Consider the following 144179-nt stretch of genomic DNA (forward strand, 5'->3'; position numbering starts at 1 on the left):
GAGCATCTTCGCATTTTCAATGATGTCTTCAACCTTTTCAAGCTTCATGAGGTTGCCGATACTTCGATTAAGACGAGGCTTTTTCCCTGGACTCTTAAGGGAGAAGCCAAGAGATGGTTAGATAAGCAACTGGAGGGGGCGATTACCTCTTGGGATACGTTGGTAGATAAGTTCTTATCAAAGTTTTTCCCTACGTCTCGAGCTGCTAGACTTCAAGCAGATATTTCTCAATTCAGACAAAAGATCAGTGAGACACTTTTTGATGCTTGGGACCGTTATTCTAATTTGTTACGCTCGTGTCCGAATCACGGGTTGAATGATTTACAGAAGGTCCAGATTTTCTATAAGGGGTGTGACATTCCAACTCGTCAGAGTATTGATCAAGCAGTAGGTGGGACTTTAATGGATAAAACCGAAGAAGAGGCACTAGCGATTATTGAAAAGCAAGCTGCTTACACTCACGAATGGCATCAAGATCATGAGTCAACTCGTTCAGCTTCAGTTAAGAGAACCGAAACCACTGGTGCATATGATGATTTTGGGTCTATTAGTGCTAAGTTGGATTCATTTGGTAGGAATTTGGAGAAGATAAATAAGGATATTCATGGTATGAAGGTTGGTTGTGAGTATTGTGGGGGATTACATCTGGCAAAAGATTGTGATGCGGGGCTAACAATAGGGCAAAAGGAAGAGATCGCTTATATTAGTCAGCAGAACAACAATCAGTTTCAGGGACGTGCGCAGTTTAATAGGAATTTAAACAATTCCTATAATCCTCAAGGTAATCAAGGTTCGAGGTTCCAGCCAGGTTCTAGTGGAGGATGTCAACAGCAAGCTCCCGGGTATTTTCATAAACCCCGAGCCGAAGAGAAAAAGTCCAACCTTGAAGCTATGATCGAGAAGCTTGTGATTTCTCAAACTCAGCTTGTTACTACTGTTGCTCAGAACAATGAGAAGAATGATCAAATGTTTCGAAATCAACAAGCGGCTATTCAGAATCTGGAGAAACAAATTGGTCAACTTGCTAGTCAGAATAATGAGAGGAAACCGGGGGAGTTACTGAGTAAGATAGATAATAACCCGAAGAATGGGCACGTAAATGCTATCACTACACGTAGTGGTTTAGCATATGATTCACCGAGGAAGCCCGATGAGTATGATTTGCGAGTGCCGTTGGTTAAGGATAGTGAGCCGGTTGTTGTTAGTGAACCGGAGGGGGATAAGGAGCCGGAACAGGTGATTAAGAAAGTTGTGAGGGTACCGGAAACTGTTGCTGCTAAACCGGTAGTTAAAGAGTATCAACCACCGCTCCCATTCTCGAGGAAGCAGAGATTGAAAAAGCTGGAGGCATAAAAGTCTAAGTTCATGGACTTGATTAAAAAAGTTAACATTAATTTGCCTTTTATTGATGTGATTGTAGGTATGCCCAAGTATGCAAGGTTTCTTAAGGACTTGCTAACTAACAGGAAGAAGCTGGAGAACGTGTCTTCAGTCAGGTTGAATGCCGCATGCTCAGCGATAGTAGCAAACAAGCTTCCCAAGAAGCTTGAGGATCCTGAGAGTTTTACCATTCCTTGTTTACTGGGTAATTTAGATTGTATGAGGGCGTTGGCAGATTTGGGGGCTAGCATAAATTTAATGCCCTATTCTATTTACTTGAAGCTAGACCCCTGGGAGTTGAAACCCATGCGTATGGCTATTCAGCTAGCAGACCGCTCTATTAAATTCCCTCGTGGAATTATCGAGAATATGCTAGTTAAGACCGGGTCGTTGGTTTTCCCGGCCGATTTCGTGGTGTTAGATATGGAAGTGGATGAGAGGATTTCACTTATTTTGGGTCGGCCATTTTTAAATACTGCTAGGTGTATCATTGATGTCTATGGCCAACAGTTGACCCTTAGGATAGACGATTTGCATGCAACTTTCTCAATTGACCATGCTTTAAAATACTCTGCCTACACTGATGATACATGTTATTTTTTTAACACTGTGAATGTCCAGTCTGAGTTGTTGCAGGAATTCCCAGAGTTACAGGGTTCAGGAGAATGTTCATTGGTTGAAATTGATGAAGAGTTGCAGGTTGAGGAGGTGGATATTTTGACCACCTTGATGGAAAACGGCTATGAGCCGACTGAGGAGGAGTTCAAGGAACTCGAACGTGATGTGGATTACCGGAGCAAGTCTTCAATTGAAGAACCTCCCGAGTTAGAATTGAAGCCACTTCCTGATCATTTGGAATACGCTTATTTGCCGGAGGAATCTAAGCTCCCGGTAATTATTTCTTCTTCTCTTACTACAGGTCAGAAAACTGAGCTTGTAACCATGCTGCAGGCCCATAAACCGGCCATTGCGTGGAAAATTCACGACATTAACGGTATTAGTCCCTCCTATTGCACCCACAAAATCCTAATGGAGGATCACTCCAAACCTGTGGTGCAACGACAAAGGAGGTTGAACCCGCACATGCAAGATGTCGTGAAGAAAGAGATCATTAAGCTCCTCGATGCAGGTCTGATTTACCTGATCTCTGACAGTCCTTGGATTAGCTCGGTACACTGTGTACCTAAGAAAGGTGGTATGACTGTTACCATCAACGATAAAAATGAGTCAATTTCCACTAGGACTGTCACGGGGTGGAGTGTTTGTATTGACTATCGAAAGTTGAACGACGCCACACGTAAAGACCACTTCCCGTTACCTTTCATGGATCAAATGCTAGAGAGGTTAGCGAGAAACAGCTTTTATTGTTTTCTTGATGGTTTTTCGGGCTATTTCCAAATTCCTATCTCGCCCGAGGACCAGGAAAAAACTACTTTCACGTGCCCGTATAGCACATTTTCATACCGACGCATGCCCTTTGGCCTTTGCAATGCTCCGGCCACTTTTCAAAGGTGCATGATGGCCATATTCCATGATATGATTGAGGATTGCATGGAGGTGTTCATGGATGACTTTTCAGTCTTCGGTGACACTTTCAATTCATGCCTTCTTAATTTAGAACGGATGTTGGAAAGGTGTGAAAAGTCTAATCTTGTGCTCAATTGGGAAAAGTGCCATTTTATGGTTCAAGGGGGCATAGTTCTCGGGCATAAGATTTCTAAGGACGGTATTGAGGTGGATCCTGTGAAGGTAACGGCTATTAAGAACCTTCCACCTCCCACCGATGTTAAGGGTGTTCGGAGTTTTCTCGGGCACGCCGGTTTTTACCGGGGTTTATTAAGGATTTTTCTAAAATTGCTAACCCGATGAACAAACTCCTCGAAAAGGACACGCCATGGAATTTCTCCGAAGAGTGCCTAAAGGCATTCAATCTTCTTAAGGAGAAATTGATCAATGCGCCAATCATAATTGCTCCGAATTGGTCCCTTCCATTCGAGCTTATGTGCGATGCTTCTGATTTTGCTGTTGGCTCTGTTTTGGGTCAAAGGGTCGAGAAACACTTCCGACCCATTTACTATGCAAGCAAGACCTTGCAGGGAGCACAATTGAATTATACTACCACTGAAAAGGAGCTCCTTGCGGTGGTCTTTTCGTTTGATAAGTTTCGGTCCTACTTAGTCTTGTCTAAGACTATAGTTTTTACGGACCATTCTGCTCTGAAGTACCTATTTTCGAAACCGGATGCAAAACCTCGACTGCTTAGATGGATCTTGCTTTTGCAAGAATTCAACATCGAGATCCGGGATAAGAAGGGTGCTGAAAATCTAGCGGCTGACCACTTGTCTAGACTCGAGAATCTAAATCTCGAAGTCCTTCACGAATCGAGTATCCATGATGATTTTCCCGATGAATATCTCATGGCGATGGACAAGCTAGACGAGCCGTGGTACGTGGACATTGCTAATTATCTCGTTGGGGGATTCTTGGAAAAAGGGTGGTCACATCAAAAGAGGAAAAAATTCTTCAGTGACCTTAAGTACTATTTCTGGGAGGCTCCCTATCTTTTTTGTTGTTGTCCCGATGGGGTTATCCACCGGTGTGTTTCCGGTGAGGAGTGTATGCGTATTTTGACCGAGTGCCATAGTAGGCCTACCGGTGGGCATTTTGGACCCCAAATCACGGGGCGTAAAGTCTATGATGCCGGCTTCTTTTGGCCGACAATTTTCAAGGATGCCCACTGGATTTGCAAATCGTGCGATTCTTGTCAAAGGGCCAGTAAAGTCACAAAACGGGATGAGATGCCTCAACAAAGCATCCAAGTTTGTGAAGTATTTGATGTTTGGGGAATTGACTTTATGGGGCCATTTTCGAAATCTCAGAATTATAGTTACATACTCGTTGCCATTGATTACGTGTCTAAATGGGCCGAAGCGCAAGCTTTGGCTACAAACGATGCATGAGTTGTGATTTCATTCCTTCAGCGTTTATTCTCTCGATTTAGAACTCCTAAAGCTTTAATTAGCGATAGGGGTACTCATTTTTGTAACGCCCAAATGGAGAAGGTATTGAAGTGATATGGAGTTCTCCATAAAGTTTCTACTTCATACCATCCCCAAACGAGCGGACAAGTTGAGAACACCAATCGAGCACTTAAAGGGATTCTTGAGAAGACTGTGGGGTCAAATCCGAAGGAGTGGGCGAATAAGCTCGATGAAGCTTTGTGGGCATTTTGAACTGCCTACAAAACGCCAATTGGTACCGCTCCTTATCGGTTGGTTTATGGGAAAGCGTGCCATCTCCCGTTCAAGATTGAGCATAAAGCGATGTGGGCACTTCAAAAGTGCAATTTGGATTTGAAGGAAGCCGAACGCCTAAGGGCGGGGCAATTGAATGAGCTTGGTGAATTACGCCTTGATGCGTATGAGAATTCATTAATTTATAAAGAGAAAACTAAGCTATGGCATGATAGAAGGTTAAAGGGTCCGAAAGAGTTTAATGAGGGTGATCGAGTGCTCTTGTTTAACTCTAGATTGAAGCTTTTACCGGAAAAACTTAAGTCCCGGTGGACGGAGCCATTTGAGGTTGTTAGGGTGTACCCATACGGTGCGATTGAGTTGAAAAATGCAAGTGGTACTACCTTTAAGGTTAACGGACATTGAGTGAAGAAATATTTCGATGGTCCATTGGAGATTGATGACGTGGTTCGCGTTGAACCCAATCCCAATGCCACTTGAAGTTGGGGACGAGTTGTATGGATGACTCGTTAAATATGGTTCACATTGTTGTATAGTTTGTATTAATAGGTGTGATCATGGGTTGCTGCTTCTTACTTGCTAAATGATTTATTTCTTGTGAATTTTGTTGGTTGTTTTGGTTTTTAAAGTGATTTTAGGTGGCTGGATCATTCTTTCGTCGAGGTATCAGGTCATGTTCATGGCCGCGGCGCGACACCAATGGTCGCGGCGCGACTTTTCAGACTTTTCAAAGTCAGAAAGCCAGTTAGAAAGGGCCATAACCACGTTCATTGCCGCGGTGCGACACATATGGCCGCAACGTGAGAATTCAAGGTTTTCAAAGTCAGGAAGCCATTTAGATTTGGTCAAAATTACGTTAATTTCCGCGTCGCGACAATTGAGGTCGCGGCGCGAGGTTTCATAGGATTTCGGGGATTGTAAATAACGAGGAAATAGAATCAAGTATAGCACATCGCCGCGGCGCGACCACTAATGTCGCGGCGCGACATTCCTGCTGCACAGATTCTGACCCGACGGTAAAAGTTTTAAATCGAATGGCTCAACCCGACCCAAAATTAAACCCGACGGGAATTCACCCTTTTTAGGGGTTTTGGATCTGTTTTTCACCCATCACTCTTAAACTCATCTCTCTAACACACTTGGAGCTTTCAAACCCCTAAAAAGGTCCTAATTCTTGCCTAATTTCTTCAATTTCTTGTTCAATCATGCCGGTTAAGGTCCGATTTTGCTATTCTCTTGCTTTTTCTCTCATGTTTCTTGATTAATTTTATTAATTCTAGGGTTCATGCTTGAAAGTTTGTGGGGTTTGTTTAATTGAGACTTTAATGCCTTATTATGTGATGAATTGTTGATGAATATAATATTATTGTGTTTTCTTCATGAATTCTTGTGTAGTTGATGCATAATATTGATTCTTGAGATTAGGGTAGCGATAAATCCGAATTTGATGTTGAATGTTTGGGGATTTTGTTTGTGAGAGAGATGTTTGCTACTAGATACATGTTTAACGATAGTGTGGGGTGATTTGGGCGGGTAATATGTGATTTTGGTAATTAGTTTAGCATGATGAATTTTGTGATTTGTGAGATGTTTATTTGGTTGTTGGAATTGTTTAATCTTCTTGCAAATTAGAAGTTAACTTGTGATTATAGGAATGATTTATTGTTGGTTGGTGAATTATGTAGACGAGTTGTGAACTTGGGTTAAGTGAGGATTGTTTAATGGGGCACTTTCATGATATAGTGTTTTGAGAATTAGTTTGATATTGGTGCCATAGAACAAAACACATGTTTTAGATACTTGATTTTGTTTAAATGCTTAATTGAAATTGAAACGAGAATTAATGATAGTTGATGCAAGTATGTGGAACATGTTGGTTTGATTATTATAATTGTCCTAACGCTAATTTTCAAGGTTTTGTGTTTGGTTTGGTTCTTATTTCATGTGTGCAGAGAAGCAGAGTAGATGTCCCTTCATCTTCAACATCTCAATCACGAAGGGATGAAGAGAGAAGAACGAATCCAGAGATTTGGTTGCAAAGAGTTGCAGAAAACTACTCACAATACTTTGAGTTTATTTCGGTTCGACCTATCCAAGCGACTTGGTATTTCAGTTGGGATGAGTTGAATAGAGCTACTAGTGAGATCAGGGATGAAATCACTGATTTGTTAGCAATGTCGAGAAACAGAGTTTATTTGGGCACTTGGGAACGTGCTATGGCTTTGAGAGATGATCTTTATCGAGAGTTGGTGGTTGAGTTTTTCTCCTCTTTAAGTGTGCGTTCAAGAAGGGATCCTACGGATCAGGGGTTTATAACTTTTCAACTAGGTGGAGAGAATCGAGCCATGAGTAGAATGGATTTGTCTCGAGCACTAAATTTGTATGAGGAATTGGATGAGAAGTCGTTAACACGGTACTTGAAAAAACAAACTGAGTTTATAGGGCACCCGGAGGATTATAACGAGCGGGACTTTTGGTATGAAATTTCAGGTTTGACTCCTTTTGTTTCCAATGAGTCGAAGGGTTCCGATATTTGGAGCAGACAGCTACGGTTACTTCATAAACTCCTTTCGTGTACTTTTTGTGGTCGAAGAAATGGGAACGATAAAGTCAATTAGACCGAGTTGTGGATTATGCATCGGGTTCGGGCCGATGCGCATGTTGATTTGTGTATGTTAATTGCTACTTATTTATCTCATCATGCGAGGGAAACAAGGGAATCAAGGCCACTTCTTGGTGGTCATTTTGTGACAAAAATTGCGAGGTTTTTCAATATTGATTTCAGCAGGTGTACGAAATTGACCGATCCATTACAGGTTATGAAACCTTTTAATGTAAGGTTTTATATTAGTGCAAATTTTGTAATGTGGGATGCAAATCGAGTTGGTTTAGTGGCCTATGTTCGGCAACAAGCGCAAGAGGGTGGTGATCATGATCAAGGAGGTGATGCAGCGGAGGCGGGTGCCCAGAATGTTCCTGCAGGGGGTCAGCCTTGGGGTATTTCCCAAGAAATTTAGGATAACTTAGTCTCGCGGGTGGATAATGTGCAAATCGATGTGTCAGACAGCTTTAATGAGTTTCGGGGAGAACAACGGTCGCATAATGACCGTATGTGGGAAAGTCAGCAGAGGGTTGATGAGAGGTCGGCTGAGTCTTTACATGACCATCAATGGATGGCATATGGGGACGATTGGCAAAGGCACAATGCTCGTCTTTTATACTACAACCCGGATCATTATTATGGTACTACTGCTCAGCCACCCGTGTATTATCGTAGTCCAGTTCGGCCACGAGTGCAGGCCCCGATTTACAGTGAGCAGGAAAGGTTGGAGGATGCGCATCAGAGGTTTCAGCAGCAGTATCCGTACGTCAATTGGCCGTATGATGGTTTTCAGTGAGGAGGGCCTGCGAGCCCGATGATCATGTTGTATTTTGTTTGCAAACAATTTTATTTGGTTCTGTACTTGGATAATTATTTACTTTAATTATGTACTGTGGATTTATTCGGGGACAAGACGTTTCGGTACCGGGTGGTACCACCTTGTTCCGTTTTATGTAGTTTTTTTTCTGTTTGTTAGGTTTGTGGGTGAAATGATTTTTCAAGTATGGCATTAAGTTCAGCAAAACTGCATGATTGATGATATTGGTGTGATGATCGGGAATGGACGATGTTCTTATGCTGGCAGTCAGTTCAGCGCCATCTGTCACTGGCATTCCGCGATCAGTGGTTAACTCGATAAGTTTTTATATTTTCTTTCTCACATAACCCTTTCGATTTTTATCTATTTTTGATCTCAAGTGATGGGGACATTACTTGATCTCAAGTGTGAGGTGGGGATGTAAAATCTCTCGGGTTGGTTGTTAATGGAATCATCATCATCATCATATTTGTTTTGATTTAAAAAGACTTGACGTTTCACGGGTTTTGGTCGTAAAAACAAATTGAAAAATTAGGGGTAAAATAAAAAAAAACAGAAAGTTAGTTCAAAAAAAAAAAATAGAAAAAAACAATTGAAAATTCGGCCAAAACCTTTATTATGAAAATTGGCTTGGTATTTTATGGTATAATTCGTGTTTTCAAAGAAGCCAAAATTGTCCCACATGTTCATTATTTTGGACATGAAATCCTACTAGTTCGGGGAACTCAATAGTAGGTCACCTGTACCAAAACGGGTGTAAACCGTGAGAGAGCGGTGATTGCATAGCGTGACTGTGACCGAATCACGTGCCTGATCACAAACTTTTGGTTACTTGGTATAGCAGACTTCCGAAACTATATCATTTTATTATTACATCATCTAATGGTGTGATAATGTAGGAAGAGGAGCCTAGAGCTTCACCAGTGTTATCCTTTTTAGGAACAATAGCTACGTGCTTGTGTTTACTCAGACAACACAACCCATAGCCAAAAGCTATGGCACCCAAAGGTTTTTGAGATTTAAATCGAGTGTCAATTGAAATAGATTGGCATTCCCGAGTGACTCAGATCCACTCATTAAGGAAGTAAAGTCTTCCGACCGTTTCACTTGGTACGTATACCTCTTAAGCGTGCCATTTCATTACCCATCATTTCACGATGAGGTACTGTTAGAGGAGAAAGTCTTGAACTTTCAAAACATGTTCATTATTTTGAATGTGAAATCCTACATGAACATAAAAATTCATACGTAGGTCATCTGCACCAAGGCGGGTGTCAACCGTATGAACGGTGATAGTGGCGTGTGGTCGAAACTGGACCATGCGCTAGATCGAAAACTTAAACAGGGCGATCCTCATTGTTTCTCCTAACAAGGACAATGTTGCACCCGTCCACTTTATTAAACCACACAGGATGTATCTATTCCATCCTTAAGGGAGTCAAGTCTCCCGAACGACACACTTGCTGATTTGTTTCAGAAGATGTAGTCCAGACCAGTTTTAGGGTGAAGAAAAATCTTGAAAAGTCATTGCTAAAATCGACTGGAAATCTACCATGCCTCAACGTCAAACAGGGAAACTGGTAGTCAAAGCTTATCTCAATGAGGGAGATTTGCTAGCCAAATGGGAAGCGCACCATGATACACAAAATGTCAGTGATTGATCAGATTCCCAGTGGATAACCTCCGGAAAGGTAAGATATCAGCTTTTAAGCGTGATGAACCTCAATCTTTATGGTTGATTAAACGGATTAGATAATCACCTCATGATTATCGATGATATCTGGACGTAATGTGTATCCTCCTAAGCACGTTATTTTCTTACCGACATCTCGCGATGTTAGGTACTGTGGGAGGCATTGGCTTGACCAATTGCTGGGTAGCCATGCGTTCTTTTTGGCACACATGTTCGATAGCTATATTTTTGGTGTTCGGTTCCCACTTGATTCCCGGTTCCTTTGAAGACTTACATTATGATTCGAGACTCTCAGCTTCATTTAATTGGGTACGCTATTCGAGATTATATTTAGCTACTTTGTTCATATTATTTGCTTGAGGTTTGGGAAGTTATTTCGGGGGAATGCAAGTGGGAACCATGGTTGTTATTTACTCCAAATCGTGCCCACGCGAGATTATTTATTTGGTTTCTTGTTCGTTTGGTTCTACATACATGTTGAAGAAGTTATTATATGGTAGAAGATTATTTTCGAGTTCTATTGCTTGAGGACAAGCAAAACTCTAGTGTGGGGTGGTTTGATATCGCATATTTTATACACGTTTTCCTTAGCGATATCGATCACATTTTAGTCCGTTCGGATACGATTTAGCGGTTATATTGAAGATATTAAGAACATCCGAGTTTGAAAAGTTTATTGTTGAAGAGTGGCGTTTTATGTAGTCTTTGAGGCATTTGTTAATTGATTATAATTATTGGTACTCCGGGGTTGGAAACGTTAAGTTTATATCGGGTATTTTGGTTCTAAGTTATTATTAAGTGTTATAGAAGTGCTAGGGAAGGTTGGAATCAGCACACGTTGAAGGCCGCGGCGTGGAGATCTTGGCCGCGGCGCGGTAATCCAAATAGTTCGATATCAAAAAGGGGTTTGAAGAAAGGTCCAAAATCAGTTATAGACCGCGGCGCGACAAATGGGTCCGCGGCGCGACATCGGCCAAATTTCAATTTCAGGAGGGGATTTCAAGATGTTTCAGCTCATGTTAATTGTCGCGGCGCGACAAATATGGTCGCGGCGCGGAGGTCTGTCGGTCCAGATATATTTGGCAGCTATTTAAGGCCCAAAAAATACCCTAATTAATAACTTTCACATCCAGACGATTTCCAGCAGCTTTTTGACGAACCAAGGTGATTTTTGGGGTTTCTCAAGGTCATTCTAACACATCAATCATTCCGGAAACAAGTCTCGATCCGTTCATCAATCAAGAACACAATTTTCATTAGGTTTAATTCTTATCATCATTATGAATACTCTTAATTGTTTATTTGTGATTTTTGTTCTAGCCATGATTGGCTAAACTTATAATGTTTGTCTAGATTGAATATTCTGATGTGTTTGGATGATACTTTAACGTTTTATTGATTAATGCATGATAATTATGAGTTTTGATTAAGAACCATTCTTGTGGGTATTGATTATTGTTACTAGGTTGATTAGTGATCTTGTTTGAACAAAGGGAACCTTATTTCAATTTAGTACACTAGTTTTCAATTGATTTGTCTTAACCAATTGGGTGCTTACTGGACCAAGGGGGTAAACCGGGTAACAAAGATTAAAAAAAATAGGAGTGAATTGTGTGGAGCGAACGCGTAACCAATTGAATCTTAATCTTGTAGTTAGTTAATTACTAAGTCACAAATGAAAGAGGTCTTTGGTGAAAGGGAACCATAAGCCAATAAATCCAAGTTTGACGTGTTTGCTAAAAGAGAACTCTGGGTAAACCGACTTTGTAGTTGCATGTATTGATAAATTGAACTGGTTCTTAATAACAAATCATCTGACACTACGAATAGGAGATCTAGGCGAACATTCTTTTATCCATTGAATTCAAATATCTTTACTTTTCGTTGAGGCAGCATTTATTTTTATAAACTTAAAAACACAAAAATATCGTCTTTTACTTTTAATCAATCTTTGATTTGGCTAATCGTTAAATAGCCACAAAACAAACTATTTCGTACTTTCGATTTTTATAGATTAACTTAGTTTATTTAATTAGTTACAATCTTAATTCTCACGTTTAAACTGTCCTTGGAACGATTTTGAAATTACCAATTTTATACTATTACACGATCAGGTACACTGCCCATTAGTGTGTAGTAATCTTTTAACCGGCATTTTCCATTATAAATTATAGACACGATTTTACACATCAGTACTCTTCACAAAATCGAATTGTTTTATCTATATTACTCAATGATGATAAAACTCTAATTTTCAACTCGTATGAGTAATGAAAACATACTTATTGTCATCCATGACCATCCCAACCAAATTTCGGGACGAAATTTCTTTAACGGGTAGGTACTGTGACAACCCGGAAATTTTTGACCAAATTTAAACTTTATCTTTAAATAATTTAATGTTTTCGACACGATAAGCAAAGTCTGTAAAACTGAATCTCCAAAACTTTTGAACTATTCAATTACCCTTCGTTTATTCACGATGATGCACGAACAATTATACGTAAATAGATACATAAACTATAACTTGAAAACGTAACAAAGTGTTGAGTATATGATACTGTGCATTAAACTTATTAGTTTGATTATCTGATTGATATATTTAGCTACAGAGTTAAAAGATTATGCCAAACGATTGAATTAAAAGATATTTATTGAGTCCCTTAAGGATTATGATATTATTACGGGTCTCTGTTGTGAGGTCTACGTTGATTTGGGAAATCATTCATTTTTAACAGTATTCGGAATAAATGGTAAAGTGTTTGTTTAAATAACGTAATTTGGACACATAAAATAATAAGGAATATTAACCGTTGGAATTAGATATATGAATAATTTGCGATTTATATTTTAAAATGTGTTTATTAATATTGAAAATATATATTTATCAATACGATAAAATATAATATTAACTTGGTTATAAAATGATTTGTTATTATATATATATTAACAAATAACGAGAAGATGATTTATATAAGTAAATGACCAAAACACTCAAATGTATAAGTTATATTACGAGTGGTATAGTTTATGGATAATTTAAGTCTATAATTTGACAAAGGTACGAGTCACGAAATGTAAAGAGCGAGTTTTCTCAGTGTACGAAGGGACATTCGAAAAACCGGAACCGGGACATAAGTCGAGTGACGACGTACGACTTATCGGAACAAAAATTACAAGTCACCTATACACGAGAATATAATATAATATATAATTAATTAATTTAAATTATATATATTATATATTAATAAATAAATATGTTGACGCGGAAGAGTTAAAAACATGTGTGAGCTGGAAATGGGAGCCATGCGATCGCATGGCATCCCCTCACATTAACCATGCGATCGCATGGTGGTGTTTGGTGGCCAACATCTATAAATTGAACGTTTTTCTGATTTCTGATTCATTCTTTATTCCTTCATTCCTCCGTATTATTATTTATTATATTTATATTATTATTATTATTATTATTATTATTATTATTATTATTATTATTATTATTATTATTATTATTATTATTATTATTATTATTATTATTATTAATCCTAATATTATTATTAGTAGTATATATACATAAAATACTACGACGATGTCATGAGCGTATCACTTTTAAAACGAGTTTTCGAGCGAGATAGAGCTAAGGAAACTATGGGTTATAGTTATGGAGGTTATGGGTATTGCTTGGGGGTTATGACTATGAGTCAAATGTCAAACCTAGTGTTTATCATCTCTGTTGCGTCTACGTACTTTCCTGCAATATTGAATCACAATATTGATACGTGAGCATTCATATCTTGTCTTTTATATATTAATTGTGTATCCATGTCTAGTGCTCGAGTATATATATTTATGCATGCTTGTATGCTAAATTTCGTCATTAAACAGTTTATGATGAATCACGAATTAAATACATATATTACTGATAAAAGGTATATGATATGCATGTTTTTGGAAAGCTGACGAAAAATCAATAACTTTTCATTTAGAAATCGCGTAATTTCGAGGAACGAATTAAAAGATATGGTCAACTGAATTATGATTGACGTTAATTGGAATTGCTTTTGAATCTACAATTAATATTTAAACAACTTGTTTGTAAGATTAATAAATTGGATTTTTGAATATTACCAGCCGAGTAAATGAATCCTTATATAAGTCACATCTCATTTTGTTGAACTATTTTCAAAATTGACTTTTTGAAACGACTTTGGATAACTTTTGTATGTCGATCTCGAGCATTAGGATTGTGATACACTATGTCCAGACCTAGCTTGTTAAACATTTATTGACCAACATATGTTCTCTAGGTTGAGATCTACAGTTATTTGGGTATTCCGAGTTTCGGTCACATTTCGGTGAACAACTTTATGTGCTCCTAAGGTGAGTTTATAGATCCCCTTTTAATTGCTTTTGAAATCTATATTTTTGGGCTGAGAATACATGCACTTTATTTTAAACACAATGGATACAAGTACATACTAAATTCTACACTGAGTTTAAACCGAAAATCCCTTAGCTTTGGTAACTAGTAACTGCCAGTTATAAGAAATGGTGGGTGCGAGTAGTTGTATATGGATCCATAGGGCTTGACATCCCCATCTGTTCCATGTTTAGAAACCCTAGCCTGAACTATAAAACAGACGTATGCTATTTGAGTTTAGTACACGTTGGATTGCGTGTATTGTACATGTTGGTTGCATGTATGTTAAAACAGGGGTACTTATTATAACGTTAAAGTTTAGTTACCAGGGTGCTCAATTTTGTAGAATATTTTGATAAACGTTTCTGGATGAAACAACTGAAATCTTGTGATCCACCTTTATATACAGATTATGCGCAACATTAAAACTATGAACTCACCAACCTTTGTGTTGACACTTGTTAGCATGTTTATTCTCAGGTTCCCTAGAAGTCTTTCGCTGTTTGCTTATATGTTATACAAGATATGTGCATGGAGTCATACATGCTTTATTCGAGAAAACGTTGCATTTACAAATCCTCACCATCTATCTTATTTTGACTGCATTGTCAACATAAGTACTATTGTAAACTATTATTTATGGTGATTGTCTATATGTAGAAATCATCAGATGTCGAAAACCTTTGATTTAAATATTCATTTATGGTGTGCCTTTTCAAAAGAATGCAATGTTTACAAAACGTATCATATAGAGGTCAAATACCTCGCAATGAAATCGATGAATGACGTGTTCGTCCATATGGATTTGGAGCGATCGTCACATTTTTTAAAAGACAAACTTTCATTACATCGAAAGTTGACGGCATGCATACCATTTAATAATATATCCAACTATAATTGACTTAATAATAATCTTGATGAACTCAACGAATCGAATGCAACATCTTTTGAAATATGTCATGAATGACTCCAAGTAATATCTTTAAAATGAGCAAATGCACAGCAGAAGATTTCTTTCATACCTGAGAATAAACATGCTTTAAAGTGTCAACCAAAAGGTTGGTGAGTTCATTAGTTTATCATAATAATCATTTCCATAATTTTAATAGACCACAAGATTTCAATTTCAATATACATCCCATACATAGAGATATAAATCATTCATATGGTGAACACCTGGTAACCGACATTAACAAGATGCATATAGAATATCTCCATCATTCCTGGACACCCATCGGACATGATAATTTTGAAGTACTAAAGCATTCCAAATTCCAGAATGGGGCTTGTTGGGCCCGATAGATCTATCTTTAGGATTCACGTCAATTTGGGGGTCTGTTCCCAAATTCTTAGGCTACCAAGCTAAAAAGGGGCATATTCGGCTTCGATCATTCACCCATATAATGTAGTTTCAATTACTTGTGTCTATTTCGTAAAACATTTATAAAAATTTCGCATGTATTCTCAGCCCAAAAATATAAAGGGTAAAAAGGCAAATGAAACTCACGATACTGTATTTTGTAGTAAAAATACATATGACGACATTGAACAATGCAGGGTTGGCCTCGGATTCATGAATCTATATCATTTGTATATCTATTAATATACATAATCGTAATCGATCAAATTTATATATATATATATATATATATATATATATATATATATATATATATATATATATATATATATAACTTTATTAGTTATATTATTTTTATGTTGAATATATATATATGTTTCATTTATTCATTTTGTATATAAAAATATTAATTTTTGTTATGTTATAAGTATTAAATATATCAATTATATATATATTAAAACATATACTCGTAATCGAATAAATCTGTTTATTATTAGAAATGTATTTGTTACATCTATAATTTATAAATTTTTATTATTTATTTATATATTTTCATTTTGTACATAATAACATTAATATAGCTAAGTTATGTAATATATTATTGTATGTATAACCTTTATTTATATACTTATAATCTTAACAACGTCATTAAAACTTTAATAATAATGATATAGATAATACTGATAATAATAATAATGTTTAAAATAATAGAAATGATAGTTTTTATAGAATCTTAATACTTATATGATAATACTAATATTTAATATCAAATATTCATTCTAATACTAACAATAATGATACTTAATAATGTTAATAATAATAATGATAACAATAATTATAATACTGGTGATAATTAATATACTTAGTAGTAATAACAATAATTAATAATCAATCATAATAATAACAACATTAATAATAATAATAATAATAATAATAATAATAATAATAATAATAATAATAATAATAATAATAATAATAATAATAATAATAATAATAATAATAATAATAATAATAATAAAAGAAATAAATAAGTATACCCTTAGAAGTCTCTTCTAAAGAAAAAGAATCGCCCATGACGAGGCTCGAACCCGGGACCTCTCGCATACCCGCTAACACCTCAGACCATACCTCTGTTTCTGCTTTTCTGATATAAATCAGAGACCAATTTTATTTAACCAATGTATTCTGTTTCTTATTTCTCCCCCTTTCTCGGAAATTAAATTGACCGGAGTAAAACGATTGTTTCAACAAAATATTGAATTGGTTTTAGGACTTTCAAATGAAACATAAATGATTAGTTATGATTCTTTAAATTAACAGAAAAGAAACTAAAAAAAATTAAGCAGTAACAGATGTATAACGCGAAGAACAACACAGACTTTGATTTTGAAAATTAGATCATTTGAGATAATGATTACAAGATGAAATATGTTGCAAATAACTCATAAAATCTTTATGGATCATCAATTGAACTTGAACTATAACAGGAAAACCGAATTGAATCGATGAACCATCGTTTGACTTTTTAAAATTGATCCTTTGACCTCAAAATTAGACTTCGATATTAGAATTTGGGATATAAAACTTTGCAGATAGTTGAAATAAAGGATTCCTAACAATAATACAATTTTAGATTTTTAAAATAGTTTCATATTCAAGCTTTTAAAAAAAAGACAAGAACAGGGCATACGCCAGGTGTTCTTAAAAAAAAAATTAATTACCCACATAACAGAATTTCGTTAATTGATAATTGATAAAGAAAATTATGAATTGAATGCTTTGTTAACGTTTGAGCTAGTCACTTAAATGGAACGATATGAGTGTCGATTTCTCTTTAAATCAGACAGCAGGTACAGAAAAGAAAATAAAAAAAATAAAATCGAATACGATTGATAACAGATTTGTACTATCAATAGTGATATGAAATAATTTGAAGGTGAGAAAAAAAATCAGATATAGTTGATCGTGATGTTAAACAGCAATTGACTCTGTAACAGTTTTATATAAATATCGGATTAATATCAATATTTATTAAATATATAAATATATTACAAATAATAATACTTTTAATATTAATAATACTAATAACAATAATATTAACATTAAGCATAATAATAATATTGCTGATAGTAATGAAAAGTTGTTTTACAATAACAGTAAAATTTTTATAATTTTAATAATAATGATATTACTAATATTATTAATAATAATATTAGTAAATAACAATAATATTAATATTAATAAAGATAATGCCAATAATATTGGTATAACAATTTATGCTTATCAAATCTCATATTTTATATATTATATATTGAATTAATAATACTAATATTACTGATATCAATATTAATATTTATTTTTGATGAAAGTAATAATAACATTATTAATATAATATTTATGTTTTAACTTGTAGTTACATTTAATATTACAAGTTATTAGTTATGTAATGTTTAATAGTTATATCTATAATAACATAATTTAGTATTTTATATTTATACATTATAATATATATACAATAATAATAACAATCTATTTAATAATATTATTGATAATGTTACTTAATAATAATACGAATAATGATAATAGTATTAATTTAATAATTATATTCAACTTGTAATTAAGTTTAATATATTACCATTTATTATAATATCTATCAATTATATAATTTTATTGGATCCTTAATATTTATTAATTATATATATATATATATATATATACATTTATTACAATATTACATAGGTATAGATTTCATATATATATATATATATATATATATATATATATATATATATATATATATATATATATATATATATATATACATATTTATTTATACATCGATGTTCGTGAATCGTCGGGATTAGTCAAAGGTCAAATGTATACATGAACACAATTCAAAGTTTTTGAGACTTCAACATTACAGACTTTGCTTATCGTGTCGAACTTATATAAAGATTAAGTTTAAATTTGGTCAGAAATTTCTGAGTTGTCACACATTGCTGAGCTGTTACATCTTTTGAACATACCTCATTCTAATATTGTGAACATGCGTTCTGAAAATAGCAGTTGGAAGTGCTTTGGTTAAAAGATCGGCAGAGTTTTTGCTGGATTGAACATATCTCATTTCAATCTGGTTGTCCTTGATGAGATCTTGAGTATATGAGAAGAATCTGAGGTTTTCATCTGAAACTATATCATCTAAATCTTTTGTGTACAAGTTTAGCCCCTGTGATTTTTCTACAGTCTCTTTCATGATTTGCTCAAACCGTTGTTTCAATTCCTATTCCCTTTCAGTCTTTTTCTGAGCCTTACCAACATACCATTCTTTTCCATCAAACTTATGACCGTTTAGACCGTCTATGGCTTTGGCGCCTCGTCATCATTTATATTTTGTTCTGTTACTTTTGATACTCTTCTTTCATTTGTATTATGGAAGCTGCATTATCTTCATATATAGTTGTTGGTGAAGATAGTTGTTGGTCTTTTATAGCGTTCTCCATTTAGGAATACATATCGAGTTTGAGATTTATCTTTATGAGGATTTGATGAATGACCTGCATATACATAATCAACCAAATCTTGTTTTGAAGCGTTAGAATAAAATAATTTTAAATCAGCAGTTCCTCAAGGGTATCAAAATATCTGCTTTATCCATTTCAATGTATTTTTGTAGGGGTTGAGCTGAACCTTGTCAATAAATTAACTGCAAAAGAAATGTCAGGTCTTGTACAATTTGTAAAATACATAATAACCCCAATTGTACTAAGATATGGTACTTCTGGTCCTAGGATATCTTCATGATCTTCACGGGGATGAAATGGATCAGTGTCAACATTAAGTGATCTAACAACCATAGGAGTACTTAATAGTTTTGCCTTGTCCATATTGAAACGTTTTATAATCTTTTCTGTATAATTTGTTTGATGTACAAGTAAACCATTAGGCATATGCCCAATCTGCAAATCAAGGCAATACTTGGTTTTTCCGAGACCTTACATTTCAAATTCTTTTTTTAGAAGTTGAATGGCTTCATGGATCTCTTTATTTGTACATATGATGTTAAGATCATCGACATAAACGACTTACAATCACATATCCGGATATTGTTTTCTTAATAAGAATACATGTTCAAATAAGATTATTTGTATACCCTTTTTCTTATCAACTAATCACTTAATCAGTTATACTATTGTATCAACCCATATAAAAATCTTTGTGATTCAATGGAATACATTTCTTTGAGTTTTGCATTAGATGTTTCTGATACCTTAAACCCTTCATGGATATTCATGTATATATCACTATCAAGTGATTCATTTAAATAAGTAGTAATAACATCTATGAGATGCATTTCTCAATTTTTTAGAAACTGTTAGGCTGATTAAGTATCTAAAAGTAATTGCATCCATAACAGGAGAATAAGTTTTCCTCATAATCCATTCATGGTCTTTGAGAGAAATCTTGAGTTACAAGTCTAGCTTTATCTTGTAACTTCATTTTTTCTCATTTCTTTTTTGGATAAAAATTCATTTTTTTTATCTCATACGTTTCACATCTTTAAAAGTGATAACGATTGATCCGAAAGCTTTTATTTTATTGAGCGATTCTAATTCAGCTCGTATTGCTCCTATCCATTGAGTCCAATCATGTCTATTTTGACATGCAATGACAGATTTTGGTTCTGAATCATCATCATCATTCATGATGTCATATGCAACATTATATGAAAATATCTCATCAAGATTTTTCATATCATTTCGATTTCATAATATTTTTTGAATGTGCATAATTGATTGCAATTTCCATATTGACATCATCAATCTTCTCTACAGAAGGAGTATTGATTTGTGGTTCTTCTTGAATACTTTCTTTTACCTCATTATCAGCTGATTTTCTTTTTCGAGGATTTTTATCTTTGAAACCAATTGGTCTCCCACGTTTCTGGCGTGGCAAAGACTCATGAGTGACATTATTGCCAGCTTTTAGAATTTCAATTCTAGCTGAAGCATTTACTGCTAGTATATATGATTTAGTCACATTTTTGCATCTGTAAATGCATCGGGTAATTTATTCGCAAGTTCTTGCATATGCATTATTTTTTGAATTTTTGTTCCGCATTCTTTTGTGCGAGTATCAAGATACCTTTATTGATATTCACATCATGAAACATCATTTTATTTATTTTTTCATTTCTCCCCCTAATCTAGGGAACAATTTTTCATTAAAATGACAATCAGCAAAAACGTGCTGTAAAAACATCACCCGTCATGGATTCAATATATCTTATGATTGAAGATATTTCATATCCAACATATATTTCAATCCTTCTTTGAGGAACCATTTGTTGTGGTGGTGCAATTAAAAATACACTGTACAACCAAATGTTCTAAGATGGAAAATATTTGGCTCTCGACCAAAATTAAGTTGGTAATGGAGAATATTTATGACTTGCGCTTGGTTTAATGCGAATTAATGTCGCATCATGTAAATTTACATGTCCCCATATAAATATTGAGAGTTTTGTACTCATTACCAATTGTCTAGTTATTAGCTGCAAGCGTTTATCTATTGATTCAGCTCAACCAATTTTGTGTATGCACATGAGTAACTGGATGTTCAACAACAATCCCTGTAGACATATAATAAACATTAAATGCTTGAGATGTTAACTCACCAACATTATCAAGTCTCATCCTTTTAATGGTGTAATCAGAAAAATGTGTTCTCAATTTAATAATATGTGCAAGAAACTTTGCAAATGCCATATTACGGCTTGATAACACACAAACATGAGACCATCCTCTAGATGCGTCTATTAGAACCATGAAATATCAAAATGGTCCACATGATGGATGAATTGGTCCATATATATAACCTTGAATTCTTTCAAGAAACATTGGTGATTCTTTCTCAATATTCTTTTTCATTAATCACCATATGTGCTTTTCATTAATCACCATATGTGTTTTTCATTTATCACCATATGTGCTTTTTCATTAATCACCATATGCGCTTTTCATCATATATCCTTTTCACCATATGCGCTGCGCTTTTCATCATATGCGCTTTTCATCATATGCGTTTTTCATCATATGCGCTGCTCTTTTCATCATATGCGCTTTTCATCATATGCGCTTTTAATCATATGCGCTGTACTTTTCATCATATGCGCTTTTAATCATATGCGCTGCGCTTTTCATCATATGCGCTGCGCTTTTCATCATATGCGCTGCGCTTTTCATCATATGCGCTTTTTATCATATGCGCTTTTCATCATATGCACTGCGCTTTTCATCATATGCGCTTTTTATCATATGCGCTGCGCTTTTCATCATATGTGCTTTTAGGTGCTACATAGGTATTTCTCATTTCCAGTTATCATCGACTGATAATCATATCCATTATAATATATATCAGAGAAACTTAACAAATTTCTTTTTGATTTGAGAGAAAACAAGACTTTATTTATCAGAAAATTCGTACTATTTGGTAACATGAATTTTTGCCTTTTCTGTTCCTTATATCAAGTTTGCAAGACCAGATATAGTATTTATAATTCCTTCATTTGATTTAAATCAATGAAATATTTCTTAAATTTGATCATAGTGTGTATGTTATCACTATCTGCAATACATAGGTCTTTACCATTTAATTGATGTTGTATTTCAGCAGGATTCATACTAAAACTTCAAATAAGATAAGCAAATAATGAGTTATATTTCAGCAAGATAATCAGATTATATTACCTGCAAACAAGTTACAATCTGAAGTACATAAAAGATAACACTTAATAAACATATGCGTTATGGTCTAAAACCATTTATTTATGAGTGATACATAACAAGCTAGGCATCTTAGAAAATTCAAACCATTCAAGTCTCAAGGTAGCTCAAGGTTTATTTAATCAAGATTTTTCAACAGATTCACTATCGTTTTCTTTTCTTTTGGGACTTATTTGTAGAGCTAAACAAGATGTTCATGTATTCAAGAAATACTAGACTGATGATTCACGTTACCAGACCATTAATAAGAATCTCTGGGATTCTTATAAGAGCGTCTACTAACATCTTCAATTTTATTCTTTCATGGATCACCATTATTTCTTGATAATTAATATCGTATCTATCTTTGAGTATTTTCCATAATACACTTGGATCTTCGATCATATAATATGTAGATTCTAAGGACTCGTCAATATGTTTGCTAAGAGAAATACTTGCTATTGTTTTCTCTTGTTCGGAACAATTGTTATTTTCATTCAGGTTTTCTAAAATACCGATTGATTTGAGATGTTTTTCAACATTCATAACCCATGTTAAGTAGTTGTTCCCACTTGATTCTAAAGGAGCAAATTTAAGCCCTTTCAAATTCGACATTTTCTATTATCAAAAGATGAATAACATAAATCATAACCATAATCAACTTCTATTCATAGAAAAATAATAAAATAAAATTAGAATCATTTTAAATTCATAAGTAGCGAACAACAGAATAATGGCATGATTACAAATGATAAAACCACAAGAGCAGGATAGAATATAGGTTCACCCGGTGGCATATTAGCAACAATGATGATAGTTAGTATGACCAATACAATAGGAAAAATCATCCTTGTGTTAATCATCTTTACAAAAAACCTTTTGAGAGTGGTAATTGTTAGTGTATCTAAGATTGTTATTAGACATTTGTCTTACCCTTTAAGTATTCTTATCCATTAAGGATACTTAACCATTAAGTATTCTTATCCATTAAGAATTCTTATCCATTAAGGATACTTAGCCATTAAGTATTCTTATCCATTAAGGATTCTTATCCATTAAGTATTCTTATCCATTAAGGATACATAGATATTTTAGTATCCTTAGTTGTTAAGTAATTATCGATATTCGTGATACTTACCTCTTAAGTTTTCTTAGAGGTTAAGAAAGTTAGTTTTTTGTAGCCTATAAATAGAAGTTGTAATCAAGAGTTGTATAAGATAACAAATCTTCAAATAATACAACCAACCTTCAAATTATATCTATTCTACATTTTCATTATTTATTCTAATCTACTTAGCAACAAAGTCTTGCTATTTTAATCTTTAGCAACAAAGTCTTGCTACCTTAATCTTTCAAGTGTAGAATTCTATTCTATTCTTGAACATTTACATTGGTATAAGAGCTCTCTTCTTAAGGGGCTGTTTTATTCATGCTAAAGAAATTTTAGACTAGACATGGCATTTAGTTCAACTGCTCCAGCAATTCCAATATTTAATGGGTTGCACTATCATATTTGGACAGTAAAGATGAAGACATATTTGAAGTCTCAAGGTTTATGGAAGGTTGTAGAGACTAATGAAGATCCTCCAGCACTTAGAGCAAACCCAACTGTTGCTCAATTAAGAAATTATGAAGAAGAGTTGCTGAAGAAAGACAAAGCACTTACCTGTTTACATTCAGGACTTGCTGATCAAATTTTCACCTCAATAATGGATTTGGAGACACCAAAAGCTGTGTGGGATAAAATCCAAGATACCTATGAAGGTTCTGATAGAGTAAAAGCTGTCAGATTATTGACTCTCAGACGAGAGTTTGAATTATTGAAAATGAACGATGATGAACTCGTGAAAGATTATTCATCGCGAATAATGGATGTTGTTAATCAGATTAGACTTCATGGTGATAAGATTTCAGACCAGAAAGTGGTGGAGAAAATAATGATAAGTGTTCCTCAAAAGTTTGAAGCCAAAATTTCTGCAATAGAAGAATCTTGTGATGTTAGTATGCTTACAGTTCCTGAACTAACCAGTAAGCTTCAAGCACAAGAACAGAGGGTCTCTATGAGATCTGAAGAAAAGGTTGAAGGTGCTTTTCAAGCATCTTAAAAAAAACAAGGCTGAGAATTCAAGACAAAACACGTACAAGAAAGGAAATTACAAAGGTACTTTCCCTCCATGTAAAATTTGTCAAAATACAAATCATGAAGAAGTTGATTGTTGGTTCAAAGATAAAGCAAACTTTAAGTGCAATTTTTGCAAAAGGTTTGGACATATTGAGAAATATTGTAGAGCAAAGAAAAATCACGGCCAAACAAAGGAACTTCAGTTGGCCAATGTCTCTGAGGAAAATCAGAAAGCTGATGAACACTTGTTCATGGCGTCACATGTCTCTGAGAAAAATCAGAAAGCAAATGAAGCTTCCATTTCAAGTTTCAAAAATGAATCTCATTTTCATTCCGATGATCCAAAATTTGATGTCGAAGACACAACTGACACCGAAGTTTTAAGAACTAAAAAAATTATTGATGTTTACGGGTCTTGTAATTACGTTGTTATGGAGCCAGAAAGCTATATTGAAACTTCCAAACATGATGAATGGAATGAAGCCATGAAAGTAGAACTTGAAATGATAAAAAAAAAATGACACATGGAGGCTTGTTGATCTGCCAAAGGGTGTGGACTTTGGAGAAACTTTTGCTCCAGTTGCTCGTCATGATGTGATCAAGTTATTGTTAGCTGTAGCTGCTCAACGCAATTTGAAAATTCATCATCTTGATGTGAAATCTGCATTTTTGAATGCTGAACTTGAGGAGGAGATTTATGTAAAGCAACCTCAAGGCTTTGAAGTAGCCGGTCAAGAAGATAAAGCATACAGACTATATAAGGCGCTTTATGGTCTAAAGCAAGCACCAAGGGCGTGGTATTCTAAGATCGATGCTCATTTTATGAATCATAATTTCAGGAGGAGTTCAAGTGCATTTTGCTGGAACTCAAAGAAGCAAAGAATTGTCGCACAATCTACTGCAGAGGCAAAATATATAGCAATCGCATATGCTCTTAATCATGTTGTTTGGATGAGAAATGTGCTGTCCGACTTGGATCTAACTCAAGAATGTCCAACAGTAATCTATTGTGATAACAAGTCTGCTATTGCTATAGCAGAGAATCCGGTGCAACATGGAAGAATGAAACACATCAATGTCAAATATCATCCTGTTCGAGAAGCCGAGAAGAATGGAGAAGTCAAGCTGAAATATTACACCTCTGATGATCAATTGGCAGATATACTTACATAGTCTCTTACGGGAATGAAGCTAGATCAATTAAAGACTCGACTTATGATGTCCAACAAAAATCTTAAGGAGGAGTGTTAGTGTATCTAAGATTATTATTAGACATTTGTCTTACCCTTTAAGTATTCTTATCCATTAAGGATACTTAACCATTAAGTATTCTTATCCATTAAGTATTCTTATCCATTAAGGATACTTAGCCATTAAGTATTCCTATCCATTAAGGATTCTTATCCATTAAGTATTCTTATCCATTAAGAATACATAGATATTTTAGTATCCTTAGTTGTTAAGTAATTATCGATATTCGTGATACTTACCTCTTAAGTTTTCTTAGAGGTTAAGAAAGTTAGTTTTTTGTAGCCTATAAATAGAAGTTGTAATCAAGAGTTGTATAAGATAACAAATCTTCAAATAATACAACCAACCTTCAAATTATATCTATTCTATATTTCCATTATTTATTCTAATCTACTTAGCAACAAAGTCTTGCTATTTTAATCTTTAGCAACAAAGTCTTGCTACCTTAATCTTTCAAGTGTAGAATTCTATTCTATTCTTGAACATTTACAGTAATATGAGAAAATGAAGATTGATTTGTGAAAATGTGAAAACGGATATGTTTATTTTATATTCGAAAAATATAGTCGTTATAACGTCGTCAGTTGACGTTAACAACTGTTATGTATATATGACCGTTGTAACGTCGTTAGTTGACGTTAACGACTGTTATGTACTCGTTTATTAATAATAATTTTAATAAAAGAATTTTATTAGTACAAATACGATTACTATAAATACATTTAGTATAAATACGTTTAGCATAAATACAAAAATTAAGAAAATAAACATATTATGCATAAATAATAAATTTTAAGAATAAACATTAGTATGCATGAAATAAATAAAAATTAATTGCATAAGTAATCATAAATGTTAGATAACATAAATATAGATGTTAGTGAAGCTAATAAGAGTTAGATTACAGAAATATAATTCAGGCAGTATAACCGACCATATATAACTTAATTAACATAAATATAAATGTTAGTGAAGCTAATAAGAGTTAGATTACAAAAGTATAATTTTACTTATGATAATAATAATATTTACCTTAATAATAAATAATAGAAGATATCGTTAAAGAATTTCTTACCTTGATTAGTGACTTGTACTTGCTTAGATAAACCTTGATTATACGGAGCACTTCGTGCTGATAACGTGTTATAATTTAGTAGTTTATAACTACCTTTAGTGGTTTATTTCAATTATAATCTACTACGGAGTAATAATAGAGAAGAAAGAAGGAAGTATGAAATATTATTGAATGATTGTGTACTCAATATCCTTACAACTGATTGATATTTATAATACTAAAATTTTACTATACATCCGTGTCTTCAATGATATATGTTAGGTGAAATAGTAATGAAATTTGAATTCATGTGAAAATTGGCATCCACCTTCTTTGACTTTAGTATCATAACACTTTCAAAACTTCTCTTCATATCGATATTCATTTTTCTGCGCCATATTATGATCTCCTTTTTCTTCAATCCAAACTTTCCAACAAATCATTGACTCCTCGAATACAATGGAATTTCACATTTGACGAATCTTTCGCGCTATCTCCTCTTATTAAAACAATAGAATGTTCGTGTGAATTACGACCCTCAGCTTGGAATGTGTGCAAGTATTTCATGATGAGCAATGAAATAAATAAATATATAAAATAATAATTATAACTAAATATATAAAATATACAATAATAATGATAACTATAATTATAATTATAATTATATAATTATAAATATGATATGATGATAATAACTCTCCAACATTTCTTCCTGAAAATATTATAACTTGGCCCTCAAGTACTTAACATGAGTAATAAATATTGTGCCTGTCGAAATCGAATACCATAAATAAAACAAACCCATCTTCAAAACAAAACCTTCATCCGACTACACGAGAAGAAAACCCAAATCGAAACCGATTATCGGCGTATACGGAATAACTAAAATACAATTAGGAGAAATTGTTGTGTACAATCCAAACAGCGAAGATGAGGATTATGATAAAGGGCGGTGTTTGGAAAAACACCGAAGACGAAATCCTAAAAGGCGCTGTTATGAAATACGGGAAGCATCAATGGGCTCGTATATCATCGCTACTTGTTCGTAAATCGGCTAAACAATGTAAAGCTCGGTGGTATGAGTGGCTGGATCCCTCAATCAAAAAAGTACGTACGTTTTTTTATCATATAATAATCTTATTGTGCATATGTATTTTAAATAATTGTTTATATTTGATTCGATGGTGTTGCTAGGTATTAGAGTATTGTTTAATTGTTAAGTTGCTATTTGAAATTAGGTTACGTAACATGATACTTTATTACTGTATAAATTCAATAGTAATGCGAACTTTGTGGTCCTTATGGAACCATCTAGAATTTATTTGGTGTCACATTGGTATGTTTATGCATCTAAAAAAACTTTATATCAATAAAAATTGATTTCAGATTAATTTGACTTGCTGGTTGCTGAACTATTTAGGTTATTGCTATAGCCAACTAAGTCATATGTTTTTTTAGATGGTGACAATAATGGAATATGTATGAAATACAATTAACCATTACTGCCTTTTAGGTCATTTATTCGTTTGTTATTATTGTTTTTGTTAATTTGTTATTTGTTAATTGTTAATATTGTTATTGTTAGTGTATATGGCTTTCACCAATTTTGAAGCTCTTTAAGTGGTCAATTCTAATCATTTGTAAACCGGTACAGATTGATTGGACCAGAGAAGAAGATGAAAAGCTGCTTCATTCGGCTAAGTTTACGCCCACCCAATGGAGAACAATTGCTCCAATTGTAGGTCGCACACCATCCCAATGTCTCGAGCGATATGAAAAACTGCTTGATGCAGCTTGTGCCAAGGATGAAAGTTATGAACCTGGGGATGATCCCAGAAGATTGCGTCTTGGGGAGATCGATCCAAACCCGGAATGTAAGCCTGCACGGCCAGACCCGGTTGATATGGACGAGGATGAAAAACAAATGCTTTCAGAAGCACGGGCACGGTTAGCTAATACCAAGGGCAAAAAGGTCAAAAGAAAAGCTCGGGAGAAGCAACTTGAAGAGGCTAGAAGGCTTGCTTCTTTGCAGAAGATAAGAGAACTTAAGGCAGCTGGAATTGATAATAGAGATAGGAAGACAAAGCGAAAGGGGATTGATTACAACGTTGAGATCCCGTTCGAGAAAAGGCCGCCTCCTGGTTTTTATGACGTGGCTGATGAAAATTCGATAGTTGAACAACCTATTTTTCCGACGACTATTGAGGATATGGAAGGTGAAAGACGGGCTGATAAGGAGGCCCGTTTGAGAAAACAGGATATCGCGAGGAACAAGATTGCAGAGAGACAGGATGCCACATTGGCTATATTACATGCAAACAAGATGAATGATTTAGAAACTGTCAGAAAAAGACCGAAGATGAACCTCCCGATACCACAAATTTCCGATTATGAATTGGAACGTATTGCAAAATTCAGTCTTCCTGCTTTAGTGAGGAACTCTTAGAGGGTGTTTTAGATCTAAAATAATAGTACACAAATTTAGAAAGAAAAAAAAAAAGAAAAAAAAGGGCAACTAGAACGGAGCTAAGTATCAAAAGATATGAACTTTCAAGCTTTATAGATTGCAATCTGAAATTTGGGTCATTCACAAACAATTGTTGTTGCGAGAGCATTTTTGCAACTTTTTTGTTGGGCAAAATGTAATAGTCGGTTGGAAAAAATAGCATTTTGGTTACTATCTCTTATTTTATGTGAAATATATATGCTACTTTTTTTTATTAAATTTGTGCAGTTTTACAAGTTTAAACATTATCAACACTGCGCAAATTGCATAATTGCTTAAATGAGGTGTCATTGATGTGGCTTTTATGAAAGTATCAATCAATATTAGATTTTGGTTCGAGAAAGTGAAAATGTGAAAAAGATGTGAATTATTTGTAATTCGAAAGTACATTATTAGCCTTTTGTCGTTTTAAGAAAATGAGAAAGTGAATATCAAGTTATTTAATCTTTATACCTTCACTTTATTCACATGGAATAACAATCACTTTCATATGCCCCAACAAAGTTTCTAACGCAAAAGATACTACCTTATCCATCCATTAGAGTTATACTCGTTTGAAATTTGTATCACATAATTATATACAAGTGATTTGCATATTAAAAACTAGGATTTGCTAATGACGACCCTCGTTGTTAACACGCTTAAAATAATAATCAACTAATAAAATACAAGTGTTTTAAGCGTATAGGATTTATATTATTTCTTGAACAAGTAAACGAATAAAAATATAAGGTTTTTGTGTTTGGACTTTATTTTCACTCTAGGCGCCTAACAGGATTATCCGACTTCCTAGTTATCTCAAAATATATTGGTAATCTATCGATTTAGAAACTGTAGACGTTGTTTCTAAGGATCTTAGGACGCTTGTAATCCGATCTAGTGGCGAAAATCACTAGAACGAAGGTAAATCGAATATTGGGTCGTAACTGGGTCGAATTAGTCGAACCTAGGGTTTAATCTAGATTAGGACGACTCATAAACGATACGATGCTATTCGGTGGTATTCGGTATTGGGATCGACTGGGACCCAAAGTAGACGAATTAGGGTAAAGGGAATGAGTAACCTCTCAAAGGAGGTCAAGTCCCGTATATATACTGCATATCAAACACAGTCGGTCGACTGTGTTAGACAGTCGGTCGACTATGTGACACAGTCGGTCGAGTGTGTCAACACACTCGGTCGACTGTGTATGCATTGTAACTATTGATATAAAATATTAAAGCGCGCACACACACATAGCAAATCAATAGTCACAAATTAAATGTTATTACATGACTAAATGTATTAAAACCATAAAAGACTACGAACTAGGGATTACATACACCAACAGAAACATCGTTTAAAGTTGACCCATTTTTAAATATATAATGACTAATTTGATACCAAAACTCACACGCTAACTTGGTATACGTTTCTTGATGTGTCACAAGGTTGGGACCTGGTAAGTTCGTTCAAGTAAACTGATATGCATTATGCAACCGATATATCTTGGATTCTTGTCAAATCAGATTTAAGTTCAATATTGTTGACCTGTAAACCCAAATTGACCCACCCGAATTGTCAATATTGGAATAATAAATTGGAAATAGAAACACTATCTTTTTGGCGCAAGGATGAGAGATGATTCAATATTTTCATCTGTATTATAAATAAAATAAATAAATTTTTATCTAAAATAAAAATAACGTGACAAAAGAAACGTGTCCCACTTTACATATAAATATCTATAAGTTTTTATGTAGAAAAAAATGAAAAACAAAACGTGACAAAAGAAATCAACGGAGACATGTATGGCTAGAAAGTAGAAACGTAACAGGAGCACATTACTTCTTCAATCGTACATGCGTTCAAGTTTCATTTTTCTTCCCCACATTTTTTTAATTTTTATTATACAAAAAAAAAAAAAAAAAAAAAAAAAATACCCGTATGAATTACTACATACAGACGGCCATTGCTCAACTGAGTATCATCAAAATATAACCGTTCATCGATTCAACTTCAATTACTGTATCTAACGGTCTGCAATAAGGTACGTTGTGGTGCTTTATTATATTTTCATGATTATTTATTTATTGAATTGAATGTTTTTAAAACCCAACTCATAAATGCTGTTTGTTAGTTTGTTTAAATTGGGTTTATGATGATCTATAGAAAAAAAGAAGTTAAATTTAATTGTATAATGTGTGTTTTATTCTCACTAAAGAGATTGATTCTGTTTATTTAAGTACATGGATCATGTGATAAATTAGGGTTTAATCATTCTTATATATAAATATGTTTCATTTGTTTTACTTTATCTGTTGATGATCATTATAAAGTATTGGTTTTGTTATGGACTGCTTTAACATGCACTGCTGAAACAATCAATCAACTTTATGTTGGTAATATTGGATTTTGACTATTTTTGGTCAAACTTGGCTATTTTTGGAGCATACATATATATATCTGTGTTTGTTTACTTTATATGTGAAAACTGAGGTTTATCATGTAGCCACCTTCATAGTACTACATTTATGGTTTAAAGTTTGAAAACTGTAATATAATTTGAAGTTAATCTTGAATTTGAAAATTGCATTATTTTATTCAAAAACAACTTAATATTAAAGTTTGTAACTTTATTATATATTGATTGATATAAGCAGAAGAGGAGGACCAGAGTGATTGAATTCAATACTGTAGTTTGGATTTCGCTACAAAAATAGAGATTTTATATAATAATTGTTACTATGGGTTCATCTGAAGTAATGCTACAAGTGTTATGTGGGGCAACACCTTTTATTAAGTCCGACGCAAAATACTCTCGTGAATCTTTTATAAAATGCAAAAAGAGAAACGACTCAGTAGCAATTCGGGTTTTCAAGCGTTCAAGCATCTTCACAAGTGAAAAATTCAAAAACCGACAGTTCGGGAATTCGAGATGTAAATGTCAGAATGCTGAAAGTGTTAGTGAATCTACTACTGATAATGAAAATGGAAGTTTATTTGTGGGTAATTCAAAACAGTTTAATGGATTTCAAGATACAGTTCATACACCAAATCTCGTGGATTCAAAGGAAGTTTTTAAGATTAAGAAGGAAACGGAGATTAGTGTTGATAAGATTGAGGATGAAGCGTGGGACCTACTGCGTGACTCCATAGTGAATTATTGTGGTAGTCCTATTGGAACGATAGCTGCAAATGACCCCACGAGCTCCAGTGTTCTTAACTATGATCAAGTTTTCATTCGTGACTTCATACCTTCGGGTATAGCTTTCTTATTAAAAGGGGAGTATGAAATCGTCCGCAATTTCATTCTTCACACACTTCAATTGCAGGTAGGCTACAGTTTTATAGTTTAAAGTCTTATTGGAACAATGTATCTTAATCTGTTACTTAGTTAGCTAATGATAAAGGTCACAACTTTTGAAATAATTTGTAGCTCACAAATGTGTTCTTGATAAATGAGTTGCGATAAAGCGAAAAATGTTGACTTTTGTTTGACTTTATTGTTTTTTAGAGCTGGGAGAAAACAATGGATTGTCATAGTCCTGGTCAAGGGTTGATGCCGGCCAGTTTCAAGGTTCGTACAATACCCCTCGAGGGTGATGAAAGTGCAACAGAAGAAGTATTAGATCCCGACTTTGGAGAGGCTGCAATCGGCCGTGTTGCCCCTGTAGATTCTGGTAAATCGACCCGTTTGGGATAAAAACACCACCCAAATTGACCCGTTCATTAAACAAAAACTAACACAATCACGGAAACCTCTAGTCCATATGCTTGTTTTTTTACCCTTGTTTAATTTTTTTTTTTTTATCAGGCTTATGGTGGATTATATTGTTGCGTGCGTATGGAAAGAGTTCAGGAGATATGTCATTGCAGGAGAGAATCGATGTTCAAACTGGAATCAAGATGATTTTAAAATTATGTCTTGCTGATGGTTTCGATATGTTTCCTACGTTACTGGTAGCAGATGGTCCTTGCATGATCGACCGACGTATGGGCATTCATGGCCACCCTCTCGAAATCCAGGTAATCTTGTTGACCGAAGTAAACATTTTCTTAACCAGTTATCAGGCAATTAAATAGTTTAATGATTTCAGGCACTATTTTATTCAGCATTAATGTGTGCGCGTGAGATGCTTGCACCAGAAGACGGATCAGCAGACCTTGTAAGAGCCTTAAACAACCGTCTAATTGCATTATCGTTCCACATCAGAGAGTATTACTGGATAGATTTAAAGAAATTAAATGAAATTTATCGTTACAAGACAGAAGAGTATTCTTATGATGCTGTAAACAAATTCAATATTTACCCTGATCAAATATGTCCATGGTTAGTTGAATGGATGCCGAATAGAGGAGGTTACCTAATCGGGAACCTGCAACCTGCCCATATGGACTTTCGGTTTTTCTCTTTAGGGAACTTTTGGTCAGTAGTGAGCAGTTTAGTTACGACCGAACAGTCACACGCGATTTTGGATCTCGTTGAAGCTAAATGGACAGATTTAGTTGCTGACATGCCTTTCAAGATTTGTTATCCTGCTCTTGAAGGTCAAGAGTGGCAAATTATAACCGGAAGTGATCCTAAGAACACGTAATATTTCTATCCTATTTTATGTTTTCTTGACAAAATTACGCGGTTGGTCCCTAAACTTTGTTCTAAATTGCTAGGGACTAAAGTCTATTTTTGACTTGGATGACCATGATGTTTGCACATGTTACGCGTTTGGTCCCCAACGTTGACGGACGTTGGTCAAATTTCGTTAAGTGCCCACATGTGCACCTCACATGAGGGTATTTTTCCGTCTTAAGTTCCCTTCTTTTTATCAATTCAAACTCTTTTTTAATTAATCTATCTTTATCTTTAAATACCCTCACGGCCTCGCATGCAATGCACATGTGAGCACTTAACAGAAGTTGAATAACTGTCGTTAGTGCTAGGGGTTAGTGCTAGGTACCAACTGCGTAACATGCGCAAACGCCACGGTCATCCAAGTCAAACTAGACTTTAGTCCCTAACGTGCAATTTGGGACAAAGTTAAGGGACCAACCGCGTAATTTCGTATCTTTACTTACGTTACCATGGAATTCTTCGTAATATATTGTGGGTTTTTGCAGGCCTTGGTCATACCACAATGGAGGTTCATGGCCAACATTGCTTTGGCAGGTACATAGATGTTCATGAAATTGTATCGTGGTTTAGGTTCTCGTTGACTTTAATTGGAAGTATTTTGATTAGGAATGTAGTTGGTTTGACTAAAAAGTCAAAACATACCTCCAAGAATGGATGAACTTATTATAAAAAAGTTTTATTTATTTATAGCTTACAGTGGCATGCATCAAGATGGGCAGACCAGAAATTGCAGAAAGAGCGGTGAAGATAGCAGAGGGACGATTAGCTCAAGACAAGTGGCCTGAATACTACGACACCAAAAGAGGACGGTTCATTGGGAAGCAATCTCGTCTATTTCAAACATGGACTATCGCAGGTTATCTTGTGTCGAAACTACTCCTTGCGGACCCTACCAAGGCCAAGATTCTGATGACGGATGAGGATTCTGAGCTTCTCAATGCATTTTCTTCAATGATCACGTCTAGCCCACGTAAGAAACGCGGCCCTAAGGGTTCTCAGAAGACTTACATTGTTTGAGCTTCTTTTTTGATCAAGCTCAATTGTGTTTCATGTATAGATAGATTATATAAAAAGGGGCGAACCGTTGAGCCACTTGTGGTTTTTATTCATTTACGAAGCAGAACGAAAGGACATGTAAATATGTGATTTGTTCTTGTATTTCTTGATAGTAATAAAATCACCCCATTCTTAGACAGTTTATGGTCTAACAGATCTTTAAAACACAATTATTCATGAGCATATACCAAATGTTACAGCCACATTGACAGTTTTAGATTTACAGCATAACACCCAAAAAAAACAAATTTAAAGATCATAATATTAAGTTCAAAGAACCATTAGTACACAGTGATTAAGCAGTAGCTGATGCTCCTTCTGCAGGCCAGAACTCGGTTTTCTTCCCGGTTTTGGAAACGGTCTGGAGAACAGCATCCGGCTGCACATTACCCTTCACCGTCACTTTTTGTTGTTCCAGATCAATGTCAAAAGTTTCCACCCCTGAACAATTTATTCAACACAATTACTAAGAGTGTGACTAAATATGAAAGATGAAAGAGACAAGCTCCCATGGGGAACATAGTTTATGAAAAGGCATACACTTTTACATATTTATAAAAAAGGTATAAATGGGTAAAAAAAACTCGTATATTAGATTATATTGGGTTAACACCAACATTAAAGCCCAATAAAATAATGAATGATTCATAAAAACCATCCACGCCGAATTCATAAATCTCAAGAATTCCCAAAACCCCGTCATAAACCCTAACAATCCTAAAAAGCGGCAACTTCATTATTATATCTATCTATCTATCTATCTATCTATCTATCTATCTATCTATCTATCTATCTATGTAATTATTATATTTATATATTTATCTTCTAAACCGGCTATTCCACATTCCGCCTTTTGTAGTCTTGTAATCAAACTCAATTATTTTTTATTTTTATTTTTTTCAATTCTAATGGATGATGTGGTTGAGGATATACTTGTAAGATTGGATGCGGAAGATGTTGTTTGATGCAAGAGTGTTTGTAAGTCATGGTATAATTTAATATCATCTACTTATTTTGTTGACGCTCATCTTAAACGTAGCTACATTAACAATCGTGAACATGGATATTTAAGAATTGATGTACGCTATGAACATGATATGGTTGGTTCCTGTGATGGGCTTGTTTGTGTATGTTCCTATGAAGGTGAGTTTTTAGTAACTAATCCTTCCACTCGAGAGGTTAGAAAACTGCCAATGCCACCTCTTTACAAGGACATGGAAGAAGAAGTACCTTGGGGTTTTGGTTATGATTCTTCTACCCATGATTACAAGGTTGTTGTTGGCTTTAATGAATCAGAGCATCATACGCGCTTTCAAGTGTTATCTTTAAAATCAAATGAATGGAGATTCATTGGAGATGGCCATTATTCTTCTACCCGTTATAATACCGATTATTCTAATGTTGGTTTTTTATATGATGGGACACTGCATTGGTTTGTGGATGATACGAAGAATAAGATGACAATTATTCTATCGTTTGATCTATCTCTAGAGAAATTCACAGAAACTCCCTAACCTAGTGAGGTGGAATATGTATTTGATGATGAAGACAAACTAGAGATGTTTGAAGAACGTCTATGCATATTTCATTTGTGTGATGTTTATGATAGTTATTTACAAAAAGTATGGTTGATGAAAAACTATAATTGTTGGCAACTGCTCCCACATGAATACTATGGTGCTGACGCTACTGCATGCATACTCGATCGCTTTCCAGACAACACCTGGCGTATATGTGATGATGGTAAAGGAAATGTATATCTATTGGAGAGATGGTATCATATTGCAAATCCTACATTTGTCAAGTCACTTGTATCTCCAAATCCTACATTTGTCAAGTCACTTGTATCTCCAAATAACAATACGAGTCGTCTAAAAATGGATTCTAGCTCTCATGAACGGTAAGGCAGACTCTTATTATTTATTGCTTGTTTATATTGCTTATAAATTGGATTCTAAATAGACGTGTTTTATATATATTTTTGGGTGCCAATATTATACTAGTTGGTAGAAACAGAGGATTTTATATAATTTACCGGGTGAATATCCTTTACCCAAAAAAAAAAATATATATATATTGTTAACAGCAGTACAGCACACATGTTGATACTCTCTTTTAATATTGATGGGGTTCAGTTAACTAAGGGACATCGTCCAGCTAGCTCTGGTGGAAAGGCCTACTTTTGATGGTGTTCAAGTATTCAAATGAGGCAACATTCATGTGGACCATGTACCTAATAGATTTCAATAACTTGCGTGTGATGATTTTATAAGTTTCTCTATCTACTGTTTTTATAAATCACATCATGTTAATAATGCTTTATATATGGTCTATTGAAACGAACCTCGGCTCAATTTCAAAAACGACAACCTTTTTTTTTTTTCTTTTCATCTTGACACATTCCAAAACTAACACAAAAATTACCCGAACCCGTTCATATCAACCTAAATCCGTTTAAGCTTCAACATACAACAAAATCATACAACGAAATGCTTGACCAAGTTTAATCATTTATCGGGTGACCCACGATCCGTTACATAACACAAAAGTGTAATTTTTACCCAAATTACCTTACGAATGGTTTAAGACTCAACAACCCAAACCAATACCAGGAGCATGATCACGGGGACTATCTATCCCCAACCCAAGTCCAATAAGTCACGAGCCATCCCGTCATGAGCTCAAACAACGTCTAAATATCTAGTCTAGCAACTAGATAGCTCCAAGTCAACCGTACCTATAAGAAAAGTAAACAACGCGAGGGGTAAGCATAAAGCTTAGTGAATGCAATAATTATACATATACATATATAATTCACTTACTTGCACCCACTTACACACACAACGCATAATAACGCATACACCAAGCTAGCATCACTGTTAGCATATAATCAACCAGTAACATGCTATAACACAAACACACACACATATACAAGAAATATGGATCCATATTCACACAACCCGGGAATGGTACTCGCATTTCCTACCGGTACTCGCATTTCCCGATAACGTTATACCGCGCAAATACAACGTTACTCCCAAGGTGAAGTTAGTGGACCGAGTCAACGGCCACAACCCACCCATCACACATGTCATGACGAAGTAGTAAAACTACCAACACCATGACACACATGTGGCCCCCATCGTACAAAGGGTAGTGAAATCCTCACGCACGGATAACACTATAGTGCAACCTCACGCACGGATACACTAACCACACCCCACACACAAGCAAATAAATTATATACACATACATATAATTATTCCACTTACCTCGGAATCTCTAGCAACACAATATCCGAATTCCACGAGTCGCTAATGTAATCCACCTATTACATTATATCACAAATAATAAGCTAAATATTTTTATTTAGCTAATTATCACACACATAACCAAAAAACCCGCCCATAAAGCCACTAGACACCATAGGTGACGACTAGCTTAATTTCGACCCACTTAAGATTTCGACCAATTTGACTCAAGAAAGACTCGACCCATTACCACTATGAATGGCAATTCAGGCCCAAACAACAACCTAACAATATAGACACTAATACCAAGCCCAAAATCCCAAACCATAACACTTTGTACAAATTTTACCCATTTTAACCACTTTGGACAGCCCCCTTTTACAGCAGATTCTGACCCTGTTAAACATCTTTATGGTCAACAAAAGCTTATTCATTGGATAGGATATTCAAAGCCCTTTCCGAAAAGTGCTCACACGCCCCAAACGGAGCTACGGTTGATGAGATACGACCTTTACAAAATCATGTTTTTGTGCAGTTTATCTTAGCTACGGGTTCAACATCATTTACCCAATTTTCAACTCATAACCCTACCCAAAACACCAATTCACTAAGCATTGATTGACCACACTAACAAGGGTTGATTTTTACCATAAATCATCATCACCATCTTCATTTACAAACACTAAAATCATAAATTTTGATTACAATTACCCAAACCCTAATTCATCCATGATGTTTGTGCATCATACATGAACTAATCACAACACCCACTAACATAGATTAACATAATTCATAAGAAAACTCAACAAATAAGTTAGGGTTCTTACCTACTAATGAGGGTGATGAAGAGAAGGTGATTTCTTCACAAGTCTCTACACTCTTAGACTTAACCAACCTCTAATTGCACAAAATCACCAACTCCTAGCTCCGATTTGAAGAAAATTAAAAACTCACTTTCTCCTCTCTCTTTTTTTTTCCTTTGCTCGTCACCTGCTATCTCTATCTTTTTCTCTCTTTTAATTTCTTTTTATCTAAGAATGAGAAGTTAATCTAGCTTCCAGAATTTGTATTTTGGTTTTATGAGTTTCTCACTTTAGTCCCAAAATTCCAATGACCTTACACCTAGGACCCTCATAATATCAGGGATGTTACAACTCTCCCACACTTATATTGGATCACGTCCCCGTGATCCGTGCCACTACCATAAAGTAGGTATTGAGGCGCTAATTTTACAGCTAGAACACTAACTTGACACCCCTTATAGTATTTACTCTTAACAAACAAGTTCTTAAACCACACCTCGAATAATCCACTTGAGTATACTTATCATTTAACAACATACGCATTTACTCATTCGGAAGACACTTACTATATGGGAACTTAAGAGGTATTATGGATCCCCGCAAGTTCCTGGTCTACTTTACCTGATACACAACTCTGACAACTCTGATCAGAGTTGAATGGTCCCCTAAACCGTGAACCAAACTTTCCCGCCACCAGAATCGGATTACTCCATGGATGAAACCTTAAACATCACCATTTCTTCTCTCTTAGAACATTAACGATCCCTTCAACCTATTCGCATACACTTTCGCCATTATAATTTATTTTAATACAACGTACTTCTTTTCACCAATCACTTTCCCATTACACCGGGGTGAAAGCTACTAGCTTGAAAGCTATTATTGCACCAGAATTTTACCAATCACGAATATTCATCTTATCTACTTCTGAATTTTTATCGTATGACTTACAATATGCCCACCAACACCGGATGGGCCTATAGCCTTGACCATCCATTAGGGATGATATCGACACTCTATCACTATCAAATTCACATAACCCCCAAAGTATCTACTCCAAAATCAAGTAGTTAACCGAGTGCCTCTATTTGAGACAACCAGAACTGGAATTTCTCGCCTAACACTCGACCTCACAGTGGAATAATCCACTAATGATTCCAACAAACACGATTCCCAAACAAGAAAAAGATGTAAGTTCCTCGACACCCAACTTATAATCATCTAATTATCACCATAAAGGATTCACGACATCCCAAATCCCAATACGAAAGCATTCTTAGTGACACAGTCACATCTCCATTACAGAATTTCCAAGTGGTCACAATATCATGTATAACCTCCTCCCACATAATGGTGATATTCGATCACCGAACTTACGAGGACTTGCACTTTAAATAAACCCACTACAACTGACTCCACACATAATACTCCCTAAATCGTATCCCGGCGATCGAAACACCCGACCTCAAGTTCAATATCACTAGTCCTTCACCCTACCTCATTAAAATTGAGGGTCCTTACTCAGGTCTGGAACGCATTAAAATTGAGGGTCCTTACTCAGGTCTGGAACGGTATACTCTGACATTCCTTCGGGTATAACATCACTAAAACTTCTTCAGGAGGCACTAAAAACTCGCCCACTTAGGATTCAACTCCACATTTACATCACTAAAATGATAACATCCCGAAAATTTATAGTCTTTCGACTGATTTCACTATTCTCCTTATTAGTCCTGTAAACCAAATTTCTAAGAATTCACTTCGGATTCTAAAAACCGACATACTCAATGACCCTAAATGTCATACTAACTATGACATTACATCTTCCTAACACGAATCACAACTGCTACCTCACCATCTTCCACAAGGTAGACTCTCCCAAATTTCCACATACACCTCTTAAACTTGGGGATATGTCACCTCGCCTCATCAGTCATACACGTTAGCCGAGCCTACTTGACCTACTACTCACTTACCTAATCAATAACTAATCAACATTTGATCACTTCTCAAGGAGAGGGTGACTAATCCAACATAGTGAATACGTTGCCAGCAATATCAACCCCTTATTATAACACTCAACCTAACCTGCCGTTAAGCCTGTTACCACCTTACCAACCAACCTCACCCTCCGAGTACGTTAGAGCAACAAGATTTTCTCGCCTCATAAGCTCTTTGTACCCATTTCAACTCTCATTGCTCAGCGGTTGTTCAAGGCAACGACCCGTAGAGTTAATTTTTTTCTTCCTCCATTCCACGTAAGGAATGTATCATAATGCTTACTAACTTGACCATCACGACAGTTAATTCATTAACATCGGTCATTCTACACTGTCATTCACCACCACACCCAAGGGTTTCTCACAGTTATAAACCTAAACATAGCGATGACTAAGTCATCATCATAGTCTGAAAATACACGAGCAGTCACAAAAGACACCTGTCCTAACGTTATGTGGACTTCCCACCATCTACCGAGGTTTAGGAGCTCGGTCTTTGGGTTCTATATTACCCAATGTCACCTATTACGCCACTTAACATGGTGGTACCCATATTGCAGCACATACCATTATTCTACTTCCTTTCAGAATATCCTTGTCGAGTTTCTTACAGAACTGAAACTCAACACAAGCACACCCTTATGGATTTAATAGCGTCCGTGAAGATCACTTCACCGAAATCATCCGTAAAACCTAACACTCAATCAATTCTTCTACCATGAAGATCACCATCTCACAGCAATTTCTGGGAAGACTCCCAAGAATGCCTTTGGCTACTCTATCACGCGCGTCATCGCGGACACCTACACTACTTACATCCACTTAATCATACTTGGTGTATACAAACACCACTCTCAACTACATAGCTCACTTAAGCGAATAACTATTCTACTTTCACAACTCACCACTTAATGACTTATAGTCATATCCACCTGATAAACATTACGGTTTACTAGCTTAACAGTCTTTCTAGCGAACGCACATTCGTCACAAGTTCACTGTCAAAACTATCAACACAAGGGAATTCCTTAAGGAACATTACCTTATATATCTCACTAACACATTGGCGTTCTACCACAATTTCCTCATGATACGGGTCTCACTCTCACGGGTTAGTGACCCGATAACTTTCTGTTACACAATCTCTCAGGTCTCACGATTGGAATCACTACATGATTCTTTAATCACACTTGATCAGGTCATAACGGTTATTACTATTACGAGACTTGTTACATCCCAGTATGGGATCCGAAGTCTCTGCCACACACGATCATCCTGGTTACAGTAGAAGACCACAACCATACGATCTCAATCACGCACTGGTATTTAGGGTGACTACAAACACACCATCCTCGCGAGTCCACATACATGCCTAAAATGTTTATATTCACCGTAACTCTCCTCGACTCATTATGCACCTAAGGTGACAACAACACATCTTAGACCAACGCAATCTAGGGACCATTACATGACTCCCTAATTACTTCAAACATTCCCTAACCATGTCGCGTTCTTCCGTTCGGTACTCAACATGTCATGCTTGGTGCTAAGATACACGATTGTAATAATGGTGATCAAGCACTAATACAATTGCGTACCTTGCCATTTTCACATGTCCATATAAAGTACTTTACCCGGACTAGTGCGACATTCACATAAAAAAAAACACGCGACAACTCCTAGTACACCCGAATGATCCAAATCCTTATGGTGAACTTGATCATTCAAAATCGCAAATAACCGAATCTCTCCAATAGATTCATCCCTAGGACACCGCACCAAAAGATATATGTATATGTATATATACAATATAATAATAAATGCACATATATCACAACCGTATGTCATTCTACTACTTAAGGATTTATCATCAAAAGCAACCTCTTAGTCAACCTACTACTTTAGGCGACTATCTATCTAAGACACAAGCGCAAACACCAATTAAGGCCCCACAAGTCCTAGTTAGTGTACCTACACTAAGGCACTAACCATTCTCAATACGAACCGTATTTCTGCAAGTCCGCATTCAATTCTACACAATCAAGTCTAAGTCTAGGCACCTATCGCAAAGTTACCTAGATCCCTTAGACCATGCTCTGATACCACTTGAAAAGAAACTCGGCTCAATTTCAAAAACGACAACCTTTTTTTTTCATCTTGACACATTCCAAAACTAACACAAAAATTACCCGAACCCATTCATATCAACCTAAATCCGTTTAAGCTTCAACATACGACAAAATCATACAACGAAATGCTTGACCAAGTTTAATCATTTATCGGGTGACCCATGATCCGTTACATAACACAAAAGTGTAATTTTTACCCAAATTACCTTACGAATGGTTTAAGACTCAACAACCCAAACCAATACCAGGAGCATGATCACGGGGACTATCTATCCCCAATCCAAGTCCAATAAGTCACGAGCCATCCCGTCATGAGCTCAAACAACGTCTAAATATCTAGTCTAGCAACTAGATAGCTCCAAGTCAACCGTACCTATAAGAAAAGTAAACAACGCGAGGGGTAAGCATAAAGCTTAGTGAATGCAATAATTATATATATACATATATAATTCACTTACTTGCACCCACTTACACATACAACGCATAATAACGCATACACCAAGCTAGCATCACTGTTGGCATATAATCAACCAGTAACATGCTATAACACAAACACACACACATATACAAGAAATATGGATCCATATTCACACAACCCGGGAATGGTACTCGCATTTCCGGGTAACGTCATACCGCGCAAATACAACGTTACTCCCAAGGTGAAGTTAGTGGACCGAGTCAACAGCCACAACCCACCCATCACACATGTCATGACGAAGTAGTAAAACTACCAACACCATGACACACATGTGGCCCCCATCGTACAAAGGGTAGTGAAATCCTCACGCACGGATAACACTATAGTGCAACCTCACCCACGGATACACTAACCACACCCCACACACAAGCAAATAAATTATATACACATACATATAATTATTCCACTCACCTCGGAATCGTTAGCAACACAATATCCCAATTCCACGAGTCGCTAATGTAATCCACCTATTACATTATAACACAAATAATAAGCTAAATATTTTTATTTAGCTAATTATCACACACATAACCACAAAACCCGCCCATAAAGCCACTAGACACCATAGGTGACGACTAGCTTAATTTCGACCCACTTAAGATTTCGACCAATTTGACTCAAGAAAGACTCGACCCATTACCACTATGAATGGCAATTCAGGCCCAAACAACAACCTAACAATATAGACACTAATACCAAGCCCAAAATCCCAAACCATAACACTTTGTACAAATTTTACCCATTTTAACCACTTTGGACAGCCCCCTTTTACAGCAGATTCTGACCCTGTTAAGCATCTTTATGGTCAACAAAAGCTTATTCATTGGATAGGATATTCAAAGCCCTTTCCGAAAAGTGCTCACACGCCCCAAACGGAGCTACGGTTGATGAGATACGACCTTTACAAAATCATGTTTTTGTGCAGTTTATCTTAGCTACGGGTTCAACATCATTTACCCAATTTTCAACTCATAACCCTACCCAAAACACCAATTCACTAAGCATTGATTGACCACACTATGAAGGATTGATTTTTACCATAAATCATCATCACCATCTTCATTTACAAACACTAAAATCATAAACTTTGATTACAATTACCCAAACCCTAATTCATCCATGATGTTTGTGCATCATACATGAACTAATCACAACACCCACTAACATAGATTAACATAATTCATAAGAAAACTCAACAAATAAGTTAGGGTTCTTACCTACTAATGAGGGTGATGAAGAGAAGGTGATTTCTTCACAAGTCTCTACACTCTTAGACTTAACCAACCTCTAATTGCACAAAATCACCAACTCCTAGCTCCGATTTGAAGAAAATTAAAAACTCACTTTCTCCTCTCTCTTTTTTTTTTTTTTCCTTTGCTCGTCACCTGCTATCTCTATCTTTTTCTCTCTTTTAATTTTTTTTTATCTAAGAATGAGAAGTTAATCTAGCTTCCAGAATTTGTATTTTGGTTTTATGAGTTTCTCACTTTAGTCCCTAAATTCCAATGACCTTACACCTAGGACCCTCATAATATCAGGGATGTTACATCTATTTAGTTTATATTCCTTCTCAAAATACATGCAGTTAACTGGGAGACAAATTGATACTAACTGGAATAAACAAAACTTACCAGAGTCTAACTGAGACTGAACGAAACTTGACAGTTTTAACTGGCAGTTACATGTTGAAATTTAGATCAGGTATAATTTCCTCGGCAAGATTTCTGTTAGTCCGAGAAATGCTTAAGAAGAACACCTTCGAACGTAAATTCTCCCCCGAAAAAACAGATATTTGCTACTATATCCTTCTAGCACCAGATCGAATTGATAACCGCCAAATAGTTTTTCAAAAGCTCTGAAGAACGGTGATGAAGGTCGAATAGCATTTTTTCCATAACTGATATAAAACAAATCCATATCAAATTAAACCGATCAAATCATTCTATATTGATTCTTGAATTGATCTTAACCTATTTCAACCACTAAACCCGACTAATTCACTAAAAATATTTAATGAACAATTTAACCTCAAACTTAATGAAATTTGAAACTACGGATCGATTTGATAACAAAAACCTGATTAAAAGAATCCTAATTCACCTATTAACAACACGTAAATCTCACAAATTCACCAATCCAGTTAACCACTTACATTAAAAGACACCTCGAGCAACTTTTAACGTGTTTCCTCTTGAGCTTGATTTTGTTAAAATTAGTCCAAAATCTGGTGAGGCTTTGTTGGACCCCGTCCAAAATGTTGGGACTCCATCCCATAAGGCATAGAACTGGATCAGTAGGTATGCAAGGCTATAACCGTCTAATTGCATTATCATTCCACATCAGAGAGTATTACTGGGATAGATTTAAAGAAATTAAATGGAATCCATCGTTACAAGACAGAAGAGTATTCTTCTTATGATGCTGTAAACAAATTCAACATTTACCCTGATCAAATATGTCCATGGTTAGTTGAATGGACGCCGAACAGAGGAGGTTACCTTATCGGGAACCTACAACCCGCTCATATGGACTTTCGGTTTTTCTCATTTGGCAACTTTTGGTCAGTAGTGAGCAGTTTAGTTACGACCGAACAGTCACACGCGATTTTGGATCTCGTTGAAGCTAAATGGACAGATTTAGTGGCTGATATACCTTTCAAGATTTGTTATCCTGCTCTTGAAGGTCAAGAGTGGCAAATAATCACCGGAAGTGATCCGAAGAACACGTAATATTTCTATCCTATTTTATGTTTTCTTGACAAAATTGTTAGTCAGATTATTTATCCATTTAGGTATTTAGCCAATGTTCTATAAGGGCCATTTATTTATGTAAGCCCATTAGGTTTGTTAGCATCTTGGGCTATTTATATTGATTATCATTGTATGCTACAATCATTCAGTTATCAAAACATAAAGCGTTAACATGGTATCAGACGCCTGACAGTAACCCTACACCGTCATTGTTCGTTGCACAAAAAAAAAAAAAAAAAAAAAAAATCGGCTGCATCAAGAAAAAAAAAAAATTCGGCTGCATCAATTTTCTTGTCTCCTCACCATCTACAAACTTTCATCCTCAAAAGGACAAAAGGAGTCCACAAAAAGAGACCAAAAGGCTGCTGTACCAGTTTAATTGTCACCATCACTTTTCACAAGAAGACTCAATTGTCAACATCTCTTTTCAAGGCAAAAACAAAACAACGGATAAGCAATTGCTTCTTTTATATATTTATATTTGAATATTTAATTTTAATTGCAAGCTTTTGTCACTAATAATGGCAGCCACATCCAATGATAGCAACAATACGGCTAGTGCTTCTTTCAGATGTAACAGTACAAACCCTAGCAATTCACGGCTCCTAAATATTATTCTAGCCCGACAACAACTTATAGCACAACTTGGCTTAGTCAAACAGCCAGTTCAAGCCCATCAAGTATCTTTTATGAATTTACGGAACAACAATTACATTGGGCCTCAATTTTTATGGCCCAACAAACACCATACTTTTGGGCCACTCCAGTCTTCACAGCTCAATAATTTCAACAATTATGGGACGCAACAAGTTCTTCAGTCCAAGACTCTTGGACAACATGCGTATCTCAGCCCTCAATCCAATTATAATTATAATGGGTCTTATTTGTCAGCGCAAAATCAAGAATGGAATATGGATACAGGTGCTTCCACCCATCTTACATCTAGCATTAATAATTTAAGTACTATTTTTAATCATTGCATGTACCCTTCGGTTGTCGTTGGTGATGGGAACACCATCCCTGTCACTAACACTGGCCATAGCGTGTTGCCTAATACCCACAGACCACTACACCTTTCTAATGTCCTTGTAGCTCCTAATATTGTAAAGAACCTTATTTATGTACGTCGTTTTGCTCGTGATAATAAAGTATCTGTTTGTTTCGACGAAATTGGTTTTTCTGTGAATGATTACTTGACCCACCGCCTGCTCCTCCGATGTGACAGCACCGGAGATCTGTACCCGTTCACTCCACAAACATCTACCACTACCCAACACGCTCTCTGTGATGCCCCGTACAAAACCATCGTGTACGAATCATCAACAACAGGATCATTACAAGGTTAAGTACTATATGCTGTAATAAAAGAAGTTGCATTCACGATAAAAAGGTGACGTCATAACCGACATCAAATGTTTTACACCAACAGTATGCTTCTACGAATAGCAAGCATGAATAAATGTATGTGACCCTTAGGTCGTTACAAAACATAGTTCAAAAGTACTAAAGTTTGAATGCAAGGTAAAGTAGTTCATGCGATGACAACTCTAAGCACCGGGTGTCTACAGCACGACTAGCACGACAGCGAAAGCAAATAACCTTAAGCACCTGAGAAAAACATGCTTAAAAACGTCAACACAAAGGTTGGTGAGCTATAGTTTAAGTATAACAGTATGTAAGGTAGGCCACGAGATTTCAGTGCTACAAAGAGCGTTTCAAAATAGTATGATAAAGTATATGTTGACCGTGGGCACTTGGTAACTAACTTAACGTTTATATCCCCTGAAAGTACACTTGGCAAGTGCGTATGTCTACGAAGTATTAAACACTCGTTAAATGCTAGCGCTACTAGCCCGAGTGGGGATGTCAAACCCTATGGATCCATATCTAAGATTCGCGTTCACCGGTTCAAAAACCAATGACTAAACGTTACCGAGCTAAAGGGAATGTTTCTGCCGTTGTATAACCCACACATATATAAGTTTAAGTACTCGTGCCTAGTATGTAAAACATAAAATCCGCATGTATTCTCAGTTCCCAAAATAAGTTAAAGTAAAAAAGGAATGCTATAACTCACAATGATAATGTAGCCGTAAAGTCGAGTCGGGAAAAAGGTGCAAGTAATCGGTCCGAAAGTCCTCAACCTAAGTCAAATAGTACTAAGTCAGTAAATCGTCCGAATAGGTTTAAAAGTACGTAAATAAGGTCTTAAGGGTCATTATCATTCATCATCAAACAAAAGGCGTAAAGTAAGTTTCGTTTATGAAAGTAGTTTAAAACAAAGACTGACTTCGATCAGTCACCACGGCCACTACCCTTACTGAATTAAGGTGAGACCAGTGGCCATGGCTCCGTATATGAGTCCTAAGTGTGGTAAAATTTACAGAAGCAAACTCGTCTTCGTTTGACCGTGGCGACGGTCTAAGTGCGAGTAGGTCAGAAATTTCTGCACAACGTTAAAGGACATAGTGACGATCGGAGGGCCATAAATCCTAAACCATAACTCGGATTAAGTCGAGTCCTATATGAAAAGTTATCTACTCGAAAAGATATATCTGAAAATCATGGTTACAGTAGCCCAGGTGTACTGGTCTGTTACAGAAACAGCAGAACAGTAGGCTGTAAACAGAAACAGAAAGATAAATGGGTTCCGGTGGGTTTTGGTGCTTGATGTTCATCATGGTTCTCATCCTTGATGCATATAGCTTCAAGTGTACAACTCATTGATGTGTTTACATCATTTTGACCAAGGTTTGACCATCATAACCCAAGTGCAAGTCTAAGACATGAAGCACAACTCACTTAAGTGTTGCAAGTATTTTGATGAACCAAAGTTTCATCAAAGTCTTAGATTTAGCACATACATGAAATGTAAAAGTAATACTAACTAAGTTTTGACAATTATGACACGAGTGTGAGTCTAAGACATGTAGATCAACTCACTTAAGAGTTGTATAAAGTTGATGAACCAAAATTACATCAAGGTCTTAGATCTAACACTTACATGAACTTTAAAAGTAAAAACAAGTTACAAACTTGAAAGTAAACTAACTAATCAAGATCTTAAGATGTAGAACATAGTTCTTAGTTTGATCTTGAAGATCCAAGACTCAAAAGTCTAGATCTAACATAAGTGTACAAAGTTATAATTAAAAAGTTTCATTTACATGTTCTTGAACTTTTAAAGTTAACTTTAAGTTCAAGATTAATGAGATCAAGGTTAACTAGTAACACTTGACCAATAATAACATAAATCATGAAATTAAAGTGCAAGTAAAGTGATAAATTAAATAAACAAGTAAAAGGTTCATGGTTGTTCATACTTTTAAAGATTCAACCAAAGTTTGATCTTTAAGAAAAGTAACCCTTAAGTTTACTTCAAGAACTACAAGTATGAGTTTAACAACTATGAACTTACAAACTTTTGAAACAATAAAGGTAGAACATAACTAGAAAGTTAGTTCTTGTATGTTCTTGTTAAAACAAGATAAATGATAAACAAACTAAAGAGTTTGGTTCATAATGACTAGTAAGTAATTACAACAACAAAGTCCATGTAATTAAGTAACAAACATGAACAAGTATCAAGCAACAAACAAAGATAATTAATTGATGATGAAGGGGTGTTTGGCCTACGGTTCTAGCAAGAAAAAGATGAGAGAAAGAACTTGAAAGTAACTCACACTTGAGAGAAAAGTTGAGAGGAAAGTAATTGCAAGTTTGTGTGTGTGTTTGAATGAGAGAATGCAAGTAAACAAGTAATGAGAAAATGAACACAAAACTCCTTCTAATGGCCTAAAGGCCCATGACCAGCTGCAGAAAAAAAGAGGGAGGGCTTAGTTCCTTGGTCACTAGCATGTAAAGCTTGAAAAAGTTGGTTAATGGATGGCCATGCATGGAGATTAAGAGCTAACAAGATTCCAATTGTATAAACTAACTAGTTACACCTAAAATGATACTTACATGAAGTAGAATGGGCTAGTTAAGTCCATGTATGGTGTAGGGTGGGCTCTTTAAGTCCATGTACAAATATAAAGCCCAAGTTCCAAGTTATTAACAAATAAATCCAATTAAAACCCAAGTAATTAACTAGTAACTTTAGTTAATTAAAATGATTAATAAAACTAATCATGAATGTAAATAATATTTGAAAATATTATTCGTGTAAGTCTCGGGTGTCACAAAGACGTTTCGGGCAATTAAAGTCAAGTACGTTTAGTCATGGCAACATGTAAATGTAATAACATACATTCGTTTAATCGTACGTATTAATAATAATAATTATTAATAAATAAACGTTGGAAAATCCAGGGTCGTTACATTACCCACCTGTTAAAGAAAATTTCGTCCCGAAATTTAAGCTGAGGTAGATGGAGGAGTCGGGAAAAGGTGAGGATACTTCCGCATCATTTGATCCTCTCGCTCCCAAGTAAACTCATGTCCTCGTTTGGCATTCCATCGTACTCGGACGATCGGAATCTTGTTGTGTTTCAAAGTTTTGATCTCACGATCCATAATTTCAACAGGTTCTTCCACAAAGTGGAGTTTGTCATCAATTGTAAGTTCTTCAAGTGGTATGATAAGTTCAGGTGCAGCAAGACACTTCTTCAAGTTTGACACGTGGAAGGTAGGATGAACTGAGCTCAATTGTGCTGGTAGATCCAAACGGTAAGCAACGGGTCCAACACGTTCCAAGATTTCAAAAGGACCAATGTATCGTGGGTTTAACTTTCCACGTTTTCCAAAACGGATCACACCTTTCCAAGGTGCAACCTTCAACATTACACGATCACCAACGTTGAATTCAAAGTCTTTACGTTTAAGATCAGCATAGCTCTTTTGACGATCGCGGGCAGTCTTAAGTCTCGCTTGAATCTGAGCAATCTTCTCCGTTGTTTCATGGACTACCTTGGGTCCGGTGATTTGCTTTTCGCCTACTTCGGCCCAACAAATAGGAGATCGGCACTCACGGCCATACAATGCTTCAAAAGGTGCAGCATTAATGCTAGAGTGATAACTGTTGTTGTATGAGAATTCGGCGAGTGGCAAATGCCTTTCCCAGGCCTTTCCGAAATCAATGACACATGCACGCAACATGTCCTCCAAGGTCTAAATTGTTCGTTCACTTTGCCCGTCGGTCTGAGGGTGATAAGCAGTACTCATGTCAAGACGAGTTCCCATGGCTTCTTGCAAAGAACGCCAAAATCTAGAAGCAAAACGGGGATCGCGGTCGGAGATGATCGATAAAGGTACACCATGACGAGATACAACCTCTTTGATGTATAATTGAGCAAGTCTCTCCATTGTATCTGTTTCCTTCATCACTAGAAAGTGTGCAGATTTAGTAAGGCGGTCAACAATAACCCAAATGGTATCGTATCCGCCCACCGTCTTTGGTAGCTTGGTAATGAAATCCATTGTGATCCTTTCCCACTTCCATTGTGGGATTTCCGATTGCTGAAGTAACCCAGAAGGTCTCTGATGCTCGGCTTTAACCTTCGAGCAAGTTAAACACTTACCAACATAAGTCGCAACGTCCTTCTTAAGATTCGGCCACCAATACTGTTCTTTAAGGTCGTGGTATATTTTGCCCGCTCCAGGATGAATCGAATATCTCGATTTGTGTGCTTCATCAAGTATCAGGTTTCATAGATCTCCATAAAGAGGTACCCAAATTCTTCCGGCATAACATCGGAGTCCAGACTCCCTAACCTCGAATCGAGAGACGAGTATGTTCAAATGTTCGTGAGATATGTTCTCCTCCTTGAGAGCCTCATCTTGGGCTACTCTGATCTGGCTGTTGAGGTTCAAATGGATGGTGATGTTCAGAGCCCTAACACGAAGAGGTGCTGTCCTCTCCTTTCAGCTTAAAGCGTCAGCTACAACATTGGCCTTGCCAGGGTGATAACTGAAAGGACCCGTTCATATACATTACAAACGATTCACAATAGTTGATTACATCGCGAGGTATTTGACCTCTATATGATATATTTTACAAACATTGCATTCGTTTTTAAAAGACAAACTTTCTTTACAACGAAAGTTGACGGCATGCACACCATTTCATAATACATCCAACTATAATTGACATAATAATAATCTTGATGAACTCAATGACTCGAATGCAACGTCTTTCAAAATATGCCATGAATGACTCCAAGTAATATCCTTAAAATGAGCTAATGCACAGCGGAAGATTTCTTTAATACCTGAGAATAAACATGCTTTAAAGTGTCAACCAAAAGGTTGGTGAGTTCATAGGTTTATCATAACAATCATTTCAATATATTAATAGACCACAAGATTTCCGTTTATAAATATATGTACACTCGCAAGTGTATAAAAGTATTCTATAAGCTGTAGGCACCAGGTAACAAGCCTTAACGTTCATGTTTTACCCTCTGAAGTACACCATATCAGGTGTGTTTAAAATAACCTCGAAGTACTAAAGCATCCCATAGTCAGGATGGGGTTTGTCAGGCCCAATAGATCTATCTTTAGGATTCGCGCCTACCGTACATAGACAAGTAGTTTAATGTTACCAAGCTAAGGGTATATTTCTGGTTTAAACCCACATAGAATTAGTTTTAGTACTTGTGCCTATTTCGTAAAACATTTATAAAACAGCGCATGTATTCTCAGCCCAAAAATATATATAAAAAGGGAGTAATGAAACTCACCATACTGTATTTCGTAGTAAAAATACATATAACGTCATTTAACAAGTGCAAGGTTGGCCTCGGATTCACGAACCTATATTAATTATATATATTTATATGTTGGTCAATATTTGTCTAACAATTTTTGGTCAAGTCATAGTGTACCACAATCCTAATGCTCGAGACTAATATGCAAAAGTCAACAAAAGTCAACTTGACCCAAAATGACTTCTAAAATTTATACGTGTTTATTATATAACTTAACTATAGTCGTTTTATATATTTAAATATATTTATTAGATTTTATAATAATAAAAGTCATTTATTAATAAAAATTTATATTAACGTTTATATATGATAAAATATACTTTTATATATCTTAAGTAGTAAAATTTATAAAGTTCACTTAATATCGTAAAACTGTAGTGGTAAGTATTATTAATGTAATTATATTACGCGTGGTGAAAAATATCTTTGCATCCCCTATTTATTTGATAAAATAATATTGATCATAATAATAATAAGTAAAAGTTGTATTATTTTGTAATAATAATTATTATTATTCTATAAAAAAATAACAATATTTATAATTACTAAAAATGTTATTATGATAAAATGATAATACAAACATAATTGTAATAATGATATTTTATAATAACAATGATATTTCTATTAAAATAATAACGACGATAGTAATAATAATCATTTTAACAATAATACTAAAATTCAGTTGACTATAACTTCTAATCCGTTCATCAAAACCATTCGATATCTAAATAAAAAGTTCTTAATTTTTCGCTAGCTTTCCAATGACATGCATATCATATACTCTATCTCGGTAGCATATGTATCTAATTCAGGATTCAACAAACCTATCTAAGGACAATATCGAATGTACAAGCATGCATAATCCTATATACTCGAGCACTAGTCAGGGATACACTATTGATATATAAAAGTTAAGTTATGAGTGCTCATGAATCAATATTGAGATTCAATATTGCAGAAAAGTACGTAGACGCAACGGAGATGATAAACACTAGATTGACCTCACGAGCATACCCATGAACCATACCCATCACCTCCATAGCTATAACCCATAATTTCCTTAGCTTCGACTCATTCAAAAAAACTATTTTGAAATCACTCGGACATCACTCCGTCGTAATATTTTATGTATACTAATAATATCTTGAAATAATACTAAGTAAATATATATATGTAATTCGATTGAGAGAGTTTAGAAAAATATATTTAAAAGTTTCTATGAAATAATGAAACCTATTGAATTCTATTTATAATAGATTTTTGAATTATTAAAGTGAATTATTAAAGTATGAATTATTAAAGTGAATTATTAAAGTATGAATTATTAAAGTGAATTATTAAAGTATGAATTATTAAAGTGAATTATTAAAGTATGAATTATTAAAGTGAATTATTAAAGTATGAATTATTAAAGTGAATTATTAAAGTTAAAGTAAAGTAAAAGTAAAGTAAAGGTAAAGTTAAAGTATAGTAAAAGTATAAAACTATGTACGTATAATACGCGTATAAATATATATAATATTAATTTAAATCGTTATATATATTTAATGAAATAAAATATAAATATCGTTATATTTATTATACTGGTTAAGTAATGAGTTGTCAAAAGTGATTCTAGATATTTATAAAAGTTATATACGTTTTAATAATAAAGTTCTTTTTAAACTGAAAACGTTTTTGTACGTTTGAAAATAGATTAATAGAATATTATGAAAACCAATTCTCCACTAGCTTTTGTCTAACTTTCGTAAATGACACTTTTTATTTTTATTTATAAATAGCTTTACAAATTATTTTGAATATCGTTAAGAGGAATAGATTTTCTCAAATCATAGTGCACCTCTCAACAGAGACTTGTAATCATAATTCAAAGTTTCTGATAATTCAATCATTTAATATATTTTTTTTTTAATTTCGTCGATAATCATATTGAAACAAATACGTTCATATAAAGCATTATACGTTTAAATACTTTGTTGACATTTGCAATTTATAACATATACACATATACATACATATTCATATATGTTCATTTAATGGTTCGTGAATCATTGGAATTTGGTCGAGGTTTAAATGAATGTATAAATATAGTTTAAAATCCTTGAGATTTAACTTATCAAACATTGCTTATCGTGTCAGAATAATATAAAGATAAAGTTTAAATTTAGTCGAAAATTTCCGGGTCGTCACAGTACCTACCCGTTAAAGAAATTTCGTCCCCGAAATTTGATAGAGGTCGTTATGGCTAACTATGAGAATGTTATTATGACGATTATGAAGTTTTATCATGTCTAAGAAGTATGGATAAAATAATTCGATTACTCGAAGCGTATGAGGGAAGTTATCGTAAATGAAGGAAATAAGATTATAGTGATTCGTCATATCTTTTGACATCATCACAATTGATCTCCGAATTTAAAGAAAATCTTTGTAATCTATGTTGGATTTGATGCTTCGGTGATTAAGGAGATTATGATTCTCTTCGAATTAATACGATAATCCATCTTGATTTCTCTGTCGGGTATTTCACTATAAATCCACATACTTCGTTTCCTTACAACTCACACCTTCTATTCTTTCTCCCTCAACTCATATTTTAAAGTATTTGTCAATATGCTTCATCCAGTACTGATTCTCGATATACTCCTCACTTTCATATCTGTCGTTCTTCTTTTTCATCTGCCTCCGGAAGAATCTATTTACTTCTACTATACTCTCGGTTTTATAGTGTTTTTAGTTCTTCCGTGTCTTTATATTGTTATATGCATCGATATATACGGTTTATAATTTTTGGGTGGTTGTTGGGTTTTATATCTTCCCTTATATTTCAAAGCCCCTGCTTTTGTCTTTTATAATCATTGACATCCACAGTTAATGCTCCCTTCTATTTGCTGCGATTTATACTCCAATTTTTATTTTGGAGTTTTGTCCTTTCGTTTCTTCTTCTTGCGATTAAGCAACGTTTGTAATGGTCCAGTATTCGCAGATATGAATTTCAGAATGGACATAGTTAATGTTCTAAGAAGGAAATCGTAATGTTACGATCTTGATTTGGCAAATTACCAAAATATCCGGAAAGATAGAACTATCAAGAAGATATGTTCTTAATATATTTGGAGATTTGGTAGAATGTAAGAGTCGTGTAAATGGCACATGATGACGGTATGTTCTGTTAATCATCACGTTCCATTAGAAACTCAGCATGAATTACTGTAATATAATCACGTTGATCAAGTGTCATTATATTATACTAACTCATGCTTCAGTTCCCAACACTACTTCAAAACATTCATATTTGAATTTTTTTTTTTTCAGAATTTAGAAACCAACACAGTTTATTTTATGTTGCAGATATTATGAAGAGATAAATGATCTCAGATAAAAATAGTTGTGAAAATATCTCCAGAAATATGGAGAATATGTATAATGAGAGATACGAAGATATCTTATAATATTTAAGATAAGATGATGATGAAGAATAAGGTCCGCAAAGGTTTAGAGTCAGGAGCAAGGTATTCGTTAATGACTTCGTCAGAAACAGAATCATCAAGATTCTTTAAATACAGACTTTGGTCCTTGTATTTGTCCTTGGTCTCCTTCACGGTCTGCTCAATCCATTGTTCAGTACCAACTCTTCTCTTTTTTTGGGCTTTACCAACACATTATTCTTTGTCATCAAACTTTTGACTGTTAAAGTCGTTTACAGTTTCTGCTGCTTCATTAGCATTTCGAGAACTAATTCACAGTTTGAGATGTTTTTCAAAAACTTCACATTCAAAGTGTGTAAGTTTAGGAGGTAGACGTTATATGTATATATAACTATTGAAGTAGAAACGCTGCGAGATTTCAAAATACTGATTGCTGATTTTCAGTAATTGGTATGGCAATTCTTGTTGCAAGATGCGGATGAGTAAGAGATGGAGTTTCAATGAATAAGTATAGTGACTTTTCGGAGAGGTTTAAGTCGAAGGTTAATGAAGTTGTTGATAAGTTTACTGCTAATGTGGTGAGATATGAAAGGTTCCACAGTAACGACGGTGAAAGGGAAGCATATCTATCGAAGTTATAATAAAATTAGTTTTACTGAAAAGTCGAAGTTGACTTGTTGGAGCTGTGACAAAACTGGATACTTTGAAAAGAATCGTAAGGTTGTTTTTGCTAATAAGTGCTAAAGAATTCAACGCGGTACGTGTTAAACTATGACTTTGGGTTCGAGAGTTTTTCAGGTACAAGACTTCGGGTAATGTGTGATTGGATCATCATCTCGATTGTTCCTTATTTGAAGTGTCTTCCAAAATTTCGAAGTGTTTTAAATGCAGCTTGTCATTGTCAATATCCAAAGGATAAATTCGTCATAAATCTCGATTGATTCTCGTATCCTTTTGAGTGTTACAATTAAAAGTGATGTTCTATCACAGTTTTGAAGTCAAAGTATAGCTTTGAAAAAAATGTAAGGATCTAAGAGTGATGGTTTTGCTTATATCTCGAGTTGCATTCTGAGATTTCAAAAATCAGAATAGGTGATTGAATTTGAATGAGTATGGTTGTTTTGATTTCTTATAAAATAAGGTATACTGTTGTGAAAATAGGGAGTATAATTGATGATTTACTGAATTAGAATCGAAGAATGTAATATATTAATTGTGCATTTATATATCTCTCGGGTATTACCTACCCGTTAAAAAAATGTCACAAATAATATTTTGAACAAGAATTTTTCATTACAGTCTTTATGAAAATATATGTATGTATATTTTCTTCAATTGTAATACAGATTTAATGAGTTAATATCATATTAAGCTCATTTGATTTTCGGCTTAGATTAGTAAAGAATAATCTCTAAAACATTAGAGATTACATAATCTTCGCGGGGTATTTCGCTAATGTAATCAATACTTCAATATTTATTCTTATAGATATTTCCTTAGTGAATTATGCTGATGCTCATAGAAATCTTGCTAACTTCACAAGATACGAATGTTGTTTTCCAGTAAGTTTCGAGTACATTGAAGATGAAAGTGTAAAATCAAACGTGTTATTGAATGATACGCTTGGTTTATTATGAAACCGAATTCATTTAATTGAATCAAAGATTGTAGTTACGATGGTTAGGTTGTTAAAGAAGAATGTACATCATAGCATATTAGTAATATGAATTTAACTGAGTAGTATCTACCCTTTTTCAATTCATATTCAATAGCTTAGTACGAAAGATTTTTTATAGTTTCAACATTCATATATATAAAATATATATATAATTTCTTCAGAAGAATGAGTTAATACTTCATAACTCGTTGATACAAAATACTCGTTGTTGATCAATGATGACGTCCACGGCGATTCTTGAACTGACGGAACTTGTGATGTTATAGGTGCTGCTAGTGCTGATGATGCTGACAGTACTGACGGTGATGGTGGTGCTGACGATATTGTTGATGCTGATGATACTGCCGGTAACTACTGGTGATGCTGCTGAAGCTTGTGGTATTGAGGCTTGCGATGTGGATGTTACTGGTGGTATTGGTTATGCTGTTGGTGCTGCTGATAGTGTTTGTAATCCGTGCATCATGTGTTCCAAAGCCACTACTCGGGCGCGAAGTTCGTTAATTTCTGCTAGTACCCCGGGATGATTGGCGGTTGGAAAGAGCGGATGAATAAGATTTGCAATATGGAATAGTATATAATCATGACGAGATACTCTAGCAATGAGTGAGAAAATGGTGACTCGAACAAGTTCACCAGTAAGTGCTTCAGGTTCATCGCCAAGAGGGCAATGTGGTGAATGGAAGGGATCACCTTCTTCTTGTCTCCAATGGTTGAGTTGACTACGGACCCATCCCCAATTCATCCAAAATAGATGATGGGAAATTGGTTGATCCATTCCGGTGATGCTACTTTTGGAGCTCAGGTTGATATCCATATCGGAATAGCTGTCGGAATCTGAGGAATTCGAACTGGTTGAGGGATCCATCTCGTAGGATCAGGGAAAGAATTTTTGGTATGAAATAGATTGTAGAATTTAGATTTGGTATTCTTCAATTACATAATTTGCAAATGTATATATAATACCAAAATTCCGTAAATTACGGAGAATCTTTGAAAAGATGACAGTCAAAGTTCACAGTAATAGATGTGCTAAGATAAGAATCCTTCTATACACTATTATGCAATAAATGCAGGAAAACGCGTCTAGACTTAAGATGATAAGTAGGTAATTTCCTAAGGATGATAAGTAGATGATTTCCGACTAGAATTGATAAGCAAACTTTTTGACATGCAGACACGGTCGAAGTCCAGACTCACTAATGCATCTTAACAACTATCAGTTAGACACACTAATGCAAGACCTGGTTCTCTAAGACCACCGCTCTGATACCAACTGAAAGGACCCGTTCATATACATTACAAACGATTCACAATAGTTGATTACATCGCGAGGTATTTGACCTCTATATGATATATTTTACAAACATTGCATTCGTTTTTAAAAGACAAACTTTCTTTACAACGAAAGTTGACGGCATGCACACCATTTCATAATACATCCAACTATAATTGACATAATAATAATCTTGATGAACTCAATGACTCGAATGCAACGTCTTTCAAAATATGCCATGAATGACTCCAAGTAATATCCTTAAAATGAGCTAATGCACAGCGGAAGATTTCTTTAATACCTGAGAATAAACATGCTTTAAAGTGTCAACCAAAAGGTTGGTGAGTTCATAGGTTTATCATAACAATCATTTCAATATATTAATAGACCACAAGATTTCCGTTTATAAATATATGTACACTCGCAAGTGTATAAAAGTATTCTATAAGCTGTAGGCACCAGGTAACAAGCCTTAACGTTCATGTTTTACCCTCTGAAGTACACCAGATCAGGTGTGTTTAAAATAACCTCGAAGTACTAAAGCATCCCATAGTCAGGATGGGGTTTGTCAGGCCCAATAGATCTATCTTTAGGATTCGCGCCTACCGTACATAGACAAGTAGTTTAATGTTACCAAGCTAAGGGTATATTTCTGGTTTAAACCCACATAGAATTAGTTTTAGTACTTGTGCCTATTTCGTAAAACATTTATAAAACAGCGCATGTATTCTCAGCCCAAAAATATATATAAAAAGGGAGTAATGAAACTCACCATACTGTATTTCGTAGTAAAAATACATATAACGTCATTTAACAAGTGCAAGGTTGGCCTCGGATTCACGAACCTATATTAATTATATATATTTATATGTTGGTCAATATTTGTCTAACAATTTTTGGTCAAGTCATAGTGTACCACAATCCTAATGCTCGAGACTAATATGTAAAAGTCAACAAAAGTCAACTTGACCCAAAATGACTTCTAAAATTTATACGTGTTTATTATATAACTTAACTATAGTCGTTTTATATATTTAAATATATTTATTAGATTTTATAATAATAAAAGTCATTTATTAATAAAAATTTATATTAACGCTTATATATGATAAAATATACTTTTATATATCTTAAGTAGTAAAATTTATAAAGTTCACTTAATATCGTAAAACTATAGTGGTAAGTATTATTAATGTAATTATATTACGCGTGGTGAAAAATATCTTTGCATCCCCTATTTATTTGATAAAATAATATTGATCATAATAATAATAAGTAAAAGTTGTATTATTTTGTAATAATAATTATTATTATTCTATAAAAAAAATAACAATATTTATATTTACTAAAAATGTTATTATGATAAAATGATAATACAAACATAATAGTAATAATGATATTTTATAATAACAATGATATTTATATTAAAATAATAACGACGATAGTAATAATAATCATTTTAACAATAATACTAAAATTTAGTTGACTATAACTTCTAATCCGTTCATCAAAACCATTCGATATCTAAATAAAAAGTTCTTAATTTTTTGCTAGCTTTCCAATGACATGCATATCATATACCCTATCTCAGTAGCATATGTATCTAATTCAGGATTCAACAAACCTATCTAAGGACAATATCGAATGTACAAGCATGCATAATCCTATATACTCGAGCACTAGTCAGGGATACACTATTGATATATAAAAGTTAAGTTATGAGTGCTCACGAATCAATATTGAGATTCTATATTGCAGAAAAGTACGTAGACGCAACGGAGATGATAAACACTAGATTGACCTCACGAGCATACCCATGAACCATACCCATCACCTCCATAGCTATAACCCATAATTTCCTTAGCTTCGACTCATTCAAAAAAACTATTTTGAAATCACTCGGACATCACTCCGTCGTAATATTTTATGTATACTAATAATATCTTGAAATAATACTAAGTAAATATATATATGTAATTCGATTGAGAGAGTTTAGAGAAATATATTTACAAGTTTCTATGAAATAATGAAACCTATTGAATTCTATTTATAATAGATTTTTGAATTATTAAAGTGAATTATTAAAGTATGAATTATTAAAGTGAATTATTAAAGTATGAATTATTAAAGTGAATTATTAAAGTATGAATTATTAAAGTGAATTATTAAAGTTAAAGTAAAGTAAAAGTAAAGTAAAGGTAAAGTTAAAGTATAGTAAAAGTATAAAACTATGTACGTATAATACGCGTATAAATATATATAATATTAATTTAAATCGTTATATATATTTAATGAAATAAAATATAAATATCGTTATATTTATTATACTGGTTAAGTAATGAGTTGTCAAAAGTGATTCTAGATATTTATAAAAGTTATATACGTTTTAATAATAAAGTTCTTTTTAAACTGAAAATATTTTTGTACGTTTGAAAATAGATTAATAGAATATTATGGAAACCAATTCTCCACTAGCTTTTGTCTAACTTTCATAAATGACACTTTTTATTTTTATTTATAAATAGCTTTACAAATTATTCTGAATATCGTTAAGAGGAATAGATTTTCTCAAATCATAGTGGACCTCTCAACAGAGACTTGTAATCATAATTCAAAGTTTCTGATAATTCAATCATTTAATATATATTTTTTTTAATTTCGTCGATAATCATATTGAAACAAATACGTTCATATAAAGCATTATACGTTTAAATACTTTGTTGACATTTGCAATTTATAACATATACACATATACATACATATTCATATATGTTCATTTAATGGTTCGTGAATCATTGGAATTTGGTCGAGGTTTAAATGAATGTATAAATATAGTTTAAAATCCTTGAGATTTAACTTATCAAACATTGCTTATCGTGTCAGAATAATATAAAGATAAAGTTTAAATTTAGTCGAAAATTTTTGGGTCGTCACAATAACGGAGTTCACAATCGTAGTCGTTGAGCGTCTCGATCCATCGACCCTGTCTCATATTCAGTTGCTTCTGATCAAAGATATGCTGGAGACTCTTGTGATCGGTGAAGATAGTACTCTTAGTTCCATACAAATAGTGTCTCCACAATTTGAGCGCAAAGACAACGGCTCCAAGTTCAAGATCGTGAGTAGTGTAGTTCCGCTCGTGAATCTTCAGTTGACGAGAAGCATAGGCAATAACCTTTGATCGTTGCATCAGTACACAACCAAAACCACTCTTCGAAGCATCGCAATAAACAACGAAATCGTCACTGCCTTCGGGAAGCGATAGGATAGGTGCGGAGGTTAACTTCTTCTTCAAAGTTTGGAATGCTGATTCGTGTGCGGGTTCCCAAATGAACTTCTTACCCTTGTGAGTCAGTGCGATCAAAGGACGCGCAATCAGAGAAAATCCTTCAATGAACCTTCGGTAGTAACCGGCGAGACCTAGGAATTGGCGAATATGAGTTGGAGTAGTGGGGGTCTCCCACTTGCTGATGGCTTCAATCTTGGCGGGATCAACTTTGATACCCTGGTCGCTCACAACATGACCCAGAAATTGAACTTCCTTCAACCAAAATTCACACTTGGAGAATTTGGCGTAAAGTTGCTCTTGTCTCAAGAGTTCAAGCACAAGTCAGAGGTGTTGCTCATGTTCTTCTTCACTCTTAGAGTAGATGAGGATATCATCTATGAAGACAATAACAAACTTATCCAAGTACGGCTTGCAGACACGATTCATGAGGTCCATGAACATGGCAGGTGCATTTGTCAAACCGAATGGCATCACGAGAAACTCATAATGACCATAACGGGTCCCGAATGCAGTTTTCATCACGTCACTTTCCTTCACCCTCAACTGGTGATAACCGGATCGCAAATCGATCTTTGAGTAAATGCTCGATCCTTGTAGTTGATCAAAAAGATTGTCAATTCATGGAAGAGGATACCGATTCTTGATTGTCAATTTGTTGAGTTCACGGTAGTCGATACACATACGGAAGGATCCATCCTTCTTCTTCACAAATAACACAGGTGCGCCCCAAGGAGAGAAACTTGGTTGAATAAATCCTCTTTCTAACAACTCTTGTAATTGACTCTGTAATTCTTGCACCTCAGAAGGTGCGAGTCTATAAGGTGCGCGAGCTACAGGTGCGGCTCCTGGCACTAAATCGATCTGAAATTCTACTGCTCTCTGCGGCGGCAATCCAGGAAATTCCTCTGGGAAGACATCGGAAAATTCGTTCACCATTCGAAGGTCGTTCACGCTCTTCACCTCAGTTTCTACCGCTTTCACATGTGCTAGGACAGCAAAACGTCCCTTCTTCATAATCTTTTGCGCTTTCACGCAACTAATGAGGTTCAACTTCGAGGTACATCTCTCTCCATAGATAACCAGTGGTTCTCCATCTCCTTGTGGTATACGAAGAGCTTTATCTCCACAAATAATATCGGCCCTTATCTTACTCAACCAATCCATACCGACGATCACGTCAAAAATTCCCAATTTGATAGGTATCAAATCAATTTCGAAATCTGCACCAGCTATGTTGATAATAGCTCCACGACTAATATGGTCAACCTTTTCAAGTTTTCCATTGGAGACTTCGACCAGCATACTCTCTTTTAACGGGACTAAAGATCAATTAATCTTATCGCAAAAATGTCTACATACATAACTTCTATCCGCACCAGTATCAAACAAGACAGAAGCTAAAAGATTGTTGATTTTGAATATACCTGTCACCAAGTCGAGGTTTTCGCGTACATCCCTTGCATTAACGTTGAAAGCTCTAGCGCGCGGTGGTCCGTCATCTTTTCGCTTGTTTGGGCACGTATTTCTGAAATGGCCCGTCTGCCCGCATTCGTAGCACTTCTTCGGCCCATTGGTGTTCGGCTTCCCATTCAAAGTAGTGACCTTGCAGTCTTTCCCAACATGCCCAGTCCGTTGGCACTTCTCGCAGACAACATTGCAATACCCAGTGTGGTATTTGTAACACCGCTTGCATTGAGGTAGGGTTCCCTTGTAGTTCGGGTTGAAGTTGGTGTTGTTGTTGGGGTTGGGGTTTCCACCGTTGTTGTTTTCTCTGAAACCCTCATGTCGTTTCGCCGGGTTCTGTTCATAGTTTCTTCCCCTATTGTTGTTGTTGTGGTTATCCCATTTGCGCTTCTCACTAGTACCCGCTTCAGACTTAGTTTTCTCCGATTCATCAATGGTTATTTGATTCATTAAATTATGCGCCATGCGCATCGCTTCGAGAACATTCGGTGGCTTGGATGAGGTAACGTTTCCCTTAATGCTCTTAGGGAGTCCCCAGAAGTATCTCTCCATTTGCTTGAATTCTGGGGTGACCATTGTCGGACACATCAGGGCTAACTCCAAAAATCTCCTGTTGTAACTATCAAGGTCGTTCCCAACGGCCTTTAACTGCATGAATTCCATCTCCATCTTTTGGATTTCGGTTCTTGGACAATACTCCTCAATCATAGCACATTTAAATGCTTCCCATGGGGTAGCATACGCCTCATCAATGCCTTGTGCCTGTGCCATTATGTTCCACCACGTGAGCGTGCCGTCAGATAGCGTGCAAGAAGCAAATTTGGTTTTGCTGTCCTCCGAATAGTTGCTAACTTGGAATACTGATTCAAGTTTCTCGAACCATCTGGTGAGACTAACCGGTCCCTCGGTTCCACTGAAGTTATGTGGTTTGCAGCTCTGGAATTCCTTGTAAGTACACCCATTTCAAACGGGTGGGATAATCGGTGGTGGTGGCGGTGGAGCTTGGAGGTTTCTTTCTGCTAGGGCTGCGGCTACACGTTCTTGGATCATCTCTTCAATTTGAGCAGCAGTAGGTGTGGATCGACCGTTAGCCATGGTGTTCTATACAAACATTTTGACTCAAGTCAAAATCCAGCATTCAATATATAATAATATAATATATAACAACCAACATGTAAACATTACAACACATGTTAATTAAGTAACGCAAGTTGATACAAGTACCGCAAAACACCATACAGTAACATAAATAGAACACTTGTGCAAAAAGTAACATCACAAAGTTTCCATTCATTAATAATAAGTTTCATACATCATGATAGATTCGCACATTACATAAGTGAAATATGAAACTACGACTAGATTATATCATGAAATCTAATACAAAAGGTGAAATGTCCCGTTCTTATTGATTAAAAATGTTCCATATTAATTGATTTCGTTGCGAGGTTTTGACCTCTATATGAGACGTTTTTCAAAGACTGCATTCATTTTAAAACAAACCATAACCTTTATTTCATAAATAAAGGTTTAAAAAGCTTTACGTAGATTATCAAATAATGATAATCTAAAATATCCTGTTTACACACGACCATTACATAATGGTTTACAATACAAATATGTTACATCGAAATCAGTTTCTTGAATGCAGTTTTTACACAATATCATACAAATATGGACTCCAAATCTTGTCCTTATTTTAGTATGCAACAGCGGAAGCTCTTAATATTCACCTGAGAATAAACATGCTTTAAACGTCAACAAAAATGTTGGTGAGTTATAGGTTTAACCTATATATATCAAATCGTAACAATAGACCACAAGATTTCATATTTCAATACACATCCCATACATAGAGATAAAAATCATTCATATGGTGAACACCTGGTAACCGACATTAACAAGATGCATATATAAGAATATCCCCATCATTCCGGGACACCCTTCGGATATGATATAAATTTCGAAGTACTAAAGCATCCGGTACTTTGGATGGGGTTTGTTAGGCCCAATAGATCTATCTTTAGGATTCGCGTCAATTAGGGTGTCTGTTCCCTAATTCTTAGATTACCAGACTTAATAAAAAGGGGCATATTCGATTTCGATAATTCAACCATAGAATGCAGTTTCACGTACTTGTGTCTATTTTGTAAATCATTTATAAAACCTGCATGTATTCTCATCCCAAAAATATTAGATTTTAAAAGTGGGACTATAACTCACTTTCACAGATTTTTACTTCGTCGGGAAGTAAGACTTGGCCACTGGTTGATTCACGAACCTATAACAATATATACATATATATCAAAGTATGTTCAAAATATATTTACAACACTTTTAATATATTTTGATGTTTTAAGTTTATTAAGTCAGCTGTCCTCGTTAGTAACCTACAACTAGTTGTCCACAGTTAGATGTACAGAAATAAATCGATAAATATTATCTTGAATCAATCCACGACCCAGTGTATACGTATCTCAGTATTGATCACAACTCAAACTATATATATTTTGGAATCAACCTCAACCCTGTATAGCTAACTCCGACATTCACATATAGAGTGTCTATGGTTGTTCCGAAATATATATAGATGTGTCGACATGATAGGTCGAAACATTGTATACGTGTCTATGGTATCTCAAGATTACATAATATACAATACAAGTTGATTAAGTTATGGTTAGAATAGATTTGTTACCAATTTTCACGTAGCTAAAATGAGAAAAATTATCCAATCTTGTTTTACCCATAACTTCTTCATTTTAAATCCGTTTTGAGTGAATCAAATTGCTATGGTTTCATATTGAACTCTATTTTATGAATCTAAACAGAAAAAGTATAGGTTTATAGTCGGAAAAATAAGTTACAAGTCGTTTTTGTAAAGGTAGTCATTTCAGTCGAAAGAACGACGTCTAGATGACCATTTTAGAAAACATACTTCCACTTCGAGTTTAACCATAATTTTTGGATATAGTTTCATGTTCATAATAAAAATCATTTTCTCAGAATAACAACTTTTAAATCAAAGTTTATCATAGTTTTTAATTAACTAACCCAAAACAGCCCGCGGTGTTACTACGACGGCGTAAATCCAGTTTTACGGTGTTTTTCGTGTTTCCAGGTTTTAAATCATTAAGTTAGCATATCATATAGATATAGAACATGTGTTTAGTTGATTTTAAAAGTCAAGTTAGAAGGATTAACTTTTGTTTGCGAACAAGTTTAGAATTAACTAAACTATGTTCTAGTGATTACAAGTTTAAACCTTCGAATAAGATAGCTTTATATGTATGAATCGAATGATGTTATGAACATCATTACTACCTTAATTTCCTTGGATAAACCTACTAGAAAAGAGAAAAATGGATCTAGCTTCAATGGATCCTTGGATGGCTCGAAGTTCTTGAAGAAGAATCACACGAAAACAATTTCAAGTAAGATCATCACTTGAAATAAGATTGTTATAGTTATAGAAATTGAACCAAAGTTTGAATATGATTATTACCTTGTATTAGAATGATAACCTACTGTAAGAAACAAAGATTTCTTGAGGTTGGATGATCACCTTACAAGATTGGAAGTGAGCTAGCAAACTTGAAAGTATTCTTGATTTTATGAAACTAGAACTTTTGGAATTTATGAAGAACACTTAGAACTTGAAGATAGAACTTGAGAGAGATCAATTAGATGAAGAAAATTGAAGAATTAAAGTGTTTGTAGGTGTTTTTGGTCGTTGGTGTATGGATTAGATATAAAGGATATGTAATTTTGTTTTCATGTAAATAAGTCATGAATGATTACTCATATTTTTGTAATTTTATGAGATATTTCATGCTAGTTGCCAAATGATGGTTCCCACATGTGTTAGGTGACTCACATGGGCTGCTAAGAGCTGATCATTGGAGTGTATATACCAATAGTACATACATCTAAAAGCTGTGTATTGTACGAGTACGAATACGGGTGCATACGAGTAGAATTGTTGATGAAACTGAACGAGGATGTAATTGTAAGCATTTTTGTTAAGTAGAAGTATTTTGATAAGTGTCTTGAAGTCTTTCAAAAGTGTATGAATACATATTAAAACACTACATGTATATACATTTTAACTGAGTCGTTAAGTCATCGTTAGTCGTTACATGTAAATGTTGTTTTGAAACCTTTAGGTTAACGATCTTGTTAAATGTTGTTAACCCAATGTTTATAATATCAAAAGAGATTTTAAATTATTATATTATCATGATATTATGATTTACGAATATCTCTTAATATGATATATATACATTAAATGTCGTTACAACGATAATCGTTACATATATGTCTCGTTTCAAAATCATTAAGTTAGTAGTCTTGTTTTTACATATGTAGTTCATTGTTAATATACTTTATGATATGTTTTCTTATCATAGTATCATGTTAACTATATATATATCCATATATATGTCATCATATAGTTTTTACAAGTTTTAACGTTCGTGAATCACCGATCAACTTGGGTGGTCAATTGTCTATATGAAACATATTTCAATTAATCAAGTCTTAACAAGTTTGATTGCTTAACATGTTGGAAACATTTAATCATGTAAATATCAATCTCAATTAATATATATAAACATGGAAAAGTTCGGGTCACTACAGTACCTACCCGTTAAATAAATTTCGTCCCGAAATTTTAAGCTGTTGAAGGTGTTGACGAATCTTCTGGAAATAGATGCGGGTATTTCTTCTTCATCTGATCTTCACGCTCCCAGGTGAACTCGGGTCCTCTACGAGCATTCCATCGAACCTTAACAATTGGTATCTTGTTTTGCTTAAGTCTTTTAACCTCACGATCCATTATTTCGACGGGTTCTTCGATGAATTGAAGTTTTTCGTTGATTTGGATTTCATCTAACGGAATAGTGAGATCTTCTTTAGCAAAACATTTCTTTAAATTCGAGACGTGGAAAATGTTATGTACAGCCGCGAGTTGTTGAGGTAACTCAAGTCGGTAAGCTACTGGTCCGACACGATCAATAATCTTGAATGGTCCAATATACCTTGGATTTAATTTCCCTCGTTTACCAAATCGAACAACGCCTTTCCAAGGTGCCACTTTAAGCATGACCATCTCTCCAATTTCAAATTCTATATCTTTTCTTTTAATGTCAGCGTAGCTCTTTTGTCGACTTTGGGCGGTTTTCAACCGTTGTTGAATTTGGATGATCTTCTCGGTAGTTTCTTGTATAATCTCCGGACCCGTAATCTGTCTATCCCCCACTTCACTCCAACAAATCGGAGACCTGCACTTTCTACCATAAAGTGCTTCAAACGGCGCCATCTCAATGCTCGAATGGTAGCTGTTGTTGTAGGAAAATTCTGCTAACGGTAGATGTCGATCCCAACTGTTTCCGAAATCAATAACACATGCTCGTAGCATGTCTTCAAGCGTTTGTATCGTCCTTTCGCTCTGCCCATCAGTTTATGGATGATAGGCAGTACTCATGTCTAGACGAGTTCCTAATGCTTGCTGTAATGTCTGCCAGAATCTTGAAATAAATCTGCCATCCCTATCAGAGATAATAGAGATTGGTATTCCATGTCTGGAGATGACTTCCTTCAAATACAGTCATGCTAACTTCTCCATCTTGTCATCTTCTCTTATTGGCAGGAAGTGTGCTGATTTGGTGAGACGATCAACTATTACCCAAATAGTATCAAAACCACTTGCTGTCCTTAGCAATTTAGTGATGAAATCCATGGTAATGTTTTCCCATTTCCATTCTGGGATTTCGGGTTGTTGAAGTAGACCTGATGGTTTCTGATGCTCAGCTTTGACCTTAGAACACGTCAAACATTCTCCTACGTATTTAGCAACATCGGCTTTCATACCTGGCCACCAAAAATATTTCCTGAGATCCTTGTACATCTTCCCCGTTCCAGGATGTATTGAGTATCTGGTTTTATGAGCTTCTCTAAGTACCATTTCTCTCATATCTCCAAATTTTGGTACCCAAATCCTTTCAGCCCTATACCGGGTTCCGTCTTCCCGAATATTAAGATGCTTCTCCGATCCTTTGAGTATTTCATCCTTTAAATTTCCCTCTTTTAAAACTCCTTGTTGCGCCTCCTTTATTTGAGTAGTAAGGTTATTATGAATCATTATATTCATAGATTTTACTCGAATGGGTTCTCTGTCCTTCCTGCTCAAGGCATCGGCTACCACATTTGCCTTCCCCGGGTGGTAACGAATCTCAAAGTCGTAATCATTCAACAATTCAATCCACCTACGCTGCCTCATATTCAGTTGTTTCTGATTAAATATGTGTTGAAGACTTTTGTGGTCGGTATATATAATACTTTTGACCCCATATAAGTAGTGCCTCCAAGTCTTTAATGCAAAAACAACCGCGCCTAATTCCAAATCATGCGTCGTATAATTTTGTTCGTGAATCTTCAATTGTCTAGACGCATAAGCAATCACCTTCGTTCGTTGCATTAATACACAACCGAGACCTTGCTTTGATGCGTCACAATAAATCACAAAATCATCATTCCCTTCAGGCAATGACAATATAGGTGCCGTAGTTAGCTTTTTCTTCAATAACTGAAACGCTTTCTCTTGTTCATCATTCCATTCAAATTTCTTCCCTTTATGCGTTAATGCAGTCAAGGGTTTTGCTATTCTGGAAAAGTCTTGGATGAACCTTCTGTAGTAACCAGCTAGTCCTAAAAACTGGCGTATGTGTTTCGGAGTTTTCGGGGTTTCCCACTTTTCAACAGTTTCTATCTTTGCCGGATCCACCTTAATACCTTCTTTGTTCACTATGTGACCGAGGAATTGAACTTCTTCCAACCAAAATGCACACTTTGAAAACTTAGCGTACAATTCTTCCTTCCTCAATACTTCTAACACCTTTCTCAAATGTTCACCGTGTTCTTGGTCATTCTTTGAGTAAATAAGTATGTCATCAATGAAAACAATGACAAACTTGTCAAGGTATGGTCCACACACTCGGTTCATAAGGTCCATGAACACAGCTGGTGCATTAGTTAAACCAAACGGCATGACCATAAACTCGTAATGACCGTAACGTGTTCTGAAAGCAGTCTTTGGAATATCATCTTCTTTTACCCGCATTTGATGATACCCGGAACGTAAGTCAATCTTTGAATAAACAGACGAGCCTTGTAGTTGATCAAATAAGTCATCGATTCTCGGTAGTGGGTAGCGGTTCTTGATGGTAAGTTTGTTCAACTCTCGGTAGTCGATACACAACCTGAATGTACCATCTTTCTTCTTGACAAACAAAACAGGAGCTCCCCACGGTGATGTGCTTGGTCGAATGAAACCACGCTCTAAAAGTTCTTGTAATTGGCTTTGTAGTTCTTTCATCTCGCTGGGTGCGAGTCTGTAAGGAGCACGAGCTATTGGTGCAGCTCCTGGTACAAGATCTATTTGAAATTCAACGGATCGATGTGGGGGTAATCCCGGTAATTCTTTCGGAAATACATCAGGAAATTCTTTTGCGACGGGAACATCATTGATACTCTTTTCTTCAGTTTGTACTTTCTCGACGTGTGCTAGAACAGCATAGCAACCTTTTCTTATTAGTTTTTGTGCCTTCAAATTACTAATAAGATGTAGCTTCGTGTTGCCCTTTTCTCTGTACACCATTAAGGGTTTTCCTTTTTCTCGTATAATGCGAATTGCATTTTTGTAACAAACGATCTCCGCTTTCACTTCTTTCAACCAGTCCATACCGATTATCACATCAAAACTCCCTAACTCTACTGGTATCAAATCAATCTTAAATGTTTCGCTAACCAGTTTAATTTCTCGATTCCGACATATATTATCTGCTGAAATTAATTTACCATTTGCTAATTCGAGTAAAAATTTACTATCCAAAGGCGTCAATGGACAACTTAATTTAGCACAAAAATCTCTACTCATATAGCTTCTATCCGCACCCGAATCAAATAAAACGTAAGCAGATTTATTGTCAATAAGAAACGTACCCGTAACAAGCTCCGGGTCTTCCTGTGCCTCTGCCGCATTAATATTGAAAACTCTTCCACGGCCTTGTCCATTCGTGTTCTCCTGGTTCGGGCAATTTCTAATAATGTGGCCTGGTTTTCCACATTTATAACAAACTACATTGGCATAACTTGCTCCGACACTACTTGCTCCGCCATTACTCGTTCCGACACCATTTGTTCCTTTCGTTATATTAACCCCTGGTCCGTAGACCTCACACTTCGCCGCGCTATGACCATTTCTTTTACACTTGTTGCAAAATTTGGTGCAGAACCCCGAGTGATTCTTTTCACACCTTTGGCATAGCTGCTTCTGATTGTTGTTGTTGTTGCGGTTATTATTGTTATTGGGATGATTGTTGTAGTTGCTGTTGTTGTTGTTGTTGTTGTTGGGCAATTTGTTGTAGTTGCGATTGATGTTGCGATTGTTGGGATAATTGTTGCGATTATTGTTGTAATTGTTGTTGTTGTTGTATTGGTGATTCTTATCACCGTTTTCCTCCCACTTTCTTTTGACTTGCTTCACATTGGCCTCTTCAACAGTCTGTTCTTTAATTCTTTCTTCAATTTGGTTCACGAGTTTGTGAGCCATTCTACATGCCTGTTGTATGGAGGCGGGCTCGTGTGAACTTATATCTTCTTGGATTCTTTCCGGTAATCCTTTCACAAACGCGTCGATCTTCTCTTCCTCATCTTCGAATGCTCCCGGACAAAATAGGCACAATTCTGTGAATCATCTTTCGTACGTGGTAATATCAAATCCTTGGGTTCGTAACCCTCTAAGTTCTGTCTTGAGCTTATTGACCTCGATTCTGGGACGGTACTTCTCGTTCATCAAGTGCTTGAATGCTGACCACGGTAGTGCGTACGCATCGTCTTGTCCCACTTGCTCTAGATAGGTATTCCACCATGTTAACGCAGAACCTGTGAAGGTATGCGTAGCGTACTTTACTTTGTCCTCTTCAGTACACTTACTTATGGAAAACACCGATTCGACCTTCTCGGTCCACCGTTTCAATCCGATCGGTCCTTCGGTTCCATCAAATTCCAAAGGTTTGCAGGCAGTGAATTCTTTGTAGGTGCATCCTACACGATTTCCTGTACTGCTAGATCCAAGGTTATTGTTGGTATGTAGCGCAGCCTGTACTGCGGCTATGTTTGAAGCTAGAAAAGTACGGAATTCCTCTTCATTCATATTCACGGTGTGTCGAGTAGTCGGTGCCATTTCCTTCAAAATAGTTAAATGGAACAAGTTAATCATACAGAATATTAAGAGTAGTTAATAGTATTTCGTAGCATAATATGAACTCATTTATAAAAGCTTTTTCTTCATATTAGCGTTTTATAAGTTTAAATTCGGGTAGTACCTACCCGTTAAGTTCATACTTAGTAGCTAATATACAATTCAACTACTACAATTCTATATGAAAAAACTAATTATAATAATATTTCGCGTTCAAACTTTTATACAATATTTTACAAACTTACAATACCGCTTATTTTACATAAATCATGAAATATAGCACACAATAACTTTGATACAAGATAGTTGTGAAGACAATTCTAGCTAGTACACAAGTCGTTCAGCAAAGGCAATAAAGACACGTAATTCATACGTCCAGAAACAAGTCATGCATTCTGGTTTTACTAGGACTACTTCCCATCCTTGGTCTTGTGCAACATAACCGTTATGGCCGTTGATAAGACAGCGTGTTGTAACGTCGTCAAAGGGACGAGGGTTACGTAATGTCCAACAGTCCCGTAACAATCTAAAAACCTCATTTCTTACCCCAATTACCGACTCCGTCACTTGTGGAAACATTTTGTTTAATAGTTGTAGCCCGATGTTCTTGTTCTCACTTTGGTGAGAAGCGAACATTACTAATCCGTAAGCATAACATGCTTCTTTATGTTGCATGTTAGCCGCTTTTTCTAAATCACGAAGTCCAATATTCGGATATATTGAGTCAAAATAATTTCTTAACCCGTTGCGTAAAATAGCATTTGGGTTCCCCGCAATATATGCGTCAAAGTAAACACATCGTAACTTATGGGTTTCCCAATGTGATATCCCCCATCTTTCAAATGAAAGTCTCTTATAAACCAAGACATTCTTGGAACGTTCTTCGAATGTCTTACAAACTGATCTCGCCTTAAATAGTTGTGCCGAAGAATTCTGGCCGACTCTAGACAAGATTTCATCAATCATGTCTCCGGGTAGGTCTCTTAAAATATTGGGTTGTCTATCCATTTTGTGTTTTTAAACTGTAAAATAGACAAGAGTTAGATTCATAAAAAAAATACTTATTAATACAAGCAATTCTTACATATATCATAAAGCATAAGAACACTATATTACATATATTACACCACACGAATACAACTATCTTATTCCGACTCGCTCGTTTCTTCTTCTTCGGTTTTGGTTCGTTTTGCCAAGTTTCTAGGGATATATGATGTTCCCCTAATACGAGCCGTCGTTGTCCACATTGGTTTAGAAAAACCTGGTGGTTTAGAGGTTCCCGGGTCATTGTTACAACTTAAGGACTTCGGGCGTTGACGATACATATAAAGTTCATCGGGGTTGGAATTAGATTTCTCTATTTTTATGCCCTTTCCCTTATTATTTTCTTTTGCCTTTTTAAATTCAGTTGGGGTAATTTCTATAACATCATCGGAATTCTCGTCGGAATCCGATTCATCGGAGAATTGGTAATCCTCCCAATATTTTGCTTCCTTGGCGGAAACACCATTGACCATAATTAACCTTGGTTGGTTGGTTGAGGATTTTCTTTTACTTAACCGTTTTATTATTTCCCCCACCGGTTCTATTTCTTCATCCGGTTCCGATTCTTCTTCCGGTTCCGATTCTTCTTCCGGTTCCGACTCTTCTTCCGGTTCCTCTTCGGGAACTTGTGAATCAGTCCACGAATCATTCCAATTTACATTTGAATCTTCATTATTATTAGGTGAGTCAATGGGACTTGTTCTAGAGGTAGACATCTATCACATAATATCAAACGCGTTAAGAGATTAATATATCACATAATATTCACATGTTAAAAATATATAGTTTCCAACAAAATTTGTTAAGCAATCATTTTTCAAATAAACACGGTCGAAGTCCAGACTCACTAATGCATCCTAACAAACTCGATAAGACACACTAATGCAAAATTCTGGTTCTCTAAGACCAACGCTCGGATACCAACTAAAATGTCCCGTTCTTATTGATTAAAAACGTTCCATATTAATTGATTTCGTTGCGAGGTTTTGACCTCTATATGAGACGTTTTTCAAAGACTGCATTCATTTTAAAACAAACCATAACCTTTATTTCATAAATAAAGGTTTAAAAAGCTTTACGTAGATTATCAAATAATGATAATCTAAAATATCCTGTTTACACACGACCATTACATAATGGTTTACAATACAAATATGTTACATCGAAATCAGTTTCTTGAATGCAGTTTTTACACAATATCATACAAATATGGACTCCAAATCTTGTCCTTATTTTAGTATGCAACAGCGGAAGCTCTTAATATTCACCTGAGAATAAACATGCTTTAAACGTCAACAAAAATGTTGGTGAGTTATAGGTTTAACCTATATATATCAAATCGTAACAATAGACCATAAGATTTCATATTTCAATACACATCCCATACATAGAGATAAAAATCATTCATATGGTGAACACCTGGTAACCGACATTAACAAGATGCATATATAAGAATATCCCCATCATTCTGGGACACCCTTCGGATATGATATAAATTTCGAAGTACTAAAGCATCCGGTACTTTGGATGGGGTTTGTTAGGCCCAATAGATCTATCTTTAGGATTCGCGTCAATTAGGGTGTCTGTTCCCTAATTCTTAGATTACCAGACTTAATAAAAAGGGGCATATTCGATTTCGATAATTCAACCATAGAATGCAGTTTCACGTACTTGTGTCTATTTTGTAAATCATTTATAAAACCTGCATGTATTCTTATCCCAAAAATATTAGATTTTAAAAGTGGGACTATAACTCACTTTCACAGATTTTTACTTCGTCGGGAAGTAAGACTTGGCCACTGGTTGATTCACGAACCTATAACAATATATACATATATATCAAAGTATGTTCAAAATATATTTACAACACTTTTAATATATTTTGATGTTTTAAGTTTATTAAGTCAGCTGTCCTCGTTAGTAACCTACAACTAGTTGTCCACAGTTAGATGTACAGAAATAAATCGATAAATATTATCTTGAATCAATCCACGACCCAGTGTATACGTATCTCAGTATTGATCACAACTCAAACTATATATATTTTGGAATCAACCTCAACCCTGTATAGCTAACTCCAACATTCACATATAGAGTGTCTATGGTTGTTCCGAAATATATATAGATGTGTCGACATGATAGGTCGAAACATTGTATACGTGTCTATGGTATCTCAAGATTACATAATATACAATACAAGTTGATTAAGTTATGGTTAGAATAGATTTGTTACCAATTTTCACGTAGCTAAAATGAGAAAAATTATCCAATCTTGTTTTACCCATAACTTCTTCATTTTAAATCCGTTTTGAGTGAATCAAATTGCTATGGTTTCATATTGAACTCTATTTTATGAATCTAAACAGAAAAAGTATAGGTTTATAGTCGGAAAAATAAGTTACAATTCGTTTTTGTAAAGGTAGTCATTTCAGTCGAAAGAACGACGTCTAGATGACCATTTTAGAAAACATACTTCCACTTCGAGTTTAACCATAATTTTTGGATATAGTTTCATGTTCATAATAAAAATCATTTTCTCAGAATAACAACTTTTAAATCAAAGTTTATCATAGTTTTTAATTAACTAACCCAAAACAGCCCGCGGTGTTACTACGACGGCGTAAATCCGGTTTTACGGTGTTTTTCGTGTTTCCAGGTTTTAAATCATTAAGTTAGCATATCATATAGATATAGAACATGTGTTTAGTTGATTTTAAAAGTCAAGTTAGAAGGATTAACTTTTGTTTGCGAACAAGTTTAGAATTAACTAAACTATGTTCTAGTGATTACAAGTTTAAACCTTCGAATAAGATAGCTTTATATGTATGAATCGAATGATGTTATGAACATCATTACTACCTTAATTTCCTTGGATAAACCTACTGGAAAAGAGAAAAATGGATCTAGCTTCAATGGATCCTTGGATGGCTCGAAGTTCTTGAAGAAGAATCATGACACGAAAACAATTTCAAGTAAGATCATCACTTGAAATAAGATTGTTATAGTTATAGAAATTGAACCAAAGTTTGAATATGATTATTACCTTGTATTAGAATGATAACCTACTATAAGAAACAAAGATTTCTTGAGGTTGGATGATCACCTTACAAGATTGGAAGTGAGCTAGCAAACTTGAAAGTATTCTTGATTTTATGAAACTAGAACTTTTGGAATTTATGAAGAACACTTAGAACTTGAAGATAGAACTTGAGAGAGATCAATTAGATGAAGAAAATTGAAGAATTAAAGTGTTTGTAGGTGTTTTTGGTCGTTGGTGTATGGATTAGATATAAAGGATATGTAATTTTGTTTTCATGTAAATAAGTCATGAATGATTACTCATATTTTTGTAATTTTATGAGATATTTCATGCTAGTTGCCAAATGATGGTTCCCACATGTGTTAGGTGACTCACATGGGCTGCTAAGAGCTGATCATTGGAGTGTATATACCAATAGTACATACATCTAAAAGCTGTGTATTGTACGAGTACGAATACGGGTGCATACGAGTAGAATTGTTGATGAAACTGAACGAGGATGTAATTGTAAGCATTTTTGTTAAGTAGAAGTATTTTGATAAGTGTCTTGAAGTCTTTCAAAAGTGTATGAATACATATTAAAACACTACATGTATATACATTTTAACTGAGTCGTTAAGTCATCGTTAGTCGTTACATGTAAATGTTGTTTTGAAACCTTTAGGTTAACGATCTTGTTAAATGTTATTAACCCAATGTTTATAATATCAAAAGAGATTTTAAATTATTATATTATCATGATATTATGATGTACGAATATCTCTTAATATGATATATATACATTAAATGTCGTTACAATGATAATCGTTACATATATGTCTCGTTTCAAAATCATTAAGTTAGTAGTCTTGTTTTTACATATGTAGTTCATTGTTAATATACTTTATGATATGTTTTCTTATCATAGTATCATGTTAACTATATATATATCCATATATATGTCATCATATAGTTTTTACAAGTTTTAACGTTCGTGAATCACCGATCAACTTGGGTGGTCAATTGTCTATATGAAACATATTTCAATTAATCAAGTCTTAACAAGTTTGATTGCTTAACATGTTGGAAACATTTAATCATGTAAATATCAATCTCAATTAATATATATAAACATGGAAAAGTTCGGGTCACTACAAAAGGTCCTACGGTGAAGGTGGGTGTAGGATGTCTAAAACCTGAGCCAACTGCTCCTCGAGCTCAGTAACCCGAGCTCGGAGGATTCCCACCTCCCTTGTCAATTCCTCGACAGTGGGAGTGATAACGCCATTTTTATACATTTATTTTGGGCGTTATCTTGTTCCATTTGTTAATATTTTGAAGACTTTGATGGAGAAATCGAGTTATTTGAGTTTAAAATGAAGAAAGTGTCAAGATATGGTTCGTTAGCTCGTTAATGATGTTTTTTATTGAAGATATAGCCAAAAAGGAGTTAGAGTTGAAGATAAACGCGTCCCGGGTGAAAAAAATCAGTTTTCATCGCTCCAGGATGAGTTTTGTCGCGTTTTGGGTCATCGTGGTTCGTGATAAAGTGCCTTAGAACGCGACTGTGAAAAGGAGGGCTTACTGATCAAAATGTCACGACCCAGGTTGTTTCATCGCGTTTCAATACATCGCGATCCGCGATAGAGGTGTCGCGATACGCGACCCATGGCGGTTTCCAGCATATTTTCCAGCTCTATAAATCGTCGAATTTTACCCCAAAATTGGGGTATGCAGTTTTATTTACGAATTTTCTTCCACAGCAACATTAGTTACGAATTTCTTTGTCTTTCTTCATTATTTTACAAGGGTTTAAGCTACAATATCATTCTTGGTTAGTTTAATTACTTTTATTAATTTGTTCTTCAATTCAATGATTATGTTTAATTGTTCTTCTTATTTATTTGTTCTTTACTTTACCATGAGCAGCTAAATATTTAGTATTCGCTTAGATGCATGAACCTAGGTGATGGATTGCGATCTTTTGGTTAACAACAATTAATTAAAATTACACAAGTTTATGTCTAGCTAAGATCCACCATTATTAAAGCTTGTTGATTGTTAGATCACGGAAGTTATTAATTAACTAACGACAGTTAAATTGATTAATAGCTTTTACTAGATTATTGAACGTGAATAATTTAGGAATACGTGAGATTTTATGAGGGACACCGATAATAAAATTAATCGTATAGTGGTTGAGCTTGAAATTAGTTGCAATAATTGTGAGGTTGTAAGGGACACCAAACCAACCTAAGTTAGATTGTAATCTTGAGTAATATCATTGTGAATTGGTTAGTAACTCTAGGTTAACGACAGTTATACTTAGGTTATTAGTCTTAAACTGTAGGAATCGACAGATAAATACAGTGTCACATCATCGTAATTGTTTACTTAACGAGTTTAAACGAGCAATCCTAGCCTAGGGAATTGTAGCTAAGTGGATACCTTTACTTCTTATTGAATTAAGTTTAATTTACTTTTGCGTTTAATCAGTTTTACAACAAAACCCCCCTTTAAATCTTAGAATAATTAATAGTTCAAGTTTTCAATTACCTGCTCTCTGTGGAACGAATTGGTCAAATACTTGTTTAATTACTACACGAACTGGTTATAGTTTCCTGTATTGTGTGATAATCGATAGGTATTTAGCTAATAATTTAGAGTACGAAATTACACATCAACTTTCTGGCGCCGCTGCCGGGGAGCGGTGTAATTATTGGGAATTTGGTTAAGCTTTTGATTATTCGATCCTTTTGTGAGAAGCAATTCTTGCAAAAGTTCCTTTTCTGTTATTTTTGTTTTATTTTACGCGCGGTTTTGTTGTGGTGTGATCGCAGGTTAGGTACCAATAACTCTGGAACCGTCTAGAGTTTACTACACACGCAGCAAAGCGAAAGAAGAACAGGAAATCGCCGAGGATTTCGCTGAGTTACCTTTTTAAATTCCGGATTTTGAGTATATTAAGGAAGAAGTTAACATGGCCGAAGGAGCAGCAGGACAGACTATGGAAGCATTGATGAAAGCCACAAGGGCTGGTAATGGACACGCCATCAGACAACCACCAGTCACTACAGATTTTGAAGTCAAGGGACAGATTCTTAATATGATAACTCATCAATTTCAGTTCAGGGGTACACCGAAAGAGGATGCATTCGAGCATCTTCGGAACTTTAAAAGCATTTGCAACTTGTTCAAGATTGCAAATATCGCGGAGACAGTTATCTATTTGAGGGTTTTTCCTTGGTCTTTGAAAGATGATGCCAAGGATTGGTTAGACTCATTGCCTGAAGGTGAAATTGATAGTTGGGCTACAATGGAAGATAAATTTTTGCAACGTTTCTTTCCAGCTGCAAAGGCTGCTCAACTGCAGAGCGAAATTAATCACTTTCTTCAGAAGCCACATGAGACACTTTATGATGCTTTGACACGATTCGGAAAAATGTTACGTAATTGTCCTCAACACGGGTTGAACAACTTCAATAAGGTCCAAATTTTCTACAAAGGTGTTAATGTGCCGACACGGAAAGAACTTGATATTGCTGCAGGTGGTTCTTTGATGAAAAAGACTCCGGATGACGCTTACGAAATCATCTCGGATACTGCCACGCATTCGTATGATTGGCATCAAGAATTAGATGTTTCTCGCTCTTCTCATGTCGCTAGTACCGAAACTAGTGATGAGCTCGCATCGATTAGAGCACAACTAGCAACTGTTAAAAGACAAATGGAATCGATGACTAAAGAGATGCATGCTATGAAGGTGGGTTGTGAATTATGCCAAGGACCGCATCTTACCAAAGATTGTGATCAAGCATCAATGGAGGAACATGCTAATTATCTGGGTTATGTTAAGAAGGGTGATTTTGCCCTTGGTGAATTTCTGGGTGGAAGACAGTTTTTCAATCAGGCGAGCAATATGGGTGGTAACAATTATCAGAGTGGTAATCAAGTTTATCAAGGTAATCAGGGTTATCAGGGCAATCAGAAGGTATATCCGTACAGGCTGCCTGAGTTTAATAATAGAAATCCGCAAGCACCACCTAGGAATTTCCAGCAGCCTATGCCACCAGTTCAGCAGCCAGAAAATAAGATGCCTCCGTTGGAAGAATTGCTAAGGGGTTTTATTATGAAAACAGATGAGAGTATCACTGTTTTGAGGCAAGATGGGTAATCTACAAAACAGCAAGTTAGAAATCAGCAGGCTTCTATTCAGAACTTGGAACGGGATGTGGGACGTATTGCTCAATCGTTATCGGAGAGACCACCGGGTGCTCTCCCAGCTAATACGCAATCCAATCCCAACAACAAGGTGCCGGCTAGGAATGAGCACGTGAATGCTATAACCACTCGAAGTGGTTTGGTTACTAACAAGGAGACTCCGAAGTCTTCTCCTATTGTTTCTTCTAATATTTTGCAGGTACCTATTAATGAGGAGAAAAAGGAGGAAGAGCCTGATTTAGAAAAGTCGCTTGACGAAGAGAAAAAGGAAGATGATCCGCCGGAGATCATAACTAAATCACAACCGTTGAAGGAATACAAAGCACCAATTCCTTACCCGAAAGCGTTGAAAAAGGATAAGCTCGCTAGTCAATATCAGAAATTTGCAAACATGATTAAGCAGATTAGCGTGAACATGCCACTCGCGGAAGTGCTTCAAGGGATGCCTAACTATGGGAAGTTTCTCAAAGATATTATCTCCAAGAAAGGTAAGTACCATGAGGTATCCGCCGCATTCCTCCATAAGGAATGTTCGGCCATCTTGAAAAAGAGCAAGATGCCTCCAAAATTGGGCGACCCGAGTAGTTTTCTTATCCCTTGTGCTATGGGTAATTCGGAAGTGTACGATGCACTTGCTGACTTGGGTGCTAGTGTTAACCTTATGCCATATTCGTTATATCTTAAACTCAGCCTAGGTGACTTGAAACCTACGAGGATGGGGATTCGCTTAGCGAACCACTCTTTTGATACCCCCATTGGAATAGCCGAGGACATATTGGTAAAGGTTGAGTCACTTGTATTTCCAGTTGATTTCGTGATCTTAGAGATGAGAGAGGACACTAAGGTGCCCATTATTCTAGGTTGACCATTCCTTAACACCGTGGATGCTATTATCCACGTTCAAAAAGAACAACTTAGCTTAGGTGTTGGGAATGAGAGGGTGATTTGTCACATTAATAAAGCCACGAGACACCCTATTTCAACCGATGATGAATGTTTTGCTATTGATGTTATTGACGATTGTGTTGAGCATGATTTGCAGGAATTGTTAAGTGTAGACACGTCGGATGTAATCATGATGGGTGAAGTCAACGGTGACTTCGACCTTGGAAGTTGAGTTGGAGGAATTGCTTAAAGAGGATGAGCTTAAAGAATCGGAATCATTTGAAACTATCCGGTTGAAAAATGAATTCCGTATCAAAACATCTCTCGAAGAACCGCCCACCTTGGAGCTTAAGGAGCTTCCACCTCACATGGAATATGCTTATCTTCAAGGTACGTCCCAATTGCCGGTTATTACTTCTTCGACACTTACCGGCGACCAAAAGGGTCAGTTGGTTTCCGTTCTCAAATCCCACAAGAGGTCAATAGCTTGGAAAACCTCGGACATACCGGGCATCAATCCGGCCTTTTGTACTCATCGAATCCTAATGGAAGATGATTTTAAACCCGTGGTGCAAAGGCAACGTCGTCTAAACCCGAATATGAAAGAGGTCGTTAAAAAAGAGGTGGTTAAATTGCTCGATGCCGGGTTAATTTATCCCATCTCGGACAGCCCGTGGGTAAGCCCTGTTCAAGTTGTGCCCAAAAAGGGAGGCACGACTGTTGTTCTCAAAGAGAAGGACGAACTTGTCCCTACTCGTACTGTCACGGGATGGAGAGTTTGTATCGATTATCGTCATTTGAACGACGCCACTAGGAAGGACCACTTTCCGCTCCCATTTATCGATCAAATGCTTGAGCGTTTAGCGGGAAGGGAGTTCTATTGTTTCCTAGATGGATTTTCAGGTTACTTCCAAATCCCCATTGATCCGAAGGACCAAGATAAAACCACATTTACTTGTCCTTTCGGTACCTTTGCTTATCGGCGAATGCCATTCGGGCTATGCAATGCCCCGAGCACCTTCCAAAGGTGTATGGTCGCCATCTTTCATGACATGATCGAGGACTTCATGGAAGTTTTCATGGACGATTTTTCTGTCTTTGGAGATTCTTTCGATTCGTGTCTTGCTAATCTTGAAAAAGTGCTCAAAAGGTGCGAGGAATCAAACCTTGTTCTTAACTGGGAAAAATGCCACTTCATGGTGAAGGAAGGCATTGTCTTAGGGCACAAAATCTCTCGTGCAGGTATTGAGGTTGATAAGGCCAAAATTGATGTTATTTCGGGCCTTCCCAAACCTACAAACGTTAAAGCCATTCGTAGTTTTCTTGGTCATGCGGGATTCTATAGACGGTTCATTAAGGACTTTTCTAAGATTGCCCGACCAATGACTAAACTCCTTGAGAAGGACGTTCCTTTCGACTTTAATATCGAATGTGAGAACGCTTTCAACTTCTTAAAAGAGAAGCTCACACACACTCCTATCATGGTATCTCCCGATTGGTCTCAACCTTTCGAGCTTATGTGTGATGCTAGTGATTTCGCGCTAGGCGCGGTTTTAGGTCAACGCCACGTTAATCACTTTAAACCTATTTATTACGCGAGTAAGACACTTACGGGGGCTCAATTGAACTATACCACCACGGAAAAGGATCTCCTTGCGATCGTCTTTGCGTTTGATAAATTTAGGTCATATTTGGTGTTGTCTAAAACGGTCGTTTACACCGATCATTCGGCCCTTAAGTACTTGTTCTCCAAACAAGATGCTAAGCCTAGACTCATTCGTTGGATTCTTCTTCTCCAGGAATTTGACATTGAGATCAAGGATAAAAAGGGTGCCGAAAATTTAGCTTCGGATCATTTATCTCGTCTTGAAAATCCAAACCTAGAGGAACTCAATGAATCGGACATTCATGATACATTCCCCGATGAGTCCCTTATGGGTATCGAAATTGAATCCGAAACTCCTTGGTTCGCCAAAATTGCTAATTATCTAGCCGCGGGCATTCTTTCCAAAGGTTTAACTTACCAACAAAAGAAGAAATTCTTTACGGATATTAAGTTTTACTTTTGGGATGCCCCGCATCTTTTTCGAATTGGGGTGGATCAAGTGATTCGTCGTTGTGTTTATGGGAAGGAAGCTCGACATATTCTAGAGCATTGTCACCAAGGACCCACAGGTGGGCATCTTGGAGCTAATTATACGGCTAAGAAAATCTTCGATTCGGGATTCTATTGGCCTACCATTTTCAAAGATGCTAGTGCCTTTATCAAAACTTGTGATGCTTGCCAAAGGGCGGGAAACATCTCCAAAAGAGATGAGATGCCCCAAACGAGTATTCAAGTTTGTGAGATATTTGACATTTGGGGGATAGACTTCATGGGACCTTTTCCCGCATCCAACAAATGCAAATACATCCTTGTGGCGATTGACTACGTGTCAAAGTGGGCGGAGGCCAAAGCTTTGCCTACTAATGACGCAAGAGTCGTCGCTGACTTCCTTAAAAATCTCTTTTCGCGTTTCGGGCTTCCAAAAGCCTTGATTAGTGATCGCGGTACGCACTTTGCAAATCAACTACTCGAGAAGGTGCTCAAGAAGTATGGAGTAACCCACCGTTTCTCCACGGCTTACCACCCTCAAACGAGTGGCCAAGTTGAGAATACTAACCGCGCACTAAAACGCATTCTTGAAAGAACGGTGAAAAACAATCCTAAGATTTGGAACCGGAAGTTGAATGACGCGTTATGGGCATTTTGAACTGCGTATAAAACGCCCATTGGTACTACACCATTCCGTCTCATTTATGGAAAAGCGTGTCATTTGCCGATTGAAGTGGAGCATAAGGCGTATTGGGCACTTAAACAGTGTAATACGGACCTTAAGGAAGCGGGAGAACATCAGTTTTTGCAAATTCATAAACTTGAGGAATAGCGAAACCATGCTTATGAGAATTCGCGCATTTATAAGGAGAAGACGAAGTTATGGCATGATGCGCGTTTGAAGATGAGAAAAGAATTTGAACCGGGCGATAAAGTTTTGTTATTCCAATCTAAGTTCAAATTCTCTGTCGGAAAGCTTAGGTCACGATGGTCCGGTCCATTCGTGGTGAAGAAAGCTTTTCCGGCCGGGCACGTGGAATTGTTAGATAACGAGGGTAGAAGCTTTAAGGTGAATGGTCATCGGTTAAAATTGTATCACGAGGCATTCGATAACACCTCACCCTCTACCCGAAAGACACATGAGCATGGGGATGAGTCGAGAAAACGACTCGTTAAAAAATCAATTCGTGTAGAGTTTTGTATTGTTGTTTTTCTTTGTTAAGTAAATTATGTGTATTTTTGCTTTAATTATTAAACCATGAAAAATCCAAAAACATTATAAATTTTTTTAAAAAAAAAAAAAAAAGGTCACCAAAATGCGACAGGAGCCACCAAAACGCGACAGAATGATCAGTCCGGACCCCATAAGTTGTCGCGTTTAAACCTAAGTTGTCGCGTCTGAATACGGTTTGTCGCGTAACGCGACACCTTGTCGCGAAACGCGACAGGTTCGGCAGATCGGGGTATTTTAGCTGTTTCCAGCCTGATTCATCACCACCACTCTTATATTTCTTATCTATCTCGACTTTTCTGCTCTCAATACACCATAACCCATCAATTAAATCTTCAATTTACTCACGAATCTTCATCTAATCAACACTAATATCATGGCTAGGGTATGATTTAACATTTTCTTGCTTGTTTTCATTTTTTTCTCATGATTAATTTCGAATTTCATTAGGGTTTAAGTGAAAAACAAGTGTGGGGGTGTGTTTATGTGTTATTGTTCGATTTTTATTGGAGATTATGTATGCTTAACATGTTATTACTTCGATTTTCATGCCTATTGTTCTATAATTTCGTTCTTTGATTTCTAGGGTTCTTAGGTATGATTAATTGGGGGTTTTGAATTTGTGAGTTAAATTGATATGTTTTGAATGTGGTATGATTGTTAGTTGAGTATAAATACCATGCATGCATGTTTAAATTGTCTTGCTTTTGATTTTTGAATTCTAGGGTTCATGTGTAATTAGGGATTTTGACTTGGTTGACTTGGGTTTGACTCAGTTTGACTTTTGGATTGTGTTTAGCATGTGCCGATGATGTGTATGCTTTGATTACGTGTTTGGATTGATGATTTACTTAGTTAAAGTTGCATATGTTACTGAGAGGATGATGTTAGTAGATTGATTTGTGTTGATTTAATTTGACATCCATGCTTTGAATTGTTTATAACTGTGCGAATTTTCATGATGATTAAGGATGATACTTGGGAATTTGTTATAAGTGCATGATAGTTGTTGGAGTCTTATATGATCTATGCTTTTGACATGTTTTTAAGTGACCATTGACATTGTGTGCCTTAGGTATATGTTTGAAAGAATGCAGGTTATAGCTAACGCTAACATGTCCTTTGGGATATATCTTTTTGGTTTGTCATTGTGTTTGTTTTTCAGACAGGATGACGTGTTAGTGCTAGGGGTACTTCAAGTTCCGGTGCTGCAGCCGGTGCAGCTGAGGAGGTTCAACCGCAACCTCCAATTCCTCAAATAGAGTTACATGTGAATTTACGGTTTAATGGTCGATCGGAGGTTATTAAGCAAAGAAAGGCGGATGTTCAAGAATTGATTCAGAAAGAATTTGAACCGCATCGGGTGGTTGATTGGAATGTTTTGCAAAGGGGTGGTTTACATGCTACGGTTATGGAGTATTTGCAGTGGGAATGGCGTGGTAATGTGTATAATGATTGGGTTGCTTTCTTTGGTATCCATGAAATAGTTTACCGGGAGTTGGTTATTGAATTTTACGCCACATATGTGATGAACCTTCACCCTGAAAACGTTGATGATCCAACGTTTATGACTATTCGATTGGGTGGGGTTAACCGCTCTATGTCATTATTTCAATTGGCTATTTGTTTGGGAATTTATACTGATGAAGAACGCACACGAGTTAGTTTTCGAGATTATCTTTGGAGTGCTGAAAGGGTTATTGATATGATTGATCCTCGTGAATTTGATGCAGCTAGAGTTTGGGGGGATATTGCTTCTGATTCTGAATGGAGCCCGCGTAACTGCCCTTGTGTTAACATCATGGATCTCGCTCTTCGTGCAATTCAACGAATGGTTGCACATACTATTACACATAGAAGAAGTGGGAACGAGAAGGTCTCTTTACCGGATCTTTGGTATGTGAACCAATTCCGAACCAAAACACCTACTTCGGTTGCTTATGGAGTGGCTTATTTTCTTAAACATCAGGGTAGTGGACTTCGTTTTGCGGGAAGTCCGATTAGAGGTGGTCATTTTATCACGAGGATTGCATCGGTTTTTGAGATTGATAGATCGGATATGGAGCGAATTATTACTGAGGTGGTTGTGTTAGGAGAAAATGTTTTTCGAGGAGCAAGAGTAATATCTATTGAGCATGGTCAGGTTATTTCGTATAGGGTTCGTCGTCGTCGTCCCCGAGATGGGCGGGGGCACAGGAGGAGGATGAAGAGATGGCCGAGGGTGGTCAAGATGTGGGTCAAAGTGTCGGGGGTCAACGTTTTACAAACCGGGATTTAATTGAACAGATGCGTAATATGCAGTTCTATAATGAGAAAACCCGAGCATGCTCGGAAAGTCAGATTGCATATGGCATTAGTGAGGTTACGTATCATCACGATTGGCATCGACACAACATGGAGCTTGTTTCTCCTAATACCATCTTTACTCCTTATGGCACTCGTGTTCCATGGACTCCGGAGTCGACATGTCCTTATCGGGTTTATGATCGCACAGCAGCTCAGGAGGTTTGGGAGGATATGGTTCGACGAAGAGGAGCAGGTTCTAGTTCTCAGTATGATGAAGGTAACCAGGGAGGTCAGTCAGGTGGTGGAGGTCCTTATGGTGGGCAGTATGATGGCTCTTATGGAGGGTATAACCCTTGGTGATTGGATGCGGTGATGATCATGTGGTGACAAACAAACCAAAAACTTTTTAATATCGTTTAGTTTTTTTTATTATTATTTTAGATGACTGTAATCTTAATTAGGATGATGGTAGTTGTTAGTGTTTAAACTTAATACTTTGGATTTTAAATGGGGCGTTTCGGTACCGAGGTGGTACCACCCCATTAGTTATGGTATGTTTTCGTTTCAGGTTCCACGGTGGTTGTGCTTTATTATTTTTCAAAGTCTGGCATTAAGTTCAGCACCTTACTTGATTATGATGTTTTGGTGATCGAGTGGATGACGATGTTCTTATGCTGGCAGTAAGTTCAGCGCCATCGTGCACCGTCTTTCCGCGATCTACGGATCTAAAAATCCGGGTTTTTCTTTTCTTTTATTTTCCCTTTTTCACTATTTTGTCCTCTCGAATTTATTTTTGATTTTCTGATTTCATGTAAATGAGGGCATTACATGATCTTAAGTGTGGGGGGGAGAGATAAATTCTCGCGAATTTTTGAAATTTTTGCATGTTTTAATTGCCTAGTGGTCAAAATTTGTGGAGTTTTTAAACTTTTTAAGGTTATAATTGAGATGTTTACCCATGAGAGCACCCGCAGTGATTAGGGGTTGACTTGGAATTTTTGGTTTTAGCCGGTGAGGTTTATTAGTTTTAAGCAAATTGTTAGTGGTTTGTTAATTATGAATGACCTTTTTGACCATGACTTAGGAATTCTGAGTGTATAAGTGCTTGAGGAAAGATAATTGATGAAAGGTGGGAAGTAAAAAGGGATAAATGTTGGATAAATTTGGTTAAAAATGTTAAAAATTTAATCTTATTTTATCTAGTTTAGTTTTTGTTTCGAGAATGACAATGCAACTTATTTGTGTCAAGAAATGAAGAATAGCGGTATTTAGGGCTTTAGGGTAAAATGCGAGAAAAATGGTTTAATTAGAGATTAGGATATAAATGGCTTCATATTTTGTGTTTATGGCTTTTTGACTCTCTTAAAGAAGTGTTATACTCATAAGTGCTAGGTATGTAAGCTTGAAGAGGAAAAATCACAAATCTCTGGCTCCAATGGACCCTTTAAGGGGTGGCTATTACCGACTATGGTGTGAATGGTATTGCTTTATGTCATGAGTTAAAGACTTCCTACAACAAATCATTCATCATCATCGATCACATCATTATCCATCCGCTACATCATACATTGCGGGTTCTACAAAGTCACAAATTGAAGACGAGGAAGACATTCAAAGAGAGTAATATGTTTAAAAAAAAAAAAAAAGAAAGAAAAAATGCTTATGAGATCCGAGCTTAAGTAGTAGTTTCTAAGACTCGAACCGATAGATCCTTTGGGGTGCTAGATCGCCTAACCACCTAAGACCTTTTTCCGGTTTGGGATCGGTTGGTTGAAGGTTCGCTACATGGGTCAAGGACGTTACTATCTCAAGGCAAGGTTATCATCTTTAGGTACTCGTCTCATACTTATGCAGCAGTGATCATCTTTGGCTCATGATGTGGGAAATGCCTAATAAGACTAGACCTTGGGAAGATTTACCTTTGCGGGGTACTTTGGATAAGAGAGATGTGACCAGTATGTGGATAGCTTGCATATATAGAAATTATCAGCATGAAATGGAATCAAGAGAGTTAAAAAGTTAAACGGATTTCTCTACATAAACACAGGTATGAATCTATTTATAACTGGATCATTGATTAAATTGTGAAGTATTGGTATTTGCAATAGCGCCTTAAATATTGTTAGTAGGCTATCTTGATGCAAATAAGGGTCATGTTACAAATTCTAAACCTTATAACGTAAGATTGTTTTTATCATTTGTAATCATGTTACACCAATTGTATTTTGAATGTTTATTGGTGATTAGTTATTGAGGTTGGAAAATTAGGTCTTAAGGGTTGATTAATGCAAAGAAAAGAAGGATATGGAAAGCCTAGTAATGTGATTTTTAGGGAAAGTTAAGTAAAAAGAGTTAGGCTTTGAGATGAAAGGTTTTTGTTAAGAAGTAAAGTTATGGAAATTTTTGGAGTTTGAGTTCTCAACCCAAATTGTCTTTACATCTCAATTCATGACCTAGAAAGGATGTTTTATGAAAATTTATTTGCAATAAGGGCCACTTAGGATATTGATTTTGAAAAGTGTTTGAATGAAAATGGGGGGAGAAAGGAGGGTGCGTTTGATGGTTTGTATGTTGTTTTGTAAGTGACAGGAATGTGAGGAATTGTTTTGTGAGGAAATAAGCTTGTTCGTGAAAAGATGAAGAGTACGAGAGCTTATGGAGGATTGAATTGAAGGCTTGAATCTTGCGGAAATTTGTTGAAGATTATACGTACAGTTATTGTTTTGAGATTGACTTGCTTGAGGACAAGCAAGGTTCAAGTGTGGGGGATTTTGATAACGCCATTTTTATACATTTATTTTGGGCGTTATCTTGTTCCATTTGTTAATATTTTGAAGACTTTGATGGAGAAATCGAGTTATTTGAGTTTAAAATGAAGAAAGTGTCAAGATATGGTTCGTTAGCTCGTTAATGATGTTTTTTATTAAAGATATAGCCAAAAAGGAGTTAGAGTTGAAGATAAACGCGTCCCGGGTGAAAAAAATCAGTTTTCATCGCTCCAGGATGAGTTTTGTCGCGTTTTGGGTCATCGTGGTTCGTGATAAAGTGCCTTAGAACGCGACTGTGAAAAGGAGGGCTTACTGATCAAAATGTCGCGACCCAGGTTGTTTCATCGCATTTCAATACATCGCGATCCGCGATAGAGGTGTCGCGATACGCGACCCATGGCGGTTTCCAGCATATTTTCCAGCTCTATAAATAGTCGAATTTTACCCCAAAATTGGGGTATGCAGTTTTATTTACGAATTTTCTTCCACAGCAACATTAGTTACGAATTTCTTTGTCTTTCTTCATTATTTTACAAGGGTTTAAGCTACAATATCATTCTTGGTTAGTTTGATTACTTTTATTAATTTGTTCTTCAATTCAATGATTATGTTTAATTGTTCTTCTTATTTATTTGTTCTTTACTTTACCATGAGTAGCTAAATATTTAGTATTCGCTTAGATGCATGAACCTAGGTGATGGATTGCGATCTTTTGGTTAACAACAATTAATTAAAATTACACAAGTTTATGTCTAGCTAAGATCCACCATTATTAAAGCTTATTGATTGTTAGATCACGAAAGTTATTAATTAACTAACGACAGTTAAATTGATTAATAGCTTTTACTAGATTATTGAACGTGAATAATTTAGGAATACGTGAGATTTTATGAGGGACACCGATAATAAAATTAATCGTATAGTGGTTGAGCTTGAAATTAGTTGCAATAATTGTGAGGTTGTAAGGGACACCAAACCAACCTAAGTTAGATTGTAATCTTGAGTAATATCATTGTGAATTGGTTAGTAACTCTAGGTTAACGACAGTTATACTTAGGTTATTAGTCTTAAACTGTAGGAATCGACAGATAAATACAGTGTCACATCATCGTAATTGTTTACTTAACGAGTTTAAACGAGCAATCCTAGCCTAGGGAATTGTAGCTAAGTGGATACCTTTGCTTCTTATTGAATTAAGTTTAATTTACTTTCGCGTTTAATCAGTTTTACAACAAAACCCCCTTTAAATCTTAGAATAATTAATAGTTCAAGTTTTCAATTACCTGCTCTCTGTGGAACGAATTGGTCAAATACTTGTTTTATTACTACACGAACTGGTTATAGTTGCCTGTATTGTGTGATAATCGATAGGTATTTAGCTAATAATTTAGAGTACGAAATCACACATCAGGGAGCTGGTGGGGCGGGCGGTGCTGGTGGTGCAGGTGGGGCCGGTGGAGCGGATGGTGCAGACCGCACGAAACGGGGTGCAGATGTCCTGGCTCCAGAAATAGTCAGTACGTAACGGGGAACCTTACGTATCTGTGGGTCGGCAGGGTACGGCACAAGCCGTTTACGGGCAGTAACCCTCCGACGCTGACCAAAAGCGTCAGTGAAAGCACGACCTCCATTCACCCCTGGAATGACGGTGCCATCAGGACGGTACCGCTTCTTCGGCGGGGTGGAGGGTGCCTGTATAGGTACGTCATCAAGGTTCTCTTCGTCAGAGTCACTGGAGTCATCTGTAGAGGAGTCATCGGATGAAGGATCATCAGAATCATGTGGTGGTGACACGGGTGGCTGAACTGGTCGTCCATGAGCGGCCATCATCTGTCTGTATCTGAATGGCGGAATCGGCACTAAACGTCCATTAGGAGCGCGTCGGCACGGCATGCGCATATGGTTACGGAATGGCCCTTTCCCGAACTCCGCGGGGATCACGACACCACCGATGCGGGGCTGTGACTCCGAGGGTCAAAGAGCAGACGGAGCTGGAATCTCCGTAGGGTCCATGTGTCCGTCAATAGTAGTCACTGGTGCAGGCGGCTGGCTGCTAGTCCCGAAAGATGAAGCGCCGGGGTCACTCGTGGGTAGCGGGATCGGTGTGTCGGAAGCAGCAGCAGGTGGGGTGGCTGACGAGTCTAAACTACCCAAAACGATAGCAGGTGGAACATCCGACATCTGAACAAGGAAAAATAAATTTTCCATGTCAGTAAGTCATAAAGAAAGCACGTATTAGGCCAACAGTTTAAATCATGTATAACAATAAGTAGCATGGCAATAATAACGAATCGTACAGAAGTAGCATGCAATCGAAAGCAAGTGATATCATACAGTAGTGAAATCATGTAGTAGCATAGGGCATATAGCAGTAAAGGTAAGCAGCAGTATGCAGTAATTTCAGTAGAAACACATAAACTAGCAAGTTGTAGATTAGTCCTATTAGTGAATCCTACTCGGGTCGGTCTTAGACTCACTAATGCAACCTAATTCCCTACAACCAACGCTCTGATACCAAATGTGATGCCCCGTACAAAACCATCGTGTACGAATCATCAACAACAGGATCATTACAAGGTTAAGTACTATATGCTGTAATAAAAGAAGTTGCATTCACGATAAAAAGGTGACGTCATAACCGAAATCAAATGTTTTACACCAACAGTATGTTTCTACGAATAGAAAGCATGAATAAATGTATGTGACCCTTAGGTCGTTACAAAACATAGTTCAAAAGTACTAAAGTTTGAATGCAAGGTAAAGTAGTTCATGCGATGACAACTCTAAGCAGCGGGTGTCTACAGCATGACTAGCACGACAGCGGAAGCAAATAACCTTAAGCACCTGAGAAAAACATGCTTAAAAACATCAACACAAAGGTTGGTGAGCTATAGTTTAAGTATAACAGTATGTAAGGTAGGCCACGAGATTTCAGTGCTACAAAGAGCGTTTCAAAATAGTATGATAAAGTATATGTTGACCGTGGGCACTTGGTAACTAACTTAACGTTTATACCCCCTGAAAGTACACTTGGCAAGTGCGTATGTCTACGAAGTATTAAACACTCGTTAAATGCTAGCGCTACTAGCTCGAGTGGGGATGTCAAACCCTATGGATCCATATCTAAGATTCGCGTTCACCGGTTCAAAAACCAATGACTAAACGTTACCGAGCTAAAGGGAATGTTTCTGCCGTTGTATAACCCACACATATATAAGTTTAAGTACTCGTGCCTAGTATGTAAAACATAAAATCCGCATGTATTCTCAGTTCCCAAAATAAGTTAAAGTAAAAAGGGAATGCTATAACTCACAATGATAATGTAGTAGTAAAGTCGAGTCGGGAAAAAATGTGCAAGTAATCGGTCCGAAAGTCCTCAACCTAAGTCAAATAGTACTAAGTCAGTAAATCGTCTGAATAGGTTTAAAAGTACGTAAATAAGGTCTTAAGGGTCATCATCATTCATCATCAAACAAAAGGCGTAAAGTAAGTTTCGTTTATGAAAGTAGTTTAAAACAAAGGCTGATTCGATCAGTCACCACGGCCACTACCCTTACTGAATTAAGGTGAGACCAGTGGCCATAGCTCCATATATGAGTCCTTTAAGTGTGGTAAAATTTACAGAAGCAAACTCGTCTTCGTTTGACTGTGGCGACAGTCTAAGTGCGAGTAGGTCAGAAATTTCTGCACAACGTTAAAGGACATAGTGACGATCAGAGGGCCATAAATCCTAAACCGTAACTCGGATTAAGTCGAGTCCTATATGAAAAGTTATCTAATAGAAAAGATCTATCTGAAAATCATGGTTACAGTAGCCCAGGTGTACTGGTCTGTTACAGAAACAGCAGAACAGTAGGCTGTAAACAGAAACAGAAAGATAAATGGGTTCCGGTGGGTTTTGGTGCTTGATGTTCATCATGGTTCTCATCCTTGATGCATATAGCTTCAAGTGTATAACTCATTGATGTGTTTACATCATTTTGACCAAGGTTTGACCATCATAACTCAAGTGCAAGTCTAAGACATGAAGCACAACTCACTTAAGTGTTGCAAGTGTTTTGATGAACCAAAGTTTCATCAAAGTCTTAGATTTAGCACATACATGAAATGTAAAAGTAATACTAACTAAGTTTTGACAATTATGACACAAGTGTGAGTCTAAGACATGTAGATCAACTCACTTAAGAGTTGTATGAAGTTGATGAACCAAAGTTACATCAAGGTCTTAGATCTAACACTTACATGAACTTTAAAAGTAAAAACAAGTTACAAACTTGAAAGTAAACTAACTAATCAAGATCTTAAGATGTAGAACATAGTTCTTAGTTTGATCTTGAAGATCCAAGACTCAAAAGTCTAGATCTAACATAAGTGTGCAAAGTTATAATTAAAAAGTTTCATTTACATGTTCTTGAACTTTTAAAGTTAACTTTAAGTTCAAGATTAATGAGAACAAGGTTAACTAGTAACACTTGACCAATAATAACATAAATCATGAAATTAAAGTGCAAGTAAAGTGATAAATTAAATAAACAAGTAAAAGGTTCATGGTTGTTCATACTTTTAAAGATTCAACCAAAATTTGATCTTTAAGAAAAGTAACCCTTAAGTTTACTTCAAGAACTACAAGTATGAGTTTAACAACTATGAACTTACAAACTTTTGAAACAATAAAGGTAGAACATAACTAGAAAGTTAGTTCTTGTATGTTCTTGTTAAAACAAGATAAATGATGAACAAACTAAAGAGTTTGGTTCATAATGACTAGTAAGTAATTACAACAACAAAGTCCATGTAATTAAGTAACAAACATGAACAAGTATCGAGCAACAAACAAAGATAATTAATTGATGATGAAGGGGTGTTTGGCCTACGGTTCTAGCAAGAAAAAGATGAGAGAAAGAACTTGAAAGTAACTCACACTTGAGAGAAAAGTTGAGAGGAAAGTAATTGCAAGTTTGTGTGTGTGTTTGAATGAGAGAATGCAAGTAAACAAGTAATGAGAAAATGAACACAAAACTCCCTCTAATGGCCTAATGGCCTAAAGGCCCACGGCCAGCTGCAGAAAAAAAGAGAGAGGGCTTAGTTCCTTGGTCACTAGCATGTAAAGCTTGAAAAAGTTGGTTAATGGATGGCCATGCATGGGGATTAAGAGCTAACAAGATTCCAATTGTATAAACTAACTAGTTACATCTAAAATGATACTTACATGAAGTAGAATGGGCTAGTTAAGTCCATGTATGGTGTAGGGTGGGCTCTTTAAGTCCATGTACAAATATAAAGCCCAAGTTCCAAGTTATTAACAAATAAATCCAATTAAAGCCCAAGTAATTAACTAGTAACTTTAGTTAATTAAAATGATTAATAAAACTAATCATGAATGTAAATAATATTTGAAAATATTATTCGTGTAAGTCTCGGGTGTCACAAAGACGTTTCGGGCAATTAAAGTCAAGTACGTTTAGTCATGGCAACATGTAAATGTAATAACATACATTTGTTTAATCGTACGTATTAATAATAATAATTATTAATAAATAAACGTTGGAAAATCCAGGGTCGTTACACTCTCCTTACTACTTCCACCACTTGGCATCAACGACTTGGACATCCCAGCGTTGAATCTTTTCGTCGTCTTGTTTCCAATAAATCAATAGCTTGTAATAATACGAAGTCTCCCGAGTTTTGTCATGCATGCCAACTTGGCAAACATGTGAGACTTCCGTTTAGTAGTTCTAGTTCGCATGTTACTTCAATTTTTGACATTATTCATTCGGACTTATGGACTTCTCCTGTTTTAAGTCTTAGCGGTTTTAAGTATTATCTTATTTTTCTTGATCATTACTCGCATTATCTATGGGTGTATCCTTTACGAAACAAATCTGAAGTATTTAATAAATTTATTCAATTTCGTGCATTTGTTAAAACTCAATTTGATACTGAAATTAAAGCCTTTCAATGCGACCTCGGGCGGGGGGGGGGGGGGGGGGAATTCGATAACACCCCATTCCACCAATTATCTAAATCAAACGAGATTCAGCTACGATTTTTGTGTCCACAAACCTCTCAACAAAACGGAAAATCTGAAAGAATGATCCGCACCATCAACAATCTTATTCGTACCCTTTTGTTTCAAGCCAAACTCCCACCTACATATTGGGAAGAAGCACTCCACATGGCCGCTTATCTCTTGAATCTCCAACCATCTTCAGCCATCAACTACGAAATTCCTCATACCCACTTATATAAACATCTACCCAACTACTTCATTCTGCGTGTCTTCGGTTGCCTATGTTACCCTCACCTCAACACCACAAATAAACTAGCTCCACGGTCCACCCCCTGCATTTTTCTTGGGTATCCCTCTGACCATCGTGGTTATCGATGCCTCGACCTCTCTACAAACAAAATCATTCTGTCTCGCCACGTCACCTTCCATGAAGCATCTTTTCCCTATGGCTCATCTCCGTCACCACCGACCCCTAACGCCGCTTCCTACGACTTTCTAGATCCACCGCCAAATACATTCTCTCGTACTTTCCTAGAAAATACCATTCCCACTACCACCACACTCGCCGACACCAACACCCCACCCACCACCACCGCAACTCCCACTCCATCACTCTCACCTCCAAATGATCCGCTCCCTAATGACGCACACCAAAACATCCCAAACGCCACAAATACAATGTCCACTCACCCTATGGTCACCCGACACCGCCTTGGCATCACTAAACCCGTACAACGTCTGAAGCTTCATGTCTCCACTATATCACCTATTCCATCCTCATACTCCCATGCATTCAAAGACCCTAACTGGAAACACGCTATGACCGAAGAATATAATGCTTTAATTAACAATAGTACTTGGACCCTTATGCCACGCCCTACGGACACGAACATTGTTCGCTCCATGTGGTTGTTTAAGCACAAGTTTAATGCAGATGGATCTTTGAGCAGGTATAAGGCTCGACTCGTTGCCAACGGTCGTAGTTAACAGGTTGGCATTGATTGTGACGATACTTTTAGCCCGGTTGTTAAGCCGGTCACCATTCGGACAGTTCGCAGTCTTGCTATTTCTCGACATTGGCCGGTCCATCAGCTAGATGTCAAGAACGCGTTCCTTCACGGTAATCTTTCTGAGACTGTCTACATGCATCAGCCTCCAGGGTTTCGTGACCCTACACGCCCGGATCATGTATGCCTCCTGCAAAAATCCCTTTACGGATTGAAGCAGGCTCCTAGGGCATGGTACCAACGCTTTGCGGGATATGCCCTAAGTGTCGGTTTTCACCAGAGCAGATGTGACACATCTTTATTTATATATAGACAGGGAGCTGACACTGCATATCTTTTACTATATGTGGACGACATTGTACTAACCGCATCCTCAACATCTTTTCTTCAACGGGTCATTACATCTTTGCATCGTGAGTTCTCTATGACTGACCTTGGCCCCCTGAACTATTTTTTGGGCATTTCAGTTACGCGTAACTCTTCTGGGATGTTCTTGTCTCAGAAGAAGTACGCCGCAGACATACTTGAGCGTGCTGATATGACTGGCTGTCACCCGAGCAGGACCCCGGTCGAAACCCGCTCCAAACTTTCAGCCACGGGTCCCTCTGTTGCAGACCCGACTCTGTATCGCAGCCTTGCCGGTGCTCTCCAGTACCTTACCTTCACACGCCCAGATATTTCTTATGCCGTTCAACAGATATGTCTATTTATGCATGATCCACGGGAGCAGCACTTTTCTACCCTAAAGCGGATTCTCAGATATATTCAGGGTACACTTGACCTTGGCCTACAGCTTTATGCATCCTCTACCACCTCTCTGACAGCATACTCAGATGCTGACTGGGCAGGATGCCCCAGCACTCGTCGCTCGACCTCAGGGTATTGTGTATTTTTGGGTAATAATCTACTATCGTGGTCATCTAAATGACAGCAGACACCGTCTCGCTCCAGTGCTGAAGCAGAGTATCGAGGCGTTGCTAACGCCGTTTCTGAGACATGCTGGCTCCGTAACCTTCTTCGCGAGCTCCATTGCCCTTTGTTCTCCGCCACCATAGTGTATTGTGATAACGTGAGTGCAGTCTACATGTCAGGGAACTCGGTTCAACATCAACGCACTAAACATATAGAGATTGATATTCATTTTATTCGTGATCTAGTGACAAGGGGACACGTGCGTGTTCTACATGTTCCATCTCGATATCAATACGCTAACATCTTCACCAAAGGACTTCCCGCTGTTTTGTTTGATGAGTTTCGGACCAGTTTGAGCGTTCGCAAATCTCCCGCTCCAACTGCGGGGGGCTATTAGTCAGATTATTTATCCATTTATGTATTTAGCCCATGTTCTATAAGGGCCATTTATTTATGTAAGCCCATTTGGTTTGTTAGCATCTTGGGCTATTTATATTGATTATCATTGTATGCTACAATCATTCAGTTATCAAAACATAAAGCGTTAACAAAAATTACACGGTTGGCCCTAAACTTTGTTCTAAGTTGTAGGGACGAAAGTCTGTTTTTGACTTGGATGACACAACGTTTGCACATGTTACGCGTTTGGTTCTCAACGCTGACAATCGTTAGTCAAATTTTGTTAAGTGCCCACATGTGCTTGCGCCTCACATGAGGGTATTTCTCCATCTTAAGTTCCCTTTCTCTTATCAATTCAAACTCTTTTTAATTAATCTAACCATCTTCATCTTTAAATAACCTCACCGCCTCGCATGCAATGCACATGTGAGCACTTAACGGAATTGAGTAACGGTTGTTAGTGCTAGGGACCAACCATGTAACATGTGCAAACGTCAGAGTCGTCCAACTCAAACTAGACTTTTGTCCCTAACGTGCAATTTTGGATAAAGTTCCGGGACCAACCACGTAATTTTGTCCTTTTTACTTACGTAACATGGAATTCTTTGTAAATAGTGATATTGTGGGTTTCTGCAGGCCTTGGTCAAACCACAATGGAGGTTCATGGCCAACATTGCATTGGCAGGTACATAGATGTTCATGTAACAAATTGGAAGTATTTTGATTTAGAAAAGTAGTTGAATTGACCTATAAAGTCCAAACCTTCAAGAATGGATGAACTTTATCATAATAAATTTTATTTTATAGCTTACAGTGGCATGCATCAAGATGGGCAGACCAGAAATTGCAGAAAGAGCGGTGAAGATAGCAAAGGGGCGATTAGCTCAAGACAAGTGGCCTGAATACTATGACACCAAAAGAGGACGGTTCATTGGGAAGCAATCTCGTTTATTTCAAACATGGCCAATCGCAGGTTATCTTGTGAAATGGCAGAAAGAGCGGTGAAGATAGCAGAGGGGCGATTAGCTCAAGACAAGTGGCCTGAATACTATGACACCAAAAGAGGACGGTTCATTAGGAAGCAATCTCGTTTATTTCAAACATGGACAATCGCAGGTTATCTTGTGAAATGGCAGAAAGAGCGGTGAAGATAGCAAAGGGGCGATTAGCTCAAGACAAGTGGCCTGAATACTATGACACCAAAAGAGGACGGTTCATTGGGAAGCAATATCGTTTATTTTAAACATGGACAATCGCAGGTTATCTTGTGAAATGGCAGAAAGAGCGGTGAAGATAGCAGAGGGGCGATTAGCTCAAGACACGTGGTCTGAATACTATGACACCAAAAGAGGACGGTTCATTGGGAAGCAATCTCGTTTATTTCAAACATGGACAATCGCAGGTTATCTTGTGAAATGGCAGAAAGAGCGGTGAAGATAGCAGAGGGGCGATTAGCTCAAGACAAGTGGCCTGAATACTATGACACTAAAAGAGGACGGTTCATTGGGAAGAACATGGACAATCGCAGGTTATCTTGTGAAATGGCAGAAAGAGCGGTGAAGATAGCAGAGGGGTGATTAGCTCAAGACAAGTGGCCTGAATACTATGACAACAAAAGAGGACGGTTCATTGGGAAGCAATCTCGTTTATTTCAAACATGGACAATCGCAGATTATATTGTGTCGAAACTACTCCTTGCGGACCCTACCAAGGCCAAGATTCTGATGACGGATGAGGATTCTGAGCTCCTTAATGCCTTTTCTTCAATGATCACGTCTAGCCCACATTAGAAACGCGGCCCTAAGGGCTCTCAGAAGACTTGCATTGTTTGAGCTTCTTTTTTGATCAAGCTCAATTGTGTTTCATGTATAGATAGATTATATAAAAAGGGGCGAACCGTTGAGCCACTTGTGGTTTTTATTCATTTACGAAGCAAAACGAAAGGACATGTAAATATGTAATTTGTTCTTGTATTACTTGATAGTAATGAAATCACCCCATTCTTGCACAGTTTATGGTATAACAAATCTTTAAGACAAACAATTATTCATGAGCATGCACCAAATGTTACAGCCAAATTAACAGTTTTAGATTTACAGCAAAACACCCAAAAGAAGGACAAATTTAAAGATCATAATATTAAGTTTCAGGAACCATTAGTACACAGTGATTAAGCAGTAGCTGATGCTCCTTCTACGGGCCAAAACTCGGTTTTCTTCCCGGTTTTGGAAACGGTCTGGAGAACAGCATCTGGCTGCACATTACCCTTCACCGTCACTTTTTGTTGTTCCAGATCAATGTCAAAAGTTTCCACCCCTGAACAAATTATTCAACACAATTACATTAACCATTTTAATTGAGACTCACGATTGCTTTTTCGATTAGAACAATTTCGTTATATTTACTGATCATTGTATTAGATGAAATTATCAAAAGTTAAATAACAAACCTTCCATTTTGCCAAGAACCCTTTTCACGGCTCCAACACAACCGCCACATGACATACCTACCTTAAGAACAACAGTCTGCATTCACATCAATGTAAAATTGTAAGTTCATCGTCACAAAACTACCCGTCAATTTATAAATTATTTCATAGGATATTAGATTTTAAAAAGGAATCACAATGTATCCAAACACATTCAACACGCATACACAATTTTAAATTTTATACATTAACATAGAATGCTAAGATAGTGCATCATAAATACTGTTAAACAATGTAAAACGTGTATCACACGATCAAACCAAAATTTTGCCTAAATCAAGACATAATAAATTTCATCTCAAAAACGATTTATATCAGCAGTCACTTTTAACGATTATTAATGTAATATAACTCTGAAGAAAATGCTCCTTTACCCGCATCTTCGAGCACGGAACAATTACCCCAAGGTTATTGATAAAATACAATTAGTCTGAAACCTAATCATAATATTTATCCTAATCCTACGATATAACGAATTGTAGTTATAACAGCAGCCCCAAAGCTGCAGCGGAGATTCATTGAAACCTAATCCTACAATATAATCAGTAATTACTCATACAAAGATTATTTCCACGATTCTACCAAATTACGCAGTTGTTAATCATAATTCACAGAAACATACAATAACATAATAATATAAAATTGAAAAAAGAAAAAAAAAAAAAAAAACGAAACAGAAATTGATCGTGATCATGATTATGTGAGATAGTAATCGGATTGCTAAAGTAAAGAGATTGAGCACGAAACCCTGATGAAATTGGGGGAAGAATTGAGAAGACGTACCTGAGACATGGTTTGAAAGAAAACTGAGAAATTGATTAGATTTTGAGAATAAAAAAATATAGAAAATAAATGTATTGATTTGAATCAGTGGGGATGGGCGTAATGGACGGAAGGTGGATGATAGATATAGGTATAGATATTAGATATAGAATATAAACGGAAAATACACGTTTGTTGGACGGCCGGTTGGTTGTCACCTACTACCACATATCGTTGACTTACAGTTTCCGTCCGGAGGTGATACTCAAACACTCGTTTGTGATCCATACACACTTTTTACAATAAAACTTACAATTATATCCTTAGATTTATCTTGGAACTTGAACCTCTATTATTATAAATAAGGACATAATAGTCAATTATGTGTGAATGAATTAAAATTGAGTGGGAGTATCATCTCCCTTTCCGTTATCACTCCATGGCTAAAATCCAATTTTATGATCGAGTTTTTAATTAGTTAATAACCTTAAAATCAATTTTTGGTTAAATAATAAATCAGCTTAGCTCGAAAATATTAAACACAAATGTACTAAATTTAATTAAAAAAAACGTCATTATCATAGTTATCAGTATTTATAAACGAAGTTAAAAGGTTGTAGAATTGACAATATCGTTTTTTATTTGTTTGATTATTTTATACATGATATATAACAATGTAAATATGAAACACGGAACTGAAAACTGAGACACGAAAATTAAATGTGAAATACGAAACCGAAAACCGAGACATGAAAACTTAAATGTGAAAGACAAAACTGAAATGTGAAACGCGAAACTGAAAAATGAAACACGAAACTAGAAATTAAAATGTTATCAGAAAAGCGTAACTGAAAACGAAAACACGAAACTGAAACCTGAAACACGAAACTCGAAAGCACGAAACTGAAAATTGAAGTGTGAAACTGAAAATTGAAACGCGAAATTGATATTTAAATTGTGAAACTGACACGTGAAATTAATAAATGAAACGAAAAACTTGAGCATGAAATGTGAAACCGAAAAACTTGAGCATGAAATGTGAAACCGAAAACCCGAAAATTTGACATCGGCGAAGTTTTTGTTTGATTAATTGGTTTAAAATATTATTTTATTAGCTATTATGTGTAATATATAACAATTAATTAATTGTATGACTTGTAGGATTAATGTGCAAGGTACAACATATAACTATATGGCCAAATTCATTTGAGCCTTCGGGGTCACACACATGTACACCGAGACGTCAAATAAAATATATATATATAATGTATATATATTACTCAAGTAACAAAATAGTATGAATAGTAAATGAAACGAAATTAATTAATTTACTATTCACATGAAAGCGACATGATAGAAATTATTAATTATAAGTTACATAACATACCCCTAAAGTATTTGAGAAATACGACTTTTTAAAACCAAATCAAATATGACAGACAAAGAAATCGAAAACTGTTATAAGTGATATGGTGGCCGACACATTTATTAAAGTAAAATTTGGCGGATCAAATTCACGGATGTATTACTATTCCACCTAACTGCACAGTAAAATCTTGTACTATAAATATGTAAAGATGTAATTTGCAGTGGTACACCTTTCTTAATACAATTCTTCTATCTTTTGTTCTCTACTTTCTTTTAATCCTATAAGTTAATAGACCACTAAAGAAAGTTATATACTACTAAATCACAACACGTTATCAGCACGAAGAGCTCTGTATATTAAGGTGATTCTTCTTGTTGCCCAACCACCACTTCCACCTCTCAAGATTCCCGTCGGTCGCCGGCCACCGTCCTTCGCCGCTGAAACCGCCGGACGATCTTGAAACCTCTGATGTGTCTTCTGATCAAGAATTTATCAGCTTGGGTTCTTCCACCACTGAGTTATACTCATCAGGTATTTCAAAAGTTGTTGAAGATATTTAATTTACATTACTTTGACTTAATTAATTAACAAGGAATTCGTACCTCAAAACTATCCTCTTGTTTTCTTTATCAATATTAATTGATATCTATCTGCTTGCTTGAAACGAAACCGAGAAAAACTTTGAATGTGAACTATAAGTGGTGTTTGAATGAGTATGTCCCGGTGTTGTTTTCTACCGACAATTTTCTTATGCCTTGTAGACTTATACCCCATGCTCTGTTGCTTGTACCTCTCGCTGGGTCTTCTTTGTAGCTTTAAAAGTCTTATATTTTTACTTCTTCACTTGTATATCTTCACACGGTTGAAACTTGAATTAAAAATACCCGTACAATATTATAGTAGTAGAACGAACTTACTTAGAACTTAAAACTTAGAAATTAAATTACAAGTGAATATGTGAATATGATAGTAAAATATTGTTGTGTGTTCGAACGTACTATGTGTTTAGAGAATATAATTCTCCATGGTAATTATTGGGGAGTTGGTGAGTGTAAATCGAGGAGTATTAGATGTTGACTACTGAATTTCTCTCTTTTTCTATCGTGTGACAAGGAGAGAAAAAGAAAAGAAAACAGAAATATTAAGATACATATACATAGATTACTTACACATATATAAAAACCCACATCGGGTATCATCACATACCACGACTTGCAACTTCTTCTCGTTGTTGTTTGCTATTTGATTACCCATGTTTCTGTTACCATCAACAACCACCCTCACAACACTATCGCTATTGCCTGCTACGGCTTACTTATCACCTTAAAACAGACCCATTTAAATGCTCCCGCCGTTGTGTAATTCCTTTTCTGTGTTCTTGTTTCCTGCTCGAACCAAACAAACGCAAGCACCACCATAACTCATGACTACTATACCTACTGCTATTAAACCTTATTCTATTTATTTTTTTCTGTCGAGCCATTTTACATGATATTGGGTAGTATAGGTTCACAGATTAGAGATTTTCAACATGGTTATATAGGAAATTATTATTTCAACGCATGATAAAAGTGGCAAGTGTAATCTAATGGAACTAAATGGCCGACAACTTTGAGTCATGAATGGCATTTTATTTCTTTCTTTTACTTCTTTGTGCTTCACGTTTCTTTTCCTGTTTCCTTTTCGTTCGAACCCCACACCCCACCAAGACTCACTAGAATTTGTTACTTACTCTTCTCTTCCTATTGCTATTTTTATTGATAAAAGGTTTTCGTGGGTCATACTCACAATTAAATTGAATGTATTAATTTATTTTGTGCCAACTGGAAACACTTTGGAACTTTAGGTAATCTTTTGCTGATGTAGAATGAAAACAAAAATACAATTTATTATTATTTAATTGGTAAGAAGTATATATGGATTTGTTTTCAGTAATATAATGATAAGGATATGATAAGGATGGAAGCGACAATAGATGGTTGTTGTATATCAAAACAAGCTGTCCAACACGAGACTCGTAATCTTATTATACTTAATTTATTTTTTATTGTTTTTTTTCTCATTCTTTATGGCTGGAGGTCCCCTTGAAAGCAATCTCTTTACCCGTCGAATAGAGAGAGGGAGGACTTTCTTCGCTCTTGTGAGTGTTTAACTCGGGGTGGAGAAATGATTTCTCTTTATTCTAGGATGGAGGAAGGATTGTCTACATCCCACCTCCCCCATACCCCTCTTATGGGATTGGGTACTGTTGTTGTTGTTGTTGTTGTTATATTAAATCCTTTATTAATTGCATGATATAAAAGTTGGGACAACTTGTGGCCGACTCTAAGTGTGTTTCCAGTTGGGCCAAGTATATTGTCGAATTGCTTTTCTTTTGTGCCATCGAAACCCCAAACCAACCAGCTCGATTATTTCTGTTTCTATATTACATTGAAAATAAATCATCACCACTCTTTTGTTTGTTGTTAGACGAACCACACCAAACCATCGGTGATCTGTAACAAAATATGGATATTTGATATTAGTTAGTGTATTAGGGACTAGGCCAATATATAGTCCATGTTGATTAAATAAAACTAAAAAAAATAAAAAAAATAAAGAAAATAATAATAATAATAATAATAATAATAATAATAATAATAATAATAATAATAAAGGGTTATGATGATGTTGTCACGCTTGGAAACAAAAGGAGTACGTGACCCTATAATTTTTTTGTGTGGAGCCAAGAAGTAGAATAAACAAATGATAAGTGGGTTTGTTGTGGAAGAAGAAGAAAACAGAAGCACGAGTTAAATAGTTTACAGAAAGAAACAAATGGAGGAGTGGTTTGGGAATTGTTGGGTTAATAAGAGGTCACAGGTTCAATCCTGCTCCGTGGCAAATTTTTTTTAAAAAAAAGGAGAAATAGAAATAGCAGGAACGGTTTAAGTATATTTGGGTTACAATTAAATACAGGAAAACATAATTAGACGAGTGGTATAGGGTATTGCTGGTGAGCGAGAGGTCTCGGGTTCGAGCCTTGTTTGGGACATTTTTTTTACATCATTAAAAGGGTGAGACCTGATAATGTTGGTGAGTTTCATTTGCCCTTTTTACTCATTAAATTTTTGGGCTGAGAATACATGCAAATGCTTTATTAACTGTTTTACAATATTTATATTCGTGAGTTTCATTTGTTCTTTTTTAAATGCTTTTGCAATATATATTTTTGGACTGAGAATAAACATCTCAAGCATTTAATGATTATTATATGTCTATAAGGATTGTTGTTGAACATCCAGTTGCTTATGTGCATTCAAAAAAATTGGTTTAGCTGAATCAATAATTAAGTGCTTGCAACTAATATCTAGACCATTGAAAATGAGTACATAACTCTCAGAATTTATATGGGGACATGCAAATTTACATAATGCGACATTATTTCATATTAGACAAAATGCAAGTCATAAATATTCTCCCCTACAACTTGATTTTGGCCGAGAGCCAAATATTTCCCATTAGAACATTTATTTATATAGTATATGTTCTAGTTGCACAACCACATCGCACTAAAAGGGGTCCTCAAATGAGGATGGGGATATATATATTGAATATGAAACATCTTCAATTATAAGATATATTGAACCCATGATGGGTGATGTTTTTACAGCACGTTTTGCTGATTAGCATTTTAAAAAAATTATTCCCTATATTAGGGGGAGAAATGAAAAATAAAAAAAAAGATGCTTCATGATGTGAACATCAATTACGGTATATAGAACTCGTACAAAAGAATGCGAAACGAAAGTTCAAAAATAATACATATGCAATAACTTGCAAATTAATTACTTTATGCATTTAAAGATACAAAAAGAGTGACTAAATCATTTATAATAGCAAGAAATGCTCCAGCTCGAATTGAAATTTTAAAAGCTGACAATAATGTCACTCATGAGTCTTTGCCACATCTGAAACGTGGAAGACCAATTGGTTTCAAAGATAAAAATCCTCGAAAATAAAAATCAGCAGATAATGAGGTAAAAGAAAGTGTTCAAGAAGAACCACAAATCAATATTCCTTCTGCAGAGGATACTGATAAATGCAAATACATAAATTGCGATAACTTATGCAATATTATGGAACCAAAATGAAATAAAAAATCTTGATGAGATATTTTCATATAATATTACAATGACATCATGAATAAAGATGATGATCTAGAACCAAAATCTGTCATTGAATATCAAAATAGACATGATTGAGCTCAATGGAAAGGAGCATTACGAGCTGAATTAGAATCGCTCAATAATAAAAAAAGTTTTCGGATCAATCGTTATCACTTTTAAAGATGTGAAACGTATGGGATACAAATGAATTTTTATCCGAAAAAGAAATGTGCAAATGAAGCTACAAGGCAAAACTAGACTTGTAACTCAAGATTTCCCACAAAGACCGGAAATGGATTATGAGAAAAATTTATCCTCCTGTAATGGATACAATTACTTATTAGATACTTAATCAACCTGGTAGTTACTTAAATGCATCTCATGGATGTTGTTACTACTTATCTGTATGGATCATTTGATAGTGATATATATGAATATACCTGAAGGGTTTAAGGTATCATAAGCATCTAATGCAAAACTCAAGGGAATGTATTCCATTAAATCACAAAGATTTTTAAATGGGTTTATAAAATCGGGACGTATGTGGTATAACCCATTAAATGACTACTTGATAAGAAAAGAGTATACATATAAATTTATTTGCACGTGTGTTTTATAAAAACAATGTTCGGATGAGTGATCGTAGTTGTTTATATCAATTATCTTAAATAAATAAATCTATGAAGCCATTCAACTTCTAAAGAAAGATTTTGAAATGAAAAAAAAAATCAAGTATTACGTTGAGCATATGACTGATGACTTAATTATACATCAAACAATTTATACCGAAAAGATTTTTAAAATATTTTAATATGGACAAGACAAAAACCATTAAGTACTCCTATGGTTGTTAGATCTCAATATTGATACTGATCCATTTCATCCTCTAGAAGATCATGAAGATCTTCTTGGTTCAGAAGTTCTATATTTTAGTGTAATTGGGGCTATTATGTATCTTACAAATTATACAAGACCTGGCATTTCTTTTGCAGTTAATTTATTGACAAGGTTCAGCTCAGCCCCTACCAAAAGGCATTAGAATGAGATCAAACACTTATTTTGATACCTTCGGGGAACTATTAATTTATAATTATTTTATTCTAACAACTCGAAACAAGATTTATTTGGTTATACAGATGCAGATTGTTTATCTGATCCACATAAAGCTAAATCTCAAACTGGATATGTATTCCTAAATGGAGGCACCTCAATATCATGGCGTTCTGAAAAACAAACACTTGTTGCAACATCATCAGATCATGCCGAAGTGATTGCATTACATGAAGCCACTCGGGAATGTTTTTGGTTAAGATCAATGACACAACTCATTACTGATTCTTGTGGACTAGAACGCGATAAAAGTCCAATAACTATCTATGAAGATAATGCAGCTTGCATAGCACAGATGAAAGAAGGATATATCAAAAGTGACCGAACAAAACACATACCTCCTAGATTCTTCTCATACACTCAAGATCTCATCAAAGACAACCAGATTGAAATAAGATATGTTCAATCCAGCAAAAACTCTACCGATCTTTTAACAAAGCACTTTCAACTGCTATTTTCAGAACACACGTTCACAATATTGGCATGAGACAAGTTCAAAAGATGTGACGACTCAGCGATGTCTACTTGAGGAGGAGTCAACTCTATGCTGCACTCTTTTTCCCTTGGCTAAAGTTTTTATCCCACTGGGTTTTTCTTTAGCAAGGTTTTTAACGAGGCAGTAACATGTAGTTGATTTTTAATGAAACAAAATTGTCGTCAAAGGGGGAGTGTTATAAGTCATATGGTGGCCGACACATTTATTAAAGTAAAATTTGGCGGATCAAATTCACGGATGTATTACTATTCCACGTAACTGCACTGTGAAATCTTGTACTATAAATATGTAAAGATGTTGTTTGTAGTGGTACACCTTTCTTAATACAATTCTTCTTTCTATCTTTTGTTCTCTACTTTCTTTTAATCCTATAAGTTAATAGACCACTAAAGAAAGTTATATACTACTAAATCACAACAAAAACAATATATTCTTTTGATTTGCTTTTTGCTACCAAACAAACAGAGTATATCATATATTCATATATATATATATATGATCGTTGGGTTATGAGATCAGTAAGAGAGAAGAGAGGAAAAATAACATATTTGTTTTGCTTTCCTTTGATAAATCTCAACATACATGTTCAAGAGTATTATCGATTAATGTATTAAAATAATTGGATTATATTAATACGATATTTGAGTTTGGACTAGCATCCATTGATGGTCGTTTGAAGTGTAGTGTGGACTATCCTAAGAGACGGTCATATTTTTGATCGTAGGTTTCTCTCCTTCAATCAGTTTCTTCAAGAAAGGTATATCGTTTACTCACTTTGTGAATTACATATGTTGACAATTATTAGTGGTGTAACTGGATCTTTGGGATCATTAATTGTGATGCCCCGTACAAAACCATCGTGTACGAATCATCAACAACAGGATCATTACAAGGTCAAATACTATATGCTGTTTCAAAAAGAGTTTGCATTCATGATAAAAGGTGACGTTTTAACCAACGTCAAATGTTTAACATCCAAAGGTATGCTTCTACGAATAGCAATAAAAAATAATAGTACGTGACCCATAGGTCGTTACAAATACATTGTTTCAAAAATAACATTGTTTGAATGCAAATTAAACGTTTCATGCGGTGACATCTCTAATAAGCGCAGCGGGAGTCTACAAAGCATGACAACTACAGCGGAAGCAAACAAACCTTAAGCACCTGAGAAAAACATGCTTAAAAACGTCAACACAAAGGTTGATGAGCTATATTTTATGTATAACAGTAATGTAAGGTATGCCACGAGATTTCAGTGCTTCAAATAGCATTTCAAAACAGTATGAAAAGTATATGTTTAACCGTGGGCACTTGGTAACTAAATTAACGTTTGTAACCCCCTAAAAGTACACTTGGCGAGTGCGTATGTTTACAAAGTATTAAACACCCGTTAAATGCTAGCGCGACTAGCCCGAGTGGGGATGTCAAACCCTATGGATCCCTATCTAAGATTCGCATTCACCGGTTCAAAGACCAATGACTAAACGTTACCGAGCTAAGGGGAAAGTTTATGCCGTTGTATAACCCACACATATATAAAGTTTAACTACTCGTGCCTAGTATGTAAAACATAAAATGCGCATGTATTCTCAGTTCCCAAAATAGTTAAAGTAAAAGGGGATGCTATAACTCACAGTGGAAAGTAGTAAAGTCGGTACGCGGGATAGGTAAGAAAGTGGTTGTTCCGAAAGGTCCTCAACCTAAGTCAAAAGTTACTAAGTCAGTAAATCGTTCCCGAAGGTTTAAAAGTATGTAAATTAGGTCTTAAGTACCATCATCATTAATCATTAAATAAAAAGTGTAAAGTAAGTTTTAAGTCAAGACTAGGGTTTGAAATAAAGGCTGACTTCGTTCAGTCGCCACGACCTCTATACAAATTGAAATGAGGTGAGACCAGTGGCCATGGCTCCGTATATGAGTCCCCTAGAGGCTGACCAATTTACATAACCAAAATATTCTTTGTTTGACCGTGGTGACGGTTTAAGTGCGAGTAGTTCAGAAATTTAGCACAACATTAATAGGGTGTAGTGACTTTCGAGAGGCCATAGATCCTAAAGCGTAACTCGGATTAAGACGAGGTCTAAACGGAAAATTATTTACTCGAACCGAACTAACTGAAAATAAACTTTCCAGTAGCCCAGGTAGTCTTATCAGTTCCATAAACAGTAAGAAAATGTGTTCCGGTGGGTTCTTCGTGCTTGATGCTCATCACGGTTCTCATCCTTGATGCGTATAGCTTCAAGTGTACAACTCGTTGATGGGTTTGAATCATATTAACCAAGGGTTGACCATCATAACACTAGTTTAAGTCTAATATATGTAGCACAACTCACTTAAGAGTTGTATGTAGTTTGATGAACCAAAGTTACATCAAGATCTTAGATCCGACACATACATGAGTTCTACTAGTAATATTAAGCTACAAACTTGAAAGTAAACTAAATAAACAAGATCTTAAGTTGTAGAACTTAGATCTCGGTTAGATCTTAAAGATCCTAGACTAGAAAGTCTAGATCTAGTGTTCTTAAGTTAGATGCTAAGTTACAAAACTTGGAACTACACTTTAATGAAACCATAAGTTATGAAACTTAGATTTTCAACTTGAAAAATGTATGTAAGCTTGTAAGCTCTTATTTACAACAAAATTAGAAGACCATAAGATATATAAACTTAGATCCAACATAAGTGTATGAAGTTATAACTAGAAAGTTATACTTCCATGTTCTTGAACTTACAAAGTTAACTTCTAGTTTCAAGAAATATGAGATCAAGATTAACTAGTAATACTTGACCAAATTACCAACATCACAACTTTAAAGTACTTACAAAAGAAAGAATTAAACTAAAGTACAAGTACTATGTTCATGTTTGTTTCATACTTAGGAAGATTCAAATCAAAGTTTGGATCTTAGGATTTAAGTCTACAAAACATGAACACAAGTATGATTATGAACTTATGAACTTTAAATCTTAAAAACATTTAAATGTAGAACCATAAACTAGTAAGTTTAGATTCTTGTTCTTGGTTATTCATCAAACAAAAGATGGAAATAACCAAGATTACATGAAGATACAAGTTAGAAAACTTGATCTTTAACATAAACAAGTAACAAGTAACAAATCAAGTAATTAAAATGATGATGATGAAGTCGGTTTTGGAACAAGAAAAAGAAAGAAAAGAAAGTCTTGTTACTTACAAGTTAGAGAGAAAAGAATGAGAGAAAAGTGTAAGTATTTTGTGTGTGTGTGAAATGAAATGAAACTAGTGAATAAGTAGCAAAAAAAATTGAAAATTGAACCCCCCCATCACCTAGCTTGGCCGACGGTTTTGCAAGGCAAAAGGGGCAAGGTCAAAATCTACTTTCATGCATGGGGAGGTGGTGAGAGCTTGAAATGGTATTAAAGTTAAATGGTGTGGGAAAGTGGTGTAAGTATACATGTAACTAGTCTCCAACTTAATCTTAATTAATCTAACTTTGTCTTAATGAAATACTAGCATATAAGATGGGCTTACAAGTCCATTAAGAGAGTAGGGTGGGCTTCCAAGTCCATTTCCAATAATAAAGCCCAAGTCCAAGTATGTATGCAACAAATTAAATAAAAGCCCAAGTAATTAACTACTAACATTAGTTAATTGAAAATGATTAATAATAATTAATCATGAACGTAAATAATATTCAAAAATATTATTCGTGAAAAGTACGTGTGTCAAAAAGACAAGTCGGGCCATGAAAAGTTAAATATGGTAACAAGTAACACGTATAATAACACGTTTATTAAAACGCAAGCATTAATAATAAATTATTAATAATTAAACGTTGGAAAATCCAGGGTCGTTACATTACCCACCTGTTAAAGAAAATTTCGTCCCTAAATTTTAAGCTAAGGTAGATGGAGGAGTCGGGAAAAGGTGAGGATACTTCTGCATCATTTGATCCTCTCGTTCCCAGGTATACTCAGGTCCTCGTTTGGCATTCCATCGTACTCGTACGATCGAAATCTTGTTGTGTTTCAAAGTTTTGACCTCACGGTCCATAATTTCGACAGGCTTTTCCACGAAGTGGAGTTTGTCATCAATCGTAAGTTCCTCCAATGGTATGACATGTTCCGGTTCAGCAAGACACTTCTTCAAATTCGATACATGAAAGGTAGGATGAACTGAGCTCAATTGAGTTGGAAGATCCAAACGGTAAGCAACGGGTCCAACACGCTCCAAGATTTCAAAAGGACCAATGTATCGCGGATTGAGTTTCCCACGTTTTCCAAAACGGATCACACCTTTCCAAGGCGCGACCTTCAACATTACAAGGTCACCCACGTTGAATTCAAAGTCTTTACGTTTAAGGTCTGCATAGCTCTTTTGGCGATCACGGGGCCGTCTTGAGTCTCACTTGAATTTGGACAATCTTCTCAGTTGTTTCATGGACTATCTCGGGTCTGGTGATTTGCGTTTCGCCTACTTCGGCCCAACAAATAGGAGATCGGCATTTGTGGCCATATAACGCTTCAAAAGGTGCGGCATTAATACTCGAATGATAACTGTTGTTGTAAGAGAATTCGGCTAGCGGCAAATGCCTTTCCCAAGCCTTTCCGAAATCAATGACACATGCACACAACATGTCCTCCAAAGTCTGAATGGTGCGTTCGCTTTGTCCATCGGTCTGTGGGTGATACGCAATACTCATGTCGAGATGAGTTTTCAAGGCTTCTTGCAAAGAACGCCAAAATCTAGAATCAAAACGGGGATCGCGATCTGAGATGATCGATAAGGGCACACCATGATGAGATACAACCTCTTTTATGTATAGTTGAGCGAGTCTCTCCATCGTATCCATTTCCTTCATGGCTAAGAAGTGTGCAGATTTGGTAAGACGGTCAACGATAACCCAGATGGTATCGTATCCGCCGACCGTCTTTGGTAACTTCATAATGAAATCCATTGTTATCCTTTTCCACTTCCATTGTGGGATTTTCGGTTGTTGAAGTAACCCAGAAGGCTTCTGATGTTCGGCCTTAACTTTCGAGCAAGTCAAACACTTCCCAACATATGTTGCAACGTCCTTCTTAAGATTAGGCCACCAGTACTGTTCCTTGAGATCATGGTACATTTTACCAGCTCCTGGATGAATCGAATATCTCGACTTGTGGGCTTTATCTAGTATAAGGCTCCGTAAATCTCCATAACGAGGTACTCAAATTCTTCCGGCATAGCATCGGAGTCCAGTCTCCTTAACTTCAAATTGAGAAATGAGAATGTTCAAGTATTCATGAGATATATTCTCCTCCTTGAGAGCCTCATCTTGGGCTGCTCGGATCTGGCTATTGAGGTTCGAATGAATGGTGATGTTCAGTTCCCAAACACGAAGAGGTGCCATCCTCTCCTTTCGGCTCAAAGCGTCAGCTACAACATTGGCTTTGTGTGACGATCGCTCCAAATCCATATGGACGAACACGTCATTCATCGATTTCATTGCGAGGTATTTGACCTCTATATGATACGTTTTGTAAACATTGCATTCTTTTGAAAAGGCACACCATAAATGAATATTTAAATCAAAGGTTTTCGACATCTGATGATTTCTACATATAGACAATCACCGTAAATAATAGTTTACAATAGTAATTCCGTTGACAATGCAGTCAAAATAAGATACATAGTGATGATTTAGTGAATGCAACGTTTCCTTGATAAATATGCCATGTAAGACTCCATGCACATAGCCTGTCTAACATATAAGAAAACAGCAGAAGACTTCTAGGGAACCTGAGAATAAACATACTAACAAGTGTCAACACAAAGGTTGGTGAGTTCATAGTTTTAGTGTTTCGCATAATCTGTATATAAAGGTGGATCACAAGATTTCAGTTGTTTCATCAGAAACATTTATCAAAATATTCTACGAAATTGAGCACCCTGGTAACTAAACTTAACGTATATATAATTTGTACCTTTTGTATAATCATCTTAATAATACACGCAAACCAACGTGTACGCTTCTCAAATAGCATACGTCCGTTAAAAGGCTAGTGCTCTAGCTCGGACGGGGATATCAAGCCCTATGGATCCATATACTACTACTCGCGCCCACCAGTTCTTATAACTGGCAGTTACTAGTTACCAAAGCTAAGGGATTTTCGGTTCAAACTCAGTGTAGAATTTAGTATGTACTTGTATCCATTGCATTTAAAATAAAGTGCATGTATTCTCAGCCCAAAAATATAGATTGCAAAAGCAATTAAAAATGGAGCAAATGAAACTCACCTTAGCAGCACATAAGGTCATTCATCAAAAAGTGACCGTAACTCGGAATGCAAGATTAACCGTAGATCTCAACCTAGAGAACATATGTTGGTCAATACATGTCTAATAAACTAGGTTGGGTTATAGTGTATCACAATCCTAATGCTCGAGATCGACATACAAAAGTTATCAAAAGTCATTTCAAAAAGTCAATTTTGACAATTGTTCAACAAAACGAGACGTGCCTTATATAAGGATTCATTTACTTGGCTAGTAGTATTTTATCAATCTCATAAACAGGTTGTTTAAATATTAATTGCAGATTCAAAAGCAATTCCAATTAACGTCAATTATAATTCAGTTGACCATATCTTTTGATTCGTTCATCGAAATTACCCAATTTCTAAATGAATAGTTATTGATTTTTCGCCAGCTTTCCGAAAACATGTATATCATATACCTTTTACCAGTAATATATGTATTTAATTTATGATTCATTATAAACTGTTTAATGACGAAATTTAGCATACAAGCATGTATAAATATATACTCGAGCACTAGACATGTATACACTATTAATATATAAAAGATAAGATATGAATGCTCACGTATCAATATTGAGATTCAATATTGCAGGAAAGTACGTAGACGCAACAGAGATGATAAATACTAGGTTTGACTTGCGAACAATACCCATGAACATTACCCATAACCTCCATAGCTATAACCCATAATTTCCTTAGTTCTATCCCGTTTGAAGCTTGTTTTGAAAGTGACACACTCATGACCTCGTCGTAATATTTTTGTATAATATTACTAAAAATATTAAGATTAATAATAATAATAATCTTAATAATATAATAATAATAATAATAATAATAATAAATAAATAAATAAATAAATAAATACTTAGGAGTAATATGTGTATAAAAACATGCGCAAGAAACCTGGTATTTATAGCCATAATTTCTGATTCTGATGCCCATGTGATCGCATGGGTTTTATGCCTATTTCTCATGCGATCACATGGCCGTCAGATCCAGCTCACATATTTTTTGTTTTCCTGTTTGTCGACATAATTAAATATAATATATATAATATATATAATTTAAATAATTAATTATATATTATATTAAATTCATGTGCATAGTTGACTTGTAATTTTCGTTCCGATGACTCGTACGTTGTCACTCGACTTATGTCTCGGTTTCGGTTTCTCGAACGTATTTTCGTACGCTTAGAAAACTCGCAATTTACGTTTTGTGACTCGTACTTTTGTCAAAATATAGTCTTAAATTATCAATAAACTATATCATTCAAAGTGTATCTTAAACTTTCGAGTGTTTTGGTCATTTACTTCTATAAATCATTGTCTCGCTATTTGTTAATATATATATATATATATATATATATATATATATATATATATATATATATATATATATATATATATATAATAACAAATCATTTTATGACCAAGTTAATATATATTTTCAACATTCATAAACACATTTTAAATATACGTCGTAAGTTACTCATACAATTAATATTCCAACTTATCATATATATTCAAATAAATATTTAAACCAATAAGTTTAATGTACGGTATCAAAAAAATTAATACATTGTTACGTTTTCAAGTTATAGTATATATATATGTATCTATATACATATAATTGTTCACGAATCGTCGAGAACAACCGAAAGGTATTTGAATATATGAAAATAGTTCAAAAATTTTGAGATTCAGTTTTACAGACTTTGTTTATCGTGTCGAAAATGTTACTCATACAAAGATTAAGTTTAAATTTGGTCAGAAATTTCCGGGTCATCACACTTTGCCAGGGTGATAACGAAGTTCACAATCTTAGTCGTTCAGCGTCTTGATCCATTGACGCTGTCTCATATTTAGTTGCTTCTGATCAAAGATGTGTTGGAAGCTTTTATGATCGGTGAAAATAGTGCTCTTAGTCCCATAAAGATAGTGTCTCCATAGTTTTAATGCAAAGACAATGGCTCCAAGCTTGAGATCGTGCGTTGTGTAATTTCGCTCGTGAATCTTCAGTTGACGAGAGGCGTAAGCGATAACCTTTGTGCGTTGCATCAGTACACAACCAAAACTACATTTCGAAGCATTGCAATAAACGACGAAATCGTCACTGCCTTCAGGAAGTGATAAGATAGGTGCGGTGGTTAACTTCTTTTTCAAGGTTTGAAATGCTGATTCCTGTTCGGGTTCCCAAATGAACTTCTTCCCTTTGTGGGTCAGCGCAGTCAAAGAACGCGCAGTCAGAGAGAAACCTTCAATAAATCTTCGGTAGTAACGGGCGAGACCTAAAAATTGGCGAATGTGAGTCAGATTAGTGGGGGTTTCCCACTTGCTGATAGCTTTGATCTTTGTGGGATCAACTTTGATACCTTGATCACTCACAACGTGACCCAGAAATTGGACTTCCTTCAACCAAAACTCATAATTGGAGAATTTTGCATAAAGTTGCTCTTGTCTCAAGAGTTCCAACACTAGACGAAGATGTTGTTCATGTTCTTCTTCACTTTTGGAGTAGATGAGGATATCATCTATGAAGACGATAACGAACTTATCCAGGTATGGCTTGCATACACGATTCATGAGATCCATAAATATGGCAGGTGCGTTGGTTAGACCGAATGGCATCACGAGAAATTCATAATGACCATAACGAGTCCTGAATGCAGTCTTCATCACATCGCTCTCTTTCACCCTCAACTGGTGATAACCGGATCGCAAATCGATCTTAGAGTAAACGCTCGATCCTTGTAGTTGATCAAAAAGATCGTCAATTCGGGGAAGAGAATACCGATTCTTGATCGTTAATTTGTTGAGTTCACGGTAGTCGATACACATGCGGAATGATCCGTCCTTCTTCTTCACAAATAAAACAGGTGCGCCCCAAGGCGAGAAAGTTGGTTGGATAAATCCACGGTCTAGCAGTTCTTGTAATTGGCTCTGCAACTCTTGCATCTCGGAAGGTGCGAGTCGATAAGGTGCGCGAGCTACAAGTGCAACTCCTGGCACTAAATCGATCTGAAACTCTACTGCTCTCGGTGGTGGCAATCCAGGCAATTCTTCCAGAAAGACATCGGAAAATTCGTTCACAATTCGTACGTCATCCACACTCTTCACCTCAGTTTCTAATGTTTTCACATGTGCCAAAACAGCAAGACGCCCTTTCTTCATGATTTTTTGTGCTTTCATGCAACTAATGAGATTCAGTTTCGAGCTACATCTCTCTCCGTAAATAATTAGTGGCTCACCATCTCCGTGTGGTATACGAAGAGCCTTATCTCCACAGATAATGTCAGCCTTTATCATGGTCAACCAGTCCATACCGACAATAACATCAAAGCTTCCCAATTTAATGGGTATCTAGTCAATCTCGAAATCCACACCAGCTATATTGATAATAGTTCCTCGGCTAATTTGGTCAACTTTCTCAAGTTTTCCATTGGCTACCTCTACAAGCATACTCTCCTTTAAAGGAACTAACGACCAATTTATCTTAGAGCAAAAGTGTCTACATACATAACTTCTATCGGCACCTGTATCAAATAGGACATATGTTAATAGATTGTTGATAGTGAATATACCTGTGACCAAGTCGGGGTTCTCACGGGCATCCCTTGCGTTTACGTTGAAAGCTCTGCCACGCGGTGGTCTGCCGTCCTTTCGCTTGTTGGGACACTCATTTCTGAAGTGGCCCGTTTGTCCGCATTCATATAGCACTTTCTGGGTCCAATAGGGTTTGTCTTCACATTCAGGGTGGTGATCTTGTAGTCTTTGCCAATATGCCCAGTTCTTTTACATTTTTCGCAGACCACGTTGCAGTACCCGGTGTGATGCTTGTAGCATCTCTTGCACTTCGGCAGACTACCCTTGTAGTTAGAGTTCGAGCTAGGGTTCGGGTTTGAAAGGACCCGTCCTAATCCATCTGGACGAAGTCACCAACATCTGGTTCCATTGCGATGATCGACTCCAAATAATGTCTTTAAAATGAGCAAATGCACAGCGGAATATTTCTTTCATACCTGAGAATAAACATGCTTTCAAGTGTCAACCAAAAGGTTGGTGAGTTCTTAAGTTTATCATAAAACAATAAAATTCATCATTTTGATAGACCACAAGATTTAAATCCTGCATGGTACAAATGGGCTCGAATCCTATACCCACCTGTAATGTACATGCGATATCTTTTAAATACAGTACACCTTTCTCGTGTACGAAATCATCTTTCGTAAATCTTAGTAACCGTACACATATCTCGTGCACAAAAATAACATACACATAACCTGTGTATAAAATCATTCTCTCGATACATAACATTCATATCAATTGGTGGCAATTATCATGTCCACAATATTCAATGGTGGCAATTATCATGTCCACATAATTCAATGGTGGCAATTATCATATCCACATAATTCAACGGTGGCAATTATAATGTCCACATAATTCAACAATAATCCACAGAACTTCTGTCTGCATAATAATTCATTCGAGGAATGTTTTGCTTGTGTCTATCTCGTCAAACATTTATAAAAGCATTTCATGTATTCGCAGTTAAAATGTATTTCAAAAGCATTTAATAAAGCAGTTGTAAAAGTAGCGCATGTATTCTCAGTCCCAAAAATGTAAAGAGTAAAAGGGAATCAAATGAACTCACCATACTGTATTTTGTAGTAAAAATACATAGGACGACATTGAAAAAGTATAGGGTTGGCCTCGGATTCATGAACCTATATCATTTGTATATTCATTAATATTCGTAGTTGTAATTGAACACCTATATATATAAATGTATTAGTTATATCATTTTTATGTTAATAATATATATATATATATATATATATATATGTTTTATATGTTCATTTTGTATATATATATATATATATATATATATATATATATATATATAAATATTAAATTTTGTTATGTTATATGTGTTAAATATATATATTTATGTATGTATTTAATTTGTTTATCAAAACAGTAGTTCTATTATACTAAGTTAATATTAGTAAAAAAATAAATACTGATAATTTCAAATAAAAAATAATTTTAATTAAAGTGTTAATTTTTATGAAAATATCAATTTTAATAAAAATGCTATATTTAAAATAATAATACTTTTAATAATAATGATAGTAATAATAATACTGATAATAATAAATACTATGATAATAATAATTTTACTACTAATGATAGTAACTTTAATAATAATCCTTTCTTATGTAATAACCAAAATCTTAAAGTTTAATCCTAATTCGATTTTACTTGCATTACAACCGTGAAATGAACGTGTTAACATTATATTCGTTTCCATAGTTTATTTCTAATAATTATAGCCTTAATCATGAATATTATCATATCGTTAACCATATTTTTAATTACTTCATAATACTTTTTCATTTATATATTTTCATACTTGAAGCTATTCTTATAATTATGTCATTTATTATCATTAAACAATTGATTCACAATATAATCATAATAACATAAATTAATGTAAATTTCATAACAATAATAATAATAACTAATAATGATACAAACAATAATAATAATTTTTGGTTTTGAAAAACTACCTCAATATTGCTAAAAAAAAAAATAGCTGTCGCCTGCAGGGCTTAAACCCGAGACCTCTCGCTGGCACACTAACACTCTTAACCATCTGATTCATCCCCTTTTTCTGTAATAACTCTCGTCCCATAAATATATATATATATATATCACCCGTATCATTTCATCTCTTCCTTAACTTACACGGCCCAACAGAAGATTTTCGGCCCAACTGAATAAACAACCCCGACCCAATGAATCATAATCACAATAGCCCAAGAAATATTAATATGGGCCAAGCAACAAATGAAATTGTATCCTGATAATTACGATGCAGACAGGAGTCGAAAGAAAAAAAATATAATAGAAGGGTTTCGGTTTTTATACAGGAACAACGAATTCATTCATCATGCCATTTACCATCGCCATCATCGTCATCTCGGTTAGTTAATAAGAACAGACTCGAACAGTTTACGTTTACTTCCATCATTATCTCATCATTAAGGTTGTCACGTATAATATCACAGAAGTAGCAGTCCAAAACTTACGGCCCACTTAGAGATTACTAGCCCATGAAACAATTTAATCTAGACCAAGATGATAACTAGTTTTTAACAGGCCCAAGTACTAAATTAACCAAGTCCATTTAGATTAATTTTAGGTATCATGAGAACAGCTGGAAAGCTATATCATTGAGTGGTGTTTTGGGTATTCAAAAAGCAGGAAACGAAAAAGGAGCTGTAGCAGTAAAAGGGAAAGAAAAAAAATAGTCTTTTAATGATGATTAGCGATGGTTTCCTCGGACAGACTTAAAACAGGAAACAACTATATTTACTTGTGTTTTAAAGTCCTTACAGCATTAAAGTAGCAGTAGACAGGAAAATGGAGAAACGATGAGATAGATGTAGATTGAGATGATGATGTATGTGGTGTTTGTTGTCCGACAGAAACCAGAAAGATACAGCAATCTGAGTTAAAGAATTGGAGTGTATGGTGATGTTGGGTATTCACGACACAAAACAGGAAAATGTCAAGTAACCGTTTGTGTAGCAATCGATTTAGCAGAGAGGTGATATGTTGGTGTTGTGTAACAACTGAAACAGAAATTTATTCATGCAGCTATATAAAAAAATACAACGGTTTTGTTGATCGTGGGTTTGATATTCAAGAGTGATAGTGGTGATTTCGGGTTGTGTGGTAACGATGGTGGTTTCACAATAGTGGTTCAATAAGAGAGAGAGAAATTAAGAGAGAGTGGTGAGTTTTATTCGAACCGTATGAACACCCAAGCGGGTCTTGGTTTAAGTTGAATTCGAATACTAACAGTTGTTGGTGATAGGATGGTGGTTTATTGAGTGGTTCTTGGACAGAAAACAAGTGGGTCTCGGTTTCACATGGTGATCGAGGTGGTGACGGTTGAGATAATGAAGGAGAAGAAGGTTGAGCTCCCAAACAGAAAATAGAGATATACATATATATATGTGATCCATATTAGTATGTGTATATATGGATATATAATATAGAGTGATAGTGATATTGATTGATAATCAAAAACAGTAGTCACAGTTCCCATTATTTGATGAATTGAAATCGACACATAACAAACTACAACAAAAACAAAATCACATAAAGTATGATAATGAGTTTTAACATATTCGTACCATTTTCTCTTTTTATGTTTTGTATAATTAATTTTAATAATTAATAAATATATTAATAAAAATAATGATTATAATCATTATATTAATAATAATTATAAATAATAATGGTAACAATAATTTAAAATGATAATAATAATATTATTAATGATAAAAATAATAAGTTGTATTATTTTCTTATAATTACACCAATAATAATAATAATGATTTTTAATGATAACGGTCATAACAATGCTAGAAATGATAGTAGTAATAATATGTAGTAACAATATAGCAATTTACTTGTATCTATTTACAAATAGTTGCTCGTGAATCGTCGAGAATTGTCGAAGGTCAAATGAATATATGACACAGCTCAAAATTTTTGAGACTCAACCTAACAGACTTTGCATATCGTGTCGGAATTATATAAAGATTAAGTTTAAATTTGGTCGAAAATTCTCGGGTCATCACAGTACCTACCCGTTACAGAAATTTCGTCCCGAAATTTGAGTGAGGTGGTCATGGCTAACAATTAAAATGTTTTCATGACGAATATGAGCTGATTAATAGAGTTATATTACTGTTGAGTAATATAGATAAGATAATTCGATTAGTCGAAGCGTATGAGTGAAGCTATATCAAAAGAATGAAATGAGTAATTGAGATTCGTCTTAACCGGTGACGTAGTCACGGTTGATTTTAGAATTTAAGGTGCGTCTTAACTTTTGACAGAGTCGGGGTTGAATTCCGGAATTCAAGGGATATAAAGAAAATCTTCGAAATCTAAAAGATTTGATTCTTCGGCGAATAAGGAAATTAAGATCTCTATAATTAAATACAATAATCTGCCTCAATTAATCTGTCTGATATTTTTGTTATAAATTAAACTCCTCCGTTCCATTATTTTCACCATTCCTATACTTTCTTTCTTAGTCTACACATCCAAAAGATTGTGAAAATGCTTAGTTCATTTCGAATCCTTGATATTTTCCTAATTATCATTTCTGTCATCCTTCTTTTCAATCTTTCACCAGAAGAATCTGTTTACTTCTATTTTGCTCTTGGGGTCATAGTGCTTTTAATTATTCCGTGTCTTTATGTTGCGATAAACATTGATATTTATGGTTTGTAATTTATACGTTGTTATCGGGCTTTGTATCTCCCCTTATTTTTCAATGTCCATATTTCTGTTTTCTATAATCATTGTCATCCACTCTTAATACCCCCTCCCATTTGCTGCGATTTATACTCCAATTTCTATTTTGAAGCTTTGTCCCTTCGTTTCTTCATCTTGCAGTTAGGCATCTCTTGTATTAGTCCAGAATTCGCAGATATAAATTTCAGATTGATCATTGTTAATGTTCTAGAAAGAAAACGGTAATAGCACAATCTGACTTGTCAAATTACCAGAATTCAAGGAAAAGATAGGACTATCAAGAAAACATGTTCTTGATATGTTTATAGATTAAACGGAGTGTAAGAGTCGTGTAACATGGCACATGATGACGTTATGATCAGTGAATCATCACGTTTCCATTTTAGAAACTCGGCATGACTTACTGTAATATAATCACGTTGATCAAGTGTCATTATATTATACTAACTCATGCATCAGTTCCCAACATTACTTCAATAACATTCATATTTTAAGCTCGAAAGTTTACAGAATATAGAAACTAACAGTTTCTATATGATGTAATACTGATAGCACGAAGAGATAAATGATTTCAGATAAGATTAGTTATAAAAAAATATATTCAGAAATGTCGAGGATATTTATAATGAAAGATACGATAATATCTTTGAATATTTAAGATCAGAGGATGCTAGAGACTATTGTCCGCAAAGGTTTAGAGTAAGGAGCAAGATATTCGCTAAAGACTTCAGCAGACATTGAATCATTTAGATTCTTTGAAGTCAAAATTATTCTTTGTGATTTGTTCACGGCTTCTTTCATAGTTTCGCATAATCCGCTTTTCGGTACTAAGTTTTCTATCGAGCGTTCCCAACCTTCCATTCTTTATTATCAAAATTTTGGCCGTTTAGACTATCTACAATTTTGTTGTTTCCTCTGCATTGAATGCTACTATATATGAATCATTGGTCATCAATCCGAGGTGGTTTCAGGAGAATTGTGTTTTTGATGATTAAATGCTGATTTCTGGTAATTGATATGGCAATTCTCGTTACAAGATGCGGATGAGTGAATGATGGGGTTTTGATAAATATAATGATTTTTCGGAAAAATCCTAGATCATTACAGTTGCTGATAAGTTTACTGCTAATGTGGTGGAATATAAGTGGTTCCTCGGTAACGATTGCGAAAAGGCAACGTATATATCAAGGTTATAATAAGACTGTTTCGACTGTAAAGTCGAAGTTGGCTTGCTAGAGCTGTGACAAAATTGGCTACTTTGAAAAGGGATCGCAAAGTTATTTTTTGCTAATAAATGCCAAAGGAACTAGTACAGATACGTGTTAAACGTTTGCTCAGGTTCTGAGTGTTTTCAATTGCATAATTATAGGTATCAATCTTTTCATCCGTAAATGAAGTGTGGTTGGTTCATCCTCTCGGTTGAGGTATTTTCAAGAATCATGAAAGGTTTGAACGCAGATTGTAATCGTCAATATACAAACGAGGTTTAAGATGAAATCAAGTGGCAAACTTGAAGAAATGTTTAGTTTCATATGTTATAATCAATATTTTAATTCATTTTAATTGTCCAATGTTGTTAGTCCACAGTCGATAGTCCACAGTAACAGTCCAATAATTCATATATAGTTTAATGTATAATATTCGAATTAATTTATATTTATCGTGACCCGTGTACATGTCTCAGACTTGATCACAACTCAAACTATATATATTATTGTAGAATCAACCACAACCCTGTATAGCTAACTCCAGCATTACTGCATATAGAGTGTCTATGGTTATTCCAAATAATATATATAGATGCGTCGATATGATATGTCAAAACCTTGTATACGTGTCCCGATATTTAAAGTGCGTAAAAAAAATAACAGGAATTAAATGACGATAAATAAAGTGCGTAAAGTAAATAATAGAAATTAAAAGACGATAAATAAAATTGCGATAAAATAAAATGTAATCAGTTAGCTAGGAACAGTTAACTAGGATTTTGTTAGCGTGGTTTCTTAACATAATTTCTCATAGTTAATTTGTTTGTTTCTAACAAATTTTATTTTGTCAAATGTTTTCTTCATTATGCCACTTGTTGAATTCTAATGGGTCAAAATCCAAATATGAAATTGAATGAAAAGGGTTTTCTGCGGTGAACGGATACATATATCAGTGGTTGTAAATAGGATAGTGAATGACTATTGAATCAGATTCGAAGAATGTACAATGTAACTTATTAATGTGAAATCTAAATATTTCTAGGATATTACCTACCCGTTAAAATATTTTCACCATTAACAGTTTGTACAAAAAATTTTTTTAATTACAATCTTTATGAAAATATACTTGCATATATATTTTCCTCAGATGTAATCATGGATTTAATGAGTCAATATGATATTAGACTCATTTGATTTACCGTTAGAATAAGAATATATAATCTCTAAAACATTAAAGATTATATAATCGTCATGTCGAATGAAGATAAATAATGTAGAATGATTCGTAGAACGATGATTATACTCGAGGTACAGAATGAGATGTTGAGCATGTAATGTTGAAACTTATGTTGTTGGTTGTACTGTTGATGCAGGTGATGTTGCTGAAGCTGGTACGTTTTGCACCATATTCTCCAAATTGATTACTCGAGCGCGAAGTTCGTTGACTTCTTGTATTACTCCGGGATGATTGTTGGTCGGAACGACCGAATGAATAAGATCTAGGATTTGAGATAGTATATAGTCATGACGAGATACTCTGGAAATGAGGCTGAAAATGGTGTTTCGAATAGCTTCGCCGGTAAGTGCTTCAGGTTCTTCGCCAAGAGGTGAATTCGGTTAGTGGAAGGGATCGCCTTCTGCGCGTCTCCATTGATTAAGTCGACTACTAACCCATCAGATGAATTGGTTGATTCATTCTGGTGACACTGCTTTCAGAGCTTAGGTGAAACTCCATATCGGAATGGCTGTCGGAATCCGAGAGATTCGAACTGGTTGAGGGATTCGTCTCGTACGATCAGACAAAGGATTTTCGATAAGAAAAGTTTATAGGATGTAGATTAGTACCCTGAAATACATAATTTACATATGCATATATAATACTAAAATTCCATAAGTTACGAAGGAATCTACAGAATATGTTAGGTAAAGTTTACAGTAATAAACAGATATGCTAAGATATGAATTAGCAGATATGCTAATATATGAATTTGTCTATACACTATCTATGCAATGGAGGCTGTAAGATGTGTCTAGACTTTAAGGATGATAAACAAGTAATTTTCGACACGAAATGATAAGCAAAACTTTTGACATGCAGACACGGTCGAAGTCCAGACTCACAATTGAATCCTAACGACTTATCAGTTAGACACACTAATGCAGACCTGGTTCGCTAAGACCATCGCTCTGATACCAACTGAAAGGACCCGTCCTAATCCATCTGGATGAAGTCACCAACATCTGGTTCCATTGCGATGATCGACTCCAAATAATGTCTTTAAAATGAGCAAATGCACAGCGGAATGTTTCTTTCATACCTGAGAATAAACATGCTTTCAAGTGTCAACCAAAAGGTTGGTGAGTTCATAAGTTTATCATAAAACAATAAAATTCATCATTTTGATAGACCACAAGATTTAAATCCTGCATGGTACAAATGGGCTCGAATCCTATACCCACCTGTAATGTACATGCGATATCTTTTAAATACAGTACACCTTTCTCGTGTACGAAATCATCTTTCGTAAATCTTAGTAACCGTACACATATCTCGTGCACAAAAATAACATACACATAACCTGTGTATAAAATCATTCTCTCGATACATAACATTCATATCAATTGGTGGCAATTATCATGTCCACAATATTCAATGGTGGCAATTATCATGTCCACATAATTCAATGGTGGAAATTATCATATCCACATAATTCAACGGTGGCAATTATAATGTCCACATAATTCAACAATAATCCACAGAACTTCTGTCTGCATAATAATTCATTCGAGGAATGTTTTGCTTGTGTCTATCTCGTCAAACATTTATAAAAGCATTTCATGTATTCGCAGTTAAAATGTATTTCAAAAGCATTTAATAAAGCAGTTGTAAAAGTAACGCATGTATTCTCAGTCCCAAAAATGTAAAGAGTAAAAGGGAATCAAATGAACTCACCATACTGTATTTTGTAGTAAAAATACATAGGACGACATTGAACAAGTATAGGGTTGGCCTCGGATTCACGAACCTATATCATTTGTATATTCATTAATATTCGTAGTTGTAATTGAACACCTATATATAAATGTATTAGTTATATCATTTTTATGTTAATAATATATATATATATATATATGTTTTATATGTTCATTTTGTATATATATATATATATATATATATAAATATTAAATTTTGTTATGTTATATGTGTTAAATATATATATTTATGTATGTATTTAATTTGTTTATCAAAACAGTAGTTCTATTATACTAAGTTAATATTAATAAAAAAAATAAATACTGATAATTTCAAATAAAAAAATAATTTTAATTAAAGTGTTAATTTTTATGAAAATATCAATTTTAATAAAAATGCTATATTTAAAATAATAATACTTTTAATAATAATGATAGTAATAATAATACTGATAATAATAAATACTATGATAATAACAATTTTACTACTAATGATAGTAACTTTAATAATAATCCTTTCTTATGTAATAACCAAAATCTTAAAGTTTAATCCTAATTCGATTTTACTTGCATTACAATCGTGAAATGAACGTGTTAACATTATATTCGTTTCCATAGTTTATTTGTAATAATTATAGCCTTAATCATGAATATTATCATATCGTTAACCATATTTTTAATTACTTCATAATACTTTTTCATTTATATATTTTCATACTTGAAGCTATTCTTATAATTATGTCGTTTATTATCATTAAACATTTGATTCACAATATAATCATAATAGCATAAATTAATGTAAATTTCATAACAATAATAATAATAACTAATAATGATACAAACAATAATAATAATTTTTGGTTTTGAAAAACTACCTCAATATTGCTAAAAAAAATTAGTTGTCGCCTGCAGGGCTTAAACCCGAGACCTCTCGCTGGCACACTAACACTCTTAACCATCTGATCCGTCCCCTTTTTCTGTAATAACTCTCGTCCCATAAATATATATATATATATATCACCCGTATCATTTCATCTCTTCCTTAACTTACACGACCCAACAGAAGATTTTCGGCCCAACTGAATAAACAACCCCGGCCCAATGAATCATAATCACAATAGACCAAGAAATATTAATACGGGCCAAGCAGCAAATGAAATTGTATCCTGATAATTACAATGCAGACAGGAGTCGAAAGAAAAAAAAAATATAATAGAAGGGTTTCGGTTTTTATACAGGAACAACGAATTCATTCATCATGCCATTTACCATCACCATCATCGTCATCTCGGTTAGTTAATAAGAACAGACTCAAACAGTTTACGTTTACTTCCATCATTATCTCATCATTAAGGTTGTCACGTATAATATCACAGAAGTAGCAGTCCAAAACTTACGGCCCACTTAGAGATTACTAGCCCATGAAACAATTTAATCTAGACCAAGATGATAACTAGTTTTTAACATGCCCAAGTACTAAATTAACCATGTCCATTTAGATTAATTTTAGGTATCGTGAGAACAGCTGGAAAGCTATATCATTGAGTGGTGTTTTGGGTATTCAAAAAGCAGGAAACGAAAAAGGAGCTGTAGCAGTAAAAGAGAAAGAAAAAAAATAGTCTTTTAATGATGATTAGCGATGGTTTCCTCGGACAGACTTAAAACAGGAAACAACTATATTTACTTGTGTTTTAAAGTCCTTACAGCATTAAAGTAGCAGTAGACAGGAAAATGGAGAAACGATGAGATAGCTGTAGATTGAGATGATGATGTATGTGGTGTTTGTTGTCCGACAGAAACCAGAAAGATACAGCAATCTGAGTTAAAGAATTGGAGTCTATGGTGATGTTGGGTATTCACGACACAAAACAGGAAAATGTCAAGTAACCGTTTGTGTAGCAATCGATTTAGCAGAGAGGTGATATGTTGGTGTTGTGTAACAACCGAAACAGAAATTTATTCATGCAGCTATATAAAAAAATACAACGGTTTTGTTGATCGTGGGTTTGATATTCAAGAGTGATAGTGGTGATTTCGGGTTGTGTGGTAACGATGGTGGTTTCACAATAGTGGTTCAATAAGAGAGAGAGAAATTAAGAGAGAGTGGTGAGTTTTATTCGAACCGTATGAACACCCAAGCGGGTCTTGGTTTAAGTTGAATTCGAATACTAACAGTTGTTGGTGATAGGATGGTGGTTTATTGAGTGGTTCTTGGACAGAAAACAAGTGGGTCTCGGTTTCACATGGTGATCGAGGTGGTGACGGTTGAGATAATGAAGGAGAAGAAGGTTGAGCTCCCAAACAGAAAATAGAGATATACATATATATATGTGATCCATATTAGTATGTGTATATATGGATATATAATATAGAGTGATAGTGATATTGATTGATAATCAAAAACAGTAGTCACAGTTCCCATTATTTGATGAATTGAAATCGACACATAACAAACTCCAACAAAAACAAAATCACATAAAGTATGATAATGAGTTTTAACATATTCGTACCATTTTCTCTTTTTATGTTTTGTATAATTAATTTTAATAATTAATAAATATATTAATAAAAATAATGATTATAATCATTATATTAATAATAATTATAAATAATAATGGTAACAATAATTTAAAATGATAATAATAATATTATAAATGATAAAAATAATAATTTGTATTATTTTCTTATAATTACACCAATAATAATAATAATGATTTTTAATGATAACGGTCATAACAATGCTAGAAATGATAGTAGTAATAATATCTAGTAACAATATAGCAATTTACTTGTATCTATTTACAAATAGTTGCTCGTGAATCGTCGGGAATTGTCGAAGGTCAAATGAATATATGACACAGCTCAAACTTTTTGAGACTCAACCTAACAGACTTTGCTTATCGTGTCGGAATTATATAAAGATTAAGTTTAAATTTGGTCGGAAATTCCCGGGTCATCACAGGGTTGGGGTTCCTCCCATCTTTGTGCCTCTTAGCGGGGGTTTGATCATAGGCTCTCCCCTTGTTGTTGTCCCACTTACGCTTCTCACTGCTAACCCCCGATTCGGATTTTTCCTTTTCCGGTTCATCGTTGATAATTTGGTTCATTAAGGTGTTCGCCATGCGCATTGCTTCCGGGACATCAGCTGGCTTAGAAGAGGTGACAATTCCCTGAATGGTCTTAGGAAGTCCCCACAAGTACCTTTCCATTCGCTTAAACTCCAGGGTAACCATCGTGGGACACATTAGAGCTAATTACAGATACCTACGGTTGTAACCATCAAGATCGTTTCCTACCACCTTCAGTCCCCAAAACTCAGTCTCCATCTTCTGTATCTCCTTTCTGGGGCAGTACTCTTCGATCATAGCCCCCTTAAATTCCTCCCACAGGGTAGCATACGCCTCATCAATACCCTTAGCTTGAGCAAGTGTGTTCCACCAGGTTAGTGCGCCGTCTGACAGTGTACATGAGGCATACTTTGTTTTGTTCATCTCTGAGCAGTTGCTTACACGGAACACAGATTCTAATTTCTCAAACCACCTAGTGAGACCAACTGGCCCCTCAGTACCACTAAAGTTGTGGGGCTTGCAGATTTGAAATTCCTTATAAGTACACCCATTACGAATGGGCTGGTTAACTAGTGGGGCTTGGGGTTCATTTTCGCTAAAGCTGCGGCTACTCGTTCAGTGATCATTTCTTCGATCTGTGCTGCTGTGGGCGTTGATCTTCCGTTGGCCATTGATGTTCTAAACAAAATTTTTAACTCAAGTCAAAATCTAGTATTCAGATAATAGTACAGTATATGGCAATCAACATGGAATCGACACAACACATGCTAATTAAGTAACGCAAATAGATTTAGATACCACAAAGTCATCACACTATAACATAAATAGAACACCGTACAAAGATTAAACAACACTAAGTTCCATTCATTAATAAAAGTTGCATACATTCGCATAAGATTCGTACAATACATGAGTGAAATATGAAACTACAAACGGGATTACATAAAGGAATCTAATACAAAAGCCCTATGGTGATGGTGGGTAAAGGATGTCCATCATGTGGGACACCTGGTCCTCGAGCTCAGTTACCCGAGCACGGAGGATATCCACCTCCCTCGTCAGTTCCTTGACAGAGGGAGATGCTGGTGGAGCAGGCAGTGCTGATGGTGCTGGTGGTGCTGATGGAGCTGGTGGTGCAGACGGTCCGGCACCAGAAGTAGATGCTGCGTAATGGGGAGCCTTACGTATGAATGGATCAGAAGGATACGGCACAAGCCGCTTACGGGCGGTAACTCTAACCTTCAGTCCATGTGCGTTAACGAACGACCTAGCTCCGTTAACCCCTGGAATAACGGTACCGTCGAAACGATGCCGCTTCTTCGGTGGGGTAGAGGGTGGCTGCACGAGTCCCTCCTCAGGGTCCTCGTCAGAATCATCGTCGCTAGAGTCATCGGATGATGGGTCGTCAGATGATGAGTCGTCGAAATCATCGGAAGGTGGATGTGCTCGGCCTGTAGTCATCAGTCGGTATCTGCCGGGTAGAATCGGCACAACATATCCATCAGGAAGGCGTCGGCACCAATGGTTATGCTCATTACGGAACAGAACGTCCCCATATTCCCCAGGAATCACAGTGCCACCAGAATGGTGCTGTGGCTCCGAGGGTCCTGGGATGAGTGGAGCTGGAATCTCCGGTGGATCCTCATGTCCGTCTGAGATGATCACTGGGTCGGGTGTGTGGCTACAGGCTCCAGAGGACGAAGCACCAGGGTCGCTGGAGGGTAAAGAGGACGAGATCTGTGTATCGGTAGCAGTAGCAGGCGAGGTGGCGGATGAGTCTGAGTCGCTCTCCAAAATGATAACAGGTGGAATATCTGACATCTGAACAAGGAAAAATAACTTTTTCCATGTCAGTAAGTCATAAAGCAAGCACGTATTAGGCAAAGTAACTACGACAGTCTAGATCATCTATAGCAGTAAGTAGCATGGCAATAAAGACAAATATCATGCAATCGAAAGCAGATAATAGCATGCAGTAGTGAAAGCAAGTAACAGTATGCGGCATATAGCAGTAAAAGTAAGCAGGAGCATGCAACAAGTTCCGCAGAAACAAGTAAACTAGCAAGTTGTAGATTAGTCCTATTAGTGAATCCTACTCGGTCCGGTCTAGACTCACTAATGCAACCTAATTCCCTACAACCAATGCTCTGATATCAAATGTGATGCCCCGTACAAAACCATCGTGTACGAATCATCAACAACAGGATCATTACAAGGTCAAATACTATATGATGTTTCAAAAAGAGTTTGCATTCATGATAAAAGGTGACGTTTTAACCAACGTCAAATGTTTAACATCCGAAGGTATGCTTCTAGGAATAGCAAGAAAAAATAATAGTACGTGACCCATAGGTTGTTACAAATACATTGTTTCAAAAATAACATTGTTTGAATGCAAATTAAACGTTTTATGCGGTGACATCTCTAATAAACGCAGCGGGAGTCTACAAAGCATGACAACTACAGTGGAAGCAAGCAAACCTTAAGCACCTGAGAAAAACATGCTTAAAAATGTCAATACAAAGGTTGGTGAGCTATAGCTTAAGTATAACAGTAATGTAAGGTAGGCCACGAGATTTTAGTGCTTCAAACATCGTTTCAAAACAGTATGAAAAGTATATGTTTAACTGTGGGCACTTGGTAACTAACATAACGTTTGTAACCCCCTAAAAGTACACTTGGCGAGTGCGTATGTTTACGAAGTATTAAACACCTGTTAAATGCTAGCGCGACTAGCCCGAGTGGGGATGTCAAACCCTATGGATCCATATCTAAGATTCGCGTTCACCGGTTCAAAGACCAATGACTAAACGTTACCGAGCTAAGGGGAAAGTTTATGCCGTTGTATAACCCACACATATATAAAGTCTAAGTACTCGTGCCTAGTATGTAAAACGTAAAATGCGCATGTATTCTCAGTTCCCAAAATAGTTAAAGTAAAAAAGGATGCTATAACTCACAGTGGAAAGTAGTAAAGTCGGTACGCGGGATAGGTAAGCAAGTGGTTGTTCCGAAAGGTCCTCAACCTAAGTCAAAAGTTACTAAGTCAGTAAATCATTTCCGAAGGTTTAAAAGTATGTAAATTAGGTCTTAAGTACCATCATCATTCATCATTAAACAAAAAGTGTAAAGTAAGTTTTAAGTCAAGACTAGGGTTTGAAATAAAGGCTGACTTCGTTCAGTTGCCATGACCTCTATACAAACTTAAATGAGGTGAGACCAGTGGCCATGGCTCTGCAAATGAGTCCCCTAGAGGCTGATAAATTTCCAGAACCAAACTTGTCTTCATTTGACCATAGTGACGGTTTAAGTGTGAGTAGGTCAGAAATTTCAGCACAACGTTAATAGGGTGTAGTGACTTTCGGGAAGAAATAGATCCTAAACCGTAACTCGGATTAAGAGGAGGACTAAATGGAAAATCATCTACTCGAACCGAACTAACTGAAAATAAACTTTCCAGTAGCCCAGGTAGTTTGATAAGTTCCAGAAACAGTAAGTAAAGGTGTTCCGATGGGTTCTTGGTGCTTGATGCTCATCACGGTTCTCATCCTTGATGCGTATAGCTTCAAGTGTACAACTCGTTGATGGGTTTGCATCATCTTAACCAAGGTTTGACCATCATAACACAAGTGTAAGTCTAAGATATGTAGCATAACTCACTTAAGAGTTGTATGTAGTTTGATGAACCAAAGTTACATCAAGATCTTAGATCCGACACATACATGAGTTCTACTAGTAATATTAAGCTACAAACTTGAAAGTAAACTAAATAAACAAGATCTTAAGTTGTAGAACTTAGATCTCGGTTAGATCTTAAAGATCCTAGACTAGAAAGTCTAGATCTAGTGTTCTTAAGTTAGATCCTAAGTTACAAAACTTGGATCTACACTTTAATGAAACCATAAGTTATGAAACTTAGATTTTCAACTTGACAAATGTATGTAAGCTTGTAAACTCTTATTTAAAATAAAATTAGAAGACCATAAGTTATATAAACTTAGATCCAACACAAGTGTATGAAGTTATAACTAGAAAGTTATACTTCCATGTTCTTGAACTTACAAAGTTAACTTTTAGTTTCAAGAAATATGAGATCAGGATTAACTAGTAATACTTGACCAAATTAACAACATCACAAATTTAAAGTACTTACAAAAGAAAGAATTAAACTAAAGTACAAGTATTATGTTCATGTTTGTTTCATACTTAGGAAGATTCAAATCAAAGTTTAGATCTTAGGATTTAAGTCTACAAAACATGAACACAAGTATGATTATGAACTTATGAACTTTAAATCTTGAAAACATTTAAATGTAGAACCATAAACTAGTAAGTTTAGATTCTTGTTCTTGGTTCTTCATCAAACAAAAGATGGAAATAACCAAGATTACATGAAGATACAAGTTAGAAAACTTGATCTTTAACATAAACAAGTAACAAGTAACAAATCAAGTAATTAAAATGATGATGATGAAGTCGATTTTGGAACAAGAAAAAGAAAGAAAAGAAAGTCTTGTTACTTACAAGTTAGAGAGAAAAGAATGAGAGAAAAGTGTAAGTATTTTGTGTGTGTGTGAAATGAAATGAAACTAGTGAATAAGTAGCAAAAAAAATAAAAATTGAAAATTGAACTCCCCATCACCTAGCTTGGCCGACGGTTTTGCAAGGTAAAAGGGGCAAGGTCAAAATCTACTTTCATGCATGGGGAGGTGGTGAGAGCTTGAAATGATATTAAAGTTAAATGGTGTGGGAAAGTGGTGTAAGTATACATGTAACTAGTCTCCAACTTAATCTTAATTAATCTAACTTTGTCTTAATGAAATACTAGCATATAAGATGGGCTTACAAGTCCATTAAGAGAGTAGGGTGGGCTTCCAAGTCCATTTCTAATAATAAAGCCCAAGTCCAAGTATGTATGCAACAAATTAAATAAAAGCCCAAGTAATTAACTACTAATATTAGTTAATTGAAAATGATTAATAATAATTAATCATGAACGTAAATAATATTCGAAAATATTATTCGTGAAAAGTACGTGTGTCACAAAGACAAGTCGGGCCATGAAAAGTTAAATACGGTAACAAGTAACACGTAATAGAACATGTTTATTAAAACGCAAGCATTAATAATAAATTATTAATAATTAAACGTTGGAAAATCCAGGGTGGTTACATTAATCATGTGCATGTTTTATTAAATTTAAATATATGATTATTTAATTTTGTAAATGGTTTATAAAATAATAACTGATTATTTTTAACTATCCGCTGCGTTAATCTGATTTAAAAGTACACACGATTTTCCAACAGTGGTATCCGACCCGCTTTTACACCATCTTAATTGTCGCGTGATTTTCTTTAGATTTAGCTTTGTGGTGAATTGGTAAAAGTCAAAACCTTTTTTGTTTTTAAAGTCAACACGGTTGATTTAGACTTAACCTTATGACGCACAAATATGATTGAAAGAATATCACTATTTTAAATTGTAGATTTAATTGTTATGGCTTGAATATTTATTATAATTGTTGATTGTTATATTCCATGGTTATACACATGCATTATAACCATGGACAAGCCATATATAGGTTTTATTAATGTAGTTATTAAAATTGTGATTGCATACATAGCCCGTAATGCCCCGACCTATGTGTTTGATTATATGTGATTGTTGTGATTGTTGATTACGGCAATATTATGTCATGTTGATTATTTATTTATTATAAGAAAGGCCATTTTAAAGCCAAAGTTGTATTATATTTATTTTTTATTTTCATAGTATTGTATTTAAGTTTATTCTAAATTATAAAAGTATTAGATTAGTTATATTTTTCAATCTTAAATAAATGTAATAAGATGAAGATTAAAGATATAGATGCAACGTGGAGTTTGACTTAGAAGATGGCGAACAGGTCAAGTTGACAACGATGGCATTTGTCAAGTTTTCACTTAATTCTTGAATTAAGTGGGTGCAACGGTATTACCCTTAGTTTGACCTCTTGATCTCATATCGGCTCATGGGATCAAGCATAGGATTTTTGGGCTAGGCTATGTGTGTGTGATGCATGGTTGTGTTTTAATTTTGCATTTATATATAATTATTAATTAGAATATATATGCTAAATGTTTTTGATGAAAACATTAAATAAAACCGGTAACGAGTTTCAAATATTAAAATTGATGATTTTAAAAGGTTAAACTCTAACGAGTTTAAAGTTAAATAATTTTGAGACTCAAGTTATATATGTTTTGATGAAAACACCAGATATAACCGTAAACGGTTTCAAAGATTAAAATTAATGATTTTAATAAGTCAAACTCTAACGAGTTTAATGTTAAATGATTTTGAAAGTCAAATAATATATATGGACGACATCTTTTAAAACAGTTTTAAAACGATACACGTTTGTGTATTTGTTATTTTTATATCTTATAAATTAAATAACAAATTAGATCACAAACATAATCGACATATACAATTGGTTAAAATGTTATTTAACTAATAGTTTAGCGAATCTTGTGTGTATGCATTATTCGTTGACACAAACTTATTCCAAAATACCCGTCAAATTTAAGTCATGCCATCCAATGAGCTTACAAACACTCCTCGTTATTTTTCTGATCTAGTGAGACTAGGCTGAATTATAGCCACAAGGTGGATTTTTCGATCTAGTGAGACTAGCGTGAATTTCCACTGTTTCCAAATTGGACGACTTAATCGTATTCACGGTGAGACCTGAGTTCGAGGCTGTAGAGACCCGTCCTAATCCATCCGGACGAAGTCCATATCGATTATAAACAATTCACAATAGTTGATTACATTACGAGGTACTTGACCTCTATATGATACATTTTACAAACATTGCATTCGTTTTTGAAAAGACAATCTTTCATTACATCGAAAGTTGACAACATGCATACCATTTCGTAATATATCTTACTATAATTGACTTAATAATAATCTTGATGAACTCAACGACTCGAATGCAACGTCTTTTGAAATATGTCATGAATGACTCTAAGTAATATCTCTAGGATGAGCAAATGCACAGCGGAAGATTTCTTTCGTACCTGAGAATAAACATGCTTTAAAGTGTCAACCAAAAGGTTGGTGAGTTCATTAGTTTAACATAAATAATCATTTCATAATTTTAATAGACCACAAGATTTCATATTTCCATTTCTCATAAACATACGTCTCATGCATAGAGAAAAAAATATCATTCATATGGATTGAACACCTGGTAACCGACATTCACAATATGCATATAAAAATATCCCCATCATTCCGGGATCCTCCTTCAGACATGATATAAATTTCGAAGTACTAAAGCATCCGGTACTTTGGATGGGGCTTGTTGGGCCCGATAGATCTATCTTTAGGATTCGCGTCAATTAGGGTGTCTGTTCCCTAATTCTTAGATTACCAGACTTAATAAAAAGGGGCATATTCGACTTCGATAATTCAACCATATAATGTAGTTTCAATTACTTGTGTCCATTTCGTAAAACAGTTATAAAAGCAGCGCATGTATTCTCAGTCCCAAAAATATATATTGCAAAAGCATTTAAAAAGGGAGCAAATGAAACTCACTGTATTGTATTTTGAAGTAAAAATACATATGGCGACATTGAACAATGCAGGGTTGGCCTTTGATTCACGAACCTATATCATTTGTGTATTCATTAATATATATAATCGTAATTGAATAGATATATATATTATTATTAGTGAGAAAACTTTTATATTAATAACTTTTATATATTTCATTATTTAATTAAATGTATTCATTTTGTATATAAAAATATTATTATAGTTAAGTTATGTATATTAAATATACTTTTATGTAATTACTCTTTTGTTTACAAAATACTATTTATAATAACACTAGAATAATTATACTGATAATAATAATAATTTTCATAGTACTAATGATATTTATGATAGTATTAATAATAGTTTTTATAAAAATATAGATTTAAAATAATGATACTTTTAGTAATAATTATATTAATTTTCAATAATAATAGTACTTGTTAATGATATTCATGTTAAAGAAAGTGCTAAAATTAATAATAATACTTACGTCAATAATAATAGTACTAATAATTTTAAAATGATACTAATACTAATATTAGTGGAAATAATAATAGGTTGCATCATTTTCTTGATAATAATAATATTAATCATGGTATTTGTGTTTACATAATAATAATAATGATAATGCGTATATGTTAGTTGTTAATAAATATAACAACAATAACAACAACAATAATAATAATAATAATAATCATAATAATAATAATAATAATAATAATAATAATAATAATAATAATAATAATAATAATAATAATAATAATAATAATAATAATAATAAAAATAACAACAACAACAATAGCAATAACAATAATAAGTATGTTACTACCTTTAAAAGAATTTGTAAGGGCATCAAAAAAAACAATAACCCCTGCCTAGGATCGAACCCGAGACCTCTCGATTAACCCACAACACCATTAACCATTCTTCTATTTCTAACTTTCCGTTTAAGTATCACAGAATTATACATATAATCCGTATGTTTTGGCCCAACAGAAATTTCCCTCCATTAATCGACTTTTTGGGCTTGGCCTTCATTTAAACAGCCCAAACGTAGCTAGGGCCCAATATTTATAGCTTCTATCGTTGGAATAAAAAAAAATATACGACATAGCCTAGTTTCGAACTCAGGACCACTCGCCTACTAAGCACCCACTTAAACCATCGAACCGTCATGTTGTTTCCTGTAGTAACCCGAACATTTAATTATTTAACATATAAGAAAACTGTTTGTTTCTTCTTAAACTAAAAACCCAATTTATCATTATCTGTATTTATCATCGATCATCAAATTTTCATCTTCATAATACATCATCGATTCCTTATTCATCATCAATATATTATCCTACATAAAATCATAATATTGATACCATGATTGTACCCATTACTATTTATCATCATCATCGTCACAATCTTCCTTCACTATTATTTTCGCCTAAACCGAAGTAGTAACAGCAGCAACACGGCTGCACAATAGACAAACCATAGCAGTAAAGGATGAGGGTGATGTTGGTTCGCGACAGGAAAAAGAGAACAGAAATTAAGTAGTAACACACGAAGTGGGTTGGTGTTTTTCGAAGAGTAACAGTAAAAGGGTGGTTTATGGGTTTTGATGATGGTAATTAACGATAGAAACGGGAACAGGAGACGCGTAGTAGCAATCATTTATGTTTTTAGTCGAAGCTCGAAAAGTAACAATGAATAGCACCCGTAGTATCGATCAAAAGGGTATTCGGTTATCATTGTTTTCATCATCGTTTTCACTGATCATTGCCATTGTCATCATCGAAGTAGCAGCAACAATAGAAACAGGAAGCAAACCGTGCAGCTGCAGTAGCTGTTTGAATAAAAGGAAGAAAACATAGAAGTTGTAGGTGATGGCGTTTGTGGTGTTTCAATCAGAAAAAAATAGAAAGAGAAGAGGGAGAGGAGTGAACAATGTGGTGTTGGTCTTTGATGAGATAAAGAAACAGAACTCTCACGCGTAGCAGTAGCAGTTTTAATATGATGGTTCATGGTGGTTTAAGTGAGTTGTGATGTAGCTCTTGGTCAAAAATAACCGAGAGAAGGAGGATCGATGTGATGGTGCAAGGTGGCGGTGGTGGAATGGTTCCGGTGGTGTTGCTTGGTAGACAAAACATGAGGGAGAAGATGAAAAAGAAAAAGTGTTTTCAATATGAATCCCCATATGTATGGTATCATTATATGCATATATATATATATATATATATATATATATATATATATATATATATATATATATATATATATATATATATATATATATATATATATATATAAATATTAGATATAGATATATAGGATATTTAGTTACTAGAACAATGATTCAATAATTTATTAATAAAAATTCAGTGGGTGGAATTAATAATAATTCAGTGGGTGGAATGAATTGGAAAAGGAAAAATAATTAGGATTCGGTTGTTTGATAGTATCACTTTAGCTATATGTATTATATAATGCTAATGATAGTGGATGGAATCATCCAAAAACAGTGTTACATATCTTCAATATATCATAGTATCCAAAGTAAAATACGGATGAAATAAATGCATGTGGATGTTTGACTGAAAAGATAGAAAACAGAAAGTGTATACATGTGGTGGTGGTGATATCTTCTTATTTATGAAAATATGGACTAGATAGAATGTATAGACAAAGACATTTAATAATATAATAATATAATATAATAATAATAGATAACCAATTGAAATACAAACGTGTAGGTTCCATAGGCGCCATCTATCACGGGCTAAATTTCATGTTCCGTTGCAAATCAGTGGCGGATAAAAAGTATTCGAAAAAATCCCAAATTTTTTTTTAATTATCTTTATTTAATTCAATCATTATGGTATAATTTTCGGTCATTAACTATTAAATAAAAATTAAATTAATATTCACTCTCAACCCCAAGTAAAATATAAAAGAATTATTAAAATTCAACAAGTAGTTTCTAAATATAAGTTTAATAAGCCTATAATTTATAAAACTCATTTTCGGATCACCTTTTATTTTAAAATTATATAAGTTCGAATTAAACTTCTCTAAATAGTAATCGAAACGTCCAACGAGTATTACAATCACTTAATATTTATTTTTAATATACCTATATATATATTGTAATGTTTTAAATAATAACTATTATAATATCATATTTTATTTTATCTTACATAGTAAATTCAGATAATTGATTTATAGAATGTTTCAAATTAATATATACATATATATATATATATATATATATATATATATATATATATAATTAAATATATACATATCTATTTACAAATAGTTGTTCGTGAATCGTCGGGAATGGTTGAAGGTCAATTGAACATATGAACATAGTTCCAAAATTTTCGAGACTCAACATTACATACTTTACTTATCGTGTCGGAAACATATAAAGATTAAGTTTAAATTTGGTCGGAAATTCTTGGGTCATCATAGTACCTACCCGTTAAAGAAATTTCGTCCCGAAATTTGAGTGAGGTGGTCATGGCTAATAATAGAAATGTTCTCATGACAAATATGAGTTGATGAATAGAGGTGTATCATCATCGGGTAATACAGATAAAAAAAATTCGATTATTCGAAGCGTATGAGTGAAGTTATCACAAAAGAGTGAATTTAATTAAGTAGAGGTTTGACTTAACTTTTGACATAGTCAAAGTTGATTTCCGGAATTCAAGGGATTTAAAGAAAATCTTCGAAATCTATAAGATCTGATTCTTTGGCGAATAAGGAAATTAAGATCTCTATAATTAAATACGGTGATTCGCCTCGATTACTCTGTATGATATCTCCATTATAAATTTAGCTTTTTCCGTTCCATTATTTTCCACCACTCCCATTTTCTATACTTTAATTCATATTTTCCAAATCATCAGTCAATATGCTTCATCCAGTTTTAATTCTGGATATATTCCTGACTTTCATATCAATCATTCTCCTTTTTCATCTACCACCGGAGGAATCTGTCTACTTCTACTATACTCTTGGGTTTATAGTGTTTTTAGTTCTCCCAAGTCTTTATATTGCTATTCGTATTAATATTCACGGTTTGTAACCTCCGTGTTGTTATTAGGCTTTATATTTTCTCTTACATTTTGAAGCTATTTGCCTTTTTATTCTCTTCTCGATCTCTAGTAAAGCGAGTAATGGTCCAGAATTCGTAAGTATAGAGTTTCGAATGAGCTTAATGTTCTAAACAAGAAAGAACGTAATAGCACGATTTGATTTGTCAAATTTTCAGAATCACTGAGAATAGAACTATCAAGAATATACTTTCTTGATATGTTCAGCAGTTAAGCAGAATGAAAGAGTTATGTAACATGACACATGATGACGTTATGATCTGTGAGTCATCACGTTCCATTAGAAACTCAGCATGACTTACTATAATATAATCACGTTGATCAAGTGTCATTATATTATACTAACTCATGCATCAGTTCCCAACATTACTTCAATAACATTCATATTTTAAGCTTGAAAGTTTACAGAATATAGAAACTATCAGTTTTTATATGATGTAACACTGATAGCACGAAGAGATTAATGATTTCAGATAAGAATAGTTATAAAAATATCTTCAAAAATATGGAGGATATTTATAATGAAAGATACGATGATATCTTGGAATTTCTAATATCGAAGGATGGTGAAGAAAATTTGTCCGCAAGAGTTCGGAGTCAAAAGCAAGGTATTTGCTAAAGATTTTATCAGAAATAGAATCATCAGGATTCTTAATGTACAAGTTTAGTCCTTGTGATTTGTTCAGAGACTCCTTTGTAGTTTGCTCAATCAGTTTTTCAGTACCAAATTTTCTATCGAGCGTTCCCAACATTCCACCCTTTATTATCAAACTTCTGGCAGTTTAGACCATCTATGATTTTGTTGTTTCCTCTGCATTTAATGCTACCATATCTGAATCATTGGTTATCAATTCAAGGTGGTTTCAAGAGAATTGTGTTTTTTTAGATGATTAAACGCTGATGGTAATATGGTGGAATATAAAAGGTTCCCCGGTAACAAT

At 35.2% G+C, this 144179-nt stretch overlaps 4 protein-coding genes, 1 long non-coding RNA gene and 1 pseudogene across 5 annotated transcripts; 4 read left to right on the plus strand and 2 right to left on the minus strand.

Moving 5' to 3' along the window:
- The first annotated feature begins 27470 nt into the window (after positions 1-27470).
- On the plus strand, positions 27471-29185 carry LOC139845582 (cell division cycle 5-like protein). Its single transcript, XM_071835844.1, has 2 exons — positions 27471-27821; positions 28369-29185. The coding sequence occupies exons 1-2, from the start codon at positions 27645-27647 to the stop codon at positions 29158-29160; spliced, it is 969 nt and encodes a 322-aa protein (XP_071691945.1). The 5' UTR covers positions 27471-27644; the 3' UTR covers positions 29161-29185.
- A 1910-nt stretch (positions 29186-31095) lies between these two features.
- Positions 31096-35028, plus strand: LOC139839603 (alkaline/neutral invertase E, chloroplastic-like). The gene is made up of 7 exons (XM_071829714.1): positions 31096-31250; positions 31864-32535; positions 32718-32883; positions 33018-33229; positions 33301-33794; positions 34319-34367; positions 34524-35028. Exons 2-7 carry the CDS (start codon positions 31948-31950, stop codon positions 34848-34850), a joined length of 1836 nt encoding a protein of 611 aa, XP_071685815.1. The 5' UTR covers positions 31096-31250; positions 31864-31947; the 3' UTR covers positions 34851-35028.
- Positions 35029-35986: 958 nt separating this feature from the next.
- LOC139840656 (F-box/kelch-repeat protein At3g06240-like) lies at positions 35987-36793 on the plus strand. Its single transcript, XM_071830909.1, has 2 exons — positions 35987-36321; positions 36499-36793. The coding sequence occupies exons 1-2, from the start codon at positions 35987-35989 to the stop codon at positions 36791-36793; spliced, it is 630 nt and encodes a 209-aa protein (XP_071687010.1).
- Positions 36794-37369: 576 nt separating this feature from the next.
- On the minus strand, positions 37370-40378 carry LOC139839607 (uncharacterized). Its single transcript, XR_011757020.1, has 3 exons — positions 38968-40378; positions 38162-38217; positions 37370-37626 (listed from the first exon to the last, which is right to left on the minus strand). It is a non-coding gene; the product is annotated as an uncharacterized lncRNA (long non-coding RNA).
- A 5426-nt stretch (positions 40379-45804) lies between these two features.
- Positions 45805-101286, plus strand: LOC139840657 (alkaline/neutral invertase E, chloroplastic-like; annotated as a pseudogene).
- A 19-nt stretch (positions 101287-101305) lies between these two features.
- On the minus strand, positions 101306-102713 carry LOC139840092 (copper transport protein ATX1-like). The gene is made up of 3 exons (XM_071830314.1): positions 102550-102713; positions 101728-101803; positions 101306-101594 (listed from the first exon to the last, which is right to left on the minus strand). The coding sequence occupies exons 1-3, from the start codon at positions 102556-102558 to the stop codon at positions 101449-101451; spliced, it is 231 nt and encodes a 76-aa protein (XP_071686415.1). The 5' UTR covers positions 102559-102713; the 3' UTR covers positions 101306-101448.
- Positions 102714-144179: the final 41466 nt, after the last annotated feature.

This window comes from Rutidosis leptorrhynchoides, chromosome 4, assembly GCF_046630445.1.
Source record: "Rutidosis leptorrhynchoides isolate AG116_Rl617_1_P2 chromosome 4, CSIRO_AGI_Rlap_v1, whole genome shotgun sequence".
NCBI classification, from domain to species: Eukaryota; Viridiplantae; Streptophyta; class Magnoliopsida; order Asterales; family Asteraceae; genus Rutidosis; species Rutidosis leptorrhynchoides.

Excerpts from the sequence above, each read along its gene's own strand:
- LOC139845582 (XM_071835844.1), top strand. The coding sequence starts at position 27,645 with ATGAGGATTATGATAAAGGGCGGTGTTTGGAAAAACACCGAAGACGAA. Across the intron at positions 27,822-28,368 it reads TGGATCCCTCAATCAAAAAA|ATTGATTGGACCAGAGAAGA; the intron begins GTACGTACGTTT and ends AAACCGGTACAG.
- LOC139839603 (XM_071829714.1), top strand. The coding sequence starts at position 31,948 with ATGGGTTCATCTGAAGTAATGCTACAAGTGTTATGTGGGGCAACACCT. Across the intron at positions 32,536-32,717 it reads TTCACACACTTCAATTGCAG|AGCTGGGAGAAAACAATGGA; the intron begins GTAGGCTACAGT and ends ATTGTTTTTTAG. Across the intron at positions 33,230-33,300 it reads GCCACCCTCTCGAAATCCAG|GCACTATTTTATTCAGCATT; the intron begins GTAATCTTGTTG and ends TAATGATTTCAG.
- LOC139840656 (XM_071830909.1), top strand. The coding sequence starts at position 35,987 with ATGGTTGGTTCCTGTGATGGGCTTGTTTGTGTATGTTCCTATGAAGGT. Across the intron at positions 36,322-36,498 it reads TATGATGGGACACTGCATTG|TTATTTACAAAAAGTATGGT; the intron begins GTTTGTGGATGA and ends TGTTTATGATAG.
- LOC139840092 (XM_071830314.1), bottom strand. Across the intron at positions 101,595-101,727 it reads GGTTCTTGGCAAAATGGAAG|GGGTGGAAACTTTTGACATT; the intron begins GTTTGTTATTTA and ends TAATTTGTTCAG.